At 42.9% G+C, this 144,179-nt stretch overlaps 1 protein-coding gene across 4 annotated transcripts; it reads right to left on the bottom strand.

Moving 5' to 3' along the window:
* Positions 1-41,700: 41,700 nt before the first annotated feature.
* GATA6 (GATA binding protein 6) lies at positions 41,701-87,485 on the bottom strand. 4 transcript variants are annotated; one of them, XM_061596849.1, is made up of 7 exons: positions 87,352-87,485; positions 84,589-85,571; positions 71,277-71,443; positions 62,718-62,843; positions 61,326-61,413; positions 61,129-61,238; positions 41,701-43,226 (listed from the first exon to the last, which is right to left on the bottom strand). In XM_061596849.1, the coding sequence occupies exons 2-7, from the start codon at positions 85,511-85,513 to the stop codon at positions 43,056-43,058; spliced, it is 1,587 nt and encodes a 528-aa protein (XP_061452833.1). In that variant the 5' UTR covers positions 85,514-85,571; positions 87,352-87,485; the 3' UTR covers positions 41,701-43,055. The 4 variants fall into 4 exon arrangements, with proteins under 4 accessions (XP_061452833.1, XP_061452850.1, XP_061452823.1 ...); XM_061596866.1 differs by lacking the exon at positions 87,352-87,485 and adding an exon at positions 86,572-86,654; XM_061596839.1 differs by lacking the exon at positions 87,352-87,485 and adding an exon at positions 86,093-86,356.
* Positions 87,486-144,179: the final 56,694 nt, after the last annotated feature.

Below are 144,179 nucleotides of genomic sequence, written 5' to 3'. Positions count from 1 at the left end.
GCTCAATTAAGATTAGTGCGCCAGCTGCGCCCGTTCCTTGACCTGTCAGACTTGACTACGGTAACACATGCCTTAGTTACATCCCGATTAGACTACTGTAACGCGCTCTATGTAGGGCTGCCCTTGAAGACTGCTCGGAAACTTAAATTGGTACAAAGAGCGGCAGCCAGAATGTTAACTGGAGCTGGGTTCAAAGAACATACTACTCCTTTGCTGTACCAGCTCCACTGGCTGCCAATCTGTTTCCGGGCACAATTCAAAGTGCTGGTTTTGACCTATAAAGCCTTATACGGCTTAGGTCCAGGCTATCTGTTAGACCGTGTCTCCCTCTATGAACCTGTCCGGATTTTAAGATCATCTGGTGAGGCCCTCCTTACTATTCCATCTTTCTCGCAAGTTCTTCTTGCTGAGACACAGAATAGGGCCTTTTCGATGGCTGCCCCTAGATTGTGGAATTCCCTCCCTAGCGAGGTTCGGTTGGCTTCCTCGCTATCATCCTTTCGCGCCCAGGTGAAGACTGTTTTATTTAGGCAGGCTTTTAACTGAAAATGTTATAGTTTTAATCTATTTTGATTTAATCTATTTTTAATTGTTTTTAACATGTATATTGGTTGTTCTGATTGTTTATTGTTTTAATTGTGAGCCGCCCTGAGTTCCTCGGAAGAAGGGCAGGGTATAAGTATTTTAAATAAAATAAATACTGTTTTATTGTTTTATGTTGTTTTTTAAAAAGATGAAGCAGTTTAGAAATGCTTTTAAAAAATAAAATCAATCAGCCCATCAGCCAATCAATGGCAGTTGTGTTTGTCATACAGGCTCCTACTGCATATCATTCACACTTGCGTAGTTTCTGTTGCATACACCTGTTTTCTCACACACATTCTAATCTTTCCAAAATGCTGTAGCATCTTATGAATGCTTTTTCTTTGTTTTAAAAAAGTTTTTGAGAGGTTGTGCCTTCCTTGATAGTCAAATCATACTGGGAAGAACACATTTAGAAGGATTAAAAAGCAAGAAGTGCTGAAGTATAGTGACCGTTCCATACCATAATCCTGCCAAAAGTATAATCCACCTGATGTACTTTCACCTATTAGAGTCTAATAATTAGACTGCGCGTCTGCAGACATAGGTTCTCTCTCTCTCTCTCTCTCTCTCTCTCGTTCAGTGCCTAGTAGATTTTATTCACTATAGAAAATAACATGGAGATATGTGGATGGGTACTGACATCTTACTTGTAAGAGTATTGTGGAGGAACGGCTGAGATCCATTTGGACCATGCTGTAAATCATTCTGGGGAAATGCCTTTATAAATCACTGTATATTTACATACAATACAGGTATATGAAGAATTACAGTTATTTAGCACACAAGGTTGTGTGGGAACAGTAATTCTCTACAATCTGGGTATAGCTGCACAGTCATGTTGGTTGTATTTTTCCTCCTGATTATCTTGGGTGGATCCAATATTGCACATGCAGATGCAGGGGGGAGGTATCTGCAAAAGGAGGAGAGAAAGTTGGAAGTCCTGTTATGCAAACAGAAGTCCATGCCACTCAAGCATGGACACCATTGGATACATGTTTCATTTTCTTTCCCAGTGCATTCCATTGTTCCTGTGAGTCAGAGAATCTTCCCTTTTTCATGGACTCCCACAAGACAGATAGATCTGATTGTACTTGAAATTGATGGATGTGCTTTTTGCTTCTTCTGACTACTGGCAAATAAAATATTTGCCTTGCTGCTTCTTTCACCCAAGCAGTATTTACTGTAACTTCCTTTAAAAAAACTTGCCAGACTTGCACACAGCCATCTATCCATAGATGCATCAGTCCCTATAATATATAGGCCAAACACCTGCAATTACATAATAAATACAAATCTATAGAATTCTTTTATTTGATTTAAAAAAAGCTTGGCTGTGCTCTCTATCACTCAGGAGTAATTGTCAATGAATTCTTCACGATATCAATGGGCTTAAGTGCATCTGATTCTTTTGGAATGTTTCCACTAGGATTGTGGCATACCACATTTCAATTGGCACAGTGGGCAAAGAGGTTCAGTAGGTTTAAAGTCCATCTCTTGAATAAATTCAAGATTAAACTGTGAAAAAGCATGGGAAGAGAGGTTACTTTGCAAATAATAATAATAATAAAGATCTTTCTAATAATTAAGCAGTGTTATCAACTCAGGGCAAGCAATCACTCTTTGACTTTGAACAAACAGACTTGGACTTTTGGCATGTATGCCTCAAATTTAAATCCATTTAATTGATCATTTAATAATCAGTGGGTGTTTAGAATCAGTAAGTTGGCAAGAAGTCAAGGTGTTCCTCAGTAATAATAGCATGTGGTCTAAAAACCAGGGAACTTTTCCCTAAATGGTGCTCCTAGTTCAGGATCCTAGCCTTACAAACAAAATGTTTGACTTCATACTTCTATTGGAAAGGCAGGATCCAGCAATAATAGTAGGCTTCTCTGTCATACTAGGCAATTTGGTGAAAATGTAGAAGGGCTGAGTTAGCCATTTTCATAGGTGGTGGACTTGCTTAGTAGCAAAGACATTTTGGGATAAGATTAATGAGGCCATTGTGAGAAAAAAGCTGCAGTCTTAAAAGCCACCTACTAAATACCATTGAGCAATATCTGGGTAAACATGCTTTAAGATTGCACTGCAACAGAGCAATTCAGCTGATGGGAAACCAACGGAAGGGGTGCAGAGGAGCCAGCAGGAAGGTCTGCGTTATCCATTTGCTGTTTGGGAGTCTTCAGACTGGCTGAACGCAGGCTCAGCCGGGAGCTGTGCATGGGGACAGGAAAGTAAAAGCCAGCTCTCACAAATACCCCTACTAAGGAGTAAGAGCTCTCCACAGACTTCCATTGTAATTATTTTCTTAGATCAACCTTTTCTTCTGTGTAACTTTGGCCCAGATCAGGAGTGTTCTGTATAAGAGTGGGATGTTGCGTAAATCCCCTCCTCGACCCCTCCTCCGACATGCCCCGGAACACCCCTTTTTTGGGCTTACACCAGCTACTGCTGGCACCCCTTTTGCCGTAATGGGCTTCCCCAGGTGACCCCCAGCTGAGCTGGCAGAGTCTCAGCTCTGCTGCAGCTGAGCTGGCATGAGCGGCTTCTGCCAGCAGAACCTGGTGAAGCCCAGCTGAGCTGGGATGCTGCCGGCTCAGCCAGGAGTCCACCATATCCAGCTCTCCTCAGCCCGGCATAAGTACAAATTTGATTGTGCCCTAAATGGTTTAAAGTTTTGCTTGGTAGATCCACTTTTTCTGTTATTGTACACACATGATATTCTAACAAATTATTGTGAAGGAATCTCTTCAATGATAACTTTCAGAATAAGTATGCAGAAGATTGGAGAGTTCTGTCTTTTCCAACAATAGTAGAATGAATTGCTATAAACTATATTAAGGTGAAATAAGTTGTTGGAAATGAACACCTCCTATTAACTACTGGCATAATGAGGCACATATGTTAAAAAGTCGGATTTAATTTATTGCAGTGCCACTCATTTATATGTACAAAGATCATCATGCACATTATATAGGCATTCAAGATTCACATATTTTATAACATATACTAAAAATAAAAGGAGAAATAAATTTATTTTAAAATAAATTTGTTTAGGATTTGGGGCTAGAGTTAGTGTCTGAATTTGTTCCCACCTCTTTCTGAGGGCACAGATAATCTTGCCACTGACATTTGTAAGCCACTCTCTGTGTGCCTTTTTTGGTTTATGAGCTGGATGAAAATGTTAAATAAGTAAAGAAAAAATGAACAGAAGATGAAGTTGCATGGGATCAAAGGCAATGATCCGTTTAATAATGGACTGAACAAAGAGGACCCTTGTGACTAGGGAGGTGGGGCAGGGAAGGATGGGGATTGATGGGTTTGAAATAATGGCATGAGGGCCCTTGTCCTAGTGCCACTTAGCCAGTCTAGATCCTGGCTCTAGTTCCTGGTCACTGCTTTCAAATGTGAGTTCTAGCAATCCTTGTAGCACATTTCATTTATTTTTGTAAACATTACACACATTCATAATAAATAGTCACATTATTCCTTAGTGGTAGTGCCCTCTCAGAAGTCAGTTTGTCCAAACAGGCCTCCTTTTCATCCTGAACTTCAAACACTAATAATAATAATAATAATAATAATAATAATTTTGAAATATTTTTATTTTTTGTCTTGGTGTTTTTTCCTTTTATTAATTTATATACAGTATGTTTACATGCTTCAATTGTATAAACTATATATTAGTACATTGTAGGAGGCATCTATATTTCTATGAAGATTTTGATTTGTACACTTACAAAACTGAATTTTTAAAAAGACAGAAATAATTCAAGAAGCACAGTGGACAAATTTTGAGGATCTTGGTTGAGCTTTATTGCATGTATAGCAATATATATATAAAAATTGGCAACTGCCCTCCATATAGTAAATGTGCCCTGTGTGAAAGTTACTAAGTGGGTCTGACTGTTCCAAAATCTTTCAGAGGCCTGTTGGGATAATTGCTTCAGGTAAGTTTTGTTGGTGGGCTCTTGTTGTGTCCATATCAGGTGTTTCTTATTACGGAGGAACATGGGTGATGCGACCCCAATTTCAGTGATCATGGGTAGAGGGAGTTATGGTCATGGGGAGGTGGTGAACTATCATAGAAGATGAGGACAAGGCTATCTATGCCTTGTTCCTCGCTCCCACTCCTCTCATGGACAGGTTCTTCATTGCTCATCTGCTATGCCCATTGGCCTGTGTGTGATGTATAACACCACACTGGTACACAATAAGACCACACTCATCTATAATCTGATCATGGATGAAGGTGCCAATTTGGTGTACATTAACAAGACCTGGGTGGGTGAGCTGGGAGGAGTTGATCTGATCCAGTTTTGCCCACCTGGATACTCAGTGCAACACCAGCACAGGCTGCGAGGACAGGGGGGAGGCATTGTTGTGGCCTACAGAACTTCCATCTCTGTCACCAGGAAACCACTCTGTTTTGGAGCTGGCTGTGAGGGCCTGCACCTAGTGTCAGGCCAAGGAAACAGTAAACTAAGGTTGTTGCTGATGTACTGTCCACCCAGCTGCCCAGCAACTTCTTTGACTGAGCTGGTGTAGGATGTCTTGGCCAGAGCTTGGAAAAGTTACTTTTTTGAACTACAGTTCCCATCAGCCCAATCCACTGGCCATGCTGGCTGGGCCTGATGTGAGTTGTAGTGCAAAAAAGTAACTTTTCCGAGCTCTGGTCTTGGCTCTGGTATTGGAGGAGTCCAGAACATTAGTTCTCAGTGATTTCGATGTCCATGCTGAGGCTACCTCTAGTGTTCCTGCTTGGGACTTCATGGTCTCCATGACTATGGGGTTGTCTCAAGTTGTCACCGGCCCGACACATAGGGCAGGGCACACCCTCGACTTGGTTTTTGCTCCAGATGGAGGAAAGGTGGTCTGGAGATGGGTGGTGGTGGATGTCACCCCACTGTCATGGTCAGACCCCTTCCTGGTGAAGTTTAGACTTAAAGCTCTGATCCACCCCTGCAGAGGTGGTGGACAGGTTAAGACGGTGACTAATGGAAGACTAATGGAGACTAATGGAATCCACAGGATTTCTGAATGCCCTGGGGGAGTTCTCAGTAGATAGAGCAGGTGACCCTGTTGAAGCCATTGTCATGTTGTGGAACAGAGAGGTGCATCCGACTCTTGACACGGTTGCCCCTGAGCAGCCCAGTTTGCACCTTGGTACACCGGTCAGATAAGGGCAATGAAACAGGCTGGATGATGGCTAGAGCGCAAGTGGCGAAAGACGTGCTGTGAGGCTGACTGAACACAAGTAAAACATCATAACCGTGCCTACTGTGTGGCAGTGAGGACAGCGAAGAAGGCCTACTTTTCTGCCACCATCACATCCCCAAGTAGCCGTCCAGTGGAGCTTTTCCATATTGTCAGGGGTCTGTTGACATCAACTCCAGGAAATGAAGTTTTAGACCCTATGGAGGCCCACTGTGAATTGTTTGCAAGGCACTTTGAGGGTAAAGTTGCTAGCATCCATAGCAATCTTGATGCCCCATCCACATCTACTGTAGTCCCAAGTGGGGTGTCCAGTGCAACTTCTGCTGCAACTTCTTGGGAATGGTTTCAGTTGATGCGGCCTGATGACGTGGACAAGGTGTTTGTGACGATGCGGCCAACAACATGTCCTCTCGACCCTTGCCCTTCTTGGCTTATTAAAGCTTGCCAAGGTGGTTTGACCGAGTAAATCCAGGGTGTGGCCAATGCATTGTGGCAGGAGAGGGTGGTTCCAGCCACCCTGAAAGAGTTCCTGTAAAAGCACACCCTGGACCCATTGGTTGGTGACAACTACTGCCCAGTCGCAAATACCCCCTTTTTAGGGAAGGTGATTGAGAGGGTTGTGGTGCAGCAATTGCAAGTACTCTTGGATGAAACAGATTATCTTGGTCCATTCCAGTCTGGGTTCAGGACTAGTTATGGGACTGAATTGACCTTGGTCGCCCTGAGGGATTACTTCTATCAGGAGAAGGACAGGGGGAGTGTGACCCTGTTGTTCTTAATAGATCTCTTGGTGGCCTTTTATACCATTGACCATGGTAACCTTCTGGGCTGACTTGGTGATATGGGTATTGGATGCACTGTTTTACAGTGGTTCCAATCCTTCCTCCAGGGTTATTTTAAGGTAATAGCATTGGGTGATTGTCTTTCAGCCCTCTGGTAGTTGTGCTGTAAGGTGCTGTAGAGTACCATCTTGTCCTCCATGCTGTTTAATATCTACATGAAACCCTTGGGAGTGGTTATCAGGAGATTTGAGGTGAGGTGTCAGCAGTGCACTGATGATATACACCTCAATTTCTCTGTAACATCTGAATTGGGAGAGGCCATGCAAGCCCTTGACTGCTGCCTGGACTCGGTGGTGGGCTGGATGAGGGCCAATAAACTGAGTCTGAATCCTAGCAAGACGGAGGCACTGTGGGTTGGTGTTTCCCGAGTTCAGATAATTGATCAATTGCCTGCTTTGGATGGGGTCGTACTCCCTCTGAAAGAGCAGGTCCATTGTCTGGGGGTGCTCCTGGATCCATCATTGTTGCTAGAGGCCCAGGTGACTTCAGTAGCTAGGAATACCTTTTACCAGCTTCAGCTGGTAATACAGCTGCAGCTGTTTCTGAACTGGGATAGCCTGACCACTGTTGTCCACGCACTGGTAACCTCCAGGCTGAATTACTGTAATGTGCTCTATGTGAGGCTGCCCTTGAGGTTGGTCCAGAAGCTGCAGCTGGTGCAAAATGCAGCGGCAAGACTGCTCACTGGGGCAGGGTATCGCCAACACGTCACCCTGCTGCTGAAAGAATTGCACTGGCTGCCCATTAGCTAATGGGCCAAGTTCAACTTTTTAGTTTTGGTGTACAAAGCTATACAGCTTGGGACCAGGATACCTGAAAGACTGTCTTATCCTTTATATACCCAGTCGGTCACTGCGCTCTGCAGGTGAGGGGCTCCTGCAGATACCATCTTATCAGGAGGTCCATTCTGCATAACATAGGAAATAGACCTTTAGTGTGGCAGCACCTACCCTGTGGCCTCCCTTTAAATATTAGACAGGCGCCATCTCTGCTATCTTTTCAGTGCCTATTGAAGACCTTCCTCTTTCAACAAGCATTTTAAGTAGAGGCCATATCCCAGTCTGCATCTGTGTTTGAATTGCTTTTTAATATGTTTTTAAAGCTTTTTTAAAGAAAAAATGTTTTGTTTTAATATTTTTTTAAGGATGTTTTGTTTTTGATGATGGACTGTCTTCAAGCCGATACCAACTTATGGCAACCCTATGAATAGGGTGTTCATGGTAAACAGTATTCAGAGGGGGTTTACGATTGCCTTCCTCTGAGGCTGAGAGGCAGTGACTGGCCCAAGGTCACCCAGTGAGCTTCAGGGCTGTGTGGGGATTTGAACCCTGGTCTCCCAGGTCGTAGTCCAACACCTTAACCACTACACCACACTGGCTCTCATTTTGTTTTTATATATTTCAAAGTTTGTTTTTATGATGTTTTAGAGTGTTTTTAGTGCTTCTGTTTGCCACCCTGGGCTCTTACTAAGAGGAAGGGCTGGATATTATTATTATTATTATTATTATCATTATCATCATTATCATCATTATCATCATCATCATCATTATCATCATCATCATCAACAACAACAATAAATACATGGATTTCTCTGACAAGACTATAAGAAAACTCAAAATGAAAAAGAGAACAATTACTAAACAAGGGCAATCAACAAAAAATCACTTATTTAGATGCTACAGTGCAATAAATGCTCTCTCTCTCTCTCTTTTTGCTTTGTTGCAGGTTATGTATTGTTTTATATAATACTGATATCTGTATACCAAAAATGAAATGAAATATTCTTGGGGAGGAAAAAATACACTAGTGGTTAAGCATTGCTTCTTCAGATATTTATGATTTGATCATGAAACATCTGCACCAAAAAATGGCTTGATGTGATATATTGACTGTGCCAGCAGTTTCACAAACCTTGAGGACGAACGAATGTAGAACTAATGCTCAAGGTATGTGTTAGTGCAAAATGAGTAAGCAGCTAGCCACCAGATGGAGCTCTAGTTAGCTAATACAGTGAGTACAATCAAGCTGGTCACAGACCATTGATTTTAATGGGAGAGTTAAGCAAGCACTTTACATTGACCTGCTGAAATTAACGAGGCCTAAAAGTGCTTAATTTGGCTAGATCATACCTTGTATGTTTTACCATGAACTTGGCGGTTCTCAGTTAATTTTGGTTGTTCCTAAAAAAGGTATTGCCCAATTGTAGATTTTTGACATTTTTTTCCGTGTGGACCAACACAGCTGCTTCTGTAAATTTTTGTCCCTTGGAGAAGCCGATATCAAGCCTTTCAGAGTGGAAACTATAACGGGAAGAAGATGATTTACTACCACCTAAAGATGGGCTTTGCATTTTGAGGGTTACATTCCCTCCACCCACTAGGCAATATTACACTATTTGGCTTCAACTGACTCTTTTACCTAATACACTACTCAAAGTTAATATCTGCCTTTTCTAATATAAAGATTGCCTTGTCTCTCTTTAGATCTCTTTTCTGCTTAACAAGGAACCTGTGTGTTTCACTTAAGAAATGGGACAGATCTGGTATTCATGTTTTCAAAAACTGGGACCAGCCATTGCTTCTTCATCCCAGAATCCTAGATGTGACCTGATACCTGCAAGCATCTAGTGAAGACTAATTTTGTCTACAGCCTCCATCTTCAGATGGGGTCTAAGGGCAGATCCACACCATACATTTAAAGCACATAACTTCCCCCAAAGAATTACTGGAACTGTGGTTTTCCCCTTACAGGGCTACAAATTCCCAGCACCCTTAAACTATAGTTCCCATGATTTGGGGGGGGGGGATCATATGCTTTAAATGTGTGCTGGGTGTGCTTTAAATGTATGGTATAAACCTGTCTTAAATGCAGACCTCCAGTTTTGAACTTGTTTGCTTGTTTGTTTCCCCCCATCCCTCAATCCCTGTTATTGTGCAATATGCAGCCTGACAGAGTTCTGGAGAATTTGAAAGCTGGCAACTCATTATTTTGTGACATTTGGGTTGTGTTTTGCCATAGGTAGTTTTGCCAGAGGCAAGAAAGTTCGGGATCTCAAATATCATGAAACACACTTGTGAAGAAGGAAAATTTAGGGCTTTATTGAAGCAAAGCCGTTGTTTTTGGCAGGCAGGCATTAAAACACTTAAAGCAGCTAATGATGAGCACAGGTCTTATCTTACGTTCTCCTTTTTCCTGTTGGAAGCCTCAGCAACAGCAGAGAGATCCCCTATATGGCCCTGTTTGGAGTTACGCCACGCTCCACTTCCCTTCAGGCCGGTGTTGAGGCTTATCTTCCCAGATCTAGGGCCTTTTATTTATACCAAAATGACCCTCTGGGAGGGGGCACAGGTGGCACCTATACCTGTGAGATTTTCATCTTTCCCAGTGGCCAGTTTACTTGAATCTCACATCTCTGACCTTTGCTTTTTCCTCAGTGGCTTTGGATTTGTGCTAGCCAGGGCTGAGAATACAGCTGGGCAGCTCATTCCCAGCCCGTCAGTGTATGTGATGAGCTCATCCACTGGCTGTTTTGAATAATTAAACAGCCTTTCCCAGCTTTTGTTTTCAGCATAGACAGAGTAAAGGCTTCTTCCCAGCTTTTTGTCAACATATGCAGAGTGAAAAAGCCTGCAATTTGAGCTTACTGTCCTAAACAGAGCTTTCCAGACTAGTATACCATGCAAGCAGCCTGCGAAAGCAACCCTAAAAGTCAGGAAAAACAGGGATGTGAGACAAGAATATGGGACAGGGGGGATGGGGCAGTGGTGTACCAAGGGTGGAGCGGTGGGGGCGTTCCACCCCAGGTGTAGGCAATAAGGGGGTGCATTGCCCAATGGGGTGGGTGGGTGTCAGAGTGTGTGAAAGTAGGAGAGGCAGGCGGGTGGGCGCGAGGCACTCCTGGGCTGTGCAGGAGGGCTGGCTGGCTGGCTGGCGCTGGGCACGAGTAGCTCGGTGCGGGCCTGCTGAGGCAGGTTAGCTGTGCTGGCAGCTTTTTGAGAGGGTGCGTGTGCACGCACATGGATTCGACGGGAGCACATGTGAGGGAAGGGAGCGGAGGGGCTCCGGGAGCCGCTGGTGTATGCATGTACATGGAGAAAGAGAGAAAGAGAGGCAGTGGTGAAGCCCGGTGCTAGCAGCTGGGTGGTGGGTTGTAGAGAGGCAGCATGTAGGTGGCGGCGCCCCGGCTGTGTGTGGTGAGTAGTTTCTTGCCATCTCCCAATGTTGCTGGCCACCCGCCGCTAGTTGAGTGGCATGGCAAAGGCTTGCCTGCCCCCTCTACTAAAATTAAAATACCTCCCCTGGTTGCCCACTGAACGCTAGGCTTCCTTTGAGGTGAGTTACTTTGAAAGTCTTTGAGGTCTTGTCATGAGTGCAGGCTGAAAATGTGTACTACATTTTCTGAGAGTCAGCATTCAAATGCTGGAGTGTTGAGGAGCTGCAATGTGGGCTTCTCCCATCTGCTCTGGAGCAAAAGTAAAAATAAGAGTCAACAATAGGAAAAGCTATGAATAAAACACAGAGGGAGTGCTATTCTACGAACTGTTGCAGAGATCTCCATCTGCAAAAACAACCTTGCTAAATTTTATCCATGCTCTTGGCAGAGAGCAATTCATCTATCTGTGAGAGGTCAAGCAGATATAGCTTTATTTATCACAATGACTTTGTTGCAGGAACTGAACAAGTGGCTTTTGTGCCTCATGATTTGTCCTAAGATTGCTTTAAAACAGTTGAAAGTTTGTGTGTAGTCCACAAGCAAGTCCACATGCTTAAAACCTGCTATCTTAAGACTGTTGCAAATTCTACAATAACCACAGTGACAATTAAGTGCAATCATTGGATGCTACATTTCCTCAAATTAAGTAATTGCTCAAGAACTTCAACAGGATACATGATGAAGATGCAAAATGCTGTTTCCAGGTAATATTGCGAACACAGGCATTGCTATTGGCAGAAGTTGGAAATGGCTTTGAAAGACAATTATTTGATCAGTTGACTGACCGCAAACTTTAAGAATGTTCACAAATGCTGAAACATTAGAATGGGCAGATGACATAGCAGAAATGCTGCCAGCCATTACTGGCTGATACTGAACTTTAATACTGGTTTTTGCAGGTTTTCTTAAGAATGTATAAAACCACACTGCATTCCATTTTAATTTCTGATTGTATAGCACAAATAACATATAGCAAATGTGATAATGAAGGGAAACAATTTGGGTATTTCTGTATGGAATTTAGGTTTTCTAAGTATGTGGGAATTCTGGCAGGAAAGCTATATCATAATATGATTTCCCCACTGTTTAATCAGATAGGTATTGTGGATTGTTTCCCAAGGCCTCTGTTTGTGCATAATGTAGCTATTGACATTTTTGTTGTATGTTACTTTCATAAATATTAAATGTTGCTTAAGAATGAAAGACAAGCAACACATGTAGAATTCACCCCATTTTGAACTATGGGCAGTAGCATGTTTTAAGCACCAATGGTTAGAGAATAATTCCATTGGCATAGGTATGGCAGTCTATTGTGCAAAAGCAACAAGGGAGGAAGTTTTTCCTGATGATCAGCTCAAATCTGGGTTCCTGTAACTTGAGCACATTATTCCATGTCCTGCATTCTGGGATGCTCAAGAAGAGATCCTGGCCCTCCTCTGTGTGACAACCTTTCAAGGACTTGAAGAGTGCTATCATATCTCCCCTCAGTCTTCTCTTCTCAAAGCTAAACATGCCCAGTTCTTTCAGTCTCTCCACATAGGGCTTTGTTTCCATTCCCCTCATCATCTTTGTTGCTCTCTTCTGAACCTGTTCCAGTTTGTCTGCATCCTTCTTAAAGTAGGTGTCCAGAACTGGACGCAGTACTCCAGATGAGGCCTAACCAATGCTGAATTGAAGGGAACTAGTACTTCACGCTGTTTGGAAGCTATACTTCTGTTAATGCAACCTAAAATACCATTTGTCTTTTTTGCAGCCACATTGCACAGTTGGCTCATGTTCAGCTTGTGATCAACAACAATTCCAAGATTCTTCTTGCACATAGTATTGCTGAGCCAAGTATCCTCCATCTTATAACTATGCATTTGGTTTCTTTTTCCTAGGTGTAAAACTTTGCACATATTCATTCTGTTTTCAGCCCAATAATTCCAACCTATCAAGATCCCTTTGAATTTTGTTTCTGTCTTCCAGGGTACTAGCTATCCTTTCCAACTTTGTATCATCTACAGATTTGATAAGCACTGCCTGCACCTCCTCATCCAAGTCATTAATAAAAATGTTGAAGAGCACTGGGCTCTTTTGTCATATAGAGGAGGGGGTGTTAAAAAATGATCCGCTCCGGGTGTCAAATATGCTAGGTATGCCACTGGAATAGGACATGCCACTCTAAATCACCTTGGTACATCTAGATGTCTTGCAGATTTGTCCCTACAGGTTGGTTTTAATAAGGTATTGCCCAACTGTGGATTCTGAAGTCTTCCCCATCACCACCACCACCACTAATAAATAGTGTTATAGATGTAAAATAATCTAAATTTGAAGCGTAGATTGTAATACATGAGGAAATGTAATATTAAGTGTAAGTTTCTGGGGGAATGTGGAACACTCACAGACACATGCACACACAAACATACCAGTCAGGAAGATGAAATGTTGGTTCAGACCAAGAGAGAAATTATTTAATTTTTATTTTCCATTTCTCTCACTGTACACTCTTACTACTTTTGCTGCTGGGGCAACAGTGACATCGTTCATTCATTCATTTGTCATGTTTCCTCCAAGGAGTTCAAGGTGGCCTACATGGTCCTTCCCCCTCTCATTTTATCCTCACAACATCCCTATCAGGTAAATTAGTGAGAGAGATGTTGAGTAACTTTATGGCTCACTGAGAGCCAAAATCCATATTACGGCTATACTCCAAAACTTGCACACTGTTTTGTGACAGTTGGTTGGCCTAATAAAGGTATTGCCCTAATGTGGATAGACACACTTTTGTCATGGGTCACTATGGCTACCTATACTTACCGAGGTCTGCAGTCTTTTCTGTGGATCTAAAATGAGAGGCATTGATTATGTTTTCTGGAATTGACACCTGGTACCTACAGATGCCAAACAAATATTAATCAGTATCATCAGTAAAGGATGGAGCAGCTGGGCTCACCTGACCTCTGGTTATCTGTGTGTCTCCGGCATACTGGGATGGAGAGGGGGAGGGGCAATACGGCAGTGAGGTCAGTGTCATGCAAAGAAACTGGTGGAGCAAATCCAGCACTCCCACTGGTGCATTTGCACTGTGCCTTGCCCCTCCTCCTTTCCATCCTAGTATGCAGCAGTGATGTGGTCAACCAGATGTCAGGTGAGTGGTGCATCCCCACCCATCCTTTCACAAGTGAACAGTAATAATAATAATGGCCCTGAAGTGAGATTCAGCAATGCCTGTATGGCTTCCATAATATCTTTGATACTGTTGCCTGAGAAAAAAATAATACAGACTTCCCAGGAATTGATATCTGCTCAAAACTTGGAGGACCAACCATCTTAATTTCAGAATGTTGAGTTCCTGTCGGTCAACACAACCTCTGTCAAAATAAAAGTTGCCATTATATGGAAATCTTTTGAGGTTTGGATTTTTAAACCTAGACTTCAGGAATTGTCCATTTCAGTCTGCAGAAGTCATGGCTTTAGTATAATGACTGCTTTTTTTCTTCTCCATCCCCTGTTTTGCTTAACAGATAGCTTCACAAAATGCTCTGGAGAACTGAAATTGTTATCCGTGATTTGTGCTATATTGGTTAGTTCTAATAAAGGTATTGACCTACTGTGGATTGTGGATTTTTTGATCTATGTTACATGAGAAGCTGCCTTTTTCTGGCTCAGCTCATTGCTCCATCTAACTCAATACTGTCTATACTGACTGACAGCTGCTCTCCATGATTTTATACAGGGGACATGCCCAGCCCAACCTGCAGATTTCAGGAAGCCTGGGACCTTTTGCTAGTGAAAGAGATGCTTGGCCCTTCCCTCAAATGTGCTTTTTGAGCAATTTATTCTGTGGCTGCAGTCATGATGCCCATTAGTTCCAGAAAGTCTTCTCCTAAAAGAGCAATAGAAACTGGAATAAATTAGGCCAGGGTAAGTTACCCCTATTCCAAACTCTGTCCGGGAGCCTCTGGGAGGGGCCAGCAAGTAAGTGTGGGCCTGAATTTTGAGGATTGGGCCCTAGGTCACATGGCTGAGCTGAACATGGTTTGGAATAGGTATGTCTTTCCTTGCCCTGTCCCGCCCCTGCCGTGTCTCCGGAATGCCCCTTTTTGAGATTTACCAATCCCAGCAGAACTTGAGTTTATATTTCGCTGTAACCCACTTTAACTGTCCCATGCATTAAACCAGCTGTGCCAAATATTCAGCCTATCAGGCAAGGTGGTGGTGCTTGCTTGATTGTGAAGGGATCGTCAGTCCTCCTGACTCCAGTAAAACCTTTACCCTGACTGTACAACTAAGCAGATCAAGAGTCAAATGTACAGAGCTTGGAAAAGTTACTTTTTTGAACTACAACTCCCATCAGCCCAGTCCAGTGGCCATGCTGGCTGGGGCTGATAGGAGTTGTAGTTCAAAAAAGTAACTTTTCCAAGCTCTGCGAAATGTATTATCCATGCTGCCCCAGTTTATATCCCTAAACAATGGACAAGGCAATAGAGACAGGACCACAGCCATTCATTACTAGAAATTGTGAGGAGAATGACGGTAGTAAATACCCAGAGCTTTGAAAAGTTACTTTTTAAAACTACAACTCCCATCAGCCCCAACCAGCATGGCCACTGGATTGGGCTGATGGGAGTTGTAGTTCAAAAAAGTAACTTTTCCAAGCTCTGTAAACACCAGACTTGATTTGAAAAATGTCTTTATGCTACAGGGCATCTGCCATAGGCATATTAGACAATAACTTCTACAGTGCTTTTCCCCCCAAAAGCACTACAGTAACCTAGCAACATGCATTATTTCCTGTTTCCATTGAAGATGCTGTAAAGCCACAAGTGCCTCTAAGATGAATCATGTGTGAAAACATCTCTTAGTTTGCTCTGAAATGGCTTACAAAACGCTGTGAATAAGTGAAGGATTTCCCCCCTTTAATTCAAATCCAGTACATTTATCATTCTTGTTTTGGTGTGCACTACTACAGGTAAAGTGACCCCTTACGATTCGGCTGTTCAAATCTGAGAGCTCAGAAACACAGTTTCAAAACTCACCATTTTTCTGCTGTGTTGGTGAAGTCAAGTTGCAATCAGAGATATATATTCAGTTTTTTAAAAAATATGAGTGGACCAAAAACAAAAGTTTTGTAAATGATGGTTGAAATAATTTTAAAACAAACTCCAGTAGGTAGTAGCATTCCCTGTGCCCATACAGTTAACTGCTTTTTGAGAGGTGAGTTTCAAAAGAAATATGTAGTAAATCAAACTATGTCTTTTAATTCAATTTGTACTGAAAGAAGAAATTGTGTTATGCAGCAGATCCACAGCCTCATCCAATGGAAGTAGTTTCACGAGGGGTGATTAGGAGGTAGACCTGAGTTCACAGGTAGATGACTGGATGCTAGAGATGCCAATAAGGCTCACAAACAATGGGCTCGCCGTATAAGTTTTTCCTGTCTGCAATATTTTATTGTAGGTTGAGCCCCTTCCCCAACTCTTAACCCAGGGTGGGGCGGATTTAAAATTCCCCACCCCTTCCACAGGCCAATTTGACAGGTGGACAGGACTGCCCACCTGTCAATCACCTGACATCATATGACATCCGATGATTTTCTTTTGAATCTGTGTCTTGCAAAGGAAAAATCAGGAGTGCATCCTAAATGTGTTCCTAATTCTTCATTTTTTCCTTCACAGACCTGGCTTGAATTCAAGCTGCGGCTGCAAAGGAAGATACTTCCTTTCTTTGCAGACCTGTCTTGCATTCAAACTGCAACTGCAACTGCAGCTGCAAAGGAAGAATCATAACTTTATTTATCTTTCCAGTTGTAATTCGGCACTTTTGAATTTAGTGCCTTTGACTGTTGACAAATTCTACCAGTGGTGAAAAAATAAAAACTGGAGGTGCACTTACAAGTATGCTTGTAGGATTCTACTTTTCAATTTGGCCCTGCATATTTATCTCTCCTGCTCCTGATGTCATCATATGATCTCAAGTGATGGATAGGTGGTTTAAACCATGGACCAAACAGGGAAACCTGATGGGCCTAATTAGACCTGGAGGCCAGAGGCTGCCCACCCCTGCTCTTAACCTGTTCACATTGACTTATAAAGTTTTGAACAGATGAGCCACTTCTGTATATGCGCAATTGCCATGCATTAGACAAGGCCAACTGTTGTTGGCACATTCTCAGAATGTGGTTACCTTAACCCCTTACTCAGTAGTGCAGCTAAGGCTGTACCTTCAGATGGCCATATTGTGATTGGCACCCACAGCACTTTCTCACATTTCCAGATGTGCCCACTGGCCCCAAAAGTTTGGCAATCCCTGCTTGAGCTGCTAAGGTAAATTGTGTAGGTGCTGTTGCTTTGTAACTTTAAAACACTTTTGTGGGCCATGGGCATTCCAGGGACAAATAGTAGATTGTGAAAGAATGAAGACAGCCATCCCTAAACTTGATTAAGCTGACATAATCTCATTGACTGCAAGTATTTCCTTTAGATGAAGTAGTTAATTATAACTGACTGACAAATCTTGGTCTGAATACCAGCTAGTGCTTTGTTTTCCTAAGAGGCAGCAGCACTGACTCAGCATCTCCTATGATTGGGCAAACCCAGAGCACAGGCTGCAGTAGTTGTCTGTTTTGTCCTATCTCTGCTAGATACTTTAGCTGCACCTGTGGTACACATGGAGTTACACAGGGGTAGGACTTCTATTGAACTGTTGCCTGTGCACCGCAAGGACTCTCAAAGCTCCATATCATGGACTCTCAGTGCCTGCATGCCCCTTCTATGATGAGCTTCCGCCGGGCCTTGAAGACCTGGCTCTTCAGGCAGGCTTTTGGGGTGGGTTAGGTTTTTATTGTTATGGTTTTAAATGTTAACGTTTTAATGTATTGTTTTTATCTTGTACGTCGCCCAGAGTGGCTGGACATCCAGCCAGATGGGCGACTAATAAATTTAATATTATTATTATTATTATTATTATTATTATTATTATTATTATTATTATTATTATTATTATTATTATTATTATTATTATTATTATTATAATGCTATGCCTGGAATTTATATAAGGAACAGGGGGAGCTTGCTGCAGCGTGGAGTGCTCCTGTTCCATGTGCCGCTTAGCCTCTCATACTCTCACCCAGGATACTCCACATTTCCCCCATCCATACAGTTTTCCAGTCCCCCTCAATCACTTAGTATTTCATGGCGACAGAACATGCTTATTCCCCATTGGGCTATTTGGGGGATCCTGCCTTATGATTTTTTTCAACAGATTGCTTTGTAGTTCTTTGAACCTCAGGACCCTGCCAAACCCAGTGATACTGCCAGGGGTGCAGTCATCCAGGGACCCAAGGAGGTCTTAGACCCCTTACTTTTGGGGGGCAGAGTCCCAGCAGGATCCCTATGACTCCAGCGTCCTATGAGCCAATCAGCATGAGAGTGTGTTAGCCACTGAGAAGAGTCTTTTAACATGCTACCTTGTCCTTTCCTGCTGATCTGGAGCCAATAAAAGTGTAAGGAGGTGAGTCAGCCACTGGGAAGACCATTCTCATCAGCTAACATTCTCTGCTTTCATGCTTATTGGCTCCTAGGGATGTCTGCATTAACAAGGATCTCATTCTCAACCCAGCCAAACAAAAAGCAGGATAGGAAGCATGGCTGTGTCTATCATGAAGGGACCCTTCACTTTTGAATGTGCCACTACACTAGTGGATACTGCCCTTGTGAGTGGTGCCCTTTTGGCTACATAAGCATCAGCACTCAAACCTGATTATCAGAAATACAGGGAATGATGATAAGTTGTAGGGAGGGTTAATGGCAGGTAAGATGGATTTCCATGGCCTGTTCTGACTGCCAAGCCTGAGATATTCTTTAACTTTAGTAGCATAATTGGTGCTGCTATGATTAAAATGACGTCTTAGAACTGGGTTGCCAAGGCTCAAAGTTGGGTTTGTAGAAAATGAATATTCAGTTGCAGACAAAAACACCGCCACTGATCTTCAGAAAGGTAGACAGTACAGCTCTGCCTGCAACCCTGCACAAATAGGGTTACCCATTTGGGAAGACATTCACATTTCAGTACTCAGGTTTGTTGTTTTTGCATGCATGCTGAAGATATGAGGTAGCACTAGCTATGGCAATGCAATGTCCAAAGCATGGTATTGGCATGTCATTCCTGCAGTAATATTCCACTCCTGAATCATAAACAAACACACTGACTTACCTAGCTGTTCACATTGTGAACAGACAGACTTTGTGATGGTGAAAATGCTACACTGAAGGAAATGTTTAGGATAAGGGTACCGGTCAAGTCAAGGACCTTTAAACCTCATTTGGAAAATTAATGAGAGACATGTAACTTTAAAATATTACTTAAACAATACTGTCAATGTTGCAATAACGTGATTAAAGGCATAGGTGGGAGGGTTAAGGGGGAAAAGGAAGGGTATGCCAGAAAATGAAAACACAGTAATATTTTAAAAGATGTTAACCTCCTAGTAAAACATATTTTATTTCTGTTTCCTTTCCCTATGACAGCTATATTAAAGAACCTCACCCCCTTTAAGGACTAACTTAGCCTCTTTAAAGATGCATTCTATTTATAGATGAATTCTTCTGACATTGTATTTCATGGTGCCACTTTGATTCCATTGAACATTGCGTGCCAATGATCGGACTAATTGGTAGGAAACAAAGATACTTGGAATGTTGACAATTTGCAACCGAGGATAAATATGGTGCCTGGCATCTAAATGAGGTGATAGTAGAAACATGGTATTTTTCCAAAACTGTCTGTTTACAATAGTGACTACTTAGCAATTTTCATTAACTTTGACAGAACTCTGGGTTCAGGACTGGGTGTGTTTCCACAAATAAAGCTAAGAATGCCTTTAAGGGCTCATCCCCATTAATGTGAAAAATTATGACCCAAATCTAGTTGTTTCAGGGAGCTGAGGACAGGATCTCAATACAATGCATTGAACTGCTTAGTTTCTACACCAGTCTGCACCAGTCAATATTTTCAAGTTTGTATTCTTGTTCTGAATTTTCCGCACATTATCACTGCAAGGGTTTTCTTTAGGGGCTTGGGTTGTTAATGCTTACTTCTTTGTTTTTAAAGATTGTTTTATTATGTTCATAATGTTGAAAAGTTGTTTTTGCTTATTATATTTGTTATGTCACTGTTTTATTATTTTTTGTTACTAGGAAATTGTTTTTGCAATTGTTTTTGAGATGTATTTTTGTTCACCTTGTAAGCCACCTTGAGCACAATTTTATGAGGAAAGGCGGCATACAAATAAAATGATGATGATGATGATGATGATGGTGAATACATTGTTGCTGGGACAGTTTAAGTGCTCACCCCCTCCTGACTCAAGCTCTTTCACAAGATTGTCACCAATAAGATTGTCACACTTATTGGATAGTACTTTAACATTACTAGGGACAAATGACATAACCCCTTCTTTTACATGCCTCTGCTTTTCTGTAATTTTCCCTTTATTTTATATATTTAGTATAAATTATAGACTATGCATACCCCACTCAGTTGTGGCAACACTCAGTAAGCCCCTTTAAACAAACAAACAAACAAACATATAAAGCTGGTGCTCCTCCATTTCCTGGATTTTCCTCCTTGTAAAAATATTTTTTTAGACAATTGTATGTTTTTCCGCTCCAGAATTGTACCACATGTCTCCCCTTAATTCATGTCATTAGACATATTCCAAGGTTCTTAATGTGGATATAATTAATATGTGGGGAGAGAGAGTGGGACTGCAGTGGTAGCCCCCACCGCTTTCTTCACACAATGTCTGTTCCTTTTTGTACAGACCCTACATGCAAGTTGTAGATGTATAGATTTTATGCGGAAAGAAGCAATCAGTGTATGGAAGGCAGGGGGAGGGTATACTACTGCAAACTTGCTCCCATAAAACAGAACCATAAGATGAGCACTGCTGGATCAGATCAAAGGTCCATCATAACCCAGTGTCTTGTTCTCATAGTGGGCAACAAGATGCCTGTGGGGAACCTGCAAGAAGAACCTGAGCGCAACAGCATTCTCCCACTTGTGATTTCCAGCAACTAGTATTCAGAGGCCTACTGCCAGGTTTGGCTGGTGGACTGGATCCCAAAGTGGCCAAGCTTCTGCAGGCCACTTTGGTAGGTGGGTGGAGCTGCCCACCCGTCAGTTATCTGACATCTAAACTGCGCTCGCAATTCTTGCTTTGTAGCTGCGATTTAAATATAGTGCTTTTTGAAATCAAGTCAGGGCTGCAAAGGATAAATCTTCCTTTGCAACCATGACTTGAATTCATAAAGCACCAAATTCAAACTGCAGCTGCAAATGAAAAATCAGGAACACACTCTAAGAATGCACTGCCAATTCTTCTTTTGCAGCCATGGCTTGAACTTTCTCACACCTGGTGTAATGTCACATCAGGTGCAGGAAAGCTGGGTTTGGCTTGCCCAAAATGGCCTCCTTGCAGGACAAATCCAGAGGTCAGGTGGGCCTCATTAGGCCTGCAGACTGAAGGCTCCCCGCCATTGCCATAAGAACATGAGAAGAGTCCTGCTGGATCAGAGCTAAAGCCCTTGTGGTCCAGCATCCTCTTTCCCACAGTGGCCAACCAGATGCCTATGGGAAGCCTGGAAGCAGGACATGAGCACAATAGCCCCTCTCCTGCTGTGGTTTCCCAGCAGCTGGTATTCAGAGGCATGCATTATTCAACTAAAGCTTTTCCATGTTTCACATGATATCAAAAGTGAGACACAGAAATTGACCAGGCTTATTATTTGCACTCCCCATTTTTGATTGTGAGTGAAATCTAGAAAATCCTGCAGAGAAGCATATTTATAGACACAACCCAATAGCACTGGCTGGGCTTGTTAGAGGTTGTGCAAAGGGAAAACTCACTATAGCCAGCATGGATTTTTCACATTCCGCAATGTTAAATTGAAAATATCCCCATGCCATTCTGATGCTTCCCATACGTTCATTTCAAAACAAAACCTTACAAAACTTATAGTCCCAAACTCAGAAACGCTTGCTTAACAACCCTCTCAATTTTCATGAAAAAATGGAAATGGACTGCCTTCAAGTCGATCCCGACTTATGGCTACCCTACAAATAGGGTTTTCATGGTAAGCGATATTCAGAGGAGGTTTACCATTGCCTCCCTCTGAGGCTAGTCCTCCCCAGCTGGCTAGGGCCTGATCAGCTTGCCACAGCTGCACAAGCCAGCCCCTTCCTTGTCTGCAACTGCCAGCTGGGGGGCAACTGGGCTCCTTGGGACTATGCGGCTTGCCAATGGCTGCACAGATGGCAGGGCACGTAACTCCTGAGCCACTCACGGTGGGGTGGTCTTTAGCTGGCCCTTTACACCCAGGAGACACAAGCGGGGATTTGAACTCACAGACTCTGGACTCCCAGCCAGGCTCTCCTCCCCACTGTGCTATACAACATGAAACAGTCAGAGAGAATAGAGAGTTCAAAGTTTAAAAAGAGAGAGAAATAACCCAGATCCCTTGTGGACTTTTTTGTCTCTGAGTTCTCATAATTTGTTGAAATTCATTAAAACTCAGCCATGTTCACAGCATACCTGTAATCCTATTACTGACCTTGCCCCATACTCTGACCTTCATATTCTGCTGTTTAAAAGTTTAAAAAATGCCTGGGTGATTTTTAATTAATTTAATAAATTTTGCATTGAACTGAATGATAGTGTCGGGCATGCTCAGTAAGAACCAACTGTCAGTGTTCTAAAAGCCAGACTCACAGCTGCTTCGCTTGGCTAATCAGGGGGCCACACCCACACCAGACTTTGATTTCATGTGAGACAGGCATGGCTTCCCCCAAAGAATCCTGGGAAGCGTAGTTTGTGAAGGTTCTGAGAGGAGACTCCTATTCCACTGACACAGCTCCAGTGGCCAGACTGGTTTAACAGTCAGCCGCTCTGACTGATGCTCTGTGAGAAGAACAGGGCCTCTCCTAGCAACTCTCAGCACCCTACACTAACTACACTTCCCAGGATTCTTTCAGAGAAGCCATGACTGTCCAAAGTGAAATAAAGGTCTGGTGTGGACGTGGCCAGGGACAGCTTTGGTTTAAATTTGGGTGGGAGGCTACATGTGCCTGCTGTAGAATAAAAAGGTGGGTGAAACGCTGAAAAGCAATCATACTGTTCACAAAGTTTTCCTTTTGGAAAGAAAAGGGGCTTCCGCTCTGACCAGTATCCACCCACTTGATCCCCTCCCCTCCTCCTCCTCCTCCCCTCCTTGCCCCTCCCCCAGGTCAGTGTTGGACTAGGACCTGGGAGACCAGGGTTCGAATCCACAGCCATGAAGCTGACTGGGTGACCTTAGGCCAGTCACTGCCTCTCAGCCTCAGAAGAAGGCAATGGTAAGACCACCTCTGAATACTGTTTACCATGAAAACCTTATTCATAGGGTCGCCATAAGTCAGGATCAACTTGAAGGCAGTCCATTTCCCTTTTCTAACATGATTGCACAGAAATAAATCCCAATGAACTCAATAAGTATACAAATGATCAAACCCACCATCCTTTCTCCTCCCTCCTATCCCCTCCCTCTTGCCCCTTCCGTCACTCTTCCTTTGCTCCTCCCTCCCCATCCCCATCTTCATATCCCCTCCTTCCCCTTCCCCTCCCCCCTCCCCCCCCCTCCCCGTCCTCCTCCCCATGGTCAGTTTTACCTATCTTAAGCATGATTGCACGAGAGTAAATACCATTGAACTCTATAAGCATACCAAATTCTTGCAAGCTACACAGCAAGTGGATTGGACTGTGAAAGACCCACCCAAATTGTCTTTGCATTTTGACAAATTTGTAGGGCAGTACAATATCTCAGAGAGGAGGTCAGGTCTCCTGCTCCCCTGGTGCATTCACTATAGCTGCCCAATTTCCCTGCTTTTTAAAGTTAGATAAAAATATATGTGGGCTATAGTTACGTTCTTAAACCGCAAGTTTTTTTGCCTATTAGTGAATACAGCTATGTGCAGATAAATTCTGACCATGGGTCAGGATGGCTGTCTGCTACTTCCACAGGCTTACTATGACTTCAAGATCAGTTTTCTTCCTGACTTTTGGTGATCCTGCCAATTTTAAATCAAGTTATATTAAAATGTTTGCCCACAATTTGGCTCATTAGGAAAAGATGTTTTCAAGTGTTAACAACAACAACAACAAAATTCTCTCTTTTGGTAGTTGCAAAATGTGTATTATATAAAATGTACATATTTGCATACAATGCCATGCTTGCATATACATGATGTATTATGGAGCCTGACCACCTGTGTTCGTAGGAGGAGAGGGACTAAATGTGTATGGCAAAACAGATTTCTCTCCCCAACATGCCCAGTATTGCCAGGAGGACAGAGAGACCTTGATTATACAGAAGGAGGCCATTCCTGGTCAGGGATGTGTCACTTGTGAATGTTGCTAATGCAGGACAGAGAGTGGAAGAGAAGACCTATCCTTAAAAACAAAGTGTATTTTAGGAAACGTAGGTTTTGCATTAGACTACAGACATGCAGGAAGGTGCAAAAAAAGTTTTGCTTTATACTCAGAAATATGATCCTGTATATGTTTCCAAATATTTTGTTAGAACTGGATAGTTTACTCAGCAGTGAGAAAACATGCTTCAACTAGTACATAATGTTGCCAAGTCTCCTGATAAATATCAGGAGACAGGAAGATATTCAATCAATTCTTCAGTGTTTGCTTTGGTCACCAGTTAGCTTCAAGCCCCAATCTGAGTCCTGATGCTTACCTTTAAAGTTCTCCATGGCCTGGGAACCACATACCTTGGAATCTGCCTTTTGCCACATGAGCCCTGCCCCCTTTCCCCTTGTTTACATTCTCCAGGTTGAGTCTTGTTCCATGTACCTTCACTGCATGGACATCTGCAGGCCCTTTAATTTCCCCTGAGGGCCTTTCCTTGAGGCTGTGGGAAAATCTCCCTGATGGGTTTTGGAGTGTTCTTCTTTTTTGACCTTTCAAAGATGGTCTGAATCTCAAGTAACATAAGGGATCCAACAGCTATGGAAAAAATACAGTGAAAAACAACAACAGTACCCTCTGAGATAGACATTAAATTATGTTTAAAATCCCAACACTTTTCAAGTCCTCGTATTTCTCTGTCTTAATCAGTGACTAGTTCTATGATTTTGTTAATCAGTGACTAGTTCTGCAATTTTGTTGAATCTGGCAAGAATCTGAGAAAAAAACCTGCCAAATTTAAATTAAATGATGGGGAAAGTAATTATTCATGAATAGATTTTTTTTTAATGCTTCTGATGGTCTCCAGCAAGAAAAGGGAGGGGGGATGCCTGGTTTTTGCATGGAGTTGCACTAAAGAAAGGTTGAGGGCCAAACTCTAGAGTAGTAACTTCCTTCCTCTTGTCATGGGACCTTCTGTGTATGGAGGTTTGTTGAAAGAATCTATCAGGTGATCTCACAGTGGTGAAGGACAAAGGAAGGAAAAAACTGCAACGAGTCATTTCATACACAGCCAAAGGGAGAGAGGAAGCGCTAATAGCTTTGAACTATTAACATGCTTGTGGAAGAGCAAGGAGCACAAGAGAACTGACTCGGCGTGGTTCGCGTCTCACTGCTGGTTTCCTTTGCACCACTGCAAAATTCCTTTGCAGCCTCTGTGGCTTAGAGGCTGCTGAAAGGGTTGCAGATAATTGCAACCTGGAGATTGGTGTGATACCTTGAAAGACCCCTGTGAAGGGGGAGAGTAACACAGCAGGTGTGTTTTTTTCTGCCCCTTTCCCCACCTGTCTTGTTATCCAATTCGACCTGCCCCACTGTTGTCATAAGGAGAGGGTACAGGCAAAAGGGCCAGGGGAATGGGCAGGATAAATTATGTCTGCTGGAGCGCCTGTCACATCAGTAAACATAAATGTCAATCTCTGGATGCCGCATGGCAACCCAAAATGTGTTAATGAAGCCCTACAGATTGCCTCCCTGTGTAGAGGTGCTACTAACTAGCCTCACCCTAGCACTCCCAGAGGTATAACATGAAGCCTGACATGCATCCTATTTGCTGTTCTCAGAGAATTAGGAAAGTGGCATGGTGACTATGTTGCTCAATTTTTGGAGAGATTCAGAAAAGTGGCCTCAGAGCTACAGAGCACAATTTCCAGGGGAGGAGGATGAACAAGCTCACGGCCACCCTGTTCTATTCACTGGAAGCTGCAGTGCAGTCATATTCCAGCACTGAGAGAACCAGTGTGGTGCTGTAATGGTTAGAGCATTGGACCAGGGTGGGGAAATCCAGGTTCAAATCTCTACTCAGCCCAAGAGGTTTCCTGGGTTGTTGTGAAGAGGGTTGTTGTGAAGGGTAAATGGGATGGAGAGAATCATGTCTGCTGCCTTGAGCTCCTCGGAGGGATCAATGGGATATACATGTAATAAATGAAATCCGTCCCTCCACATCCTATCACTCCATAAGAACATAAGAACATAAGAAGAGCCTGCTGGATCAGGCCAGTGGCCCATCTAGTCCAGCGACCCATCTAGTCCAGCATCCTGTTCTCACAGTGGCCAACCAGGTGCCTGGGGGAAGCCCGCAAGCAGGACCCGAGTGCAAGAACACTCTCCCCTCCTGAGGCTTCCGGCAACTGGTTTTCAGAAGCATGCTGCCTCTGACTAGGGTGGCAGAGCACAGCCATCATGGCTAGTAGCCATTGATAGCCCTGTCCTCCATGAATTTGTCTAATCTTCTTTTAAAGCCATACAAGCTGGTGGCCATTACTGCATCTTGTGGGAGCAAATTCCATAGTTTAACTATGCGCTGAGTAAAGAAGTACTTCCTTTTGTCTGTCCTGAATCTTCCAACATTCAGCTTCTTTGAATGTCCACGAGTTCTAGTATTATGAGAGAGGGAAAAGAACTTTTCTCTATCCACTTTCTCAATGCCATGCATAATTTTATATACTTCTACCATGTCTCCTCTGACCCGCCTTTTCTCTAAACTGTGTCCCAGGGTTCTATTTGTGTACATAACCCTGGTAAAATATTTTGAGAACAACTGGATTAAACTACAGGTTTCATCACAAGTATATCATAACTTTAATTTTATGAAGTCTGCAGAAAGGAACAGAACTACAATACATAGACCAGTTCTCTTGTAACTCTTTTAAACTCATAGAACATAAATGTGTCTGTTTGTCCATGATTTCTTCATTTAATTTTTCCAAGGACTGTCCCATAAGCTCTAGATCCAGGATGGGAACCTGTGACCCTCTAGATGTTGTTGGACTCCAGCTCCCATCAACTCCAGCCAGCATGGCCAACAGTCAGAGATGATGGGAGTTGTAGCCCAACAAAATCTGGAAGGCCACAGGTTTCCCATCCCTGCTCTAGATCCTTATGTTTTGAATCCATCCTGATATAACTATTCTATGTGCATGCATTCACAGGGCCACTTTTAAAAGCCTACCCATCAGCACCAATGAATCAAAATGGATCCTGGACAGCTGGTCATTTCAGAGTACTTCTAGATTTCACTCTCAGCAGCAGAAATGCCAAACTAGAAATGAGGTAGAAGTTGGGGAAGTTGGCACCATGCTGGGAGTGACATTTGAAAGTATCTCTAAGAAAGACCTATTAGCTAGTATAGGAAAGAGGTGTTAACTACCATTCTTCTTTTGAAATGCTAGTTGCTGTGCCATCCACACTAATGTGCCAGTCAGCAGCACTAAGCAGTTGGTGCTAGGCAGTTGGTGCAGTCTCAGGTAGAATGCAAATTTCAGCACATCCGCATACTGATCTTTTGGAAAATACCTTCAGGGCCTAACAAACCTCTATTGGTGAAGCTCCCTTACTTTTATCTTCTCATCCCCGGATTATCAAGATGTGGATCTATGAGAAGAGACGTAACAGGAATACCTGATGACTGTGAGAGTCTGGCAGTGTGAGACTTTATGTCTGGCATTGCTTGAGAAGAAGGAAGTCTGGCTTCCTTTCTTAATTACAAGAAAATGTACATGTACAGCTACAGCATTTGCCAGTCACAAGCACCTCTTACATTTTTTAAAAGCTTATAAACAGTAAATAGTTTTAAAACATGAATAATGGAATCATAACTTTGGAAAGTTTACAAAAAGAAAAACACACAATTTCAACAATGAACCAACCCAATCTGTTTTGTTAAATTTACCCCATGTGACTTTTGAAAATGCAGAATAATGTATGATGTCAGTTTTAAGCCTCATTAACAGGATTCACCAAGGGCATGTTCATATCATTCCCACCCCCCACTCTCAGAATATATCCCATAAACAAATTATCCATTTTGCACCACATCCTGAGTTGAAGTCACTGATTAAAGACCCCAGTTCTAGACTTGGTTATGGGAAAGTATGTTTCTGATTGAAAAGGAACTCATTTTCCTGCAAATGAATTCCTGAATAGATACTTCCTTAGCTGTAGATCCAATTAAGGGTTGTTCCTGTGGAGTCCCCACTGGTGAGGAAGGTCTGCAAGGTACATTTTAAGTGGCAGACTCCTACTCTTCTCTTTCAGCAGATCTACTCTAGGCTCTGGTAGAATCTGCCATTTCTACTCTATAATCAATTCTGTTTCCAAATTCATTAGGAAAAAAATCCCGAATATTTCTTAAGCACACTTGTTGTGCTGGTGTATCCCCAAAGAACAGACAAGGTAGCTGCCTGAATGTTGAACAATCACTATGGACACAATAAGGACTTCAAAGGTTACTTTAACATGCCTCAACAGGAAATTAGCAAAATAAAGACTGATATGAATTGTAGATTTAATTACAATGAACTATAACAAATTACCAAAGTGATTTTGGACTGCGTGGGCAGCATGAAATAAACAGACACATATTGTCAAGGCCACAAAATATTAATATGAAGGTTACAAAATCACAACAATATTTTATAATGGGAGGGCTCTTACACCACAATCCTATATATATTTACTCAGAAGAAAGTCCCACAGTAAGTAGGGTTTCCATATTGCCCTGTTACCTGGGTTTTTCCCGGATTCTAGCCATACTACCCGGTGCCCATTTAGCCCATTAGGTGGTCCAGATTCCCTTTAAAAAACCAAAAGGAAGTCTCTAGCCCTTGTGGATCCAGAAATACAAGGCAAAATGTGGAACCATTCTTACCCCATTTTATTGCATGTTATTCTTCTGTATATTAGGATAATCTCCTCTTATGAGAGTTGTATGTCTCTATTTTCTGCTGGTCATTGCCATAACAATAAAGATTTGAATGTGGAAGCAGTTTTCTGCCCATTTAGTGAGAAATCAGCCTATTCCTGCCTTCCATTGTTCTTAGCCAAAGAGGGATACCACAGCTATCCTGGAAAGTCAAGAATTTTAGTCTGCCTATATACTGCATGTGCAGAATCTTGCAGTTTAGAAAACTGCACATGGTCACTTGATCAACATGTGCAGCTCTGCCCCTTATCCACAGACTTTCTAGCTGAGTCAGCAAGGAGAAGCAGCCTTCATCTCAATTGCCTTTGCCTCTGTGTCTTTGAGTATGTGTCTTAAGTGGTGAGTGCAATGGCAGTGTCTGCCTGCCATCATGGAGGATGGAATAAAGGGGTTTGAATCCACCAAACACTCCCTCCCCTGAACAAATTCAAGATATAAAAGCAAACCTCTCTGTAGAAAAGGCTAAGGTATTAGTACTTGCATTGTTCAGCCCTGTCCCCACCCTGTTAATTGGTGCTTACCTCCAAGTAAGGTTGCATTGGAATGCAGCCTCACTCTCTCAGTTGCCCAGCAGAGCCTCTGTCCAGCAATTCAGAAGAGGCTAAAAAGTATTTTTAATGCATATCCTTCTTCAAAATGACTAGCAGGTATCTCCCCACCAAAGACCACCCTATTTCATTTCCTCCCTAGGGATGGATACACACACTCACACACACACACACTCACTCACACACACACACACACACACACACACATACACTGACTATATATCTATATATTCAGTGCAGGGGGGTATAACCTTCCCCCCTTAAGAACAACAGGAATGGCTTTTTCTCCCTTATGACCAATAGAAATGGAACAGCTGCCCTGTCTAATGCTAGCACAGTCTGAATGCTAGCACAGGTCTCTTGACTTCACTGCATTTACTTTTTTTTAAAAGAGTTGCAGCACTCAAGTCTCCATCAAATTCCATCCTTTATCATAGAAGGCTGTGTTTCCCCTCTCTCTGATCTGGTATGCGAGAATCAGTGTACTAAAGCCACTTCTTACATGCTCAGACACTACTCTCTTTAGATAAGATGATTGATTGAACTGATAATATTGAAATATTTACTTTTATCTGCATTACAAGTTGTAGTGGTGTGTGCATTTCACATTTCCTAATTGTTGGTACAGGCAACCTCTCAGTCACAATATTGCCTTTAATTGATGCTTTGCTGCTTTTTGTTTTATGCTGGATTTTTATACTTCTGCATTCACTTGTTTTATGTTTGTTTCTATGTTGTGTTTTTATTATGGTTTTACACTGATTGTGTATTTTTATTGTTTTTATTATATTTGTAAGCTGCCCTGAGCTGTAACAGTGGAAGAGCAGGATATAAATCCTCTTAAATAAAATTTCCATAGTGTTGGAAAGTAGAGTCTAGGCCACCTTTCCCAACCAGTGTGCCTCCAGATGTTGTTGGACCACAATTCCCATCTTTCCTGACCATTGGCAATGCTGGCTGAGGCTGATGGGAGTTGTGGTCCAAGAATATCTGGAGGCACACTGGTTGGGAAAGGCTGGTCTAGGCATCTAAGGTTGAAAATGTAAGATTTTTTTTTAAAAAATCCTCATATCCACCCCGTTTTTGTGGTAATTACTAGGTACAAAATCAAAACAACTAGACAATGCAACCTTTAAAATGCTTAATTTGCATAATTAGCAAATAACTTGCATAATATACATATTAGCGTGTCCGGATTTGTGGAACTGGAATATGGCAACTCTACACAGTAAGTGGGTTTATGATTGCAGCCTTTAGATTCTGATTAATTTTTATTTTATTTTATAGTCACCATTAAAATATAAAAAGTATGCAAACATTAAATTTCAATACCTCAGAACATTCAAAATGATCTATGCCAGGCCGTAGTCCAAAATAAAATCATACATACTAAAATACATTTTTGTAAAAAATGGGAAATGCGGCTTTAATTGTTTAAACTAGCTCATAATTTCATATATTAGCAAACAGGAGGTAGAGAAGAATACACAGGTTACTGTGGGAGCCTTCATTTACAATTTCCATCCCTTTGTTTTGCGGTGAGTGAATTTATAAGACTGTTGACTCTTTTCTCTCAAATTAAAGGTTTATTGAGCCTAATGTACCCAAATATCCAGAAAGCCAACTTTCTTTCCCTCTCCCTCCCTCTTTTGCCTTTCCCCATGCATGCTAAAATATAAGCAAAGCCAGCCAGCACAATGGGGAAGTGGTGGCAGCAGGGAGCATGATAGAGGCAGGCAACTCCTGGCTTCCTTTATTTCCTGAAATGTTTTTAAAATTAAATCATGCTGTGCAGGAGGACTGAGGAGAGGCTGCAAGATTTGAGAAAAGCTAAAGAAGCTACATCAAGTGGCCACCAGTGGTATCTGTCATTATGCACATAGGATATATACCTTCTGCTTCCAGATTTTAACATGCTATAAGTCAAGGGTCTTTCACTTAATAATTTGGGCAGCTTGTACTCCATGAGATCCCTCACACCAAATTTCATAGCAATGGGACAAATTATTTCAGTTTTATGAGAAATGAATTTTCATGGTTTTCACAGAGAATGCAATATTCTTTAATTAAAAAGCTTGTCCTGCCGCTCTATGGTTTTGTGGTCTCCCATCTCCTCCCTTTCATATCCTTAGTTTCTGGGTTGTAGTGCAGTGTCACACCATAAAGCCCAAACTCCACACCAAATCAGGCCTATAAATCACTCATCCTAATAAAAGGAAGGTCTTTAAGTGTAGCGCGTGGGTCTTTCTTGCCATTTGGTCAATTCTGGGCAAAGTACACTTTTATTGGGCCAACATTGTGCAATAAACACAGCTCCAGAGACCTTTGCCCTGCTGCTTCCCAACAGAATTTATGCTTTGTTTGCATTTGGGGGTGGAGGGCAAGTGGAAAAGGTAAGGGTTGTTGTTTTAGAGTCCTTATATTACACCACTTATACTATGAAGGTAATCTCAGAGCAAAGTTAAGAAAGGACTGCTTTGCATTACACTCAGAAGAACCGATACGAGCTGAACAGAATGAGAATATTATTAACTTGAATTATAAAATGTTGGCTACAACCTAATGAGCAAGTGAAATTACTGATGGTGCCCTTTTATGATGCCATTTTCCTGTTTCTGAGACTATGGCCCTGTTCACACACTATTTTATTTCAGATTTGCCTCAGGTTTCCTGGAGCCTAGCAGCAACCCCATGACAGGACTCATCAACGTATCTCATATGTTTCACTTTTTTTCAAAAAACTACATAGGAATGAGTGACATGCCATTTTTCCCTGGCTGCCTGTGACTGAAGGGATTCTAAGTAATGAAGTGTGGATTCATCATCCTGTGATCTTATAGGATAAAAGGACAAGCTATAAATGTAAATAACGTTAAACTGTGTCCAGGTTTCTTTCCAGATCCATAACTTCACCCTTGATACTCTTGAATGTTACTTCACTTCTATTTCTCCGCTTTCTGAGATCATCTAATTCATTGGGTGAATCCAACGAAGTCACTGCATGAATGAAACAAATTCCGCTCACACAGTGGAACTTCTTTCTCTCCTCCTACAATGTGCTTCCCCTATCAACTCCAGAGGGCTGGGTGAACCCCTAGAGCAGATTTGGAGGGGGCAGGGGGAAAGCAGGTGGAAGAGAGGGAGGGGAAGTTTGTTGAATAAGCTGAAGTGATTTCACTCATGCAATTACTGTGAAGTATGCATAACTTTCTGATTCGCTTGGAACGTTCTCCATGTTGTCAGTTAAAGAAAAGAAACTAGGCCTGATCCTCCACTCAACTCTTTTACAGGAAAAGAAAATTGACCAAACTATTGAAAATAAGCCTGCTCTGTAAAATATGGAAGAATCCCACTTCTTCTGCCATAAATTGTATATATTAGATCTAACATCACTTGAAATCCTGTCATTTGTTACAGGTTAATACGTGCCCAGTCTTGACAAGGCAGGGAGTAGTCTGTAAAAAGAAGCCACTTTCTGCATTTGGATCAGAGTCGTCCCATGTTCAAGAGACTGTTGTGGGGCAGAAGGGAAGAAAGTAAATAATATGCTTTCAACTGTTGTGATTGGTTGCACTACCTTATCCAGTCCTGCAAATCATCTGGTTTGGAGGGGAAAGGGGAGGTCTGCAAGCACTACGGCTCTTGTGGACTTTGGGATTGGGCCACTATCCTCCCTGCTACTTTCATTGCTCCTTATTTATTGTAATGTCTTATTTATTATCTTTGCCTCAAATGATACCATTACCTAGAATCTCAGAGGGACTGCTGTTTTCCTTGTACTGATATGTTGACAGATTGAAGAAAGGTGCCATGTCAGGAAAATGCATCAATCCGTGTTCATAGTGTTTCAGGAGGTACAGATTTTCATGCCTTCAGAGTTAAGAGAACTTTGCAGAAAGAAAGTGTTCAACTCTCATGGATGAACAATGTAAAAAATAACTCCAGCTTTCAAAAGCTGGAATTCCAGAGAGGAGGAAAGAGAATCATGACAGATGTTTCCCACCTGTTTTAGCAAAAGCACTTTAAGGTGTTGGACTACAACCTGGGAGACCAGGGTTCAAATCCCCACATAGCCATGAAGTTCACTGGGTGACCTTGGCAGTCACTGCCTCTCAGCCTCATGAAAACCCTATTCATAGGGTCGCCATAAGTCGGAATCGACTTGAAGGCAGTACATTTACATTTAATACCTCTGCCATGTATAACAATACAAGTTATTACAGAGACGTTATCAACCTTTACACGAAACTGGCTCTGTAGAGCATATTACCAGATATGCTAGTGTGCCGGTACACATATGCACATTAACCTGTTTCTTACACGGGTGTTCACGGTCAGTGTTATTTTGGGGGATTTGCAATACTACCCCCTGGATCTTTGGAAAATAGAAATGGACTGCCTTCAAGTTGATTCCGACTTATGGCTATCCTACAAATAGGGTTTTCATGGTAAGAGGTATTCAGAAAGGGTTTACCATTGCCTCCCTCTGAGGCTAGTCCTCCCCAGCTGGCTAGGGCCTGATCAGCTTGCTACAGCTGCACAAGCCAGCCCCTTCCTTGTCCACAGCTGCCAGCTAGGGGGCAACTGGGCTCCTTGGGACTATGCGGCTTGCCAATGGCCACTCACTGTGGGGGTGATCTTTAACTGGCCCTTTACACCCAGGAGACATGAGCGAGGATTTGAACTCACAGACTCTGAACTCCCAGCCAGGCTCTCCTCCCCACTGTGCTATACCAGCTGTACCCCTGGATCTTTACTGGAGATAATTACATGCTGCAGACAGGATTCAACTGGCTGCGATTATGTTGATTGATGATTGTGCTTCTTCCAGAGAGCCAGCAATAGCCACACCAGGGTTGGCCATTGCAGTAATATATTATAATGCCACAAGAACAAGGATTTTTCACATTCCGCCATGTTAAATTGAAAATATCCCATCATGCCATTCTGATGCTTCCCATAAGCTTATTTCAAAGTAAAATTTTACTCAGAAATGCTTGCTTAACAACCCTCTAAGTTTTCATGGAGATACACAAAACACTCAGAGAGAATCTAGAGTTCAAAGTGTAAAACAAGAGGGGGGAAAAACAGACCCCCCCATTGGACTTTTTTCTGTCAGTGTTCTCATAATTTGGTGAAATTAATTAAAAATCAGCCATGTTCAGAGTACCTGTAATCCATTACTGATCTTGCCTCATACTCTGACCTTCATCTTCTGCCATTTAAAAGTTTTAAAAATTGCATGACTGATTTTTTATTAATTTAAGAAATTTAACACCATGATAGTGCAGGCGTGCTCAGTAAGAACCTACTGTCAGTGTGTTCTAAAAGCCAGACTAACGGCTGTTTGGCTTGGTTAATTAGACGGCTACACACACGCCCAACATTTATTCCATTTTAAACAGTCATGGCTTCCCTCAAAGAATCCTGGGAAGTGTAGTTTGTGAAGGAGAATTGTGAAGGAGAATTGTTAGGAGACTCCTATTCCCCTGACAGAGCTCTAATGGCCAGAGTGGTGTAACAGTCAGCCGCTCTGACTGTAGCTATGTGAGGGGAATAGAGAATCTCTTGGCAGCTCTCAGCACCCTTCACAAACTACACTTCCCAGGATTCTTTGGGAGAAGCTATGACTGTTTAAAGTGGAATAAATGTCTGCTGTGGATGTGGCCAGGGACAACTTTGGTTTAAATTTGGGCGGAAGACTACATGTGTCTACTGTAGAATAAAAAGATGGGGGAAACCGCAAAAATAATGATGTTTGTTGTTGTTATGTGCCTTCAAGTCAATTACGACTTATGGCGACCCTATGAATCAGTGACCCTTTTGGAAAGGAAAGGGGCTTTTCCTCTGCCTAGTGTCCACCCACCTAATCTCCTCCCCTCCCTCCCCCTTCCCCTCTCCCTCTCCCTCTCTCTTTCCCAGGTCAGTTTCACCTATCCTAAGCATGATGCACAGAAATAAATCCCAGTGAACTCAATAAGTATGTGAATTATCAAACCTGCCCTCCTCGTCCCCTCCCTCTCCTGCTGCTCCCATCCCCACTCCTCTACTCTGTCCTTCCTCTTCTTCTCCCTGCCCTCCCTCCTCCTCCCTCATGGTTAGTTTCACATATTCCAAGAATGATTGCAGGGGAGTAAATCCAATTGAACTCAATAAGCATGCAAATGATCAATCCATTCTTAGCAAACATGCACAGGATACAATTTCTTTCCTACTAGATTAAAAAGCAGAGAAATTCACTAATAGGCAACAACAACAAAAACACCTTGTGGTTTGAAAACATACCTGTAACCAACAGACATTTCTATCAATAAAAGCACAGTCAATACCCATTTGAGGAACATGAATCCCGCCACAGAATCATGGGAACTGTAGTTTGTTAAGGGTGGTGAGAACTATAACTGTGAGGGAGAAACTACAGTTCCCAGGATTCTTTAGGGGAAGTAATGTGCTTTAAATGTGAGTTGGATGTGCTTTAAATGTATTGTGTTGATCTACTTAGTTTTTCAAAATGGAAATGAGCTATAAAGTGTAGTGGGTGACCATGGGCTACTCACCATCTCTCAGCCTATCTGCCCCTCAGGAGGAAAACAACAGAGAACCATGACCACCACAAGGAAGAAGGGCACACTTAAATGTAGAGGGAAAAATAATCTACAACCATAGTGTGAAATCAAATACTTATTGGGACACAGTATGAAGAAATGTTTATATAAGCATGATTATAAAATGTTTATTATTTACACAACCTATAAAGATATTTATAGTGCAATCCTATGTTTGGTTTACTCAGAAGCAAGTCCCAATGTATTAAATGGGGCTTACTCAAAGAGGGAAGTGTACAGAGAACTGCAACCTCAATGATAAGGAACTTGTTTTTTCAACAAGCCTTTTAAATTGAGACCTTATCCCAGTCTGCGTCTGTGTTGGAATTGCTTTGCAATGTTTTTAAACCTTTCCTTTTTTTAAAATAAAAAATGGTGATACCTTAGTAAGATCTGCCTAATTGCTGTAACAATAGGACTGGAGGGGAAGAGAAAGATTTACAAACACAATTCTTTGCTTTGTTCACTCAAAAGTCCCATTAGTTTACAGCACAATCCTAACCATGTCTACTCAAAAGTAAATCCTATTGAATTCAATAGGTATGTGGGATTAGCATTGCAGCTTTACTCCAAGAAAAGTGAGTGTTGGATTAAAGCTTCATGTTGGGAAGATTTTCAAAACACTGCCTTCTTCAACAGCCCAGGATTTGACTCCTCCACACAAGAGAAAAAAAATCCCTGAAAGCTATATACTTACTCAATTTATGAGATTTTCAGATAAACAGGAAAAAACCATTATCTGGTGTTGCAATGAGGTCTAGTCACTGCCTGGAGGTCAACAAATCACAACCCTGACTTCATTTATTGGCTACAATCCTGAAAGGGCGGGCTTGGTGCTACAAACTGATTTAACAGATCTGTTAAACAGATTTAACAGTGTGGGAGGGCTGCTGACGTTTTGATGTATGTCTCGTGAACCAGACCACCTAGAAACTTAATATTTTTAAAATTAAAGCTGAGAATCCGGAGATTAAGGTGACTCACCTGGAGAGGACCCCCAAAAGCCAGACCTGGCAACCCTACTGCAGATGTTGTTAAGTCTCCAACTCCCACAGACTAATGGTCAGGGATAATGGAGTCCAACAACATCTAGAGGGCTACAGGTTCCTTACCCTTGCTGTAAAGGCTATCCTGAACCTACCACTGCAATGTTTTCTTCAGTTTAGTGAGATGTGCTTATTCTGTCATGCATTTTAGAAGGCCCATATAAAATAAACAAACTTGCAATAAAACACAACTAAAAACAATCCGTTGGGGAAGGGGCTTGGTACAGCACACTTTGATTACACACATAGGCCCCACCTTCAGTACCTGCTACCTCCAGTCAAAAGGATCTAATGTGGCAGGGCCTGGAAAGATGCCTGTCAAAGGCCCTAAAGCAGCTGCCAGTGAGGATCGCTAGCACTGGACTTGATGGACCAACAGCCTGACTCAGTATAAGGCATGTCCTCATGTTAATACATTGTTGACAGTTCATATGACCAACAATAAATTGCCAGACACAGGCACCATTGGCTAGATGACTACAAATCAGAGTCTCTGATACATTGGCTGAACTCCATTTCAGAAGCATTGTGTTTGAGGTGATAGGACCATTCTATCGGTGTTTAAATTGTTTTGTTTTCCACATAGCAGAAAAGAGTAGCAAGGAGGAAATAACCCATGGCATTAGCCTTTTTTAAAAATCACATGTCCCTTAGTACTCCCGGTTAATATACATATTTGCCAGAGCTTGGAAAAGTTACTTTTTTGAACTACAACTCCCATCAGCCCCAGCCAGCATGGCCACTGGATTGGGCTGATGGGAGTTGTAGTTCAAAAAAGTAACTTTTCCAAGCTCTGAATTATTTGCCCTTTGGTACAGGCAAAAAAAATTGCATCTGTTAAGGAAAATAGTGAATCAATCATCCACCTTACTGAAGCTCAAACCCCAGAATTCCGTTGGAGACACTGAAGAAACAGAAACAAACACACACACACAAACCCCCACTTTAGTTGTAGGGGAAATGGTGGGAGGAGAGTTGGTGGGAGGTAGAGAGCCAGTGTGGTGTAGCGGTTAAGTTGTTGGACTACGACCTGGGAGACCAGGGTTTGAATCTCTGCACAGCCATGAAGCTCACTGGGTGACCTTGGGCCAGTCACTGCCTCTCAGCCTCAGAGGGAGGCAATGGTAACCCCCCCCCGAATACAGTTTACCATGAAAACACTCTATTCATAGGGTTGCTATAAGTCAGGATCAACTTGAAGGCTGTCCATTTCCATTTTCCATTTTGGTGGGAGGAAGCAATGTTTCCCTACCCCTGAAAGATTTTCCTCTTCCTCAACATATATTAGAGGTCGATATAGATGACTTGGGAGGTGGGGAGTGCATTTTGTCAGACAAATAATTGGGTGTTAGAACAAATTAAACCTGGTCTATCATTAGAAGCTAAAATTATGAAACTGAGGTTATCATACTTTGGACACATAATGAGAAGACATGATTTACTAGAAAATACAATGATGATGGGAAAAACAGAAGGGAATAAAAAAAGATAGACCAAATAAGAGATAGCTTGATTCCATCAAGGAAGCCACAGACCTGAACTTACAAGATCTGAACAGGGTGGTTTATAACAGATGCTATTGGGGACTACTAATTTATAGGGTTGCCATAAGTCGTAATTGACTTGAAGGCATATAACAACAAGCCATGATTGCACAGGAGTAAATCCCACTGAACTCACTAAGCATGCATAACAACAACAATGCAGCCTTTCCCTGCACTTTCATTTATTATCTAAGTGGTAAACAGGCCATCTATATAACCTGCCATTCAGTTGTGTGTTGATTTTTCTCATCATGGTCGTTCAGGTAATTTGTGTTCATGGTAACCCAGTACACATGATGATCCCTTTACCATGCACACATTTAATTGTCCAAATCCCCTTCTCCCCCAAGAGTACGTGGGCATTAAGACTAAAAAGCAAGCAAGGGAGACATTTCAGCTAGATGTAGTTGCTGTCACATAGAGAAGGGTCATTAATATACAACATCAGAATCCCTTTTATTGATCTGCTTGTTGGCTGGGATCGTTACACCCAAGAGCATCACATCGGGTAGGTAACCTCACCTGCATCTTGCATCCAGCACGTGGAGTTGCACACATGGTGCTTCTGCCTTCACTACTCAATAGATGATTGGTGCTGTCAGTTCTCATTGTTCTGATCCCTTGTTTGAAAGACAGGAGCACTAATTCTAGCTTAGCTTAGGAGTTTAGTGGTATAAGAAGTGGCAACTAGCTTGGCACCTAATCAGGAACATCAGGAGCCAGCTAGATGGAATGCATCCCAGCAAGGCTGCTTTCCTTAAAAGGAAACAACATTTGGAAGAGGGTGGTGGCCCTGGAAGGGCAGCTTTCACGTGTACAAAAGAACAGAAATGGTCTTTTCCTGTTTTCAAGTATTCTTTTTAGGGATTCCAAATCTCAGGGTTGTCTCTAGCCAATCAATAGGTAATGGCCTTGACTGAATAATAAACGGAGGAGATGGGGCCGCACAAAGCCACTCCAACCATGAGGATAAAGTAGGCAAGAATCCAGGGTACCAGGATTTCAGGGAGTCTGGGGGGCAGAATATTTTTAAGGAGGTTCGCAGAAGTTAATCAGCTGCTAGACAATATCCCTTGCATTCTAAGGGACATGATCAAGACATTTCACACCTTCATTGGCTGCCCAGGGCATAGACACAGTTGTAAAAGACGAGAAAACAAAAAAAGACACACGACAGACATGAAAAATGAAAATTTCCCATTACTGCTTGATCATTTAATGTGTTATTGTTTATATTGCTCTGCCCATAGTGAGACCCAGGGTGGGGTAGAAGGAATGAAAATTAAAAAGGCACAATTTAGTCGTAGAATGCCTGGTAGAATGTGCTAACTTCAATCCCTGGCATGTCCAGGTACAGCTAGAAAAGACTATGAAGGAACTGAAAGTCTGGAGAACTGCTGGCAGTCAGTTTACAGTCTACAGTAGAGTGTAAAGTAGATAGTACTGAGACAGATGGACCAATGGTCTGACTCTGTATGAGACAGACTCCTGTATTCTTGAAAATGTGATCTAATGGGTTAAAAAACCTTGGGGTAGCCTTGAACCCACAATATGTTAAGAGGTTGGAGAGGTAAATAGGTTCAGATCTCTCAGTATATGTGTCACAAAACTCTCATGGTAGTCCTTAATTGTGCCACTTACAATTCAGTTTTCCATATGTCCATTGGTGTTACAATGACTGAAACTGCTAAAGTACCTTAGCTGAGATCAATAGTGTATTCATAGATAAGCAACCTGTTTTTCAATAAGTGATTTCTTTAACAATATACCCTTTACTGGATATCCACAGCTAATTTACAAAGCTCATTCAAAACAACATACATGCATGAAACTAATATATATAGCAATCAGTGCATAATTTTTCTTATGCTTGCTTTGCTTTATTTTGAAAGCCAGTGTCCCTGATAAGCTGGGTAGTTTGAGTATTCCTCTCCTATTGTCTGAGTCTTTTAGAAAAATTGAGTACAGCTAATCCCACAATTTCAAAGATCAGACCAGTTGTGAAGTTTTTATTACAATTTTGAATTTTCAGTTTGTATTTCATGACCCAGAGTACCACCCATTCCATTTTACTTCTAACATTATGATCATTAAAATTTTACTATAAAAGGGGGAAATGCTGTGAACCTCATTATAAGAAGCTTTATAAAAGGTCTCTAAGACCTTAATCTCACCAACAGGTTGGATATTACTTTCCCTGAACATGTGAATGAAAAACAATGGCATGCAATCCTAGCCATGGCTATTTGGAAGCAACTTCCATTATGTCCAGTGGTGCTTAGTATTGCAGCCTAGAATGGGTAGATTTGTTTAGGACAGCAATGGAAAAGCAGTAGCTCCTCCAGATGCTGCCAGACCAGAACTCCCATCATCCCTGGCCACTGGTCACACGGGCTGGGAACTGAAGTCTAACAACCTGTTAAGGGCACCAGCTTCATCATCCCTGTTGCAGGAGTCCAGCCAGCTCCCATCCAATTGTTTTTCCATCATCAGTGCAGCACAGTAGGAAGTTGATAAAACAAGTGTTATGGCAATAGGTGAAGCATGTCCTGCACACTACAAAGCCAAGGTATAGGAACCTGTGGTCCTCCATATATTGTTGGCCCTCCAATTCCCGTTGTTCCCAGCTAGCACAATAATCACCAATTACAGGAGTTGTAGTCTAGCAACATCTGGAGGGCCACAGGTCTCTCCCCCCTCCACTGGTATAGCCTATACTGTTCTAGTAACCATCCTAACTGTGGTATTCGTAGCTGAGTACAAATGGTTTAACATTATTCTTGTGCATGAATGGCAGGAGGAATTTTCTTGGGATGTTCGCCTGATTCTTTCCACTTTTATGTAGATGCTCCTTGAGTCTACTTATATATTTTATAATATATTTAAGAGAAATCACATCATACAGAGAGAGAAAAAACACAACCCTTTTATTTTCAAACCACTGTTGCAAACAACTTTCCACATGACATCCCTTTTTAAAAAAAAAAAAAATGTAAACCAACCTAGCTATGGGTCAGGTATATTATACAGATTGTATCCAGTATTTTAAAGATGCCTAAATATTTTGATGGAGTATTTACATATTTTATCCATTAGGTAGTAACGTTTCACTGCAATTGATATTCTTCTAGCAGATACTTTATTCAGTGGCAAGATAGTGGGGATGACTGTGCAGTTATATATAAAAAGCTCATGACCGGATAGGCAGGTAGGTTCAATTTTTTTCCTGAGAAAACATTTGTTCTTGAAACATGTGTTTTAAAAATCAGAAACACAAAAGTAGAATGTTGTTTTGTTACAATAAAAAATTGCAACAAAATGATGCCTACGTAACTTTTTCTTTTAAATTATTTACGTACCATTAAGTTAAAATGTTTACATTCATTCCATTCATTCATATAAAAACTGTTGTTAAATCTTATGCTTATGATTTAACACTGATTGCTGCAAGACAAATTGCACTTTTTATAAAAACAAAATTATTGTATATATGGAAAGGGGGAAAAATCTGAATTCTACCCTGTTTACAAATTCTGACTGACTACATACAGTTCAGTCACAACATAGACACTCCATTCTCCTCCATCACAGTATATGTTAAAAACAGTAACACAAATATTTTAACCCAAGTTCTCATTAGCCAGTTCTAACTTGAAAAGGGTGTACCAAACTGTGTTTTCCTTCATTGGGCTGTATTGGAAGTCTGCTTCAGAAAACTTACTTAGAAATGTGGGCATGTTGTAAGCAGAAGGCACTAGCTGAAACACTGACCTGTGAGAGAAGATTGCATCAAACGGTCAAGTTCAAGATGTGCACATTAGGACAAACCGCACACTTGTTGTTTAGCTCTTCTATGTTGCACTATTCTTTATCATGCAAACTTTGTCTACTTTGTCTTATAATAATATCAACACCAATCAGATCTTGGATGTTGGTCGAGTGGGAGTGGAAGAAATACACAATCCACAAACACACAAGGCAGCACTGGTAGTTGTGGTGAAGATCTATCAATAGTGCAGATGGGCATTCCTTGTTGAGCTAACAGAAGTGGTTTGGGCTCCCTCGACTGTCTTGCATTGCTGAGGACCTGGGCAATCAAAACAGAGACCATGGGGAGAAAAAACCCCTCTAGAATCAAGGCACAGATATCACTGGCAAGGAATCATAGTCACTGTTTCTTGGGACAAGGAAAATGCACAACACAAGTGTAGCTGGTGGCCCCCCTAGTGCAAGTATCCAGCACCTTCGATTCATCAGAAATTCATGCTAGAGCCAAGGCACACCAGGAGGAATCCTGTCTCACAGAGGCTGTGACTTCTGCAGTGGAGGTCAAGCTGACGCCTGAATATAGCCCTTCCTGGCCAGAATATTTGAGTGTGCTTGTCTCAGGACTGGTGCTTTCTCCCCGGCCAGACATCACTGAAGACACCGCCTGCAGCAAAAGAGATAAAAAGCAAAAGGTTTAAAATAATGCTTGTTTATCAATTGAAGCAAATAACAAGAAACATTGACCAGCGGACATAATTTTGATTCTCAGAAGCACTAAACTAAAACATGACTAAAAAAGACACACTTTCAAAAACTAAAAATACTACAATTCCCCAGTTATGACAACTAAAGTACTGTACCCGCCATAATATCAGATGAAAAATGCTCCCTTCTAATTCACTTGAACACACACATATAAAAGCAAAACATTTCCCAGCTCCACAGTCTGGAGCTGCGCCAAGTAAGCAATTTTCAAGGATGAAAGCAGAAATGTTCTTGAGTTTTATCTCAGAATTATCAAGAAGGTTGGAAAGGCACTTCTGACAGTGTTCGATGCATCTTTATGGGGAAAGGTGGGATGAACAACACTTAGAAAAAAATCGGTTTCAAATAATATTTTTTCAAGTGAGAAGATAATTTTGCAATCTGACTGAGATACCCAGGAGCTCCGACTCCCCATCTGGTGATACTCTTGGAAATGTGTCGGGTCCAGGGAGTTCAGGAGTCATTTGTTGTTGTTATATGCTTTCAAGTCGATTATGACTTATGGCGACCCTATGAATCAGCGACCTCCAATAGCAGCAGGAGTCATACAATGAATTTAAAAATCCTTTTTTATGACATTTTATTTTATTCATGAAAATATATAGCATGCTTAATCTCCCAACACTGTGCCCATAGCAAGGGATATGCCCTCTTCCCCTGTCTACAACTGGTCCTCAGGTACATGCACACCACAGTGCATTTGCCATTACTCATGACTGAGGAACAACAATACACATACACACACACACACACAGACAGACAGTTTTGAAAGCAACAAACAAAACTTCACCCAAGCTTGCTCTGGATAAGAACACAAGAAGAGCCTGCTGGATCAAGCCAGTGGCCCATCTAGTCCAGCATCCTGTTCTCACAGTGCCCAACCAGGTGCCTATAAGGATTCCGTTAATCACCTAAAATATATATGCACATAATTGTGATTAACGAAACATAGGTTTTTATTGTTCTACCAAAATGTTTCTGCTCCTACCTTCATCAGCTGCTAATATACAAATGCTGTTACCAAGGTGGCAGTTATAGAACTTTTATATCTTGCCCTTCCTCCCAGTAGGAGCCCAGGGCAGCATGCTTACAGACACATTTCTACTAAATTCAATACTCTCCTCCTTCAACAAAACATGTATGATATTTACGTTTCAGCCAGTAATGACTCACAAGATGCTTCCTCTATAGGTTGGTCTACATAATTCTATTTATGTTAGGCCAGTAAAAACAACTGGTTCTTAATACAGTAGGGCCCCACTCATATGGCAGGTTACATTCCAGACCCCCGCCGAAAAGTGAAACCTGCAGAAAAGCAGAACTCCATCAATAAAATGGCACCCAAAGCCCAAAAAATGCCGTAAAAGCGGAAAAAGTGCCATGAGTGGGGCCTTACTCTATTTGAAAGCCATCTTATTAGCGGAATGCCAAAAAGTGGGCCACTGAAAAGTGGGGCCCTACTGTAATGCATTGCATGAGATCCTAATGACTTCTCTCAGTGTAACACTTTTACTTCATGTACATTGCATTTGCCAAGCAGCACTCAAACCATCTTCTTTTGTGGCTGGGAAAAGGCAACTCAACATTTTGGGCACTGCGTAACATGAATAACATGGGCAAAATGCAAAACAGGGAAGTACCCTCTCTGGCCCACATAACAGCAAAGAAGGATTGTGCTGCTACTTCAAGTTCTGTTTCAAGGCACAATGTAGGTTGGCAGTTCATTAGCTAGCCCTGCATAAACTAGTTTGGGAGAGAATTCACAGGCAGCTCCTCTTTAAGATGTTCTGTTCCAATAAACCCTGATTCTTGGAGAATGGACTCACTTCCTCTGTGTAGGATTCTGATTCCACACATTATATTTTGCATCTACTGAAACAGCATCCATCCATTTATTTATTTAAAATTATTTATAGATCACCTTTCATTGTGAAAAATAGCAAGGTAGTTTACAAAATAAAACCAGTACAATAAAAACAACACGAAACTCTGGTTCATGGATAATGCTAAACCAAACTATGGCTTAGCAAGCCTGTGGGCTCCTGGAGAGAAGCTCACAGCCACTTTACTCTTCCCTGGTCCTTTTTGCTGCCGGGCTACACTGAACTAAGCCAAACCTTGGTTTAGAGTGTTGTCTGAACCAGTGCTCACAGTTAAGCTCTCTCCTCACTAACCACAAGCTGTAACCAATGTTTGCTCTGCAAAGCAGAGCTTGGAAGTTACAAGTAACGAATTACTTGTAATTTATTACTTTTTTGAGTAACGAGTGGGTAACTTCATTACATTTTGCTGGTAATAGAACGAGTAGTAACTTCATTACTCTTCAGGAGTAATTGTAATGTTTCCAGCATTACTTTTGCGCATTACTTGGGGGAAAGCAGGGGAAGTCTTCTGCTCTGATTTGTGAATAAAATTCATGTGCTTCAAATTGGGCTTCTGTGCAGCATTGTTCTTCCTTCGTGCTCTATGGGTGCTTAGGAGGCGACGAGGGAGGAGGTGGAGAGCAAGACGGGGTGGAGAAAACAATTGTTTTAAAATTGACAGGAGTGGAAGGAGAAAAGAGCTGGAGGCAATATATATATACAAAAATATGTGTGGGGGGGTATCATCATTGCTGGGGGTGGGGTGGGGGGATGTGAGATTCTGTTATGCCATACTGTTAATCTTATGGATAAAAAAAATATTCTACTACCCTCTGTGTGTGTGTGCTTATTTTTAATGTTGTTTTAGGCTACTCAGATGTGCAGCAGCCAAGGCCAGCACCTTGTAGGCAATTTTTTTTATAAAAAAGTAACTAAAATGTAATTGTAGCAATTACTTTTGAGTAAAAGTAAAGTAATCAGCTACTTTCAGAGTAATTGTAATGGTAATTACTACTTTTGGGGGGCCATGTAACTGTAACTGTAATTTATTACTTTTTAAAAGTAATCTTCCAAGCTCTGCTGCAAAGCCATAGTTTAGTTTAGTGTGGCACATGAACCAAGCCAAAATCACAAAACAGAATATCCAGAGAGTAGTAAAGCCAGTACTAAGGTTGTCTGTGTGAACAGATTTTTACCAACCAATGGAACATCTGACTATAGGTACCTGGCATATCTCTAAGGGGAGGTCATTTCACAATGTGGGGCCACCATAGAGAAAGTCCTTCTTTGAGTTGTTGTAAGATATTTCTCCACTAGCTACAGGACTAGAAGGGCTGATGACGACAACCCCAGTGAACAGGCTGGTCCATAAAGGAGGTAGTACTCTCTGGTCCTAGGCTGTATAGGGTCTTATAAGCAGGGGTGTCAACAGGATTTCCTGGGCCTGATACACTGTATGTAGACCAGGGCCCCTACTTCCCACCTCCCCACTTGCAAGCAATCTTTTGGTAAGAATTGCTGCTTATATACATATATTACCAATATGAACACTTTTTTGGAATCCACAAAATTTAATTTTTAAGATTTGATCTTAAATTTAAGTCTTGATTTAAGATGTATTTATTTAGCAGATTTTAACCTATCTTTCAGAGTTCCTGCCCTCACAAGGCATTTTACAAAAGTTATATATAGTTCAAAAGCCATAATCATATAATTATTTAATAACATTTAAACATTAAAATAATATTAGCAACGTAGGAGCAGCTAAAAAAATTGTGCTGCTTGACTGAACCAACTCTCAGCCTAACCTGCCTCACAGGGTTGTTACAAAGATAAATGGGGGTCACAGAAAGAAAACCAAGGTGCAAATATATCATGTTGTATTTACAAACCATGCAGTGAAGGGGAAAATCTACACAAAGGCACTCCCCAATTTTTTTCACAGCAATGTTCCAGTCCCGATATTTTACAGCAAATTACCCCCCAAAAAAACAACTTGCCAACACACATACACAAATACTCTAAGCAGCTTGACCAAACCAACTCTCAGCCTAACCTACTTCACAGGGTTGTTGAAAAGACTCCATATAGACACACAGGAGATGTAAAAATACACACACTCCATATACTAGTCTATTGTAAAAGTCAGTTGGTCAACGCACAAAATTTTTCAAAAAAACATCAGTACTAGTATCCTGCCAAATAACAGCAGTGACACCTAAGTAAGCCCTGCCTAATTGCTTAAAATAACAGGACTGAAGGGGAGAGACAGATTTACAACACAATCCTTTTCTGTGTTTACTCAAACTTTCCATGGATTTACAGCACAATCCTAACCATCTCTACTCAAAAGTAAGTCCCATTAAATTCAGTGGGGTTTACTCCCAGGTATGTGGGAGTAGCATTGCAGCTTTTCTGGGAGTATAGGACTACAGCTTCATATTGGGAAGATTTTCAAAACTGGCTATGAATTAGACAAATAAACTGCCCTGCTCAGCAGTCCAGGAAAATTTAAACTTGTATGACTCCTTATGTTTAGAAATCCATAATATATTGTAATGGCATCATAAGCTACATGTACACTTTTTATTTGATAGAAAAAATGTACAATATGCTATTTTTTGCATGTAATTTAAAAAGAACTTGCACGTACAGTTTTATTACTATTTTCACTGAAATTGTTTACTGTGCATGCCTACCAAGATCCTGCTGTGCTGTGTGTGTGTGCTTCTTTAATCTTCTGTTCTGGACTTCATGTTGGATGTGCACACAGAGAAAAGTGGGTGAGCAGGTACATGCACTGCTGCTGAAAGCTATAAGCTTACTCAACTCATGTGTGTGCTGATGCACACCAGTAACCACTATGCAGAGACAATTGAGAAAAGGAATATGTTTTCAGGACTTGCAAGAGTTTCTAGCTATTGTCTGGAATTCAACAAATCTCTCATCAGTCACAGCTCTGACTTCACTTATTGGCTACAAACCTGAAAGTGTGGGGATTGGAGAAGCTGGCTAGCTCATTTCACAGAAATAGTGTGGAGAGGGTGTCACATATTGGTATATCTTTTGTTCTGTACCATTTAGAAACTTGCATTTAAAAAAAAGAAAAGAAAGAAAGCCAAGTGTCTGGGGCCCCTGTTGACCCCAGGACCAATACAAACGGACCCTTTCTACCTGTCTGTCGGTGGCCCTGCCTAAAAATAACCAACATACCTCAACTCAGCTAAGTAGTGAATAGGCAGTTAGTGAAATTCAGCACTGGTCTAATATAATCTCACTCCTTATATATCCAATTGATCACTGTGCTCTGCAGGAGGGGGCCTCCTGTGGACACCATCTCATCAAGAAGTCCATTCCATATGATGTAATAAGTGGCACCTTCTCTTTTGAATTCCCTCCATTTTAGATCATACAGGCACAATCTTTGTTGTCTTTTTGGCACTTTTCCTCTTCCAACAAGTATTTTAAGTGGGAAATTTTGTCCTAGTCTTTATCTGCATTGACCTAAAATTGTGTTTATATGTGTTTTATTGTTGATGTTTTCATTGTTAATTAATTAAATGAACAAATAAATAAATGCATAGAAAGATGCTCCACTAAGCATCCTAGATTTTGCATTCTGCCCTAGCTGCAGCTTCTAAACTGATCCTATGGGCACTCCCTAAAAAAAGATGTTAAAAGCTGCAGTCATCTTAACTCTCATTATTTTCTTTTCACAACAATTTATTATGTTTTATTTTTTTTAAAAAATCAACCCAACATCAAACCCTATTTTAGGCATAAGGAAACCATGTGAGTGTTTTTATCGCTGGCACAGTGCACAGCTCAGAGTGCAGTTGTGTGTGACAGACAACGTGTCTGGGCTACATGACAACTGCTGCTGGATATTCAAAACATAATATCAGTGCGAATTCCAGAAGCTGACCTTGGGACAAGAGATAAGAGCCTGGAGTACAAAAAGACAGCCAGACTGCTTTAGTAATTTGTGTACCCACTGCAGTGTCCCCAACCTGATCCCCTCCCCAATGTTTGGGACTACAAATCCCGTCAACCCAGCAAGCATGGACTCCCATTGGCCATGCTGGCTGCGGCTGATGGGAATTGTAGTCCAAAACCTTTGGAAGGCACCAGGTTGGGGAAACTGACATATTAGATCACAATGCATTATGAGTAATCACAGGACTTCCAGCTCCCACCCTAGCATATTACCAGATCGGGTCAAGACTCAGAAAACCCCACAAGGGCCTCTCCCCCTCCTTACAGTAGAAATACAAGAATAATACATTAAATAACTTAACAATTAGTTGCTCTTTCAAGGCACTTAAAATCAGCTGATTGAGAGAACTGCCTCACACTACCTAATTATAGGACTAGCCCTTCTGAAACGGTATAGATACACATACACACGTTAGATTTGCATAAAATGTGCATATGTTGCATCCTCTTACATTATATGTTCTGGTGATGTATTTCCTCTTTTGGGGAAAATGCATAAGAAGCCACCCTAGTTGCAACCCTAAGATTCTAGCCCATCCCCTGCACATTTAAGTTCCATCACCAAATCAGGAGATGAGCTAATGGGACTTCTTCAGCCTGGCTTTTCGCCACCTCTGAACATAAATAGAGCCCTATTCAGTCAGGCCAGTGGCCCATCTAGTCCAGCATTCTGTTCTCACAGTGGCCAACCAGATGCCTAAGGGTAGCCCACAAGAAGGTCCTGAGTGCAACAGCACTCCCCCCCTTCTGTAGTTTCCAGCAATTGGCATTCAAGGACATACCACCTCTGACAGTGGAGACAGAGAACAATACTTGATGGGTGCCTGTGGCAGAGAAAGAACAGGGGAAAGAGGTGGGAGAAGCGGCTATTGCCCATTTAAAGGCACTGGAGGAATCTTTTGAGTTATGACCAGGAAATACTCTCATTCACTCACTCTCTTTATCCTATCTTTTCACCATATAACCTAAAAGGAGGCTGCTAGCATAAACATTTAAAATACAATTCAAGACAAAATATAACCCACACTCAAATAAAACACAATAAAATATATTTTTAGCAATGAGTGTGGCTGACAAAGGGTGGGGTTATAGTCCCCACCCTGCATCTAGCATGGCTTTGCTAGATTGCGACCCCTGCAGAGAGCTCTAGCAGTGGCAAAAGTGTATTAATTCAATTTCTCTGAAAATCAACAAAGGAGAGAGAGATGAATGTAAAGCCAAATCTCTGGCAAATAAAAAAAGGCCCACTGAAACCTTAAGAGAAAAAACATTAAAAAGAAAGCACTTTTAGAACTTGGAAATACAATATATACTGCCTGTTGTTATAATGAGACAAGCAAAACTGCAGCTGACTCTGAAACCTTATACAGCTGGGATTCTGAATCTGCCCTAAAATATTAAACAACTGTGTATAACAAGATCTAAGCATTTTCAGAAAACAAGAAGTACCATTTAAAAAGTATTCAGCTGACAGACCTTTAACACATACGTGGAAGAAGACAGATACAAAAACAATAGGTATGGAGCGTGCTTAAAATGTGGCTTAGATAGGAAAGTTTGTGGTCCACAATTCAGACATGATCACATGTGGTAATGACTGGTGTCCAACAAATATGGGGCAAACTACAAATGACAAAGTATATTGTCAAGTGCTGTTGGTGAAGTAGCAAAGACAATCTAACCAGCCTTCTGGGCATATAGGGAAGGGAATGGGTTGTGGCTCTGAAAGTTTCACTTTTCAAGGGAATTAAAATGAGCTAAAAACAATTGCTGACAATAACCAAATTGCTGACAAAAACCAGTGGGATACGGTTATCCCTGGATATAAACTATATCCTGGATATAAACTATATCGGAAGGACAGGGAAGGACGTATTGGTGGCGGAGTCGCTCTATATGTGAAAGAAGGCATTGAATCCAGAAAGCTCGAAACCCCAAAAGAGGCAGACTCCTACACAGAATCATTGTGGGTGGTGATACCATGCCCCAGGAGGGACTTAATACTGGGAACGATCTATCGTCCCCCTGATCAAAATGCTCAGGGAGACCTTGAGATGAAATATGAAATTGAGGAAGCATCCAAACTAGGAAATATGGTAGTAATGGGTGACTTCAACTACCCAGACATAGACTGGCCGCATATGTGTTCCAGTCATGACAAAGAAGCAAAGTTTCTAGATATTCTAAATGACTATTCCCTAGACCAGTTGGTCATGAAACCGACCAGAGGGACGGCAACCCTGGACTTAATCCTCAGTGGGGACCAGGACCTGGTGCAAGATGTAAGTGTTGTTGAACCGATTGGGAGCAGTGACCACAGTGCTATTAAATTAAACATACATGTAACTGGCCAATTGCCAAGAAAATCCAACACGGTCACATTTGACTTCAAAAGAGGAAACTTCACAAAAATGAGGGGATTGGTAAAAAGAAAGCTGAAAAACAAAGTCCAGAGGGTCACATCACTCGAAAATGCTTGGAAGTTGTTTAAAAACACTATATTAGAAGCTCAACTGGAGTGCATACCGCAGATCAGAAAAGGTACCGCCAGGGCCAAGAAGATGCCAGCATGGTTAACAAGCAAAGTCAAAGAAGCTCTTAGAGGCAAAAAGTCTTCCTTCAAAAAATGGAAGTCTTGTCCAAATGAAGAAAATAAAAAAGAACACAAACTCTGGCAAAAGAAATGCAAGAAGACAATAAGGGATGCTAAAAAAGAATTTGAGGAGCACATTGCTAAGAACATAAAAACCAACAACAACAAATTCTATAAATACATTCAAAGCAGGAGACCATCTAGGGAGACAATTGGACCCTTGGATGAGAAGGGAGTCAAAGGTGTACTAAAGAACGATAAGGAGATTGCAGAGAAGCTAAATGAATTCTTTGCATCTGTCTTCACAGTGGAAGATATAGGACAGATCCCTGAACCTGAACTAACATTTGCAGGAAGGGATTCTGAGGAACTGAGACAAATAGTGGTAACGAGAGAGGAAGTTCAAGGCTTAATGGACAATATAAAAACTGACAAATCACCGGGCCCGGATGGCATCCACCCGAGAGTTCTCAAAGAACTCAAAGGTGAAATTGCTGATCTGCTAACTAAAATATGTAACTTGTCCCTTGGGTCCTCCTCCGTGCCTGAGGACTGGAAAGTGGCAAATGTAACGCCAATCTTCAAAAAGGGATCCAGAGGGGATCCCGGAAATTACAGGCCAGTTAGCTTAACTTCTGTCCCTGGAAAACTGGTAGAAAGTATGATTAAAGCTAGATTAACTAAGCACACAGAAGAACAAGCCTTGCTGAAGCAGAGCCAGCATGGCTTCTGCAAGGGAAAGTCCTGTCTCAGTAACCTATTAGAATTCTTTGAGAGTGTCAACAAGCATATAGATAGAGGTGATCCAGTGGACATAGTGTACTTAGACTTTCAAAAAGCGTTTGACAAGGTACCTCACCAAAGGCTTCTGAGGAAGCTCAGCAGTCATGGAATAAGAGGAGAGGTCCTCTTGTGGATAAGAAATTGGTTAAGAAGCAGAAAGCAGAGAGTAGGAATAAACGGACAGTTCTCCCAATGGAAGGCTGTAGAAAGTGGAGTCCCTCAAGGATCGGTATTGGGACCTGTACTTTTCAACTTGTTCATTAATGACCTAGAATTAGGAGTGAGCAGTGAAGTGGCCAAGTTTGCTGACGACACTAAATTGTTCAGGGTTGTTAAAACAAAAAGGGATTGCGAAGAGCTCCAAAAAGACCTCTCCAAACTGAGTGAATGGGCAGAAAAATGGCAAATGCAATTCAATAAAAACAAGTGTAAAATTATGCATATTGGAGCAAAAAATCTGAATTTCACATATACGCTCATGGGGTCTGAACTGGCGGTGACCGACCAGGAGAGAGACCTCGGGGTTGTAGTGGACAGCATGATGAAAATGTCGACCCAGTGTGCGGCAGCTGTGAAAAAGGCAAATTCCATGCTAGCAATAATTAGGAAAGGTATTGAAAATAAAACAGCCGATATCATCATGCCGTTGTATAAATCTATGGTGCGGCCGCATTTGGAATACTGTGTACAGTTCTGGTCGCCTCATCTCAAAAAGGATATTCTAGAGTTGGAAAAGGTTCAGAAGAGGGCAACCAGAATGATCAAGGGGATGGAGCGACTCCCTTACGAGGAAAGGTTGCAGCATTTGGGGCTTTTTAGTTTAGAGAAAAGGCGGGTCAGAGGAGACATGATAGAAGTGTATAAAATTATGCATGGCATTGAGAAAGTGGATAGAGAAAAGTTCTTCTCCCTCTCTCATAATACTAGAACTCGTGGACATTCAAAGAAGCTGAATGTTGGAAGATTCAGGACAGACAAAAGGAAGTACTTCTTTACTCAGCACATAGTTAAACTATGGAATTTGCTCCCACAAGATGCAGTAATGGCCACCAGCTTGGACGGCTTTAAAAGATTAGACAAATTCATGGAGGACAGGGCTATCAATGGCTACTAGCCATGATGGCTGTGCTGTGCCACCCTAGTCAGAGGCAGCATGCTTCTGAAAACCAGTTGCCGGAAGCCTCAGGAGGGGAGAGTGTTGTTGCACTCGGGTCCTGCTTGCGGGCTTCCCCCAGGCACCTGGTTGGCCACTGTGAGAACAGGATGCTGGACTAGATGGGCCACTGGCCTGATCCAGCAGTCTCTTCTTATGTTCTTATGTTCTTATGAGTTCTTCTGAATCTCCACATTGCTAGGAATCTTTTGGTATTATTGTCCAGAAAGGTGGAATAAATCATTTCTGTACCAGTAAAGGAATGTGTTTTCTCCAGTTGATTAATAATGTTGTTGATCTCAAACTGAATACGAGCCAACAATGCAATATGGCTGCAAACAAGGCAAATGCTCATTTAGGCTGCATTAACAGAAGTAAGGTTTACAAACGGCATGAAGTTCCCCTCTATTTAGTTAGGCCTCATCCTGAGTACTGCATCCAGTTCTGAACAGTGTACTTTAAGAAGAAACTGGAACAGGTTTAGAAGAGGGCAACAAGGATGATTAGGGAACTGGAAATAAGCCCTGAGAGGAGAGACTGAAAGAACTGGACATGTTTAGCCTCAAGAAGAGAAGACTGAGGGGAGATATGATAGCACTCTTCAAGTACTTGAAAGGTTGTCACACAGAGGCCAGGGTCTCTTCTCGATCATCCCAGAGTTCAGGACACGGCATAATGAGCTTCTTACAGGAAGTCAGATTACAGCTGAACATCAGGAAAAACTTAACTGTTAAACCAGTGGAACCAATTACCTAGGGAGGTGGTGGGATCTCCAACACTGGAGGCATTCAAGAGGCAACTGGACAACCATCTGTTGGGTCTGCTGTAACTAGGATTCCTGTATTGAGCAGGGGGTTGGAGTAGATGTCCTCATAGACCCCTTCCAACTCTATGATTCTATTAATAACCTTTTTGTGAACTGAAAGCAACAGTGTCTGAAAAGTCTTCATAATCTCTTGTGTCAATTTGGAATTTTCCTGGTTGCGAAACTTAAGAAGTATGATTTTTTAAGATGAAGTAGGATTGCAATCAGTTAAATAGCAAGTGAATCTGGCATAGCACAAGTTAAAAGCAACATTTCCAATTAGTGTTAGTACTGTGGCTTCATGATGGCTCATCATTTCCAAAGCATTTTTACTGTATCAGTTGGGACACCCTTCTCATCCCCAAAATCAACCTGGGAAGTGTTTTAGGATGAAAGAACCCTAGTTGCGCATTTTCCCCCATGAGCATGGCTGGTATGCTAAGAATGAAGTGGGCCCTTGCTTTGTGGACATACCCCCAACATCCATGTGCCAACCCATCTCTGACCTTCACACATTAGACAAAGATCTGAAGGAGAAGCCAGTGGTACTCACATAGACTTCTCCTCACAACAAGGAGTCCCTTCAGCAGCCCTCCCCCCTTCAGACCTTTGCTGGACACCCAGGAGTCAAAGGGGCAGATCTGACTAGGTGCACAGATATCAGAGATGGAGCTAGGCAGGCACACAGATGTCAGGAGCAAGGCCAGGATGTGTAATTCCACTCTATCCTCCACATTTTAATGCTGTGTATGGAGGGAACATCTACAAAGGGCTAGAATCTATTACTGGGCCAGCCTTACCATGAAGCAGTATGAACCTACCACTATAGCCAGCTGTTGTGAACTGTGAGCACTGGGCAAGCAATAATCTATTCATGCATGCATAACGCACCTTTCTACGGAACAAGCCCTTTTTACAGTACAGTCAGGGACATGATAGGTATGATTGTATCAGCTCATTTTCACATGATTTGTATTAGCAAATACTGAGCGTTAGGTCAATGCTACTGGTTAATGATTCCTGTGGGAAATCGATGTTCAATAGTGTTTCCTGAAGCAAATGTGTAAAAATGTGGAAGTAATAGGTGTCTGTACATGTGCCTATAAATGCTGTGTACATGCGTCTGGGAAATCTAGCCCAATCAGTTTTTCCAGACAGGGATGTACATGGCTGTTTAAAGCTGTACACACACCTCATACCACCATACTTGTGTGTTTCCTGCAGAAATCACTGCAGATAGCAATAACTGTAGTTCCTCAAAAAGAAAAAAATACTACTGTTTCTTACTGCTCCAACAAACATTTCAAATACTCTTCATCCTTGCCTTTCTCAACCAACATGATCCAGATGTTAACGCTGTTTTCTTTTAAGATCTCCCACTGTGCACATACAGCCAGGAAATATGAAGAGCAAAACCCAGCACTCAAGAACATTGAGTGACCACATATTGAGAAATTAAGATCATCCATTACTCCCGAGGGCACATTTGGAGATATGTGTCTTTCCTTACATTACATTTTTCCTCTAGGCAAATGCCAATTGGGCACTTGTATTCCCATGATGCTGAACCAAGGGGCCAAAAGGCTCTACGTCAGGGATGGGGATCCTGTGGCCTTCCAGATGTTGTTGGACTCCAGCTCCTATCAGCCCCAGCAAGCATGGCCAATGGTCAGGGATGAGGGGTGTTTGAGTCTAACAACACCTGGCTGGGCCATATTTTCCCCATTCCTTCTCTAAGTCATACTGGTTCCAGTGGAACTTCCCTGTTTACTTAAGACTGCATCGTTAGATTTGATCCTCAGCAACTCTGAAGGAAATCCCATCTATTTGATGGGATGCTACCAGAGAAAACACATAGGGAAAAGTCAATAGCCATTATCCAACATGGAGGAAAGAGTACTTAAGCCGATTTGGTTGTGTTGATACGTCTATAAAGTTCTATATGCAGACAAAATTTATCAGGTTTTCATCTGTTATTAGTAGATAGCAATGCATAATTTTATGCATGTTTACTCAGAAGTTAGTCCCGTTTTCATTGGGCCTTACTTCCAGGATAAGTGCACAGTAGTCAGAAGCACAGTTACTCAGATGGGGCTTACTCCCTTGTAAAGGTGCTTAGGAGAAAACTCCTTTGAAATCAGTGGGACTTGCTTCTAAGTAACCATACACAGAATTGTGCTTTCACAGATTTGGGGGGAGGATAATACACCTCTTCTGCAGCCCTGTTTGATGGAATCATAACCTAAAGACCAGCCAGTTCAAGGCCAAGCAGTGCAGTAAATATCCATATATAATAACATTTGCAGGAGGACATATTTTCTCTTTCACAATGTGACTGCATATTTGAGCAGTGAAGCAAATGAAAGGAATTGGGTCAGAGAACAAGAGACACTTAAACCAGCGATCATAAGACAAATAGTTCTGGAGATTATTTAACTAAAAAGAGAATGCCATTTTTCAAGTAAATTACATGACTGGAATACATAAGGTTTTTGACAAAGCAGCTGAATGTACAATGAATGTACATAGGTTGCACAGTGTCCACCATGTTCTCTAAGAATTATGCTTCTGTTGAGGGGATAGAGCCCAAATTCCAACATACAAACAGCAGTATTTTGTACTTCAGAAATGTGCACTTTTTCTCCTAGATCAAGGGTGATGAACCTCCAGGCCGGATACAGCCCACAGCTGGATTTTATCTGGCCCCCTGGGTCTCCTTCTGCCCATCAGCTCCAGCAGGAAAAGGCTGAGAGGGGAAAGGCTTTGATGTTCTGCAAAGTGGTCAACTGCAGCTCCTATCTTTGCAATAAGATCAAAGCAGAGGGGGAAATGCCTCAGCAGAGAGGTAGACTTCTTTGCAAATATGCCACAAGTGTCCATGCAATTAGGTGCATGCAATTTTGGAAATGCAATTGCATTTTGACGTTTGAACCTTTGAATAGCTGCAAAGCAGTGTTTGTAGTTCAGCTGCACATTCAACTATTGACATTATTCACATACTTCTGCTGGAATTGCTGAGTTCTTTTTGCCTTTTGCACAGTCAGGACAGATAAAGGGGGCTAGAGAGCTTTATAAACAATCTTCGTAAAAACAAAAAGAGTCTATGGAGAAAATGGGAGGTAAAACTTGACTGGCGGTACGTATGCCTCCTTTCCATAGAAATAGCTATTTGTGTCTCTGCCCACTCTTGGGTCTGACCCTGCCCGCAACCAGAACACAGCTTCCAACAGGTTTTCACAAGTGTAATGTGGCCTTCAGCCCAAAAGAGGTTCCCATCTCCTGCCCAAGAAAGAAATCTTAACAGTAGTGCTGGCACTAAACAGCTCCTTGTTGGAAATTGCATCAAACAGCTGTCAGCAATACAGTTCCCCAGGCAGTCTTCTCGTGTTGGAATTCTAAAATGCTTCCTTTTTACATATTTATTTTAATCTTTTGGATCTAAGCACCATCTCTGAATTTATACAACTGTTAAAAGTGCAAGCCTACTATAGCTCTTGTAGAAAAAGGGTGTATTGTGATAAGTTTCAAAGGAGATGTTATAATACATGTATGGTGTGGAAAAATTCCGATCGATAGTGGTGAAAAACATTATTGGAATGTTGATTTGCCAGTGAAGCCAACAATATTTATTTTCAGCTATGTAAAACAGTCTATATTCCAGTCTACATCTCACAATAAATATTGTAGCTAGCCAAGAGGTCTTCAGTGTCTTTAAAAGTTGTGCAGGGGAAAGGGAGAATTCCACCTTGTGGTTTTTCCCATTACAGGGTTGCAAGAACACCTGCACTTGCTTGACTTTCTCTTCTCCTAAAGATACAGGATCAGGATCAGGCCATGAACCTGGCAACCCTACTTGCCATAGACATAATTTGATTTATTGGGCTTGGAGACCAATTATCCAATATATGGTAAGAGAGCTGCACAGTTCCGACATAATGACAAACCATGGTTTGCCTTTACATGAATTAACCTGTATGAGCCTTGGGCTTGTACACTACTCCCCCACGGTTCATGAGTGAAAAGAGATCTAAATGTCCACTTTTAAACTAACTCCAGTTCCCTATTCAGTCAAAGCAGAGGGAACTGTGATTTGTTCAAATCATGGTTTGATATCTTAGTTTGTTAACTCACCACAGTTAGAACAAACCACATTTCCTCAGCTTTTCACATAATGGGAGGAACTGGGGTTAGTTGGTGGAAGCTTTCCATTTCCTTTCATGCACAAAATGAGAAGGAGATTGAATTTGAGGAGTGACTGATCCTGCAACTCATGCAGGCTCATTGTTGTAATGAAAACACATCTGAATCAAGCCAGTTTTACTCAAGAAGAGCAGAAGCTCTGTCAACCCTGACTTCCCAGTATTAATTCCAAGGCCTGTTTAATGGTGACTGAACTAGAATGCCGGTGGATTTATAATATGGAACTGTTAGATTTAAATACTGTTTGGTTAGATTGGGGGGGGCTATCTGTAGCTAAATGGTTTACCAAACAACAGCATTAGACAAAAATCAGGTGGGTGTGGATTCCACTGTGTGCCAAGTCATGTGGTTATTGAGGGACCTTAGATAAATTGTGCAGTCTCTGTCTGATTTCCCCTATCTGCAAGTTGAAAATTCTTCTTTGGGAAATGGGGATTGGATGCTAGCCATTGGATTCCTTCCAGCCTTAACTAATCTCGACTATTTAATTGATCAGAGAACTGAAAAATAAGGTGTTCTGCAAACATTGATATTCACCAAGCTCCAAGAAACTGTGATGAAGGACAACTCTTCAAAATGAGAAGCATCCCTTAATATAAAGGATTTCCAGAAACCTTTGTCCTGCTTTGCAGGTTTTTGTGCAGGCCACTGAGCACACAGACCTGCAACACATATGGAACACATTAAACAGAAATTATTAATGGCTTACCATGATTTTGGCAACTTTGCTCCTCCCCACTTGCACTGGGGGAAAAAACCCATAATCCATGGTTTAGCATGACATTCAAACCAGAGATCTGTAGTCAAGGTTTATTCTTTGCTTACTGATTGTGTTTTTCCAGAGCAAAATAAACCAAAATCCCTGTTTTGGGCATAACACTAAGCCAGGAAATGGTTTGTTTCCTCTGTTGCTGGCAGCGGTGGAGACAAACAACCTGGAAAGGTGGGTTCATGGTAAACCATTAACTATGGCTTACTGTGATATGCAAACTGGGCCAGTATTTCAAAAAGTTTTCCATATTATTATTATTATTATTATTATTATTATTATTATATACCAGCCCATAGCCGAAGCTCTCTGGGTAGTTTACAACAATTAAAAAGATTAAAAACAAATACACAAATTTAAAAAACACATTTTAAAAAAAACAATTTAAAAACTGCAATGTTGGCAATGAAAAATAAAATGGACTGCCTTCAAGTCAATTCTGACTTATGGCGACCCTATGCATATATGCATCTGTATTGAAAAAAGTGAAATTGATTCCTCAATGCATGTTTTACTCAGAAGTAAGCTCTATAGATTTCAATAGGACTTACTTCCAAGTAGTGTGTAAAGGATTACAGCCTAATTGGCTATTCAGTTAAAAGGAAGATGTTTAACCAACCACCACTTCTAATTTAACTGGTTGATAGCCCTGGCGTATGCTTGCATCGGGTGCGCTCAGCATGAATGGCTATCCATCATTATCTGACAAATGTGGGTTATATGGCATTGTTACAGGTGCCACATAATACTCATTCCAAAAGATTGGGTCTTTTAGTATGGCAGCACCTACACTTTGGAACTCCCTGCCTATTGATACCTGCTTAAACCATTTTTATTTAGGTAAACCTACCCAGGTACATATATGTTGATTTGTTTTAATCTCTTTTTAGTCTGTTAATTTTAATAATCTTTTTTAAATGTTTGGAGTTGCTTGTTTGGAACTGTTTTTATTGATCATTTTAATATTCCTTGTAAACTGCTTAGAGGTTTTATTACAATCAAGCAGTATGTAAATTTTGTAAAATAAATACGCATTATCAACAAGCTATTTGTGATACTACATGCTAAAATAAAATATACATTTGAAGGGGAAAAAATCTCTCTTCATCTAAATGCATTATACTCTCTACAAAATACATCATCATCAGAAAAATTAGGGTTTCCTAGAACAAACTTCCCCATACCAACAAAGGGAATAATGGGTGGGGGAGATGCTCCAAGAGCAGATCTGTAGGTTACTATCCAGGTATTCCCCCTCTCCCCAGTGTAGCTGTGGAACATGCACCATACAACTTGGTATGAGGAGGCAATGTTTTAACCTGTGGATCACCCCACCCTGGAGCAGAGCCAATGCCTATCGTATAACATAGTACAATATAATATATAATATATAATACAACACAACACAGTATAAATAAGAGATAAATCTTATATCTTAATAAAGACGTTTGTGAAGTACTTTGGTTTTACATTGTGTTTGCATTTATAGGCAATTTCCTCAGATATTCCTACTCCAGTATCAACTAACTAACTGAAAAGTTTGTTTAGATTACTGTTCTTCTAGATAAGATAAAAAAGGAGATAACATGCGCCATGGAAATCCACTTGCCTACAAGCATGGATACTATTTTGTCACTTACCCCTGAGGCTGTGGTTTGTGTGGTAGGGGAAGCATTTTTTCTACAGTCATCTGAGTTCGTAGAAGACGTTGAAGTTGGAGTCATAGGGACGGCATTATTGCTATTATTACCTGCAATTGTAGTATACCAGGTTAGAACTCTCCATTCTCCAGAGGGCCAAATTACTGTCCTGCCACAAATTATTTGATTATATTTACCAGAGCATGACTTTCCCTTAGTAATGTTCTTTGGTTTTCGTTTCCTAGTTTGAATTCCCTCTTTCTTCATAGCAAGGGGTCGGGGCACCTAAAATAAAACACAAAATAAAATAAAATAAATTGTTTTCTCTTAGGATACATTAGGGACATCCTGCTATAAGCAAAAATATGTTGTTTAATTCGTAATGTTAAGCACTATTCGTGTAAAATTTCATTTACTTCTTTTTCTCCAGTCCTACACCACTTTTGTACGCAGAGGAGAGCCCATAGGACATGGTTATTTTACTAACTGAGCTAGCAGACAATGATGATTCTACAACTCTGCGCACATATAGAGCTGCACCATCCACTGAAGTGAAGCCCACATATGCAGGATCTTGTAGGCACATAGAATATTATCCCCACGTTCAGCATTCTTAACAAAATGTTAGAATGCCAATCACTTTTTGGAGTAGCAGTAGGGCAAGCAGTGCTAGACTCAATCCAACCTCTTTCCATCCAACAGGCAAATAGTTCTGATAACTTATTTGAGGTTTGGGAGCTCCACAAGTGCAGGGGCAAAAACACAGTTTCTCTCGGCAAACCTGCAGCTATTTCTTTCAGTTGTCTGTACTACTGGAGAAACTTGTATATGGTTAAAATGTTCCAAATGTGGAGTACACTATTCCTCCAAGATGAAGACTGTTCTCTTTCTCCCAAGTGGAGCTTGTACTTTTGCAAATGCCACATAATATCCATTCTGCATTAGTAAGAAGTTGATCCTTTAGTGTGGCAACACCAGTGCTTTGGAACTCCTTGCCTGTTGACATTTGGCAGGCATCCTTGCTATGTTATTTAAGATGTCTTCTGAAAACTTTTTTTATTTTGTCAAGCCTACCATCATATATTGTAGTTTCCTATGTTTTTTTTAAACCTTTACTGATTTTATCTGTGCTTTAATGATGATGGTTTTATGTATATTTGTATTTTTAAAAATTGTTTTCTGGATTTTTAACTCTGTTTTTATCTACAGTTTTGATGCTACACCACTGAGAGGAGTGCTTTGTGACTGAGTGATTTATAAAATATTCCAAATTCTAACTAGCTAAATAATACCTACAGCAGCAGTAATCAGTTACTTCTGTTTTCTGTTTAAATTATTATTTACTGAAGCATTAAATGAGGGGTTATGACATTGTGTGGTGTTATGGATTTCTCTGCTGACATATCATTTTGTAGCCGAGTACAATTGAGGTTCCCTCCCCCTTCCCGCTTCAAGCAGAGCTGGACATGAGACTTCTGTGAAACTAAATGTGCATTCCATCTGAGGAATGGCTGCAGGATGGAGTGGCCATTCAATGTGCATCAGGCAAGGACTGAAATAGCTCCTGATAATACTGAAGAGCTGCTCACCCCGTGAAGCTTCATGTACAGGCCACAGGCATTGCATACAGGTTCTCCCTCTGCATTCCTGCGCCAGAGGGTTGTGGTTGTAGTGTGACAGTTGGCACAAGACAAACCCAGTCTTCTCGAAGAAGGCTAAGAGGCAAGCACAAAGAAATATCAAATAAACACAAAAACGTATGGAGAAATTTGTTTCACATACAAACGGCGGCAGAACTGAAAGGAGAAGAAAAAAGCACAAATAGCTGATGGAAAAGAAAAGAATCTCAACGGTGCACAGGGATAAAGGTTTAATGGGCCAACATGTTTTTAAAATATATTCTCTTGGGTCACTTAAATACATAATACCAGGCTGTCTACCATGCTAATTCATTTGGTTACACAGCATGGTTGAGAACAGTGTTGTGCATTTAAGTGTCCCTGAGGAAGATAAAAAAAAAAGGTGTTAGGCCATTATACCTTGATTTTTTTTCTGTGCACTTTTCAGACTCCATCCCTCCTGTCTCCCCCACCCCCAGTATACTAGCTAGCGGCTTAACTTTAAGTCCCTGTTCCCACTAAGAAGCAAAGCTAAAAAATCTGGCTCCTCCTTCTGAACCATTCTGGTTTCAGGGTACTCTGGCAGTCTCACACACTCATGCACACACACAAAGTGTTTTGGGAGAGTCTGAATATATTAATCCCCTTCCACTAATTCTGCAGAGAGTTATGTGGAAAAATAAACATTCCAAGATGCTTTGCAGAAGTGGGCTTTAGTTGGGGGAGAGGGGTTGGGGGTGTCAGTAAACTCACGTATAGCAGAAGAGCCTATATTATAAACAAGTCATTTATGACACTCTTCAGTGGAGTATGGAGCCAAGATGAGGCAACCTTACATCAGAAATAATAGTACAACAAAGAGCTTTACAACCGCAGACCATAGATCATAAGTAACGCAGTTTCCATAAACATGTGAAATGAAGGTGAAAGGGTTATAAAATTTCCTGTAACAAGTGATCTCTTTTACATGAATCACAGGCAAGAATTTGAACTACATCATAAATCTGCTGTTTTGCACAAGTAATTCAACATTAAAAAAAACAACAGACTGACTGACTATAGCAAACTAACACATTTGCAGAGGGGGGAAAACCCATTATAGACATCAGTACTCATTTCATCCAAGATTGTAAATGTTGACACCCTAGGAAGAATGAATTTGTTCAGGTCCCACCCTTCATTCTGAAAATTAGCCATAGGCTTGCTAGGAATTTTCTTTTTTTAAAAAACAATGGCTCTACTGAGACAACTGACATTAAAAATAGACATTGGCAGAATCTGTTTATTTAGAATATTACTATTGCTTTATCTTTGGCCTCTTAATTAGAAGCTCTATTTTTATAACAAAAATGCAACTGACATTTTTAGTTAAACATATTTTAACAGATAGAAGAAACTCTAGAAAAAATTACAGAATTGTACAATTATTAAATGCAGTGATTTTATTACCACATACAGAGTGATTTTATTGCTACTCTTGTGATTCCAAGGATAATGTTAGATTTTCAGCGCACAATATGAAAAATATATTTCATATGTAAATATATATAAATGATTCACATAACTGCCTAATGTTTCAGCAGGTCAGGAGGAAACTGTCCAGTGTTTCTAAAACTTATGAAATGGTTTTGTAGATATGCTCATTATCTGTGAATGTTTAGAGGTAAAAGTTGTAGGGCACATTATTAAAGTTCAGGTTACATATAAATAAAACAAAATTGGAAATTACGGCCAAAATGCAGTTAATTGAAAGTTCCACTGAAGAAAATAAGCAGACACATTAGAGTCAACATTTTTCACAACCCATTTTAACCAGTTTTTGCATGATACCCAAGCTCTGGATTGTGCACATTTTATATTATAGCTTTCAAAACCTGCATTTCTTTCTTTCTTTCTTTCTTTCTTTGGCTACTTACTTACTTACTTCCAAACTACTAAAATTCTGTATATATTTTACACTCTATATTTCTGAACTACACATCACCAAAAATCATTGCGTGCCATTTTAGATTTAACTTTTGAAAATGATCAAATTAAAAGAAATGTACAAATTATGTCCATGAAAGCAGACTATGTTTTCCTTTTCTTTTTTACATGGCCATAGACACTTAAGATGTGAGAAATAACATATCCATGGAATACATGAACATATTTTTATGGAGCAAATAAAATTACTTATTTCTACAGGAAATCAGGTTTTCTTGTAATGGGGGGAGAGACTTTCCTCTAATTGGATTATGCACTGCTTAATGAAATTAAGTAGATAACCAGTTACAACACTTCTACTGTGATTAACTTTGAAAAGCCCTTTGCAGCAAAGGCACCACTGAGTAGATGGTAATCTGATTAAGAAAGTGCGACTTTTGAAAGCTCATTGTCTACCTTGAGGGGGTTGGTTTGTTTGTCTTTGAACAGATTGGTTAAGATAGCATAACCTAAATACAAATAGTACTGATCAAAGTTATGATAAATAGTATTATAACAAATAAAATGTGGTTAAAAATCAGTTATCAGTATTTTTATATGGTGGAAGAATAAATATACTCCAGTTGCAAGGGAGGGGAACTTGAAAAGCACTTCTGTTATATATTCTAGGGCTATTTACATAACATCCAAGTAAAATAACGTGAAAGTACAAAAACTAGCGCAAAATAATAAAAGAGTTTATGACTGGCTAAATGAGATTAACATTTGTGTAAAAGCCTGGAAATATTTTTGTAAAGGTGTTTGCCTGGTGTCAAAAGGTAGTTAATGTACAGTATATGCCAGGTAAACCTCTGCTGGAGACAATTCCACTGGTAAGGTAACACTATCAGAAGGATTTTTCCCTGGTTACCAGTTGTGTTGTGAAGTGGAGTAGGATGTGGTGTGTACTGAAGTGGGGAATGCAGCCTTGGGACTTTTTTCAGAGCAGAGCCAATGACACTGTCTACAATACAGGGTAATGAGGGTGTTTCTTTGCTCTGGCAAGTGAATGAAGTGATATGGAGCCTTTCAAGTTTTTACTATTGTTTGTGACAGATTACAACAGAGGAAGTTGGAGAAACAGGAAAATCATCAAGCAGAGGCTGAGTACTTTTTCTTTGATGGGGTTCCTACTTCAAGCTAGCAGTTTAAATGGTGACACTTCTTTGCAAGACAGAGAGAAGGAAGCAAATGGAGATAGAAACACAGTCAGAACCCTAAATGCAACTATACAACGACTAGTACGTAGGGACAAAGAAAACTGTTACAATAGTTATTGTATAGAAATAGAAAAGGACAACAAAATGGGAAGAACAAGTGCACTATTCCAAAAGATTAGAGAAATGAAAGGGAAATTTAAACTAAGAGTAGGGATTTTGTATAATCAACAGGGGAACACACTGACTGACCGAGATGAAATAAAAGGAAGATGGAAGCAATACACTGAAGAACAATATAAAAGAGATGCAAGGATGACAGATTCATTCACGGAGGAACCATATGATGAAGAACCAGAAATTTTAGGATGTGAGGTGAAAGCTGCTCTTAAAATTCTTGCAAGAAACAAATCACCAGGAACAGATGGTATACCAACAGAGCTGCTACAAGCTACTGAGACTGAATCTGTCCACATTTTGACAAAAATTTGTCAACAAATATGGAATACTAAACAATGGCCCACAGACTGGAAGCGTTCAATATATATCCCAATTTCAAAGAAAGGGGATCCCAGAGAATGCAGTAATTACCGAACTATTGCCTTAATATCCCATGCAAGTAAAGTAATGCTCAAGATTCTACAACAAAGGCTCTTAGCATATGGAGCGAGAAATGCCAGATGTCCAAGCTGGATTTAGAAAGGGAAGAGGCACCAGAGATCATATTGCAAACATAAGTTGGATAATGGAACGGACCAAGGAATTTCAGAAGAAAATCACTCTGTGCTTTATAGACTACAGCAAAGCCTTTGACTGTGTAGATCATGAAAAACTATGGAATGCTTTAAAAGAAATGGGGGTGCCACAGCATCTGATTGTCCTGATGCACAACCTATACTCTGGACAAGAGGCTACTGTAAGGACAGAATATGGAGAAAAAAATTGGTTCCCAATAGAAAAGGATGTGAGACAGGGGTGTATTTTATCACCCTATTTGTTTAATCTATATGCAGAACATATCATACGGAAAGCGGGATTGGACCAAGTTGAAGGAGGTGTGAAAATTGGAAGGAGAACCATCAATAATTTAAGATATGCAGATGATACCATACTCTTAGCAGAAACCAGTAATGATTTGAAACGAATGCTGATGAAAGTTAAAGAGGAAAGCACAAAAGCAGAACGACAGCTGAACGTCAAAAAGGCTAAAGTAATGACAACAGAAGATTTATGTAACTTTACAGTTGACAATGAGGACATTGAACTTGTCAAGGATTATCAATACCTCAGCACACTCATTAACCAAAATGGAGACAATAGTCAAGAAATCAGAAGAAGACTAGGACTGGGGAGGGTAGCTGTGAGAGAACTAGAAAAGGTCCTCAAATGCAAAGATGTATCATTGAACACTAAAGTCAGGATCATTCAGACCATGGTATTCCCGATCTCTATGTGAAAGTTGGAAAGTGAAAAAGGCGGATAAGAAAAAAATCAACTCATTTGAAATGTGGTGCTGGAGGAGAGCTTTGCGCATACCATGGACTGCGAAAAAGACAAATTATTGGGTGTTCGAACAAATTAAACCAGAACTGTCACTAGAAGCTAAAATGATGAAACTGAGGTTATCATACTTTGGACACATCATGAGAAGACATGATTCACTAGAAAAGACAATAATGCTGGGAAAAACAGAAGGGAGTAGAAAAAGAGGAAGGCCAAACAAGAGATGGATTGATTCCATAAAGGAAGCCACAGACCTGAACTTACAAGATCTGAGCAGGGTGGTTCATGACAGATGCTCTTGGAGGTCACTGATTCATAGGGTCTCCATAAGTCGTAATCAACTTGAAGGCACATAACAACAACAACCACAATGTATTTGCAATTAAAAGATAAAGGTTGCATTTCAACTAGATGAAGATCTTTTGTTGACGCTCACTGTGTTTTGCTTCTAAGTAATGTTGCATGTGACTGCAAGCATGCTACATGGCTGATCAGGTTTGTGAACCCAGGTCCTCCCCAAGCCAAATTCCAGCATGCTAACCACTACACTATCCATTTACAGCTCACTATTCTCTGATCCTAATAAATTGGTTATTATACTATGTACTACTACTGTTTTGGAAGAGTGTGTGTTTTTATAATATATATACATAATGTAAAACAGATCGATACAGCTGCCTGCCTTTTTGGACTACACCACGGCTAGTTGCCCCTTGTCTCAAATTATGCTGAGGGGGGGGGACCTGAAGAAGAGCCTCTGGCAGATGACCTTAGCCTGCCTGTTTTTCACACCCTCTCTAAAAATATCAGCTTGACTACAAGCAGATCCAACCCATATTTATTACTGCCTGAGGCAAAGACAAAGATGGTGCTCCCTCAGCTCTGTATACAAGAACTGGCAACTTCAACACTGAAGTAAGGATAGCACACCTGAAGGCAACAGGCTTGCTTAGGAAACATGGGGCAGGCTGTATGGCACACACGCATCACTGCTATTATTCTCTCCAGCATCTGTTGCCTAAGGCAGGTGCTTCACTTTGCCTAATGGCAGGGCCGGTCCTAAAGGAATAGTATCTGATCCTAAAAATATTACTTAGGGCACAGGTGGGAATGCAGAATCAGTTAATTGACTGAATATAGTGGCTCTGTTTTGCATGTGTGCTTTCTCTCTGTGTGTCTCTGCATATATACAGAGAGAGAGAGAGAGAGAGAGAGAGAGAGAGAGAGAGCATTCAGACACCCTGGGTGCCTAAAGGAAAGAGAAGGCAGAGCAAGAAAAATCCTGGAGGATGTGTGCTTTGAAATGATTCCACACCTGCCTTCAGACCTGGCTGTGATCACAGATGACACATGTGCAGAGCTTGGAAAAGTTACTTTTTTGAACTACAACTCCCATCAGCCCAATCCAGTGGCCATGCTGGCTGGGGCTGATGGGAGTTGTAGTTCAAAAAAGTAACTTTTCCAAGCTCTGCCATGTGCACTTCCTTCTGACACTGGGAAACACCCACAGCAGCAGAGTGCAAACCTGGAGTCACTAGCCCTGAACTAGGAGAGGGAAAGAGTCCTTGCACTCAGCTGCCTGAAGGAGTGCCTGCCTGTGACAGTCAGGGTGAAAGAAGAGGGAAAGTGATGGAGGCCTCTCTCTAACCCCAAAGCCTTCCCCTGAAATGACCAAGCTGTCCTTTCCCCTCTGAAGTGAATTTTAGTACACTAGTCCCCGAGAGTCCCTCTGCCCAAAGGCCAATTCAGGGACAAGAGGAGGTCTCAAAGGAAACATCGGAGAGAGGAATTTTGTGGCCTGGTGCAGCAGGACAGGCTCTAGGGCAGAAAGAGGTTACAGGACACTTTGTTCCTTGGTCATTCCTCTCCTCTGCCTTCACAGGGGAAAGCAACAAAGGAAGAAAAAGAACCCTTTCCGCCCCCCTCTACCCAACACCTCATCTCATGGATTTCACAGTGACTATTGCTTACCTGTCATTCCCATTGAGCGAAAAATCACTCAGCTCCCAAATTGTCCTTTAATTGTGTTATTAATCCCTCAATGAAGAATGGCAATAATTAGGATTTATTTGCTTCCCGCGCCAACAGATTTAAATGGTGCCATAATAGAAACTATCAGAAATGTTTGGGATATATTTTATGCATTGCTTCATTCTGGGAAATTGATGGCTTCTAATCCTAGTGCACATTGTCATTCTTTGAATTCCTGAAAAGCCCTAAAAAACCCAAGGCTTGTTAGATGGGAGTGGCAATCACAAGTTTGTTTTAGAAAGATAGAGCATGTTGATAGCCCTAATGATTTGGAAAATAATACTTGTTAAAGTGACCACAGTTGGGTCCTATTTACCAGAACCAAGCAGATAATAACTGTCTATATACCAAACTACAATTAGGCCATTCCCCACCGTTATGCGTAAAAAAATTACCTGAAAAATAAAATTGGGGTTCAATGAGCCCCTCTAATTTCACAGCATTGGTAATCCTTGATTGCATCCCAAACTTAATCTGTCTACATAGATACAGAGGATTGCGCTTGGGCAGGTAAGGAATATATTATATCTATATCTACACACACACGCACACACACATACAATTGCAGTCCTTATGAGTACAATGTTTCAATCAGTTTATTTCTGCTGTACCTAATATTGCTAAGTTCATATTCAAGGTGGCCCCTATAAAATACCCTAATTTAGAATACAGTCATGATTTTATGAGTGCAAGGGCAGGTGGACTAAAATCAGGCTTGTGGTTTTGAAGAAGGTTTGCGTGTAGTACAAGAGTGACACTCCAAACATTTTGAATGAAGTGTATCTCAATGTGTATTTTAAGGGGAAAGCATTCTATTAATATCTGTTTTATTTAACTAGGATGCAATTTGTCACACAAATAAGGATATATGAGGATCTATACAGCAAGAGCTGTGACTAGACAGTTAGCAATTCGAACAATTGTGGATTCATGTTATCAAAGCATGTTAATTTCTTCTGGCCCTTCACTACATGCAGTGATTAATCCTTTGGTCATAAAGGTTATATGTTTCATCTTTTTTTCTAGATCCTAGAAAAAGGCATTAGCATGGAGTCATGGATAGCTGAGATGTTGAACATAACTCTTGGAAATGTCACAGCAATCAGTAAACTAAAAATTATTTGACCATCTCCTTTCATAAGTATACCATTCTTGCCTTCCTTCCAATCACATACAGAGCAAAGCTAAATATCTTGATGATCCATTGCTTTTAATGGATCATGAAATTGTGGCTCTAACATGTCTACTCAGATGTAAATCCCATTAAGCGCAATTAGACTTAATTCCAAGTAAGTCTGTGCACAGAAGTGAAGAAATACAGACTGGATTCTAAAGAGCTTTTTCCCCCTCCCACCCCCAAACCTGGTAAGACCATTAAACTCAGAGTCTAAAATAAGGATGGGGAACCTGTGTCCCTCCAAATGTCCATGTACTCCAACTCCCATCATCCCAGCCAGCATGGCCAGTGGTCAGGGATTATGGGAGCTGTAATTCAACATCATCTCAACTACATCTCCGTGAATGTGTCCCACTGTGTACAATCAAATGAAAATGAAGATGTTTGCAGGTGACATTTATCCATATTTACTCAAAGCTATTTCAATGCTATGGAAGGAGACAGGAAACTATTTTGGCAAATCATTTACTGTGAACCTTCTGATAGTGAGCTCTTAAAAACAAGCAAGGAGTTGTGGTTCTTATACTATGGATCTTCATGGGGCTATTAATTTTCCAGAGAGCTTGTTTTGTAATAGGGGAAAAAATTTAATACACTTTTTTAGCAGAAAGAGGAAAGGATGTATGAGTTTTTGGATCTGGATGGAGATAGGAAGAAGACCCTTCACCACCACCCCCCGCACACCCACATACTCACCACTCTCTTTGGAGGCTTGATGAGGGGCCTGCTAAGGCCATTCATCTTGGTGTACAGCCCGCAGGCATTGCAGAGATAGTTGCCAGTGCCATCCCTTCTCCACAGGGGGGTCTGGATGGAGCCACAATTGACACATTCCCGGCTTTCAGACAGATCATCCAGAAGATCTGTAGTGGAGGAGGACAAAAAGGGAGGGGTTAGCCTGGAAACAGAGAACCTCAGCTGACATTCTTTGGGATTATTTTGCCCCCCACCAAAAAAAGAAAAACAAAAAAGGAAAGAAAAGAGCAGCCCCTCATTAGTTTTCTCTTCCTCCGAAAAGAGAGGGGTTAGTCCCATCATGGCCCCACAATGGCATCCAGTCTGTCACACCTCGTCCCCAAACAGTGGCTAGGGAGGACATCCTACTGATTAGCATTGCAGCCAAAACATCTACCTGAAATAAGTCACATGATTGATGCCAGAGCCCTGCAGACCATATCGACCCACATTTACTCAGAAGTAAGTGCCAGGGATTTCAGTAGCATGTGTAGTTCCATTGCTTTTTTAGTTCCATTAGGCATTCATAAAGTCCATGTTGACTTGGGAGTAAGCACCAATGAACACAACAGAGCTTCCTTAAAAGTAAACATGCACAAGCTGTCGGGCTGCATGCTCACTGAACTCAGTGAGTGGAATTAACCTGAATAAAGGCAGTTAGGATCAGATTATTATTAGTTGCTGCCTAGATGGCTGCAACTATTGGAACTTGTTTTGACAAAGCCAAGCAAATTGCATGTCTTTAATATTTATTTATAACAGCTTGTCTCCAAGGCGCTCAGGATAGCATAGGCAGTTATTCCCCTGCTCATTTTCTTCTCAGCACAGCCCTGAGAGGCTGAGAGATTGTGAATGGCTCAAGATTATCAAATAAACTTTGCAGGGGGGATTTGAACACAGGTCTCCCTCATCCTAGCCTGAGACTAAAACCTCAAAACAACACAACACTTTCCCAAGTAGGAGCTGTAGTCCTTTGTTGCAGCAAAAACAACAAAGAGTTCTTGTGGCACCTTAAAAACTAACAAATAAGCTTAAGTGGACTAGTGTACACTTCATCAGATGCATCACCCTCCATTGCAGGTATTTTTATATATACGGGTTACATACACACTTATCCCACCTTTCTTCCATCACAAAACCGCAAGGTGATGTGTGTGATCCCCAGGCAGTTATCCATCCAGACCCAGACCTACAGTAATGTGGTGGCCCTAATATGCCTTTAGATCATACCCTGGACATGGGGGGGGGACATACCCTGTGAAGGGTGAGGGGCTGTGAGCAGTGGGCTCAGAGGAAAACTACATTAAAGTAGTACAGGGAACGACTGCTGGATTAGCACTAAGATGTATGCAAAATAAGCTCAGTGACCATTTATTGGAGCAGTAAGAAGTGATAAAACAATCAACTTGGCAAAAATGAGTTAATTAACATGTGGGAAAGCAAACTATTAGTTCTGTTCAGACCCAAATGAACAGAGCTGAACTTCTTGAGAAGCTGCAATTCATTTTCACTCTGGAGCTTTTGAAATTCCTTTGTTGAAGTGTGTCCCCCTTCAGCTCAGTGGCAGCGGGTCCTGGTGGAATGACACGTTCCCCGTCTGATTTATGAAGATCCCCATTTTGGATGTCAGATTCGTATCCATCGACTTGTATCCCATTTTCTTCCCATTCCCAGCAATCGTACATTTAATCTGCAAAGCATTATCCCATCATGATTCTGCGTTCACTGATTACTGTTTCTCCCCCTCCCCAAAAAATTCGATCCCCCTGCCCTCTTCTCTGGCTTTACCACGCAGCGATTTTAAAAAAACAACAACCGCGTTTTCAGAGGGCTTCGAATACAACGAAGCACACGCTCCAATGTAGAGGACCGCGAGGCTGGGGACAGCAGCCCGAGGGAAGGCGCCCATAGCTTTCGCAAGGCAGCAAGCCCCTTCCTCTCTCGCCAGCCAGGCGCTCTGGTCAAGAGATAGGCGGCAAGTTCACCATTTGCCGGAGCTGGCTCTTCCTCGGAAATCTTGAACCACAACCGCAGGCAGAAAGGCGATCAGTCCTCTCTCTCTCTCACACACACACACACACACCTGCTCGGTTCTTCCAGAGCTAATCTCTTGTCCCGGACGTGGCTTCTTTTTAATATACGGCATGCCAGTCAAGGGAGGAAAGGTGGCGTTGAGTCTCTGCGGAAACTCGGCTGGCGAAACCCTCTTTTCCTTACCACGGGTTGCCTCTGTATACGTTCTCCTGAGACAACAGCGGGCTCAGTACAGAGATCGCTCAAAACAGCGTTTCAAAAACATAGATCTAGCAACATAGCTTTTCCCCCTTTTTTAGAAGGGGGCTGGTGGGATACTTTCTTAGCGCCTCGATCCTTTACGCCGTTCTCACGGCAAACGCTGCGCAAATGGTAGTTGTTTTATTGATTGATTTCTTACATACCGATTTCTTTTATATCAATTTCACAAAGGTTGCCTTGTGAGTAAAGATGGCAGCCTACAGAGAAAAACGGTTATCGCAGCGCAATCCTTACTGAAGTTTTGCTCAGAAGGAGCAAAGGAGGACCCAATTTGTTCAATGGTGCTTACTCTAGAACGACTGTGCTTAGGATTGCAGCCTGAAACACTTCTTATATATTTTTAAAAAACTTTCATTTACTTTACTCTCTTAAAAAAAGTTTTAATTCTAGGCATGTCGCAAATGGCGCTCCCCTCGATTTTTAACCATCTTGATTTCAGCGGAGCTCGCGGCTAGTAGAAATCTCACGTTAAGGGACAAGGGCTGGACTCAGTTTCTGCGACAGAGGATGCCTCCGGATTTCCTTTCAATTCAAGCCAAAAGATTGTAGCTTGTAACTAGAACGACGTGGACGGACAACCAGTTCTATAATTTCAGGTCTGGAAATTCTCTGTCGCGATTAAAACTACCATCTCAACCGCATTCCCCCGCAATATATGGATTTTACAACGGGGACCTGCTTGTTTCCAGAAATCCAAATGCAGACCGATCCCGTGTAATTTTACTCAGAAAGCAGTCCCGCCGAGTTCAGCAGTTCTTACTCCCAAGCAAGTGACCATAGGGTTGCGGCCTCCGACGACATACCACTATTTGGAAGTAGGCCCTGTTGAACGTGCTGGAACTTCCTCCGCAGGTCACTTCCCTGGAATGGGGCTGTTCTGAGCACAACGTTTGGGTTCCCTTTAATTCACAGGGGAGCAAAGCTTTTCCCTCACGGTATTGAAAGAGTGCCTTTATTTATTTATTTATTTATTTATTTATGAAGTATCAAGGCGGTGTGCAACACAATATACAAGTGCAATCAAACCTAATATACCATAAAAACTAATACAAAATGCGGGTTATCTGTTCCACGCTCTGTTTAAATTCTGATTGAATTCAATTGAAAAAAATGGAAATGGACTGCCTTCAAGTCGATTCCGACTTATGGCAGCCCTATGAACAGGGTTTTCATGGTAACCGGTATTCAGAAGGGGTTTACCATTGCCTTCCTCTGAGGCTGAGAGGCAATGACTGGCCCAGGGTCACCCAGTGAGTTTCATGGCTGTGTTGGGATTCGACCTCTGCAGGCTTCCTTAGCCAAATATGCTTCCAGCTACATGCGTTTGGGGCTGAGTTGCAAGAGGTTTCTGTCCCCTACCTAAGCAATCTTCTTTAAAAGTGGAAGAAAGCTCTGTTTAAATCCATGGGACCCAGGTTTAAACTGCAAACGGCTCAAGTCCCTCCCCACACCCCCTACGTTCCATTTGTTTCCTTGGAGAATGGGGACATGCGGCGGAAAACTCCCCCCAGAACCATCTGGAAGTCAGGCCCATTGACTTGCAGAGGATCTTGAAGTCACCTTGCCAATCCCCTGAATTGAAATGAAGTTGGGCTGTACAAGAGGCAGCACGCAAAACTGGAAAGCCCGTTGAAATCTCGGAGGTTTGCCTTTGGGTTTGGGTGGGTAACCTTAGGAAGCCTTCGCTGAGAATAACCTTTCTGGGACAGCGCTGGATCTGTAGTGCCGAGTTTAAAGGCATAGAGAGGATTGGATTAGATGGGAACTGCGAACAGGGACAACCAGCGGCAGAGGGGTAGTGTTCCTCTGTTACAGCAAAAAATTTTTTTTAGAAAAATAAAAATTAAAGACAGAACAGACTAAAGCCTACTACATTCGTCTGCGGACCCAATCTCAAAATCGCAGAAGTTTAGGCTGCAACGGAATACCTACTTTCCTGGGAGTAAGCCCTATTGAATTGAGGGGAGTCTCCCTTCTGTATGGGATTGCACCGTAGGTTTTATGGTGCCATCAGACTTTTTGTGGGCGGGGGGTTCTAAAAACCAGATACCACCCCACTATTTTGGGAAGCAAGCAAAACCCTTGTTGAGTTTCCCTAGACATACTTCCAACTAAGTCTGCTTCTGACCACAGCCCGATTTTATCAGGGAGAGTTCATAAAGATACCTTGGGCAGAGAATACACGATCTACCTCCCCACCCCCCCAGCAATTCGCCAGCTTTTCAGTCTTCCTCGGAATCAATTGCCTGAAACTCAGCGGCCCAATTCAAAGGCTTTCCAGAAGACACGTCCCCCATGCAGGTCTCTCTCCCGCCGGAAGAAAGCAGAGAAATGCTCTTTGTTTGCCGAGCAGCCTACGTGGAAATGAATGCACGCCACTGAAACCCACAGGACTGTTGCCTTAAGGGAAAGCCTTTGGGAGGGAGGGGTGGCAGTTTGACTGAACTCCGTGACCCGGCCACGAACAGCAAAGGGCCCGCCCCAGTTTCAAAGCCCTCTTTTGCCTGCCTTTTCGTCCTCGTTTTCTGCTCTCCCTCCTCACTTGGTACGCGGGAAAGCGAAAGGGATCTCGTAAATGACAAGGCAGCCTTTGCTACACACCTTGTTTTTGTTAAATGGGGAGTGGAAGTCCTGATGCAGAGACTCCCAGCTTTCAACCTCTCATCCCCTTTTCCGAAGATCTCGCCTTTCGATGGTGATCAGAAATGGAAGAGACGAATCGCAGCAGCCCGGGACTGAGACCTGCTGCAATTGGTCAGGCTGCAGTTTTGAACACCGCCTGAACAATCCATTCATCTCTGCCCTACAAGCCTAATGCCAGTTTCAAGGACACTGGACAAATTTATCACCCCTCACTTAAAAAAAAATAACACACACGGGCTCATCCAGGAAAAAAACCAACTGTTTTACAATGAGACTATAAGACTTCCCTCTCCTCCTTTTCTATAAGATATGTTTTTAATAATAATTTAGAAACGCTTCAGATCTTGATCTGGTTGTCCTCACAAGTTTGTCAGGTAGACCACTATTGTTCTCACTTTCCACATGGGAGACCTCAGGACATTTCAATAATCTACTGCAGTTAAGTATGGATTCCAGGTCTCACCCATAATATTTAGCCCTCTGGATTAAGTTTACCCATTAAATTAATGTTCCCAAATAGTTTTTAATATTAGGAGAAACCTGTTTAAAATAAATGTATACTCCAGTCCTAACAAAGTTATTTGGAAACAAGCTTCATGGATCTTGGTGGAACTGGCTTCCATGTATTTTGCTTATAAGAATGAAAATAATTTATCCATCCATAGAATTTTAATTATTACATTTTATTTCATTTAGTTCCATTTTTTTAAAAAAAATTCTGCTTATTTGTTTTCTTAAAATGTACATTAAAATTCAGGATTTCACAAACTCGCTATGATTTAGTACAACAGTTTAAAGTAATTTACTGTTAATTATTTGGGCTAATTAGTGGTGAAAGCCTTATTCTTTCAATATCCACAAGCTGGCATCTATATTGACATAGATTATTTCGTTCTCATCATTGCAAGGTAGTGAAATATTTATCAATCAGTTGTTTGATCGATGGCTTAAAATTCAAGGCTGCTACCCAATCTAAACTGATTAACACAGAATTTAACATACAAGCAAGAATGCTTATGGGCACAACCTAGATTTCTAAAAGAACTGTAATTACGTAACAGTGACAGTCAATGATACATTGATATTAAGCTATTCCAATCCTTTTTTTCCCCAGAACTCTGCCTTGGTAGACATAGCTTAAATGTTTAATACTTATCTAATGATTTAGTTTTCAAAAGAACAATTTTACAGAATGCTGAACTGCACAAGAAAATATTTTATGAAAATTTGACACCATAACATGACCCCACCCACTCCTCTAAAAAATGCTGGAGCTTATCCTGCCTAACACTGACTTGGACAATTAGTCTGTCTAGATCAGGACTGGCTACATTGACTGGCAGAAGTTTTCCAGGGTTTCAGACAGGAGACTTTCGGCTTTAGTATATCTTTCTACACTATTAGGAGCTTTCATCAGAAAATTAGGACGCAAAAACAGAAATGTTACAGCAACCTTGCTGTCATCTGTATAATCGTCTTGATCCAGCAAGGTGTCTGGAAGCAGGACTCAGTGCACAGAGTTAATGCTAACGTAGATGTGCATTGATGTCTACATTGCAATATTCATTCATTCCACACCTGCTGAAGGCCTTTTTAAAATACAGATGGAAATACACTCCTCCAACTAGTTGCGTGTGAGAAGTGGATCAGGGCCAGACTTAAATTCTGTTTTATTCAGTTTTATTTTACACTTAGAATTTCCAATGTACATGTTTATTAGAGACAGTTTCCAAAACAAACTGTTAGCAGGAAAACCAAAGCACATCTTATTCCCATACCCTATGAGAATAATGACAATAATAAAAATGGTCATTTAGAATCCCCAACATGGAGCTCAGGGAATGTTATATAAAAGCATTTCAATGAATTTACAGAGCAGTCCTGTACTCCAAAGTAAATCCTGTTGAATTCATTTCCAGGTAAGTGTGTATAGGATTGCAGCATATGGTACAATCTTCTCTGTGTTCATTTAGAAGTAAGGCTACAATTTTCTATCCCAAGAGGGGGGGGACCTCAGGCTTGTGGGCTAAAAGCGCCCACCAAGCCTCTCAATCTGGCCCTCGGGACTCTCTCCATATCACACCCTCTTTCTGCAGGCCACAGCCCTCACTATCTGTGTTTCACACTCTGCTTCAAGGTTTTTGCCTCTCTAGAATGTGTCCTTGAACTCTGATAATGGCTCTTGCTTGCTTGCTTTGATGGATGGAAGACCGAGAATGTGCAGAAAGTAGCCTGCTGTACAAAGGTAAGATCCCCTGAAGGTTATCCAGAAGGGAAAGTGGCCCTCAGATTGAAAAAGGCCCCCCTCCTTACCCAGTTATCTTGCTGAACTCAATGGGTCTGAGTATCCATGTGTAGGATTGCACTACAAATCCCTTTGCGCTTAATGGGTCTTGGCAGAGGATAACAGCCTTAGTTGCACATAATGGATGTGGTCCAAAGGCCTACAATGTTTTATGCACACACAAGGGGACTCCTTAGTCTGCATCAGAGGGCAGTGATCATACAGTATCTTCGCCCACCCATAAAGAGCTATTGTTACATTTACTATCATCCACCAGGACTACTCAGTATTTATGCATTTCACTCATTATTCAAAGGATCTTCACAACAATTTACTTTAGATAGGTTACTACTGTATTGATACTACAAACTGGGGAGAGCTTATGTGAGAGATGGCAGCTAGCCTAAGGACATGCAGTGAGTCCATGGCTCAGTTAAGATTAGATCCACAGCTCATGCTGATGACATTTTAGGCACAACCATTGTTCTGTACAAAAGTAAATGCTTGGTCCTTGGGATTGGGGCCATTGTGGCAAGGATCAGAATGCCAGAGTGATTCATAGTGGGGACAGTTTTCATAGGCTATCATCAGATGCTCTGAGAAAGTAAGAAGTATTGCTAAACTCCTGAAATATTTGGGGATTTTCCATGTATTTATGTGTATCAGTGTAAATAAATTAAATACAAATAGTAATTATCATAGGGACAACAACAAGCCGCATGTTCCTGGATGTTTTCTACACCCTGAAACAGGCAGTGCAAGAAGGGCAACAGAGAACCCTAAGAAATGGTTTGAGATGCTTAGTGCCTGAGAAAATGTATCTGACACACAGGAACTCAACAGTAAGTTGCCACTTACTGTTCATTTCTCAGTAAATGTATTTAGAACTGGAATGATAGCATCTGGAACTTTTAAAACACATAGAGCTCACTGATTTTTAAAACAAGCAACATCCTTCTAGGCATCACATCATGGATACTGTAAAGTAAGCCTCAAGCAGTTAAGACTGGGTTGCAAGGACACCAGGATTGGGTTTAGATGGGTTGGAAGCATTTATATTGACTTGTGTGAGGCAATGGGCTAGTTTCAGTTTAGATGATTAAAGGCTTCTTAGAGTGGAACAAATATAAAAAGAATTTGAAAAGGTTTAGGGTATATCCTCATGCATTCAGTTTTTAATTTAGCAACCCAAATTTGGGATGATTCCTAGGTGATTTTCTGAAAGCAGTCAGCCTCAGTGGTGAATTTATTAATCTTTAAAAGTTATTTTTCAATAAGGCCTTTTCCCCTTCTGATCCTAGCATAGTATTGTATTCAATTAATTCAGAGAATGAGTTCTAAATTACTTTTTAAAAACAGTATGATTTTTCACATTATTTAGTGGAAACAAAATGTTAATTTCATTCAGACTTCTCAATATTGATTGTTTTGAAAAATCGTCCTGAACGCCTTTTTACAACAATGAGGTATTGAGAAACTAATGTTTGTTTTAAAAGGTTACTCAATCAATCAATGGGCTAAAAATCAGACAGTTAACTCACTGAACTTTAACCAGCTAACAGCCTTCATGTTTTTTCCCCTTTTCTTCAGAGACACGTCGCCTAATTGTGGATGAACTAATTTAAGACACACTGTCCTCACTCTTCTCCCGCCCCCCGCCACGCTTTTTTTTTTAAGATCGCCAAGTCAATAGAGCCAGGAGCCTTAGGAAAATCTGAAGGATATCAAGCTTTTAGGCGTCAAACCTTGAAACTGATTAAATCATTCCCAGCCGTTTGAAGGCACAATTATGTTACCAAACCGTCGATAACCTTAAGCTTCTCGGGGTGATTTTAGAAAGACATGCTCGTGGAGTCGATCACGAGTCTCTGGCCCCGGAAAGGAACTGTAGCAGACGCTCAGTCTATTGTGGAGAGAGGTACACGGAGCAAACGAATCAAGATTCCCCCCTCCCCGACCGAGAGAGTAGTTGAAGTACGTGGACGGATGTAGCCGTCTATTTTTCCATACCTCACCTGCTTCTAGTTTCGCGGCAAAAACTCGCGAAGAGCGCATTTTGCCATCTGACTATTCTTACAACCGACCCCTCGGGTTCGCAAATAGAACATTTAATTAGTATCCTTGCAAACGCAGATATTTAGGGTCGGGCGATCTGGAGGAGCTGCGTTTGGAGCGGGGCATTCGCCCCTCTGTTCCCAGCCTGGTAATCCAGGCCGGGAGGATCCGACACAGGACAATGTCGGATGCACATTTACTCGCAGGTAAGCTCCATCGTTTTCAGCCCGGCTTCTTCCCAGGGAAGAATACAGCTGAAATGGCCCCGATGTTCTAGGACTGCACGTCTAAAGCCCCGAAACGATTTGCTTTTTTAGTTAATTTTTGTTGATATGCTGACCAGCGTCGTTTGAGCGATTTGAAAGAGAATCATACTAGAACAAAGCGGTATGCCACGGGTTGCCGGGGATCGCTCTAGCCAGCGGGGAGAGTGCTGTTGCGCTGGCATCTGCCCCCCCCCAAGAGGATGCTGGCCTAGACGGGCCGCTGGCCTGATCCAGCATGGCTCTCCAGCAAGGCTCTGCTTTTTGCAAGTTAACAATAGCCAACCCTTTAAAAAAAGTTGCCCCCGCCCCCTGCATTTTCCCTTTGCTTGCTTAATGCGTGGCAGTAGGTGACAGCTATCCCCCCCCAATTTGACAAAAGCCATTGTGAGCAGCTTGGTGAGAGATGTTAGGAGACACTTGGCCGAGCGTTTGGCAGCTTCACAAGCATCTGAGCTGCTTGTTACTGTCTTTTCGCACGTATGTTAACGTGTATGTGGCATTTCAGATGCGAGGAGCCACATTTTACAGTATGAAGTTGTGCTTTAAAGGGGGGGAGGACAGTAGAGGGAAGAAATGTCTTATTTTAAAAGTCTGTGCTCGTTCTCTTCATTTTACAAGTGTTCAGGTTATATATTTTTTTCCTGAGCAAGAACAGGAAAAGTTTTTTTAAAAAAACTCTATGAAATACAAAAACTCAGGTGTTTAGAGAAAGGAAACGGCCAGTTAGGGTCAAAACATCGGCAACACATTACTTGACATGTTAGTTTAATTAGTTTACCGAATTTATGATTCGCTTCCCACAACAGGCGGTTCCAAAGCAATATTTATTTATTATTATTTGATTATTTGATTTATATCCCGCCCTTCCTCCAAGCAAGAGCCAAGGGCAGCAATATTAAAATGAATGGGTTTATGGGATGACTTTGCAGTGCCTAAATATATTTCAAAAACGCATATAGAATTGTATCTCTTGCTCCACCCTTCTCTTTCCTTTCACTTTGAAATTAACAATGATTTCCTTCCCAATAACCTTCTGTTAAACCCAGGGGCCTGCCATATTCTTACCGAACGTCCCCAACAGAAATCGCATTACTGGATGCCCTAAAGGCATTTCACCTATTAAAATCACCTGGGCTGACAGGGTAGGGGGCGTTAGACTGAATTACACTCACAAGGAAACACAAACTGGGAGGCTTTCGATTGGAGGGGGGAGGAACATGTTTACAAGCTGTGCCTTCTTGTCGTGGACTAAATATTGATAATAGGCTGCACTGTATACATGACGTTCGAAAAATTGTGTTAAAAGAAAAAAGTGAATTGCTAAAACCAAGTCCAAAACATCGAATCCAAAAGGTTGGCTGAAGATAGATATACACATATACATTCTCACAGAGAAACCTGTGATATTTCCCCCCCAGGGTCCTTTTCAAACATTTAATCAAAGAGCTAAGCCGAATTAATTTTAAAAGAATCTAATTGGCCTTATTTTACTGACTGCGTCAAAATGGGGAATCTTCATTTGAAGAAAAAATAGTCAAAAAAGGAATCCCAATTACTTTGGTCTTTTTAAAGAAAAGAAAGTGAGACATTTGACAGTAGGCCTCACCAATCTCTTCCGACGCCACCATTTTGTTTCGAGAGCTCAGCCACCAAGAGGTCTAGGTTGAATTTTGAGATTAACAACCACCACAGGGTATTTAAAAATAGTTTCCTAGTACTTAGAGATGTCTGATTTTCACCTGTAGAACTCAAAGGTGGGAAGAAGACCCCGACACCTTTCTCAGATGGGCCACTCTTTAATTCCCACTAGCGAAGTGTAGCCAGTACTTCTTAAAATCTACTAACTGAAGTTCTACACCTATCCCGCGAATTTGGGCTAAGGTAGCTTTCTCCTAAGGGTTACCCGATCGCTATTTAAGTTGGAATCCTAACCCCACTCGCCTGGGAATAAGCCCCATTGAATTCAATTGGATTTACTCCTGGGTAGACATAGTTATGGTTGCGCTGTTCGCCTGCTCAAGTTCTTAGTTATTAAAGGGCTGGTTTTGATTAATAGATTTTACAGGGCTGTTTAAAAACAAACAATCCATATTTTAATACGTTTCGAGGCCTTCAAACATCTCAGTCCAAAATCCAAAGGATTCTAAAAGTAGGGTTAATCGGGAAGGGGCGCCTGTTTTTCGAAGGAACCGTCTCCCATATTTAAATGCCACCCTTTATCAGGCGGACTCAATGGGGCGCCTTCCTTCACAGGTCTCTTTCCTGTGGGAGGTCCCATTTTCCAGCGCCACCCTGAGATTGCAGCTCCTGATCTGGCAGCCCTGATGGCGAGAGGCTCTTCCCCTCTCCAAGCGCCCACACCTTTCTCCCCCGCCCCCAACCAGGCCAAACAAGCGCTCGCGAGATGATGTCACGCGGCGAAAAGCCTCGATGTCCCTCCGTCTGCCGCCCTCCTTAGCCCCGGACGACAGGTTAGAGAGGCGCTAACACGTGTGGGGGCAGCCTGACGGGACCTTCAGGGCAGAAAAGCTGCTTCCCTCAGAGACCATGGGGCGCGGGTGCGGGGAAGAGGAGAGGCGCAACCCTTTCCCTGCCCGCCATTGTACATCTCCAAGGCTGCAGTCCAACACACGCTTACCTGGAAGTCAGTCCCATTGAACCCAATAGAGCTTACTTCTGAGTAGACCTGTATTGGATTGCAGCCCCGATCTCCAAGATGCTTTTCCCAGCAGCAGCAGCAGCAACAACAACAACATTAACCATTGGTTTGTCCTAGCCCTTTCACTTTCCATAGGCGTCATTTTAAAGCTTTGAAGGTGATGAGAAATGGGTCACCGGCCCATTTATTCTGAGTTGGTGAATCTGGACACACACATACGCACCCCATATCTATCAACAGTCGTTGAAAAGAGATTCGAATTCCCCGCTGGCCACCAGCCAGCCAGTCATGAACTCCTTTTGGGTTTCATTGGGGGTGAAGCAAGTATTTAATCTTATATAAGGGGATCTATGGGGTTTTATAGTTGGATACCCTCCTTTATTCAAAGAGTGGGCTAAAGTGGAGAGGGAGGAGAATCATGCACTCTCCCGTTAGGAGAAAAGGTGGTATATAAACGCAATTCAATTCGTACTTCCAATCCCAGGTTAGGAGAAGAGGAAAGGCTTGCACCAGCTGCCTTCCGATATAATCTCCCAAGTTGTGGCCAAGTCAGAATCCTAGCAGAGCTGAGCCGTGCCCTTCCCTTGAGAGGGCTACCAGGCGAAGAGAACGCGCTCAGCGACCAACCGGTTCGTGTTTATTTGGACTCCCGTTTCTCATCTACAACATCCAAAACATACCTCTCCCCCTCACATACAAATGACCGTTGATATCAACTGATAGAGCGATTTCAGTGGGCCAGACATAAGAGCAGAAAAAACAGAGTGATCTTTGGTGATTTCTGCGCAGAATGGGTCCCTTGTTGATCAAGCCAAGCCCAACAGAAACCTTTGCTCATATTTAAAGAACACCAGTAACAACAACAACAACAACAAGAAGAGAGCAGCGCTTTTCAGGGTTTAAAATCTCTTAGCTGGCTTGATTTTCATAGGATTCTTGCTGATCTAGGAGACCTTTGCCAAGTCCATTACAATGCAAGCCTGCAGGGACGGCGGGGATTCTCCCGACTGCCCAAGCTCCCTCGCCCTTTCCAGGTTTTTGCCCCGCCGCCCCAGCTCTTTCCTTTCTTACCTGCGCCGGAGGGCCTCACGGCAAGGGGGCCGGCTCGGCTGGGGAGGCAGTGCAGCATGGAGTTGTCGAAGGGGCTGGCCCAGCCCGGGGTGCCGAACTGGGGGCCCACGTAGGGCCCATAGTAGGATCCATTCAGGGGCCGGAACTGCTCGCGGGGGCTGTAGCTGGCGGGCTCCCGGGAGGCGCCGTTGCTGGCGGGGGAGCCGCTACTGGCCGGGTAGGCGAAGCGGCCCGAGGCCGGGTGGCCGCATCCCCCGCCGGTGGCGCCATAAGACGAGGTGGGGCTTTCGGGGGCCGCCTGCGAGGACCAGGCCGTCGGGCCTCCGGCCTGCCCGGCGCCGGGGGGGCTCTGTAGGTAGGGCAACATGGACCCCACGCGGGTGGTGGGCACGTAGACCGGCGATCCGGCCGAGGAGGACAGGAAGCCGCTGCCTCCGCCGCTGCTGCTGGGGGACGAGCCGTCGTAGGGGCCGCCCTGCAGGCCCTGTGGGTGGTGGTGCGGGTGGTGATGGGTGTGTGGGTGGTGGTACATATCCTCGACGGGCGGCGGCGGTGGCGGCTGGGAAGGATCCGGGCTCAGCTTGGCCGAGGCGCGGCTGGACCAGAGGAGCTTGTTGGCCTGATCCAGGTCCGCGAAGAGCAGCACGTCCTCCCAGCTGGACAGGCTCGACGGCGCCGCTGCCAGGGACACGAAGGGGCCCAGCAAGGCCCGGCCTTCGGTTAGGCCCAGCGGCTGAGAGGGTTGGAGCGCTCCTCCGGGCTCCTGCTTGAAGGTCCTGCCGCCGCCGCCGCCTCCGGGGGAGCAGCCAGAGGAGGAGGAGGGCGACGGCGAAGGACAGGGCAGCTCCCTGGGGCCCAGCGGGCAGGGCAAGTCGTCGGGGCCGTAGCGCTTCAGCAGGCACCAGCCGCCCTCAGCCACGGCCATTCAGCCCCGTGGCGTTCAACTCACTCTCGCGGCCTCGCTGCTGGGGCTGCTGCTCCTCCTTCAAGACGAGAGAGAGACAGAGAGAAAGAGAGAGGCAAGTTAGGAAAATCCAGCTGCCGCGGGGGCAGCCTGTCCGGATCCGACCACCCAAGCTCCGCGGTTAATTCTTACGAAGTATAAACACGTTACTAGCGAAGAGTGCCTCTGAGCATGTGGACTGCACTCACCACTAAGTAACCGCAGCAGCACCACCCGCACTGCTGAAACTACAGCTGCCTTGCGCCCCGCTCCCTCTCGTTTTAAAAACTAGCTACGGGCAACAAAGGACCTCTATTCTGAAAACGAGGCCTATTGAGTCTGGTTTTACTCTCCGCTCGCGCTGGAACAGCCAAGCCGACGTCAACGGCAGCAAGACGGCAGCTCCTGGCTCCTTCGAATCGCCTCCTTGCTCCTTGCAAGAAGCGCAAAAGGGAATTCCAGTTAGCCATTTCCTACGCCTCAGCTTCCCCCGGATCCCATCCCAGCCACAGAGTCGCTGGGGAATCCTGAAGCCTTTTCTCTCCAGCCTCTGTTCCCCACCTGTAAAATGGAGCCACAGCGAGTGCCCTCCGCGCTTCGTCCTTTGTGCTTTGCTGCGACAAGTCAGGAAAGCGCGGCGCCTGCGCCTCATTAAAAAAGGCAGGAAACAAAAGCGGGAGGGGAGGAAGATATCGGCTGGTCCTGGCTTCGTCCCACCTTTGCGTCTCCCAGGATCGGGAATGCTTCCAATACAAGGAGAGCCCTCCCCAGCGCAGCAGTCCAGTCCGTCCGTCCGTCCGTCCGTGGGTTTTGCTTACAGACAGGAGCGAGTGACAAAAGCTGAAGGGGGGCGTGGTCTGTGGGCGGTCTCGGCTTGGAGCAGCCGCTCCCGCCCCCCTCCCGCTTTATGTTGGTTTCAGCCAATGGTTTACTGGAGTCTTTCCAGAATGAAAACAATTAGCAATGCAATAAAACTGGGGTGGCGGGGGGAGAGGAAAGGTGTTGCAGAGCAACCAAAAAGCTCCATTAAATGAAATTACTTTCAACTTGTGGGTCAGTGCCACGGCATCCTAGCCGGTTTGGAGATTGACGGCTTTCCGTCCGGAGTGAGCTGTGCGGGCTGCCGCGGCTTAGATGGCCAAGATCGCAGCTGGCAAAGGGAAGCGGCGGCGGCGGCGGCTGGTGCCAGGCTGCACCACGTTTCCACTTTCCCTTTCGCGCTCCCTTCCCCCGCGGTCTGCCGAGGTTGACCCAGCCAGTTCCAAGCCCCGAAGCGCCGCGCGGCACACCTTGGGCAGGCAAAGGCAGCCGCAGCCCGAGGAAAGCCCTGAGTCCTCCCTGCCGTCCGGCCTCGATCTAGCCCGGGGAGCCGGCCGCCCTGCGCAAGAAACCCCCCTCGCCGCGATCCCGGCTGGGGAGAGGAGTGAAGGGCGATGCCGACGAGCGGGGCACCTTCCCACCCCCTCCCCGAGGGCAGCGCCCGCGATCCGCAGCCCCGGCGGAATGACATCAAGAGCATTGAAAGCCTCCCCGCCCAGCCCAGCGATCCGCGCCCAAAGTCCCCAGCGAGAGGCACCAAATGCGTCTCTCTCTCTCTCTCTCTCTCTCTCTCTCTCTCTCTCTCTCTCTCTCTCTGTGTGTGTGTGTGTGTGTGTGTGTGTGGAGATAAGTCGGCGATAAGAGCCCGGCGGGGGAGATAAGGCATCCGGACAGAAAGGAGCGGCGGCTGTCCCAGGCGAGCAGAAGGATGCAGCTCGTCGGGCCCTGGAGCAGCCGAGAGAAACCTCCCAAGTCCCCGTCGTCGCGCCCCCCCGTCGCACCTCTTTGGCGGCGGCTTCGCGTGGCTCGTCAAGGGTCCCTCTCGGCTCTGTCTGGGCGATCCGGCCAAAAGGGAGAGAGGCCAGGCCAGGCGAGCGGCCGATGTATAAAAGGAGAGAGAGCGAACGAGGCACCGCCTCTCGCTGCCTGGCCGGAAAAGTGCAGCCAGCAAGTCCTGATTGGATTTAGTGAGCCCTAAACAAACACCAAGGAGAGGGGGGAGAGGGGAGAGGGGGCTTGGCGGGGGGCCACCCCAGCGCCAGCCCCCCCGGAAGACAACCCGGCGCTTGGGGGGGAGGGGAGAGCAGGACCGCCGAGGGGAGGGGAAGGGCCCGAGCAGCTACCTCCACCCCCATAAGCCAGTTAGGTGCGCAGGGAACAGGATGAGGGGCGGACAAGGCATAAAAGGGGGGGAGTCCAGACCAAATCCCCCCAGGGCCCCGGGAATCTCCTCTTAGGTAGTCCCGTCCATCTTTCCCTTTAGGTGTTCATGTTTCATCTGTTTTCTTTAATCGCTTCAACGTGTCACATCCTTTTTCTTAAAAAATTGAAACCATTTACTCTACCATATTATCTTCAATTTTAAACATGGTTTATTTTTCTTCCTTCACCTCTCTCCGCGCTCCTTTCCAACGCCTCTGAAGGAATCAGACTTGAGGAAGGTTTTTCCTTCCATTTTTTTCCCAGAGGGGGGAGTTGGTTGTTCTTGCTTTCTCGCTTCTGCAGCCTCACAGGCCACTGGGCCTCCCTAACGGTGTTGCCAGGGCCCAATGGCGGAGATCCTGCCACGCTTCGGGGCAGCGAAGGGAGTCCAGCCCCCCCCCCCGCCAGGCCCAATCTCCAGCCGCAACGTCCCGGTGCCTCCCTTGCCCTCCCCTGAGTGCGTGCCTCTCCCTTTCTCTTCGTCTCGTACTGTCTCTCGTGGGCCCTTTCCTCTCTTATCTTAACTGATATGGTACTTAGGAGGAAAATGACTGGAAATTAAAATAACTTCTTCCCTCGAAGGTTATCAACTAGAGATCTGTCATCATCAGTTTGTCCAGAAAGCGAAGCATCTGTGTCAAGGGGCGGCCCCTTCAGCGGAGACCACAAAAAGTATGCCTTCCGACAGACACAATTCATAACTCTGCGGAGAACGAGACAGCCCAGAGCCGGGAGTGGGGGACGGAGTGGAGAGTCAGCAGATGACTCGACTCTGGACGGGGCTGCCTGTGTGTTGTGTGAGGTGTTGTTGCGGTTGTCTGTTCCAGGCAAGGTGAACACACACACACACACACAAGACCTGGGTTCATCGCTAGGAATAAATGTTCGGGAAGAAATCTTTTAAGTGTCCGGGTCAGAGTATTTACATATAACGTGTACATATGTAGGTTCATTTCTTTTGTGTGTCTGCGTGCTTATTTTTTGTATTTATGTATTTTGTATTGTCATATTATGTATGTATTGCATGATGCATAAATTCTCAGTCTTACTTTAGCAGTGTGCGTATGTGTGTGTGAGAGAGAGTAAATGTGTAATTCTTGACATATTTTCTGGAAAATGAACCCAGCCGATTTCAATTAAATTTACTTACTATTGCAGCCAAAAAATAAAAGAAAATAAAGCAGTTTCCTGTTGGAGATGATAGAAGAAAATGATACCCAGTAAATAAGACTTAGAAATAAACAAACGAAAGGTGATTCGAATTCGCAGCCTCCCTGGAAGGGAACTGAAAAATGGATCAAACAACGTTTTTGCCATCGTCGTGTACTAATACTTTATTTATTTATTTGTTTGTTTGTTTGTTTAACTTGTATCCCGCCCTTCCTCCCAGCAGGAGCCCAGGACGGCAACAAAGCACTAAAACACTTTAAAACATCATAAAAACAGATCTTAAAATACATTAAAACAAAACAGCATTAAAAACATTTTAAAAAACAACCTTAAAAAGGATTAGTTTTTTTTAAAAAAATAAAATGTTCGTGCTTGTTAACCGAGTTTCAGGTATGCATACAAGCCCTCTCCAAGAACACATCTCCGCGGGGGCGGGGGTTGCAGAGACGCACCCTGGGCTCTGAAAGCTGCCGCTTCGTGACATGTCGTTCGTTGAGCCACAATCAAGCCCTTGTGGCAGTCGACTGTCAGACACACACGCACGTCGAGGCCGACAAGGAGGGGTTCTCTCGCAGCCTCGGTCATCCAACTGCCCTGGCAGAGCGGCACTCAACAGCAAGCGCGCATCTCTCGCCCTCCCCCCCCCCCACTACTAGGTGGCTGCTGCAGGTCGCAAAGCGTTGAGAGTTCTGCTACTGTTGCTTGCTACAGTACAGGGAAGCTCTAGCTGTCCCGTCGTCCACGACGTTTTCTTCTTCATCATTATCATCATTGCGTACCCTTTTGTTCGTGTTGGGAAGCTAGCCTAGGACGACTCTCAGAAAAAAGCGTGAGCTTTAGGGCCTGGGGCGCGGGGTGGGGGAGGTAGTTGAATGGACGGTCCACTCAGGCGCTACTGGCATTTCCCAAGAGCGCGCCAGCGATTCGACCCCCAGCCGGGCGGCCGCGCCACGGAGAGGAGCTATGGCCCAGGAGAGGTCTGGGCTCTCTAACGGCTCAGAGGCGACCTGCCTTTTTAACCTCCGGGCTCCCACACTTTCTTCATCACCGCTTCGCCGTCCGTTTACTTTAGAGCCAAGCCACTCGGTTGTTTTTCAAAATCTCCCCTCGCCTCTGTTAATAAACCTTTGCCTGTGGAATGAGGAGTATTACAGGGATCTCTCTCTCTCTCTCTCTCTTTCTCTCTCTCTCTCTCTCTCTCCCCCATCCTGGCGGTGGGGTGAGGGTGGGGGACTCCTGCCGTCAACATCGCTCGCCTGAAATAAAACGGGAGAGATTTCCACTGCTCTTCTCCCCCCTTTTCCTCTCTCTTCCGCTTTCCGCGTAGTCAGGCAGTCCAGAGGCTAAACGCAGAGGACCTTGCCTCTCGGACTGAAGGTAATAAATAAGCAAAGGAGAGAGAGAGTTGGGACAGATCCTTTTGGTTCATGCGCAGATCTTTTCAGTGGCAGGAATCTAAGAGACTGAAATGCCTTGGCAAGCCTTAAACACGAGGACTTGGGCATTTGCCCGGTTATTATTATTATTATTATTATTATTATTATTATTATTATTATTATTATTATTATTATTATTATAATTATTATTATTATTATTATTATTATTATTATTATTGACCGCCTAATGCCAGAATAGTTTTATAAGCCATTTACAGACTACAAAAACCAGTTGCGCAATGGAACACATTACTTTCTTCTACCGAATGTGTTCAGGATCGGACTGTTAAGAGTGTTTAGGATTGTGAATTAGAGCTGCCTGTACACACACACACACACACACACACACACACACACAGAGGCACATAGATATTATTTATTTATTTATTAGATTTCTATCCCGCCCTTCCTCCCAGTAGCAGCCCATGGCGGCAGATATATTCTTATACAGTATATATATACACGAGTGCACACAGGTCTACAATATATATTCTTTGTCCCCCTGGCGCAATGACGCGAGGAAAGCTCCTGCCACAGTCAACGCCTGTCCTCGGGACACCCCTTAGAGAAGAAAAAAGGTCGACAGCTCTCGCCAAACTAATCTTGTGCGGGAAGGAGCACGCTAGCTTTCCAGTTTCACAGCACTCTTCTTCTGCCTGATCAAGAGCGTTGAGAAATCTGAAGTCTTGCGTACTGTTACACCACCCAGTACAATGAAAGGGTCTGTTTTGCATCGCCACTCCTTTGAGACCCAAAGGGCAAGCAAGACCCGTCTACAGATCCCCAGGATGGTACTGAGGAGAGTCAATGAACAATCCTGGTTTCAAATGGCCCGGAGGTGGGAGTGAGTGGGTGGGATAGCTGATGCAGGCACACAGGAGGAGAGACGGAAAGGCTGGCATCCACCTCTCGACGGTCGTGAGCAGCAAATTGCTTGGCTAGCGGAGCCTGGGCAGGGGACGGCGAGAAGGGGCCAAGTCCTTGGCCTCCTTGGTTGGACTGCCGCTCATAGCTGAAAGCCCCAGACACGCAGGGAACGCGTCCCAGCGGCTGCCTGGTTCCGGAGGGCTTATTTTCCCTCTTCCCAAACATGTGGCTAGGATTTAAAAAGGCGCGCGCGCGCGCGCGCGCACCCCCCCATCTCATCTGCTGGCCATGGGTCAACTGACGGTCCTCCTTGGGCTGGCTCTGGCTCAGGGGCTGCCAGTTGCCCATCAGTGTATTCCAGAGACCATCTTCTCAGAGCGATTTCGTCCCATCCCGTGGGCAGAGACAAGGGGAGGCACAATCCCGCCGGAGGAAACGGGGCACTTCTGTGGTCAGCCGCGCTTTCTGTTTTGCACAGACAAAACAGGCGCACGGCACACTCATACCCCTCTCTATTTGAAAGCATTAATCCTGGGTAAAGACTTGGAGGGGAGGACGGGGAGAGGGGTCAGAGAAGGAGAGCGGCAGAGTCCTTGCATCGCAGGTTTGTTTGCTTCTTTTTTTTTTTAGAATTCACTTCGCAAGTAGATAATAAGCAGAATTAAATAAAGCCGAACGATCCGCCGTGTATTTTCGAACGGGGAGGCAGTGTCACACAGCATAGTCTTGGGCGCTTTAAAGGCTATCTGGTTTATTTTACCATAAGATACCGTGGACTAGAGTCCACTTCCTCAAATGCCATAAGAAATCTGTCTTTAAGGTGCCTCAAGAGTCCTTTATATGTGTGTGTGTGTGTGTGTGTGTAGGTGTAGGTTCCCAATATTTTTAATTCCTTTCTCTCTACCAACGATATATGACACCTCTGTCCAATGCGTACTATCTGCCTCCTTGAAACGAGACAAGCCACAATACGCGCGTAGATATAATACATCAATTGATCAGTTCGTTAGAGACAGGTATTATTTTATTTTTTAAAAAATGGCTTTACCGAAAGTGGAAGCGGGTTCAGTTCAGACGTCTGTATTAATAGTCTTCTCAGGGTGTTTAGGGTATCTTTGACAGGGCGTTTAGGATGATTTTCAAAGTATTTACTGGTTTTTAAAAAGATTATTTTAGGACAACAGTGGGCAGGAGGAGTAGAGATCTGGAAAACGTTTAATTCCCCAAAAGCAAACAGCAATGAGAAGCTCAAATGAACTTTTTAGTGTCACGTGTGAAAACATCCTGGAGGAATTCGGCCAATCATACAACACATATTGGTCTTTATTACTTATTTAATTAGCACGCTACACACAGACCTGAACTTACAAGATCTGAACAGGGTGGTTCACGACAGATGCTCTTGGAGGTCGCTGATTCATAGGGTCGCCATAAGTCATAGTTGACTTGGAGGCACATAACAACAATTAGCACACTGGGATTTGTTAGAGTTAGCTGCACTTCTTTTCTAAAACGTGAGGAATCTGCAAATCTGACCTTGAAAGAAAGACGGCAGTCTACTGTCAAGTGTGTGTGTGTGGGAAGAATCTATTATGGTGAGGTACTTTGTACGTGCCCAGAAGTAGACTTATTACTTGACGCCAGAAATCTGTCCAAGGCTCCTTGGGAATCGATACATTTAAGTACTGGTACGCGAAAAGCACTTCTGCTACTTTCAACGACGCTCTTTCTTGCGATTAACTCTTAAATTCGGGGATGGTGTCCAGGCACAAATGAAGCTCTGATGCTATCTGGTAGATAATCACACTGGGACGGATCCAGTCCAAGGATGAAATCTTAAACACACTTGCCGCGCAATCCTATGTATGTTTCCTCTAGATTATTGGCATTTTCAGATTCCACTGAAATTAGTGTGAAAACTTAGGTACCTTCGACTTCTAGTGGAACTAAATGCTGCACTCCTGTGCACGCTTACCTGGGAGTAAACCCCACTGAATTTAGTTCTGATTAGGCATGCATAGGATTGTGCTATTAATCTGGATCCAACCCATTCACACAACACCAGTTGGCGCATTCGAAAGCCCAGCATTCCGCCACCCTGGCAACAGAATAGTTTTCAACCAGGAAAACCCCACGTGGCTTCAGAGCGGTAAGGACAACTAAACTTTACTCATCAAGTACCGGGAGAGGAACATAAAGCGTCTCTGGAGATTATAATCAGGATTGCCTCTACCACGAATTTAAATGCCTCAGGCTAGGTTAGGCATGAATTTATCATTTCTCCCTATCAGGCGGCAGCCTGATCCCAGGTATGTTGACTCGGGAGTAAATTCCACTCCTAAGTACAAGAGCAAAGAGCCTTAGGCTAGTCAAGAACAGAGCTCTGGCGGAAGAAACTTTTTGCTTTTAGAATAAAGTAGTTGTAGAAAAAAGTAGCTCGACGGAGAGAGGCAAACTCCAGCATATTAAGTCGATCTTGAGTCGAGTACTAACAATACATTTCAATTTGGTTTTAATAAGCATTCAGCTTACTTTAGGTTACCACCCCCGCGAGTCTACACATTTACTTGGGAGTAAGATCCGCTGAACGTGTTGGGATTTACAGGGACCCAAATCTGCCTAGGATTCAGGGGCATATAAATTTAACGGAAGGCAGAACGGGGAAATCCGCGTTTCTCACGTATTATTGCGCACCTGATTCCTAATTCTCATATGACACCCGTTCATTAAGGAGAGTTTACGTGCCTGGTTGTTCACACTCTTGATTTTTTTCCTGGGCGGCAGCCTGTTCACACAACATTAACTTTGTTAAAAAGAAAAATCAGTTAAATTCCGCCTGTCCATTGACGGGCGCGCATTCTTCCTATAAACAGGCTTTACAGCTGGAGGCTCAGCTTGTTTACTCGGACGTAGGATCCACAGAGTTTAATGGAGCCCTCTAGAAAATGCGCTTGAAGGTTACACACTTTTTTGTTGTTGAAAGCTAGGCCCATTGAAACCAACAGGATCCATAGAAAAAATAATGTTTAGTAGTTCTGGCTAGAATCTCGGTTTAACGTTATTTCACCTAATCCGGTTTGGGGGATCCGGATGCACATTTACACTGAACACGCCAGACCGCTTTATTCTACACTGATGAGTTCCCATATATGTCGAAGAGATGACTCCTACGTCGTGTTTTGCGGTTTGCAGGATGTTAGCAGACCTCCAGATTTGAATGGGTCCGGTCCCCCCTCCCGCCCTTAAAATTCCATCTATTCCAACAGCATTTACTTTCAAAAAAGTGCTCTCGCTTACCTCAGCCAGAGAAAAAACAACAATATTAATAACAACAATAATAAACTTCAGCATTATGATTATGATTACATAGTTGTCCTCAATTCAGAAATTCTATAAAAAAAAAACCTGGAAGGGCACAACCCAGCTAAAATTTAGTCTTTTAAGTCCATTAAGTCATTTTAACTGGTAAGATTTGCCAGCCCTTTGCACCCTTGAGGGGCGTTGTGCACACAGGATTGAACGCAGTGTTGCGCTGCTCGCCTCTCCCCCCTGAAGTCAATGTTAGTTAAATGTGCTTCAGGAAGCTGGGACGGGATTTCGCGGTGTTTAGAATCAGGGCGTGGCGCCAGGGCTTGGGGATCCGTGGGCAACGTGTCTCCAGGCATTGCCTATGCATTCAGTAGAGAACGAAAGGTCACTTTGGTAGCTATCAAAGGGGAGAAGCGCATTCTTTTCAATCTGTGTTTATGTAACACACTGTGCTTTATAAATTGCTGCTCAACTCGGGGCAGCCCGATAAGGACCTTACTGACAGCGCCAGGCTCTGGCCAGGGCTTCCCCTCCCCCTCCCCTTATCCACACACTTTTCAAATACAGGGTTATCAAGGCCACCCAATGATACAAGCATTTCCACTCTCAAACTCCCCTTAACAGCAAACCAAGAAATGCATTCACAGCTAAGAGATGCTTCTTTATTTTTATTTTTGGTCTAGGTTGCCTTCACTTTAAAAAGAAAATCTGCCCTTTTAACTCTGGGAGCAAATCCAACCTAGAATCTGAGCATGCCACCAGAAAGAATGTTTCTCTCTCTCTCTTTGGTTCTTTTACTGCTGAGTGTATTCCAAGGCAACAACTGCAATGAATAAACCATGTTGAAACAAAGATTTGTTGTTATATCTTCTGAACGTGGAGCTTGGAAAAGTTACTTTTTTGAACTACAACTCCCATCAGCCCCAGCCAGCATGGCCACTGGGAGTTGTAGTTCAAAAAAGTAACTTTTCCAAGCTAGCCTACACAAGAGCAGCCTTCCTGTATGAGGGTAGTGGCCCATCTGGCCCAGCATCCTGTTCTCACGGTAGCCACCCAGATGCCTAGGGGAAACCCGCAAGCAGATCCTGAGCTCAACAGCACTCTCCCCTCTTGCAGTTTCCAACAACTGGTATTCAGAAGCACACTGCACAGGCTAAAAATCGTTACACCTAATTAGGTAGTAATCCTAATAATTTACCTTGTCTGGGCATCTTCTGACATGACTGTTTCCCACACAGAGACTGAGATCTCATCGGGAATATTGTCTGACTACCTGACTACGACCTGGGAGACCACGGTTCAAATCCCCACATAGCCATGAAACTCACTGGGTGACCTTGGGCCAGTCACTGCCTCTCAGCCTCATGAAAACCCTATTCACAGGGTCGCCATAAGTCAGGATCAACTGGAAAGCAGTACATTTACATTTTACCTGACTTGCAGCTGAAAGTCCCCACTCTTGCTAGTCTTACAAATTACAACATGTCTGTACAGTTTGTGACCTGCTAAGCCAAATGCAACCCGACAGTCACATTCTTGAGCCTGCAAGAAAGGTGTCATGTTGCAGAGCCCGTGACAGGTCTGACTGTAGATGGCTGGTGTGTTTGGCTTGGTGGGTCACAAATTGTGCTCTCTTGCAGGACAATTTTCTTGCATTTTTGCAATTTTGAAGTAACCTAGAGCTGGTGTGATATAATGGTTAGGGTGCCAGATTGGAACTGAGGAGATCTGAATTCAAATCCCTATGTGAATGGGAATGGAGCTCAGTGGGTGCCCTTGGGCTAGTTGCTATCTTGTAGTCTAACCTACCTCACAGGACTGTTGTGATGATAAAATGAGTGAGCGAGGAAGAAAAGGACCATGTATACCACCCTGAACTCCTTGGGGGGGGTATCAGTGCAATAAATAAATAACATGCATAATGCTGGCATTCTGGATCAGTGCACTGTAGTAAGCTTATGGACAGAGGGAAAGTTCCTATCCTATCCTGTGGGCAGCAGTTCTAGAAAATGAACAACCTCTGTAATGTGCATATTCCTTTTGATTGTGCATGTTCCAATTGATTTCAGTGGCATGCATTTCCAAGTAAGCAAATCTAACCCCTTGTTAGGGTTGTGTGAGACAGAAGAGTGCAGATTGGCCCATGCTCTTTGTTCCACAATGTGCCACAAGCTCAGAGCAGTTGATGATTTTAATCATTGAACTTTATAGGTCTGAAATGGCTGTAATGTTAGCTTTCCTTATCTTATCCATACTGCAGGGCATTATTCCAGCCTTGTTTTCATTTTTAGTTCAAATTTCAACCAGCAATTAATAAACTTTTTCCCACACGCTTCATCATAGGGTGAAAATGGATCTGACTGCATGATGGCGCAATCAGCTGACTGTTCAAATCATAGCACCGGTATTGCTGAGCCCAGGTGTTGGTGAATGAAATGCCCATGTGGATGAGTGTCTGTCCCTGTCTTTCTCCTGCCCCATACAAATATAGAAGAGACCAGAAAACCAATTAAGCCTACCCTATTGGACAATGTAGCACCACAATCAAAACAGTGCTATCTAACCTAAAGTCATGTCCACTATCCAGAAAAGGTATACATATACATTGAGATACATGTATTGCATGTCAATTGCTCTCAACACCATGCTTTAAAAATATATATTTCTCTTGACAGCTTCAAATGGTAGCATCTGTGATTTGTTAAAAACAGATGTGTCAGAGAAACATTGGCAGCACAATCCTCAGCATGTTTACCCAGAAGTTCCATTGTAGCCCTATTCAGCAGCCATAGATATTAAGAAAGTGCCCTGCTAGGCCTGTTGTCTAGATGACAGCACATGTACTGGCTGTGCCTCAGTTTATGTGCAGTTCAGCATCAGTCTGGTAGGGACCTACACACATTCAAATGATGATGAAAATCCTGATCTACCAGAGTTCTCATTCCTGAAGAGGCAGCCCAGTAGGAGAAGAGGCATGGGACCCTTCAGAAAGGTACCAGTTGTGCATCATTCAGGAGCATGGCCAGCACCAGTATTAGTATCTGTGGGTGAGGCTAGGCAGGCAGGTTCTAGAGAGGCCTTTCATGCATTTGGTACCCACAAATGCCTAATGACTATCAGGGCTTACGCCCAGGTATAGCTGGTGTGGAGAACCTTCGGCCCTCCAGATGTTGCTGAACTACAACTCTCATCAGCCCCAATGGCCAGGGATGATGAGAGTTGTAGTTCAGCAACATTTGGAGGGCCGAAGGTTTCCTACACCTGATGTATAGGATTGCCCCTTAGATTGCCCCTGTAAAAGTGATCATGCTTAGCATGATGAAATAGGACTGAAGAAAGCCATGAAGTTCATGGGGACATCTCTTGCACTAACCTATTTCATGGGATCAGACTAAAATTGGGGTGAGGAACCATGTACACCACCCCCATCTCCTTGGAGGAAAGGTGGGATATAATTGCAATATCTCCAAAGACACACAGTGATGCCAGTGTGACACCACATATTGTGACATTATGTGAGCATCGCAGCCATTTGCAGCCTTTCCTTACTGCTTATTTGCTGCTGCAGCAGAGGAGTGACTCTTAAATCAATTTGCCTCTGCCCCTTCTGATTTCTATTGTCCTCCTCCCACCCCAAACAAATACATCACATGACAAGATGGAGACACAGTTTGCATGTGACTGACTGGGCAAGTTTTGTATCATCTCCAATCATGAATCAGTCCCTTGAGGTCAATGGGCTACTGGTTTTGATAAGCAGATGTTTAGTTATGAGTCTCATTTCCCACAGGTTAACCTCGCTGGCTCTTTATACAAGTTACTATTCTGTTTATATACTCAGAAGGGAGATTTTATTCCTTGCGGGCGGGGGGAGGTTCTTGTTAAAATGCTCAGAGAAGCTGGTGGTGGTGTTTGAAATCTGAGCTACATTTTAGGAATGATGGTGCTGATGTCATCTTTATCTTTATTGCTGAATTTGGCAATCTTGTGGCTATGACTATCCTCATGGTGTAATCATGCACCACTGAGACTTCCATGAGATGTATCTCTTATCTAGCTCTTCTACACTGGACCATATTTTGACAACAGCTGTACTGTTATAGGAATTGCACAATATTAGCATTCCCATCAAGAATGTTTTGGTCACTCACTGCAGCAGCTACCAATAACGAAAAGAGCTACTGCAAAGTGTGGCATATCATTCCAACACGAGTTTTATGCCCTCATAAATAATCTTGCAGGAGTATTTGCTTTGCATGCAGAAGGTTCTGGTTCCAGTCCATGGCATCTCCAGGTCGAGCTGGGAAAGAATCCTGCCTGAAGCTCTGGAGAGCCCCTGCCAGTCCATGTGGGCAATACTGAGCTAGACTGTTGACAGGCTGGAAGTGAACAGATCCATATAACACCAATTCTGTGCTGACTACAGTGGCTGCCTGTATGCTTCCGTTCCCAGCTCAGTGCTGTTTTTGACCTATAAAGCTCTTTACAGCTCAGGACCCCAATACCGTCTGGGCTACCCAGACCCTTAGATTTTCTTCTGAGGCCCTTCTCCAGGTCCCCACTCTGAGGGAGGCATGCAGAGTAATGACCAGGGAGAGGGATTTACATTGTGGCTTCCTATCTGTGGAATGTTTTCATTGGTGAATTGTACCTGGTGCCTTTGCTGACTTCTTTTTGGCTTCAGGTAAAGACTTACCTCCCCCCCCCAGCTTCTGATGGACTGAACTGATTTTGTTCTGCTGTTATTGTGCTGCCAAAGCTTCCTGTGGCTGTCATGGGGGAGTGTACATTTATATGCAAGGCACTTTGAGACCTTGGTGGTAATAATAATAATAATAATAATATAGATGGAGCAATGATCTGACTCAATATGAGGCAGCTTCCTATCTTCCTGTCAACTCTTGTGTCTTTTAAATAGGTGTTGCATCCTGTGAATGAATACTGCTAGTTTTCTTCTAAGACTTTCTGCCTTCTGTGTATCCTTCCATATCAACCTGTGTTCTAACAGATCGCTGCAGGATGGCATGGAGGTATATCCATCTGCAGTGATTCTGCATCATGTTCTAAGGTGCAAATGCAACTTTTGTGAGGGACTGGCCAGTCCTGTTATAATTTAAAAGGGCTTCAAAGATCATTTAATCCAACCTCCCAGCAATGAGGGAATCTGTTGTTACAACATCTACCTTCCAAGGCGGACTGTTCTCCTGTCAGACAACTGAGCCTTACTATTTGTTAGTTTGTGACAAGGGCTCCCAAGACAGCAAGTACTTTAGAAAATTATCAAGAAAAATGAAACAAAAAGAAATCATAAAAGCAGCAAGCCATAACCAGAGGATAAAAGCTGTCAGAAGGCCTGAAAACACTAAAAATGCTGGAATGCCTGGGCAATCTAAAAAAATAAACAAATCTTTGCCTGGCTCTGAAATGGCATTTGTATTAGCTCCAAGTGAGCTTATGGGAGCATTTCAAATGTGAGGGTTTACAACTGAGAAAGCATTTTCTCCAAATGTCAACTGTTTGGCTACTGATAGAGCAAGGGGAACTTCAATGATGACCATTAGGTTCATGCTGGTAGGAGGCTGCCATGTGGTAGCAGACCATTTAGGAAAGGGCCAGCACTTTGACTCAAGATTCAAGGTGTAGAGGCATGTGGAAAAGCCTTCTTGGTAGTGGCCTGGTGCCTGTGTTGCGCTTTTGGGGAATGTCTCAGTGTGAGTTTGCCTTATGTATCTGATGCTGGTTTTTTTACTTTGGATTTATGCTTTTTATTTTAGATATGATTGTATTCTTATTCGTATTGTGCCCTGCCCTGAGACTTTTTGTGAGGGCAGGTAAATTATTACTATTACTATTACTATTACTATTACTATTACTATTACTATTACTATTACTATTACTAATAATAATAATAATAATAATAATAATAATAATAATAATAATAATTGTACGTGGAAATGGACCAGCAAACTGTTTTTGTTCTGGTCATATATGTTCCTTCAGCTGGCCTGACTGACTAAAAAATGTCCAGCTTGAACTGAAGGTACAACCTAGAACACATTCAACACCCTCCTGCAGCAGCAGGGAAAGATCAGTAAAGGTGGGCAAGCTATCATTCAGGGGATTGTGTCCCCTTTTGTTTAAAATTCTCTCCTTGAAGATCCCCTGATAAGCTTGTGAGGATACACAAGATTCCATGGAGCACAGCTTGATCACTGCTCTAAAGAGAATCTCCACTGCTTTTTTGTACCACCTGTAGTATTAACATGTTCTTGTGTGTATAAATATGTGTGTGTGTGTATGTGTGTGCTTGTATGACACACACGGCTTCCCAGGGGGTGCTTCAGACAGAAATTTCCAGAGAACATCATTTTTCTTTTTCTAGTCTCTAGTTTTGTATACACTTTCAACTTCATGCAAATGTAATAACTTAAGTAATAGATCAATCCTCTCACACAATTAAACAAGGTTTATTTAACTGAGTGACAATGATGATAGTAAATGCTAGTGGGTAGCTGTCTTGCTCCTTGAAAGCAGCTAAAGAGAGGGATAATTGGAATATTATCTTGTGTCAGGAGCTCAGTCCTTGCAGTTTTATTTGATGAATGGGTTAACCTCAGAAACCACATGACATGACATCTCATCCTTCTAAAGGAAGCTCCAACCCTTCGTGCTTTCTGGTGATTTCCACACATATTTTGGGGGCTGGAGTGAGAGATCTATAAAATATCAAATAAAGTGTAAAAGAATACAAATAACATTTGTTATATTATAGACCTTCGCTGTCTTAACATAAATACCCTTATTTCAAGGTCAGAAGATCTGCCCTTGGGGCAAAAACTGGGCATTAGTTTTGTGAAAAAGATTAGCAACATTTTGGGAGATGGAGGCTTGAAAGCACCTTATAGATACCACCAGAAAACGGGAGTATTGATTTAAGCTCACATCTCATGGTTCCTAGCCATACAACATTCATGTAAAAGCTACTGGCATTTTAATCTCTGCACACTGTCCAGAAAAACAGTGGGGGAAAGAAAAGGAATACAGAAGCTATACTCTCTGAGGGAACTTAACACAAGTTGCTGCCGCTTCTCCTGAGAAATTTCCTTTTGTTTCCTCTCAGACATAGATTTTTCTTTGTCTTGAAAAACAAGACAAGTATTTAAACAGCTTTCTCCTTCCAAACTTCTTCCCAAAATAATGATATTAAATAGATATTATAATGTCATATTCACTGTGATACATTAAATAACAACTGTATTTTTGCTTTGGTGAATAAAACATTTAGGCCAGCATTTTGTACAGTTATTTTTGCACTTCAGCTGCAGGGAAAGGGGATCAGTGGAATAAGGGTAACAATCTAAGGTGTGGATACATCAAAGCATGTATAAACACTGGCTTAAATCACCTTTTTCCTGCCAAAGTGCTCAGGTATTATACAAGTCTGATTATATTTTTTTCTTAAAAAGCATCTGAATTATAATATTTCTGGCTGTGAAGGTTTTTCAGTGATCTTATATTATTAGGCTGAACACTTACCTAAGGGCATTTAGGTGGGAGTAAGTTCCATTGAAAATAGAACTTATTTCTGAGTAAATATGTGTGCAATTGCTGTGTTGTAAATGTGTTTAAGGAAGGGGAAAATGAATTCCTTCTCTTTCCCTGGTTTCATTCACTCTTATCACCTCATCATTATTCCCCTCATGGAGACAACTGATTTACAAAAGACTAAAAAGCCTGGTTATGCAATCACAAATAATACCAAAAGGTAATGGAGAACATTTGTCTTTGACATCTCTGAGTTATTGTGACTTAGGGCAGTTTCTTGTCTGACGTTTTGTATTTAGAATAGAGATATCCAAGTCTAAAATATGTACATATCCTATAAGTTGTGAAGAGTGACCACATGAGAACATAATAAGAGCCCTGCTGGATCAGACCAAAAGTTCATCTTGTCCACGTCTTGTATTCACAGTGACCAACCCAGAAGCAGGACATGAATGCAACAGAACTCTTTCCAATTGTGATACCCAGCAACTGGTATTCAGAGGTACACTGGCTTTGACAGTGGAGGTAAAATGCAGCCATTGTGGCTAGCAGCCTAGCCTTACTGTCCATGAATTTGTCTAATCTTCCTTTAAAGCCTTCTAACTAGTGGGAGCAAATTCCATATTTTAACCATGTGCTGTGTGAAGAAGTTTGTCCTGAATCATCCAGTATTCAGCTTCATTGAATGACCTGGGTCCTAGTATTTTGAGAGCAGGAGAAAAAGATCTGTCTATCCATTTCTCCACACCAGGCGTAATTTTATACACCTCTGTTAAATTCCTCCTTACTCTCCTTTTTTCCAAAGGAAAAAGCCTTAAATGGTGTACCCTCAGTGTTAATCAATGTCCATGTATTCTGTCTGTATCCTTTTCAATGAATTAAAACTGTTGATTTTAACTATATTTTGATAATTTTATTATGTCAACTTGTTTTTAATGTCTGTTGATTTTATTAGTATTTTCTTATGAATATTTTATGTTTTATGTAAACCACCAAGAGCTTTTTCTTATTGATTAAGCAGTACACAAATCTTTTTAAATTAAAAAATATATAAAGGTGTTTCTACATGGTAGCTTCTTGTGGCCTCAGTGCTGCTCATGTATGCAAGTTTTTCACCATGTTCATATGACATTACCCTCATCAAAATGCCATTGCATATCCTTCCCCCTTTAATCTAGCTTTACCATTTCTGCATTTTTTTAAGTACTGTAAAAACGATAAATCTCACTTAAATGGGAAAACAACTCCTGGTATGTGGAAGCACCCTTTGTGTATGACTTGAGCAATACCCAGTATTTCCCCCTCTGGCAACCCTACATAGAGAAGGGCCATAACTTAGTGGTAGAGCACACTCTTTGCATGCAGAAGGTCCTAGGTAGGCTAGGAATTTCTCCTGCCTGAAATCCTGGAAAAGCTGCTACTTGAACTAGATGGACCAACAGTCTGACTCACTATAAGACAGCTTCCTATGTGCCTGTGTTGTATGCTTGCACAATTCATGACACCCTTGTGACTTGGCACTGAAATGGCACTCCATAGGTATATCTATGTATCATGTTTAATAAAACATTCCTTTAAAATACATTTATGATTTTTTTTTTAAAGTACACTCTTACTATCTGTGAAGCTTTCTGAAAGTGAGGGGCCGTTTCTCTCTAGGATGTACAAGGTCTTCTCAAGAGATTTAAAGGATCTCTCTCTCTCTCTCTCTCTCTCTCTCTCTCTCTCTCTCTCAAATCCTGGCTCATGAGCTGAGCTTTTACCCCTGCCTTTGCTTTTGACAAAGTGCTGCCCCTGACAGCACTGATCTCCTGTTGGCTTGATTTACTGAGTGCTGCCACTTCTCTGCTCTTTACTTTCACAATCGCACATTCAAACCCGATAAAGTTCAAGGCCCCCGAATGCTTCAAGCTTTCTGAGATTTACAGGGTCTCATTGTGGATGCCTCCTGAGTAGCATCAGGGTTGATTGAATCCTCCCGGGAGGAGCTAACACAGATAAACTCAAAGCCCTGAGAAGGGGAAACCAAGAAGGTAGGTAGGTAGTTTCCATCCAGTCAGTTATCATCTGCACTGATCAAGGAAGCTATTCAAAGGCAAAAAAAAAAAAAACCATTTCATCTTTCTGAAAGCTTCTAAAAATTCATTTAGTGCTGAAGATATATTTATTCCAGTTTATGAAAACAGACATACACACATACACAGACAAAGCCACATGTGAATATAGCCAGTTGTTAACTCTGGGGGGAAATCTCGACAGTTACAAGGAGGTTTGGTGAGAATAAGCCTATTTCTTGAATTTGATGTCAAGCAGTTATTCCCAGCTGTTCTGAACTGTGAGTGGAGCACAACAACTTCATGGGTGTTCGATTGTTTCCATCTGTAAACAATAGATAGCAGATTAATTGTAGCATAAAAAGAAAGGATAATCTGCTCCAAATGCCAATTACCTGGGACTGCTGTGCAGAAGGGAGGTATACTCTGTTGCCAACCGGGTGATCTAGGGATACTGGGAAGCTACACCCCCGCCTCCCAGGAAGAAATTAATGGCAAGGGGGAGACTAGCCTCACCCAGTCCACTGACCAGTGAATCTAATATTTTCTTTCTTCTTCCCTCCCCATTCCTTTTTTCTTTTTTATAGTGTCTATTAGGCTGTGAACCTGCAGTCTTTTAATATGTGTACACCAGTTAGAAAATGTTAGGTTCTGTATAAATACTAGTACTACTCATAACAACAACAACAACAACAACAACAACAATAATAATACCAAATGCCCCATTCCTAAGCACATTCATACCCACTTTAGAACTCTGCTTTCCAGCATGGATATGCTGAAAAGCTTTATGTTCTACAAACTTCCTTATATGCTTCAGTGGCGGCAGCAACTTTACATGCAAAAGGGTATTTTGCAGATTGCAGATCTTGGGGGGTTTAAATGTTTAAGCTTTTAATTTTTAATTTCTAATTTTTAGGATTCTGATTATGTTTATATGGAATGTACTTGTGTTTGGTTGTAAATCACCCAGAGTGGCAGATTAACCTCTGCCAGGTGGGTATCTAACAAATCTCATAAATAAATAAATAAATAAATAAATAAATAAATATATCATATGTACAACTTTCCCACCTTTTTTTGAAATAAATAGGGAAAGGCTTGCAGACCAGGGAGTTCCATGTGTGCATCAGAGCCCCTAAGGCAGCCTTTCCCAACTAGTGGGCCACCAGATGTTGTTGGACCACAATTCCCATCTTTCCTGACCATTGGCAATGCTGGCTGAGGCTGATGGGAGTTGTGGTCCAACAACATCTGGTGGCCCACTACTTGGGAAAGGCTGCCTAAGGCCACAGTCAATTGCTGTATCAGGACAAGTGTGTAGAAGTAGATTCCAGTGAAAGCAAGCAGCCTGTCTAGAGTGGATAGGATAGAAGCAGAATTAGTTAGCCCAATTTATACCTTACCCAGGGTGGCACTATTATTATTATTATTATTCATACCCTTCCTTTCGGCCAAAGGCCCTCAAGGCGGCTTACAAAGAAAAATAAACACAGGTATAAAAATACAATAAAAATACAATAGAAGCAATACAATTTACAAAAATTAAATTAAATAACAAATAACATTATCGGCACTGCCAAGAAAGAGGAGGTGGTGTTAACACTACTTTTGATGTGTTGGGGAAAATATGCAAACTGCTCCTGATAACACATGAACTAAGGCTATGCTTTAAAAGTGTGTGACCACTTCAGTAGAAGGCTGCAAGCGAACAGGTAGATTCCAAATTATTTGCTAGTTACATTTGTATCCTTTCTCTAGAACAGTATTTTAGCCTCACAAAGACCCTGTGAGGTAGGCTAGACCAAGAGATAGATTATTATTCAATTATTTAGTACATTTGGATCCCACCTTTCTTCCATCATGAAACTCTGCCGAAAGCAAAGAATAAGGATTCAGTAATAGGCAAAAAAAACCCTTGCGGTTTAAGAATAGATATTTCTATCAACAGATATTTCTATCAAACTTTAAAAAGCAGGGAAGTTGGGAATCTATAGTGAATGCACCAGGGGAGCAGGAGACCTGACCTCCTCTCTGAGATATTGTACTGCCCTACACAAATGTAACAAATGCAAACAATTTGGACTGGTCTTTCACAGTCCAATTCACTTCCCGTGTGGCTTAGAAGAATTTGGTAACATGTGCCTCTGAGAATAATCAAGCTTGCTGAGAATGGATCGATCACTTGCATGCTTATTGGGATTTACTCCCCTACAAACATGCTTAGGATAGGTGAAACTGACCTTGGGGGGGAGGAGGGAGGGCACAGGGAGGGAAGGGAGAGGAGGGAGGGCAAAGGGGAAGAGGGGGGATGAAAGCAGGCAGGAAGGGGAGGGGAGGAGGAGGGCAGGTTTGATCATTTGCATGCTTATTGAGTTCAATGGGATTTACTCCCCTGCAATCCTTCTTAGGATAGGTGAAACTGACTGCAGGGGAAGAGGAGGGAGGGCTGGAGTGGGGAGGGTAAGAGGAGTGGGGAAGAGAGGAGAGGAGAGGGAGGGAAAAGGCAGGCTTGATCATTTGCGTGCTTATTGAGTTAAATGATATTTAGTCCCCTGTAATCATGTTTAGGATAGCTGAAAGTGACCATGGGGAAGCAGGCAAAGGGGGTGAGAGGGAGGGTTAGAGTGGGGAGGGGAGGGGAGGAGAGGAGAGGAGAGGAGAGGAGAGGGGGGAGGAAGTGGAAGAGGAGGATAGAGGGAGAGGAGGGCAGGTTTGATTATTTGCATGTTTACTGAGGAGAGGGGGAGGGGAGAGGGAGAGGGGGAGGGGAGAGGGAGAGGGAGAGGGGAGGGGAGAGGGAAAAAGAGAAGGGAGGGGACAGGGTGGAGGAGGGAGGGGAAGGAGGGGAGAGGGAAAGGGAGGGCAGGTTTGATTATTTGCATGTTTATTGAATTCAGTGGTATTTACTTCCCTGCAATCATTTTTAGGGGGAGAGGGGGAGGAGATGAGACGAGAAAAAAAGGACAGAAGGGCATGTTTGATTATTTCCATACTTATTGAGTGCAGTGGGTTTAATCCTGTGCAATCAAGCAAAGGTTGGCACCACTTCCATTTAATAAGGTTCCTACATTGGGTATGCTTTAATTTGGATTCCTGCCTGAGCAAGGGGTTGGATTCAATGGCCTTATAGGCCCCTTCCAACTCTAGGATTCTATGATCACACTAGTAGCTTAAATTGTTAAACACAGCTGCCTACATTTTTGGTTTCTCCTTGGGGGTGTGGCTATGAGCTCCTGCACTTCAAAATGTACCACTACATCACTGGAAGCAATGATAATTTAGACAACTTTGTTGTTTTGGCAATTTTATTATCTCGGTACTTGTGAAGAAATGCTATATGTGTGTGTGTGTGTAGGGTTACCAGATGCCCAGTTTTCACCCAGAGATTCTGGTTTTTGGGGGTCCTCTCTGGGTCTCTGGGTGAGTCATCTTAATCTCCAGACTCTTAGCTTTCATTTAAAAAAAAGGTTTCTAAGTAGTCTGGTTCAAAAGATATCCTGTCAATTGTCCTTCAATCTTTTTCACTTTTTCTCAGTACTTTTAAACCTTTCAAAATTGCTTTAATACAGGGATAGGGGAACCTGCAGTCCTCTAGATGTTGTTGGACTACAGTTTACACATCCCTGACCATTGGCCGTGCTGGCTGGGCCTCAGGCAGAGCTTGGAAAAGTTACTTTTTTGAACTACAACGCCCATCAGCCCAATCCAGTGGCCATGCTGGCTGGGGCTGATGGGAGTTGTAGTTCAAAAAAGTAACTTTTCCAAGCTCTGGCCTCAGGCATGAAAATGTCTTGGGGTAGCCCTATCAAGTCCAGTATTCTGTTTTCCAGCCAGATGTCTCTGGGAAGCAGGACATGAGGTCAAGAGCCATCTCCCACTGTTGTTCTCCATCAGCTGGCATTCAGGGGCATACTGTCTTGGTACAATGACTTCTAGCCATTGATAGTCTTCTCTTCCTCTAAACCAGGAGGCACATGAATGCTGCACTGGGACAACAAGAAACACTACATTATGTATTGTACTGGTTTAATTTTTAATGGTTTTGAGAGGTTTTCAGCCGCCCTTGGAGCAGCTTTTCCTGACATTAGACAACTTTAAATTTTAAGGAGCAGCCAAAAGTGCATTTCTTTGCAATGTCAGAAGGTTCAGACTCAAACCTTGCAAAGGTCTCAGGAACTTCTTTGGATTTTTAGTTTCCACCTAGTCTGTATGGCCTTTCTAACATGACAAAAATTACAGAATAATTATGTGGCATTTAAAAGGCTAAAGCACATTACTGGACCTCTCCACACTCAGAGAACTGGATCACTGCTCTGGTGTGTGTGTGTGTGTGTGTGTGTGTAAAGCAGTCCTCTTGCACCATTTTCCTGATTAACTCCCTCCCCTAAGATGTTATTAAGACCACTAGAGGAAAAACACATACCTGTTGTCCTTTCACCACAACAGGATTAACAGCAGAATAAGAAGGGAAGGAGATTTCAACTGGGAAAACAACACACTAGGGACCAAATAATTAAATGTCTCTCTTATAAGATGCAAATAGCACTGTGAGGACAAAATGGGGGATAGACAGCCCATGGAGCCATCCTGAGTTCTTCGAAGGAAGGGTGGGGGAAATATCAAAATATATTAAAATAAATATTACGTATACAGTGCCACCAATGTACATTGTACAATGTGCTCCATAGAACTAGATAACCAACAAGACAGGTCCCTGCCCCAAGAATCTTGCACATCCAAAGTTAGGGCCAAAGCAGATGAGATGTGCAAAATCCATTATGGGCTCTCCTTACATTTCTAAGCAGACATAGAGATCATGGCAACATAGGAACCTGCTTACACTGATTTAGCTTATATGGCCCCTCCTCCCTATTTTATCCTCCCAATAACCTGGTGAGATAGATTAGGCTGAGCAGTTATGATTGGTCCAACATCACCTGTGTGATACATGGCCAAGTGGTGATGTGAACCCATGTTTCCTTGGTCCCAACACTTTAACCAAATTACCATGTGTCCTAAGTATTTGCATAGATGAAGATATGCCTATAAGACACAGGAAAGGTATTGCTTGTATCTGTCCCTCTCTGACCAGTTTGGTTATTTATTTATTTATTAGATTTATATCCCGCCCTTCCTCCCTGGAGGAGCTGTTACCATTGCTGCTCATTTCATTGTCGTTGTTGTTGTTATGCACAACCAATACAGTTGTGTTCTTGGGCAGAAAATAATATTACAGTAGGAATGAAACATTATTACATTTTATTTATATATACATATACACATACACACACACACATGCACAAAAAGTATACAGCAGAAGGTTTTTGAGAGAAAGGGATACTACAATTTCAGGCAAAACACAACAACAGTAAACTAATGGCTGAATTCCAAATGACACATTATAAATGTAAGTTCACAAAGATAGGCAAAATATTTTTTAAATACTGGTAGAAAATGGTTAATCATTGAAACAAACTCCACATGTGAGTGCAAAGTGCCTACTGTGTTTAAAAAGGAACATCACTTAATTACTTCTGTTGATGTCAGTTATTCATTTGGGGCCATCAAGCAATAAGAGAGTATAATATTGACTGCAATATAAATTGGATCTGTGCCCACATCCAACAAATACATTATGCTGCAAAAACAATACAGAGATGAGGTCAATTGCACAGAGTTCATGAGACACTTATATCATCTAATTATGGCATGAAACTCACTAGGTGTGTCAAATGCAACCGTTAGACAATGTGGAACCCAACAGCCAGCTATGAAGCAATTAATCTTGGTCCAGCATCTTGGTTTACATGAGTGTGAGAAATCCAAAATGCATGTGGAATTTCTCAACTTCCCCACTTGATGTAAAAGTATCATCATTCATATTACCTGGTGGGGAGCCTCTATTCATATACAAAGGGATTTGAGTTGTGCTACCAGACCCCTTACATTTTTGGAATCAGGGTTCCAGCAGGGTCCCTATGTCTCCAGCATCCTATGAGTCTATCAGCATCAAAGGGGAATGTGTTAGCCACTGAGAAGAGTCTTCTAACATGCTTCCTTGTCCTTTCTTGATGATTGGAGCCAATCAGAGTGAAAGGAGGTGAGTAAGCCACTGCGAAGACTCTCTTCAGTAGCTAACATTCTCCCCTTTCATGCTGATTCGCTCCTAGGGACGTCTGTTGTGGAAGAAGGCATTAACAAGGATCTTATTCTCAACCCAGAAGCAAAATAAAGGAGGTATGTGGCTATGACTATCATGAAGGGTCCCTGTACTTCTGAATTTGCCACTACATTACTGTGTGCTGCCCCATCTACTGAAGTGAATGGGAAACATGCTTTTATTGGAGCGTATCACTGGTGCTTATGCTGTTCTCAACACAGTACAACTAGAGCTCTGGTTTGAGATCAGAGATTGCATATTTTAAAGCAGCCTTCTCCAGCCTGGTTTCTTTGAGATGTTTTGGACTACAGTTTCTATCATTGCTGCCCATTTACCATAAATAAATAAATAAATAAATAAAATCATGTTAGCTAACAGTGGTAGGAGTTACTTTGCAACAGAGAATGTGGCAAAAGGGAGTCTATAACCTGTCAATTTCTAGTCAAGTCCCCTCTAAAACTACTTCCAACACTGCTTTTACTCTGCCAGTATTCCAGACCTGCGCTCTTCTTGCAAACCCAGGTCTTTTACCCAGTCCCAAGGACCCTTTTGCAATAGAGAGGCCACTAGCTAATATTAATTCTTATATACATTACTTAACACCTGCCCACCACAACTACTGTACCTACCACCTTCTTAAAAAGAATAATCTTACACATTTGAGAATTCACCAACAAGCTTAAGTACGTTTTTATATGCTGATCCATAAAAGATTGGCATGCATTTCTCAAATCTATGATTACACTCGGAAAGTATGGAAGTTGGTACTAGGTGCATAATTGAGTACTGAAAAATATCAACCTTCATTTTAGTTTTTTAATCCTTTATCAGACTTAAGTCAACCTGATGCAATCTTTGGAAGTTTGAAAAGCACCAAATTTTCAAAGGAGCTCTGCTAATCATTTCAGGCTGAGTTCCTCTCAGGGCAAGTGTGCCATGTATGAAGAGCTTAAACAAAGAACATGAATTTCAGCTGCAAGGTGTATTGCTCAAGACAGTTTTGGAGACATCTTCCAAGCTCATTCTATCTTTCATAGAGTGGTTCATGGCATTGAAGACTTGGCAAGGACAAAAACCCAAGAATAAGAATTTGAATTATTTTTATAACTGTACCATAGGCACTTTTTAAATTTCTCTCAAGTGCTCCTTGAACATTAGTTCTTTGTCCAAGAAATGCAATAAATAAACAGATAAATAAATAAATATTTTGTCATATTTGAAACTTGGTCTAATATGATCTCACACAGAGGCAGTTTGTGTTTTCTGCTTTGAAAATGGCCATCATTTGATATATTTTATATTTAACGGCATTTCGCTGGGGATATGTAATTTAGCAAGTTGCAAACCTTTAACTGTTAGATCAATGATATATGTCCAATGAGAGCAAATTATACCTAATGTCCATCTGATACAAAGAAATACTACTTTCTCCTTATGCAGAGAATAATAATAATGGTTGTTATTCATATTATAGGACAAAGATCTCTAACATTTTGGGGGCCATGGGCACAACTGGAAATCTGAGAAACAGGTGTATAATTTTATTACATTTATGAGTCACTTTTTTAAAATTGAAAACTCAAAGTGATGTACAATATTGTTTTGTTGTTATGTGCCTTCAAGCCGATTACAACTTATGGCGACCCTATGAATCAGCGACCTCCAAGAGCATCTGTCGTGAACCACCCTTTTCAGATATTGTAAGTTCAGGTCTGTGGCTTCCTTTATAGAATCAAGCCATCTCTTGTTTGGTCTTCCTGTTTTTCTACTCCCTTCTGTTTTTCCCAGCGTTATTGTCTTTTCTAGTGAATCATGTGTCCAAAGTATGATAGCCTCAGTTTCATCATTTTAGCTTCTAGTGATCGTTCTGGTTTAATTTGTTCTAACACCCAATTATTTGTCTTTTTTGCAGTCCATGGTATGCACAAAGCTCTCCTCCAACACCATATTTCAAATGAGTTGATTTTTCTCATACCCACTTTTTTTACTGTCTAACTTTCACATCCATACATAGGGAATATTATGGTCTGAATGATCCTGACTTTAGTGTTCAGTGATACATCTTTGCATTTGAGGACCTTTTCTAGTTCTCTCATAGCTGCCCTCCTCAGTCTTAGTCTTCTTTTTGACGATTGTCTCCATTTTGGTTAATGACTGTGCCAAGGTATTGATAATCCTTGACAAGTTCAATGTCCTCGTTGTCAACTTTAAAGTTACATAAATGTTCTGTTGTCATTACTTTAGTCTTCTTGACGTTCAGCTGTAGTCCTGCCTTTGTGCTTTCTTCTTTAACTTTCATCAGCATTCATTTCAAATCATTACTGGTTTCTGCTAAGAGTATGGTATTGTCTGCATATCTTAAATGATTGATATTTCTCCCTCCAATTTTCACACCGTCTTGGTCCAATCCCACTTTCCGCATGATATGTTCTGCATATAGATTAAACAAGTAGGGTGATAAAATACACCCCTGTCTCACACCCTTTCCGATGGGGAACCAATTGGTTTCTCCATATTCTGTCCTGACAGTAGCCTCTTGTGCAAAGTACAGGTTGCGCATCAGGACAATTAGATGCTGTGGCATCTCCATTTCTTTTAAAGCATTCCATAGGTTTTCATGATCTACACAATCAAAGGCTTTGCTGTACTCTATAAAGCACAGGGTGATTTCCTTCTGAAATTCCTTGCTCCGTTCCATTATCCAACATATGTTTGCGATATGATCTCTGGTGCCTCTTCCCTTTCTAAATCCCGCTTGGACATCTGGCATTTCTCGCTCCCTGTATGGTGAGAGCCTTTGTTGTAGAATCTTGAGGATTACTTTACTTGCATGGGATATTAAGGCAATAGTTCGATAATGACTGCATTCCCTGGGATCCCCTTTCTTTGGAATTGGGATGTATATTGAACACTTCCAGTCTATGGACCATTGTTTTGTTTTCCATATTTCTTGACAAATTTTTGTCAACATTTGGACAGATTTGGTCTCAGTAACTTATAGCAACTCTTATGGTATACCATCTGTTCCCAGTGATATGTTTCTCCCAAGTATTTTAAGAGCAGCTTTCACCTCACATTCTAAAATTTCTGGTTCTTCATCATACGGTTCCTCCGTGAATGAATCTATCATCCTGGCATCTCTTTTATAGAGTTCTTCAGTGTATTGCTTCCGCCTTCATTTCATCTCTGTCAATCAGTGTGTTCCCCTGTTGATTATTCAACATCCCTACTCTTGGTTTAAATTTCCCTTTCATTTCTCTAATCTTTTGAAATAGGGCTCTTGTTCTACCCTTTTTGTTGTCCTATTTCTATACAATAACTGTTGTAATAGTTTTCTTTGTCCCTACATACTAATCGCTGTATTGTTGCATTTAGGGTTCTGACCGTGTTTCTATCTCCTTTTGCTTTTGCTTTCCTTCTCTCTTTAACCATTTTAAGAGTTTCTTCAGTCATCCACTGAGGTCTTTCTATCTTTTTAACGAGAGGTATTGTCTTTTTACATTCTTCCCTGATAATGTCTCTGACTTCACTCCATAGTTCTTCTGGTTCTCTGTCAACTAAGTTTAAAGCGTGAAATCTGTTCCTTGTTTGATCTTTATATTCTTCTGGGATGTTATTTAAATTGTATTTTGGCATTATGATTGCTTTGTTGTTCTTCTTTAGCTTTACTTTGATTTTCGATACCAGTTCATGATCTGTACCAGTCTACTCCTGGTTTTGTTTTCACAGAAAGAATGGAACTTCTCCATCTTCTGCTACCAATTATATAATTAATTTGATGCCTATATTGACCATTTGGTGATGTCCACGTGTACAGTCGTCTTTTTGGTTGCTCAAAAATGTGTTTGCAAGAAACAAATTATTGGCTTCACATAATTTGATAAGTCTTTCTCCTGCTTCATATCTGTCTCCTAAGCCCCATTTCCCCACAATTCCTAGTTCTTCTCTGGTCCCTACTTTTGCATTCTAGTCCTCCATGAATATCAGCACATCTTGTTTTGGTGTGTGATCAATTTCTTCCTGTACTTCTGTGTAAAATCTCTCCAATTCCTCTTCTTCTGCATTTGCCGGTAGAGCGTAGACTTGGATGATGGTTATGTTAATAGGTTTCCTGTTTAATCTAATTGATATCACTCGTTCAGACTTTGCATAATAGCTCTTAATTGTTTTTGCTACATTACTTCTCATTATTAAAGCAACCCTGTTTCTTCTTAATTTCTCATTTCCTGCATAAAATATTTTGTAATTGCCTGATTGAAAATGTCCTATTCCTGCCCATTTTAATTCACTCACACCAAGTATTGTAATGTTGATGTGTTCCATTTCTTGCTTGACAATTTCTAACTTTCCCTGGTTCATGCTTCTCACATTCCATGTTCCTATTGTACAACTCCGGACTCTCCTTTTGCATCTGTGCACATCAGCCTCTGGGCTTCCTTTCGGCTTTGACCCAACTGTGTCAGTAGTCACAGTGCTACTCGTACTTGTCCGTTGTTCTTCCCCAGTAACTCGGTGAGTGCCTTCTGACCTGAGGATCTCATCTTCCAGCACTATCTCGTGTTGCATTTTGGATACTCTGTTCATAGAGTTTTTATGATAAGAGATATTCAGAGGTGGTTTACCATTGCCTTCCTCTGAGTTTGGATGCATCTTAGTCTGGTGTCTCAGCTTTGACCATTCCACCTTGGCTGCCCCTGTTAGGAGTCTAACCTCTTGGTCTACACTCCTGACAGCATTGCTCTCAGCTTCTTTGACACTCTCAACCCCCCTCACCACATTAAGGTTTGCATCCTAGAGGGCGACTTACAATATTAAAAACAAAAAAATACATCCTAAAATACTTAAACTGTACAAAAACAAAACCTAACTTCTCCTCACCTGACTAAAAACAAACAGAAAATTAAACTCCGAAGGCCTGGGTGAATAAACATGTTTTTATCGCATGCCTAAAGACAGACAGCGATGGAGCCAGGCATGCCTTCCTGGGGCAAGCACTCCACAAATGGGGAGCCACTGCTGAGAAGACCCATTCTCGTGTTCCCACCCTCCGTACCTCTCTTGGAGGAGGCCCATGGAGAAGAGCCTCAGATGACAAATGCAGGGTCCAGGTTACTGGGGTCTTGAGCACATGAGGCTTTATAGGTCAAAGCCAGCACTTTGAATGTGACCTGGACACTATTAGAAGCCAGTGCAGCCATGCCAGAATTGGTGTTATGTGTGCCAACTGCCTTGCCCCAGTCAGTAGTCTGACTACTGAGTTCTGCACCATCTGCAGTTTCCAAACTGTCTTCAAAAACAGTACCATGTATAACACATTGCAGTAATCTAACCTGAAGTTACCAGACTGTAGACAACAAGCTTTCCCTGTCCAGATAGTGACATAGCTGGACCATCAGCCAAAGCTGATGGAAGGCATTTAGTGCCACTGAAGCCACCTGGGCATCAAGCGACAGTAATGGATCCAAAAGGATCCCCAAGCTACTCACCTTTTCTTTCAGAGGGAGTGTAACCCCATCCAGAGCAGGTCATGCCCAACCCATTCAGTCTAGGGAACCACCCACTAACAATGCCTCAGTTTTGTCTGGATTAATCTCCATCACATTCTCAAGTAGCCGTCTGGTGGAGCTTTTCCGTATTGTCAGGGGTCTGTTGACATCAACTCCAGGAAATGGAGTCTTAGACCCTTCAGAGGCCCACTGTGAATTGTTTGCAAGGCACTTTGAGGGTAAAGTTGCTCGCCTCCGTAGCAGTCTTGATGCCCCATCCACATCTACTGTAGTCCCCAATGAGGTGTCCAGTGCAACGTCTGCTGCAACTTCTTGGGAACGGTTTCAATTGATGCGGCCTTTCAGAGTCCAATCCATTTCCTGTGTAGCTTGGAAGAATTTGGTAACATGTACTGCTGACACCTCGCCCCAAATCTCCTGATGACTGCTCCCAAGGGCTTCATATAGATGTTAAACAGCATGGGGGACAAGATGGTACCCTGCGGCACCCCACAGCACAACTGCCAGAGGGCCAAAAGACAGTCAAAAGAGGCGTTATCCCCTTAGGGAAACCGCGGCCGTCATCTTTGTTAAGGGCAATGGTAAAAGACAGCAGACAGGTAGGTGGGGGGCATGGGGTGTGTGCATGTGGGCGCATAGGCGCACATGCGTGCACACACATGCTGGGGCCCAGAGCAAGCTGATGCCCAAGGGCCCCGGCATTCCTGGAGCCGGCCCTGTTTACTATAGCTGTCCAATTTCCCTGCTTTTTAAAGTTTGATAGAAATAGCTGTGAGTTATAGGTACGTTCTTAAACTGCAAGGTTTTTTGCCTATTAGTGAATTATATTGTACAAAATTTTCTAATAATGACCACTGAAGAAGTCCTGATAGAGGTCAAAACACGTATAGTCTTTTTGGTCTTCTGCAAAGCTGTCCTCCATTTTTTTTGTTATAAAAAAAATCTTGGTGAAGTTGGCATATATCCACAAATAATTGTGGATGCTATATAAACCTTTCATCTTCACATACTATGATATGTTATGTTATGAAGACATGTGTTTTTATTATGTTTTAAGCATGTTTTATGGTGATAACTCTTAAACAATAGATACAGTGCATTTTTTTAAATACCTGAGTTAGCACATTACTTTGCCCAATTTTTTTTCAACTTTCAATTATTCCCCCACCCCACCTTTTCTTTCTAGGATCTCATGAAATTAAGGTTGAAGAAGATCATTCTCAATTTCATCAGTGTCTCCTCAGTTTTGTTTCTCCCAATTTCTCAATATAATGGAAATCCAAACGCAAGTGGCATTGAAAGGCTTTGCCCCAAAGTTCTTATAAGGGCATATGGTTTAGCAACCCCCCTCCCTCAATCTTGTCATTTTCACTAATAATCATAGAAGGAAGACAGTGAAAGTGGTAGAGATGATGGGGTAAAATTATCAAGAAAAAAATATCAGATTTTCACCAGTCATGCCATGATGGTTTGCTTCTGAGTTTAGTTTCAAGGCAGAAAGGGCCACAATCCAAGTAGGCAACTATCTTCTCCTGCACTCTTTGGAGGGGTAAGTTATGTCATTTAAAGTAGAAATTATTACTTGGGAACAATGGTGACGCCATTGGTAACTGTTTGGTGAATTGGTAACAGTTCATTGGTAACTGAAGAAGGATGATGATTAACTTCCTTGAAAATGCATGTGTGATATTGACTGTACACAGTTTTGGAAGTCAGCATCCATTGACTTCACTGTATTTTGATTCACACTCTTAATTGCTTCTTTATGAATGAGCCTGGTTTGGACCATGGTCAGCCAGACATTTAACAAAAGTGTGAGAAGGAGATGGGTAATTTCTTCTTTTAAGTGTGTCAAAATCTGTCCTGAGGTATGTTTGTAGAGGAAGCAATGATAATCTCTATGCATTAAGCCTAAGCAGGGAAATCAGCATAGCCATAAACAACTGCATTCCCCATTCTAACCCACGTCCATCAGTATCATTTATTTGCCTGTGACTATTGGTCACTGTGTAAACCAAGAAAACAAACTTCGGGCTTCTAGTATAGCAAACAATCCAAAATATACAAATTAAAGCATAATATAATCTATAAATTGTTGTACACTGCCTGAAAATCCTAACAAACAAACTGCTCTCCCCAACACCTACCCACATTTTGTGCAACAAAATTATTTATAAGCTTTCTGGATTTTTGCATTTGGACTGCCAGGCTAAACACAGCTATAGCCATTGATGACAAAGCCAAGAAGGCATATGCTTGTACAAGGCTGGCTCGTGCTATTTTGTCACACAATCCAAAATGTGAACCCCTGGATCCCTTGCAGTGTTGCAAAGTAAGTTGGGATGTATCTCTTTTTTTGTGGGGTGGCTCTGCATGACCACATAGAAGGGAGCCATGGCCAACTGCTTCTTCCTACTGCATGTACCTATAAGACACAGTTAGAGGGGAGCACGTTACTGCATGTGCATATTACAGTTTTTGGGGTGTATCCATAAACGTGCAATGTGTGAATTAGCCCTTAGAAGCAGGCAGCCCAGTCTCTGAATCTGCAATGCTAATGTAACATCACTGGTTACAACTGCAAAAGTAATTTGATCTCTACCCACATAACTTTAAAAACCCAGACACATTTTATTGGAAGCTAATGAAAGCTAATGATTTATTGCCATCTATATATTTTTTTCTAAATACACCCATGGAACCTTTATCAGCAATCACAAGAAATGGGTATTCCACTCCTGCCTTGACTCTGAATCTTGTAAAATAAGATAATATACTCAGGCATTGTAAAGACGACACAGCTACTGGTTTTTTTAATAAGGTGTGTAGCAATATCAGTCCTTGCATCTGGCAGGAGGCGCAAACTCTTAAATGAGTGGGTAGTTGTAGTCTCTTGTGGTGATATCACAGGGTGAAGCCACAATACACTATTGCTCACTGAAGCAAGAGTGGTGGGTGGGGAGAACAGAGGCAATAACTCTCTCTAGGCTTCGCCAATAACCTTCACTGAAATAAATCATTTTAAAGCTGAAAGCTCCATTTAAGCTTGACTGCTTAACTGAAATAAATGTTCTATAAAACATGCTTACAATGAATTACTGAGTTAAAGTGGGAGAGCACATTCCACAGTGTTGGTGCACAGGTGAGTAATTGAGGGGCACTCTATTCAATATAGGTTGAACCAAAGAGAGAATCAACCTATTCAGCCAATGGATACAGAATTAAGGTGGTGGGGGGAAAGGCTTAGGATTTCCCTGAATCAATGTCTTTTAAATGTGTTCAGCACTTGTAGAATTGGAACCTTGGCTCTTAGCAATGCAAGTGATTAAAATAACCATTGTTTGATGTTAAATTTTAAAATGATTCTGGTAATACAGCACTTTGGGTTGTTTTACAGATTTTCACAATCCTAAATACTCAAATAACTTTTTAAATAATATGTTATGCAATGTGATCCTATGCTTGTTTACTCATGGAACATGTATTCCCTAGCGAGTGTGCTCAGGATTAAAGCCATAGACCTATAGATCATTTATGTGATTGTTTTAAAAGAGATTGAACTTTCATCTATTGATTTCAGCTATGATATTATTTCAATCAGATGCCCACTTATACTCATATTTATTTAAAGATTTATAGCTTGCGTTCCTCGGGCTGAGACTCACTAACAGTAGAATGAAACAGAAGTCATAATAGTTATAGAAATATTTATAAATCACAAGAACCCACAATTACTGAAATACAGTAATTAAAAACAGACATGCATATCCAAAACACCACTTAAAAGCAGAATAGGACATAAGATAAGAAGAACCTGCTGGATCAGGCCAAAGGCCCCTCTAGTCCAGCATCCTGTTTTCACAGTGGCCAACTAGATGACCATGGGAAACTCACAAGCACAACTTGAGTGCAACAGTGCTCTCCTCACTTGTGCTTCCCTCAAATGGTATTCAGAGGCACACTGCCTCGACAGTGGAGAACTTAAAAAGAGCCTAAAGGCAGGATGAACGAAACAGTTTTTACAGCCTGGCAAAATGGAGTCTACCAGATCTCCATAGGAAGGGAGTCCCATCAGAATGGTACTACAGAAAAGGCTCTGTCCCAGGTACCCGCCAACCAATCTCTCCTTAAAGGCACTAAAATGGCATACCAGAGAGAACCATTTGAGGCCTGCTGTGACAAATTTGCAATACATTTTGAGGATAAATCACTCAGATTTGCATAGAATTGTACATCACCATTAAAGCTAGTCCTGTGGAAGTCTCAAGAACACTATAGTCAGATTAGTTTGGATCAGATTCAGTTATTGCTGCCTGAGGATGTAGGCAACCTGCTTGACGGAGTGTGAGCAGTCATGTGACCTCTTGATCCACGCCCATCATCGCTTATTAAATCTAACCATAGCATACATGTATTCTAAGGGCATCATTATTAAGGGTACCAAAACACACACTCTGTCCCATCAGCTGAGACCACCAAAAGAGGCTGGGGTTGCCAGCTTTTGATCTAAAAAATGCTGGTACCTGAATAGTGCTGGGGGTGGTTAGGTGGAGGAGCCTGCAGAATGAATAGTCAAAGTTTTATTTTCACTCTTATGGGCTGAAAGTGTTTGCATTCTAATGTATGGTGTGGAAGAGCTGTGTAGAGCAGCAGATGTGAGACCAATTACCACTGCCAAGTTGTTATGTTGCTCTGCTGCCACTCACCCTGCCCACCTTGGCTCAACAGAACCTGGGAAAGAGGTGCAGCTACCAACAAAGCACAGCCCACCCAACCACCCACACCGGAGTCACTCATGCAGCAGCATGTAAAATAGTGAGCAGGGTCTGGCTCTTTAGACTACTTGTATGGTTTCATGGTTTGAGAAGTTGACTATTTCTCAAAACACTCTTGTGTATGTCTTAATCAGGTAAATGTTACACAAGATCTCAATTAAAAAAAAAAAGCAGAAATGGAAATCAGATCTGAAGTACCATTAGTGCTATCAGACCCCTGTCAGGAATCAACCTTAAAGTATTAGCAGGTTCCAATGAGAAGAGGTTGCCCTTTAAGTATGCTGCATCTCTTTGACACTGAAATTGATTTGTTGCCTGCTTTTAATCTAATTTTGTTCTGATGGCTTTTGCATTGTTGTTAGGCATTTAAAAAATAGATAAATTTGATTTAAAAGAGCCTTCTCACTGTTTTTGAAATATTCTGTGTGAGCCACTTTGATTATTGTTATTCTCTGTGAGCCACTTTGAACACCCAGCAGTCGAGAGGCCAAGAAGCTGAATAACTGTTGACAACAATGACATGAGCAGCAACAATAGTAACTTGGATTCATTTCTTTGAGCTGCCCATGCTTGAACGGCATGGAATCCATGCATTTCTAAGAGTCTCAGAAATGAACAGTCTATGAAAGTGAACCTCCACTATACATAGCCCAGCAAATGAACTGCCAAAATAGGAAATGTCTGGACCAGGAGCTACTTACTGTGGAATCTATGAATAGGCTGACCTTTTTGCCATTGTTTTTCCACTTTCCATGTGGAAAACAAGACAGGTTGTAACAATATTATTTAAAGGCTCAAGCTGGTACCTAATTACTGCCCCTGCATGTTATACGTTTAGGGCTCTAGCCCTCTGGCAACACAAGTCCCACTTATGGAGAAATAAAGGGAATGGAAAATGGAAATGGACTGCCTTCAAGTTGATTCTGACTTATGGCGACCCTGTGAATAGGGTTTTCATGGTATGGACTGCAAAAAAGACAAATAATTGGGTGTCAGAACAAATTAAACCAGAACTATCACTAGAAGCTAAAATGATGAAACTGAGGTTATCATACTTTGGACACATCATGAGAAGACATGATTCACTAGAAAAGACAATAATGCTGGGAAAAACAGAAGGGAGCAGAAAAAGAGGAAGACCAAACAAGAGATGGATTGATTCCATGAAGAAGCCACAGACCTGAACTTACAAGATGAACAGGGTGGTTCATGACAGATAATACTGGAGGTCGCTGATTCATAGCGTCAGCAGAAGTCATAATCGACTTGAAGACACATAACAACAACAAATGAATAGGGTTTTCATGGTAAGCGGTATTCAGAGGGGGTTTAGCATTGCCTGAGGCTGAAAGGCAGTGACTGGCCCAAGGTCACCCAGTGAGCTTCATGGCTGTGTGGGGATTCGAACTCTGGTCTCCCAAGTCGTAGTCCAACACCGTAACCATTACACCACACTGGCTCTCATAAAGGGAATACATGACTGGATTTAAAGGTGAGCATAAGAAGAGCTTGCTGGATCATGCCAATGGTCCATCTACTCCATTATCCTGTTCTCACAGTGCCAAGCCAAATGCCTATGGGAAGCCTACAAGCAGGACCTGAGCACAAGAGCACTCTCTCCTCCTGAGCTTTCCTGCTACTGGTATTCAGAAGCATACTAACCGTGGAGGCAGGGCATAGCCATCATGGCTAGTATCCATTTATAGCCTTCTCCTCCATGTATTTGTCCAATCCTCTTTTAAAGCCATCCAAGTTGGTGGCCATCACTGCTTCTTAGGAGAGCAAATTCCATATTATAAATATGCACTGCATGAAGAAGTACTTTTTTTTGTCTGTCCTGAATCTTCCAACACTTAGCTTCATTGGATGTCCATGAGTTCTAGTGTTATGAGAGAGAAAAAAACTTTTCTCTATTCACATTCTCCATACCATGCAGAATTTTATATACTCCTATCATGTAACCTCTTACTCACCTTTTGTCTAAGCTAAAAAAAACCCAAATGCTGCAACCTTTCTTCATGGGGAGTTGCTCCATCCCCTTGATCACTTTTGTTGCCCTTTAAAAAAATTTTTTTTTCGCTCCACATTAACTTTTTTAAGGCGAGGTGACCAGAATTGTACACAGTATTCCAAATCCAGTTGCACCATAGATTTGTATAATAGCATTATGATATTGGCAGTTTTATTTTCAGTTCCTTTCCTGCTGATCCCTAGTATGGAATTTGCCTTTTTCACAGCTGCTGCACATTGGGACAACATCTTCATTGAGCTATCCACTATGTCCCCAAGGTCTCATTCCTGGTCAATCACCACCAGTTCAGGTGAACAGAGAGCAAGCCAAAAAGCCGTGGGGTAAAAGGTAGCTGTAAAAAGAGCACTTTTGGGATGCTTGATTCTATGTAGGCCTGCACAGCCACTCTAACAGGGGTTCTTTGTCTTGAAGAGTTGCATTATAGGGAATTTTCTACAAAGTGCAGTTTTTCACTGTGATATAAAAAGCTACACAGTGATCTTTTTCTTTTTCTGTATCGTGGTACAGGAGCCTTCAAAGGATACAGATCACACCCATAGCTATGACTGCTGTGCAAACCAAGTATAACGTAAACCATCATTGAGATAAGCTTAGGAGGAAGTGTCACTTGTTCCTAGATGGAGGAAAGCAACAAGGGATTTCCTCCTTGAGAGAGTCATTGACTGATTTCAGCAATTTTAGCTGATGTGAGTCTCTGTGGGAGGGATGGGCTATGCTTGGTTTGGGTAGCATCAGAGGGAAGAGCACAATCATGTCTGCTCAGGAGATCCACACATCACACTTGAAGAAGCAAGACTAATTCTGAGGGAACTTACATGAGTAAACTATCCCACCTCTCTCTGTCACACACACACACACACACACAGATCACCTCTTATTTAATTAGTTATGTGTTAAATTTATATCCACTCTTTCTCCCAAAGGAGCACAGGGTGGGAAACAACAACAACAAAATATAAACATCTTAAAAACCTCTTCGAAGTTAAGTATATTACTCACTTCTAATTGAGCAATACCATCAGCAATCTTATGCTGCTATTCAGTAGTCTCACTATAGTAGTAGTATTCCATGTAGAACTAAAAGTAAAAGAAGTTGTTTCAGATAAATTAACACATGTGAGTTTATTATGAACAATTTTTGACCTAGCCAGAGGTGTCATTTCAGAAAGGGCAAACATGTCAGTTTCTGATGAAACAGCCAACACTAATTCAAATACATTCCAACTGCATTAAATATGTGGTTGGTGATGGTTTTTAGGATATTAAGCAATAGGCATTTGATCTAAATATGAGCCTGGTAATTGCTAGTGAAGCTAATTTTTAAAACAGAAAGGGCTTTTGCAGGTCTCTTTCCTTTATTTAATTAAGAAAGAACATATCTTAGGGGAGACATCATGGAAATAAGGGGTAGTGGAATGCCTATTAAACCACATTATCATTCTTTTCTCTGAAGAATGCTTTAATAATGTTAATCTCATCTCCATGCTTTGACAGAAGTTGTAGTTTCCTTCCTTTCCTGTTTCCTAAAGCTGAATTCTTTTATGGGGTTTGTTTTATAGGGGGCATTATTATTTTACTAATTACTTCATCTTCTGAGAACAAACATGCCCTCGAACTACGGGAATGAATGACTTTTGTTAATGTTTGTATGAGAGAGAGAGAGAGAGAGAGAGAGAGAGAAATTTGGCTCGTTTTGGAAATAGTTGTTGCTCCAGGTTCATATTGATTGACAAGAATACTTGCTTTACAAGGTAATTTTTTTGAGCTAATGTGGGTGGGTGGGTAGGCAGGAAATGTAGGATTTTATCCTAATCTAGTCATAGGGCACTATGGTCCACTATCTGGGATAGAAACATGGAGGAGCATCTTCTCCTGCATTAGCTGGACTTAAAGTGATATAAAGTGATATCGCACATGTGAAGTGCAGTAATACATATTATTACTGAAACTGGAGAAGGTTCCCAAGCGATAACTGAAAATGCTTTGAAATGCATGTGTGATTTTAGCCCAAATCACATTAATAAGAAAATAAGTGCCATTGAATTAATGAAACTTACTTCTGAGTAAATATGGATAGGGTTGAGTTTTTAATTATTTTTAATTAAACTTGATTAAACACATTCCTTCATTTTGATTCTAATTTAATATAAGTTTCACTGAAATCAAATTTTTCTCTTACCTTTTCTCTCACTGAAAATTATTGTGTCCTGCGATGGAGTGATCAGAGAACAACTTTGCCATACTGACAGCTATAGGAAGATTTTGAATATGCTGCACAGCAACATTTGGGAATTGTGTGAACTGGCCCTTTATCCTGGGTAAATGTGGTAGCAATGAGTGTTTTTAGTAACTGATTGGGGAAAGTATGCCAGCATCTGCCTAGCTGAAAGATGTCTTGTGCTACCATTATAGTAGTCATCAGTAACATTTCCCTTAATAGTACTAAGAAAAACCATTAAGTCCAGGATTTCCTTAGGAATGGAAAATATGATCCAATTAACATTATTATATGTACTGATCTATAGCATAGGGTCATAATATCTTATCACTGATTAGGCAAAACAGCATGGGTTGGGCTTCTAGCAGAAAGTTGAAGCAAAGCTTGTTATGTTCTTTCATGCTACTCCCTTCCTGAGTGTGGGAAGTTCAGGTTAGCCTTTTACACAGCCAGATTCCTTTAGAAGGGAACAGCACTGGAGCATGCTCCCATTCCACAGATAGGTGTGAACTGACCATCCAAATAGCCAAGAGATAAACCTAACCAATAAGCTAAGCAGAATAATAGAATCATAGAATAGTAGAGTTGGAAGGGGCCTATAAGGCCATTGAGTCCAGAGGAGGAGAGAGGTTATTTTATCCTGAAAAATTCTAAAAGTCCCTTGACCAATCAAAATGTCACAAAACAGTGAGCAAGCATTTGAATCCAACAGAATTCTTCATCAAGCTGGATGTTAAACCAAGCAGAAGGGGGGTGATGTTAAAGCAGAAGGAGAGTGAGAAAAGAAGTTGGCTTGGTATTGAAGCCGTAATGTCTGAATTGGTCAAAAATTCATTTTTGTTGCATAATTGTGGAAGGGTACAGTTATGGAGGCTGCCATGAGGAGTGCCTGCACTTCAGAATTCACCACTATACCACTGATTAGCATCTATTGGTAAGGAGTAAGGACTAAACCATGGCAAAAGGGTTACCTTTACATGTTCACTGCTCTAAAAGTTGGAACTTCAGCTCATTTAATAAAGCAGCAAATTTTTGGCCTTAGTAGCCAGTCATAAAGTGGGAGGGGGAACCTGCTAATGGGGTGTGGAACAGGAAAAGATGGCATCTTTTCTGTGTCTCATAGTTACCTTTCCCCAATTTCCACTGCAGAGAGGGCTAATCGGAGCTATTAAAGGCTTATTATTTATTTATTTATTTTGTATCCCGCCCTTCCTCCCAGCAGGAGCCCAAAGCGGCAAACAAAGCACTAAAAAACTGTAAAACATCATAAAAACAGATCTTAAAATACATTAAAACAAAACAGCATTAAAAACATTTTAAAAAACAACCTTAAAAAAGGGTTAAAACATTATTAAAAAAACATATTAAACAATTCTGACACAGATGCAGACCGGATAGGTCTCAACTTAAAAGGCTTGTTGAAAGAGGAAAGTCTTCAAAAGGCACCGAAAAGATAGCAGAGATGGCGCCTGCCTAATATTCAAAGGGAGGGAATTCCACAGGGTAGGTGCTGCCACACTAAAGGTCCGTTTCCTATATTGTGCAGAACGAACCTCCTGATAAGATAGTATCTGCAGGAGACTCTCACATGCAGAGCGCAGTGATCGACTGGGTATATAAGGGGTAAGACGGTCTTTCAGGTATCCTAGTCCCGAGTGGTATAGGGCTTTGTATGCCAAAACTAGAACCTTGAACTTGGCCCAGTAGCAAATGGGCAGACAGTGCAATTCTTTCAGCAGCGGGGTGGGTGGCATGTTGGTGATACCCTGCTCCAGTGAGCAGTCTTGCCGCTGCATTTTGCACTAGCTGCAGCTTCTGGACCAACCTCAAGGGCAGCCCTACATAGAGCACATTACAGTAATCCAGCCTAGAGATTACCAGTGCGTGGACAACAGTGATCGGGCTATCCCAGTCCAGAAACGGCCGCAGCTGCCTCACCTGCCGAAGCTGGTAAAAGGCACTCCTAGCCACTGAGGTCACCTGGGCCTCTAGCGACAAAGATGGATCCAGGAGCACCCCCCAACTACAGACCTGTTCTTTCAGAGGGAGTACAACCCCATCCAAAACAGGCAACTGAGCAATTATCCGAACTCGGGAACCACCAACCCACAGTGCCTTTTGTCTTGCTAGGATTCAGACTCAGTTTATTGGCCCTCATCCAGCCCACCACCAAGTCCAGGCAGCAGTCCAGGGCTTGCACGGCCTCTCCCGATTCAGATGTTATGGAGAAATAGAGCTGGGTATCATCAGCATACTGCTGACACCTCGCCTCAAAGCTCCTGATGCCACTCCCAAGAGCTTCATATAGATGTTAAACAGCATGGGGGACGAGATAGTACCCTGCGGCACTCCACAGCACAGCTGCCAGGGGGCCAAAAGACAGTCACCCAATGCTATTCTGTGAGAATGACCTTGGAGATAGGATCAGAACCACTGTAAAACAGTGCCTCCAATACCCATCTCACCAAGTCGGCCCAGAAGGATACCATGGTCAATGGTATCAAAAGCCTCTGAGAGATCAAGTAAGAACAACAGGGGCGCACTCCCCCTGTCCTTCTCCTGATAAAGGTCATCCATCAGGGTGACCAAGGCCGATTAAGCCCCATAACCAGGCCTGAAGCCAGACTGGTATGGGTCAAGATAATCTGTTTCATCCAAGAGTACTTGCAGTTGCTGCGCCACAACCCTCTCAATCACCTTCCCTAAAAAGGGGGTATTTGCAACCGGTCGGTAGTTGTCACAAACCAATGGGTCCAGGGTGGGCTTTTACAGGAGTGGTCGGATCACCGCCTCTTTCAAGGCGGCTGGAACCACTCCCTCTCGCAATGATGCGTTGACCACACCCTGGATCCACTCGGCCAGACCCCTTCGGCAAGCTTTAATAAGCCAAGAAGGGCAAGGGTCGAGAGGACATGTTGCTGGCTGCATCATCGCAAGCACCTTGTCCACGTTATCAGGCCGCATCAACTGAAACCATTCCCAAGAAGTTGCAGCAAACTTTGCACTGGACAGTCCGTGATAAAATCCAGGGAGACCGAGCGCCAGGACCCGGGGGGGGTAGGCAGTGGGAGCAGGAGCCCCGGGGGCTTGCCGGGGTGGCTCTTGGCTCACTGGCAGGTATCACAGGCCGCTACATAGTCCTTGACGTCCGCTTGGACCCGGGGCCACCAGAAATCCCGTAGGACCAGGTGGAGGGTTTTATATGTTCCAAAATGCCCTGCCGGCTGGCTGTCATGGCAGAGGTGGAGCACCTCTCCCTGCAGAGCTCCCGGGGGAACGTACAACCGGTTCCGGTGATACAAGAGGCCCTGCTGCAAGGAAAAGGGGCTGTCCTGGGCGGGCATCCCGGACTGGAGCTCTCGCTGCTGGGCCAGGGCGTAGGGGTCCTTTTGCTGCTGTTCCTGCACCCGGTCCAGGAGGGGTTGTGGCTGGTGGGTAGTGGCGAAGTTCTCTGGGCGAAGAATTGGGCAAAGGGGGCGATCGACCTGCTCAGCTCGGTATTCTGGCTTGCGAGAGAGCGCGTCTGCTAGGGTGTTTCGGCGGCCAGGGAGGTAGGTGACCGTGAACTGGAACCGGGAGAAAAACAGGGACCACCGGATCTGGCGTTGGTTCAGCCATCGGGCGCTTTGCAGGTGCTCCAGGTTTCGGTGGTCTGTTCGTACCTGGACCGGATGGCGTGCCCCTTCCAGGAGATGACGCCAGGTCTCGAAGGCTACTTTGATGGCCAGTAACTCCTTCTCCCAAATGGTGTAGTTCTGTTCCGAAGCGTTGAGTTTCCGGGAGTGGAATGCACAGGGGAGCAGGGACTGCTTGCTCCCCACCGGCTGTAGTAGGACCGCTGCCACTGCCTTATCCGATGCATCGGCCTCCACTATGTAAGGTCGGGTAGGGTCGGGTTGCTGGAGGATGGGTTCAGATGTAAAGGCGTGTTGGAGGTGCCGGAAGGCCTGTTGAGCAGCCTCGGTACAAACAAACTTCTCTTTGCCTCGAAGCAGGTCTGATATGGGCGTGGTGAGTTCGGAGAAGTGGGAGATGAACCGGCGGTAATAGTTGGCGAAGCCCAAGAAGCGCTGCACATCTTTGGGGCTTCGCGGAGCAGCCCAGTGGAGGATGGTCTCAATTTTGGCGGGGTCCATCTGGATACCCGAGGGCGAGATCTGATGGCCTAGGAAATCCACGGTCGTGAGGTCAAAGGCGCATTTTTCAAGCTTGGCAAAGAGGCAGTGCTCCCGCAGGCGCTGCAGCACCGCTCGAACGTGCTCCTTATGTTCCGAGGGGTTCTGCGAGTAGATCAGGATGTCATCCAAGTAGATCACCAGGAAGCGGTCTAGGAGGTCCCGGAAAATGTCGTTCATGAAGTGCTGGAAGACGGCAGGGGCGTTGCACAAGCCAAACGGCATCACGGTGTACTCAAAGTGCCCATAACGGGTGCGGAAGGCCGTCTTTCACTCATCGCCCTCCCGCATACGCACCAGGTTGTAGGCCCCTCTCAGGTCTAGTTTGGTGAAAATGCGAGCACCCCGCAGCCGCTCTAACAGTTCTGGGATCAGGGGCAAAGGGTAGCGATTCCGAACTGTAATCTGGTTGAGGGCGCGGTAGTCATTGCACAGCCGGAGTTCCCCACATTTCTTTTTGACAAAGAGGACAGGGGCGGCTGCAGGGGACGTGGAAGGGCGAATGAACCCTCGGCGCAGGTTCTTGTCGAGGAACTCTCTGAGGGCTGCCAGTTCGGGTTCTGACAGGGAATAAAGCCGGCCCACGGGAATCTTGGCTCCGGGGAGCAGATCAATGGGACAGTCGTAAGGATGATGGGGCGGCAACTGGTCTGCCTCTTGCTTCCCAAACACATCCGCGAACTCCCGGTACTGCTCCGGTAAGGCCTCGGGCACGGAGCTTGCCTCCTGGGTCATCAGGATGCGCTCCTTCGGCCTCCAGCAGTTGGCTTGGCAATGGGGGGATCCGAGGGTCAGTCGGCCCGTGGACCACTGGATAATGGGGTCATGCCGCTGGAGCCATGCCAGGCCCAGCACGACCGGGAAGTGGGGTGCGGCAGCCAGGTAGAACTGGAGGCTTTCCTCGTGCTCCCCCAGGGCCATGTCGAGCGGCACTGTCTCCTGTACTACAGGGCCCGAGGCGAGAAGCCGGCCATCAATAGTCTCCACCAGGAGGGGGCGGCGAATGGGTTGACTAGGAACCCGGTGGAGCTTGGCAAAGGACACGTCCATATAATTGCTGGTGGATCCTGAGTCCAGCATGGCGGGTACTTGTAGGGTCCCCCTTCCGGGGACTGTCAGTGCGATCAACACGGTCAGATGCTTGGGCGGTGAGGAACTGAGGAGGTGGGCCCCTTGAACCATGAGGTTGCCCCGGCTCAGGGGCCTGTGAAGGCCCGGGCATGGGCACTTCCCGAGGCACGGGCTGTGGGTCGTTTCGCGGAACACTGGGCTGCAAAATGTCCCGGGGCCCCGCAATACATGCAGAGGCCCTGTTGCCGGCGTCGCAGCTTTTCGGCCGCAGAGAGACATGGCCGAGCCCCTCCCAGCTGCATCGGTTCTGCCGAGGGTGTAGGGTCCTTGCCAACAGGCTCCAAGGGCCCAGCCACTGGGGCTGATGCTCTGTAGACTGGCCGGGGTCGGTTGGCAGCACGCCTGCTTTCCAGCCTCCCGTCAATCTGGAGACACAGGCATATGAGGGCTTGCAGGGTTCCAGGGCGCTCCACCCTAGCTAGCTCATCCAGGAGCTCATCCGACAGCCCCTCCTGAAACTGGTCCATGAGAGCGGCTTCGTTCCAGCCCAGGGTTTGTTGCAATAGATGAAAGTCTGTTACACATTCCCCCAAGGGGCGTCGGCCTTGCCACAGCCTGCGTATCCGGCGGTTGGCTGTGGCAGATTGGACTGGGTCCTCGAACATAGCCTTCAGTTCTCTGGTGAAGGCGGCTAGGTCGTTGAGCATGGGGCTCCGCTCGAGGAGCAGGGGCATGGCCCATCTAGCTGCCGCCCCGGTGCAGAGGTTAATCAAGAATCCCACCCGGGTCTTATCATCTGGGAAGGCCTCTGGTCGTAACTCCATGAAGAGCTGGGCCTGGCCAAGAAGGCTGAGAGCTGTTCGGAAGCCCCAGTAAATTTCTCTGGGAGAGTCACAGGGCACTTGGCTCTCCCTGTAGGGAGAGGGGGTGGAGCTGCTGCTAGCTGGGTTTGCAAGCCTTGGACGGCCAACAGCAGCTGGTCTACTTGTGAGCGCAGGAGCAAGTTTTCCTGCTGGAGTTGCTCCATGGTCACCACTTCCCCCACTCCTTTGTTGCCTGCTTTGTTTGGGCTGACTGCAAACTGTCAGCTCTACACTGCCTCAGCAGTGTCAGAGGGGGCTGGAAATTCCTGGGTCTTTGGCAGGGAAGGAAAGTCCTTAGCCAGCAGTCGGGTTGTAAATCTGCCAGGCCTATCCGAAGCGTACTTGCCGAGTCAGAAGTCCAGAAGCGAGGTCAGTGGAGGTCCGAGATCAATTGCCCAGGAGGTCAGTCAAAGAGATGCTGCAGGGAAACTAGGTCTACACAAAGCCACGCCTGAGGTTGCAGTCAGCAACAAGCTGCAGCCAAGGTGTGCCTTATAAAGAGCAGGATGGACAGCAGGTGTGAGCCCTCAGCATTTGGGCCTTAAGGAGACAGGCCTGCCTCTCTTCTGCCTGACCTTCTGCTGTCTACGTTCTGCAGGTGAGGTGGGAGTATCCTGTTCACTGTCTGTGTCTGGCTGCAGGGCCTCTGCTGTCCCTGGGGTGCTCTGCAGCTGAGGGGCAGAAGGAGCTGGATTCTCAGGAGGCTCCTCCGTGTCTCCTGCTGCTCCTGGGTCTGCTGCTGTTACTCCCGAGTCGTCCTCATCTGAGGAGTCCTCTGACGGGGCCATGACAGGCATCTGGTTGGCCACTCTGAGAACAGAAAGCTGGACTAGTTGGGCCTTTATCCTGATCCAGCAGGGCTCTTTTAATATTCTGCTTGTACCTCTATCTAACCTCTGTTTAGCATTGAAAGTGTGTGCTATGCTCTGTGAGTAGTACAGCTATGAAGAAGGACGTGAATCTATAATAGGTAGACAAGGCATAAACATGAGCAAGAGGCTGTGAATTAATAAATGAGCGGTAGTGATGCAGTAGGCATCTCTCTCAAATTCTAATCTGTTTCTTAGACCTCTCTGTGTGTAGTTTTTAAAGAACAAACCCTGAAGGGATTGCCTAATCAAACTATGCTGAGTTGACTGGATTTGCTGGCTAACCAAACATTACAGCTACTGACTAGTCAGGCTCCTAAACAAAGGTTGCCAGAAATCTTGTCTTTTAGAAGCAGCCTCTTTAAGCACACACAAAGGATACTACAGACTGATGACAGATATGCACAAATGTAAATAATCTAATAAAGCAAGGCGGCTGCCTTCCATGTTTTCTGTGATCAGCAATATACAGAGGATATTTGCATGCTCTCAAGAATCGGTTCTCACAATGATAGAGCCTGGTTGTACCAGCAGTCTTCCTCTTATTATACAGCCACAAGAGTGGCTGTATACTATAACCAGCATGAATTTTTCACATTCCACATTTAAATTGAAAAAAAAAAACCATGCCATTCCGATGCTTCCCATAAGCTCATTTCAAAACAAAACCTTACAAAACTTATAGTCCTGAACTCAGAAACGCTTGCTTAACAACCCTCTAAACTTTCATGGTGATATACAAAACAGTCAGAGAAAATTGAGAGTTCAAAGTGTAAAAAGAGAGAAAAAAACCCAGATCCCTTCTGGACTTTTTTTCTGTCAGAGTTCTCATATTTTGTGGTAATTCATTAAAAATGAGTTGTGTTCACTGAGTACCTGTAATCCTATTACTGACCTTGCCCCATACTCTGACCTTCATTTTCTGCAGTTTAAAAGTTAAAAAAAAATGCCTGGCTGATTTTTAATTAATTTAAGAAATTTTACCTTGAACTCAATGATAACGTTGGGCATGCTCAGTAAGAACCAACTGTCAGTCTTCTCAAAGCCAGACTCACAGCTGCTTGGCTTGGCTTGGGTAATCAGGGGGCCACAACTAGGCCAGACCTGTATTTCACTTGAGATAGTCATGGCTTCTCCCAAAGAATCCTGGGAAGTGTAGTTTGTGAAGGGTACTGAGATGAAACTCCTATTCCCCTAACAAAGCTCCAGTGGCCAGAGTGGTTTAACAGTCAGCCGCTCTGACTAAAGTTCTGTGAGGGGAATAGGGCATCTCCTAGCAACTCTCAGCACCCTTCACTGACTACACTTCCCAGGATTCTTTGGGAGAAGCCATGACTGTCTAGTCACTAAAGGTCTGATGTGCATGTGGCCAAGGACAGCTTTGGTTTAAATTTGGGTGGGAGGCTACATGTGCCTGCTGTAGAATAAAAAGATGGGGGAAAGGCTGAAAAGCAATGATACTATTCACAATGTTTTCCTTTTGGAAAGAAAAGGGGCTTCCTCTCTGCCCAGTGCCCACCCATCCAATCTCCTCCCCTCTCCTCCTCCTTCTCCTCCTCCTCCCCTCCCTGCCCCTCTCCCAGGTCATTTTCACCTATCCTAAACATGATTGCACAGAAATAAATCCCATTGAACTCAAAAAGTATGCAAAACCTGTCCTCCCCTCCTGCTCCCTCCCTTCACCTCCCTTTTGCCCCTTCCCTCCCCCTTCCTTTGCCTCCCCCTCCCCCTCCCCATCTCCTTATAATCCCCTTCTTCCCCCTCCTCCTCCTCCCTCCCATGGTCAGTTTTACCTATCTTAAGTATGAATAAATTGAATTGAACACAATAAGCATGCAACTTATCAAACCTGCCCTCCCCTCCTACTTCCTCCCATCACCTCCCTTTTGCCCCTTTCCTCCCCCTTCCTTGGCCCCTCCCCTTCCAATCCCCTCCTCTTCCAATCCCCTCCTTCCCCCTCCCCCTCCTTCTGCTCCCCTCTCCCCTTCTTTCTCCTTCCCTCTCCTTCCCCTCCCCCATGGTCAGTTTTACCTATCTTAACCATGATTGCATGGGAGTAAATCCCATTGAACTCAATAAGCATGGAAACGATCAGACCTGCCTTTTCCCTCCTTCCCCTGTCTTCTCCCTTCCTCCTCCCCTCCTCTCTTTCTTCATCCTCCTCCCCTGCCCACTACAGCCCTCCCTCCCTCCCCCTGGTCAGTTTTACCTATCCTAAGCATGATTGCGTGGGAGTAAATGATCAAACCTGTCCTCCTCCCCTCCCCTTCCTGCCTGCTCCCCTCCCCCTCTCCCCTCTGCCCTTTCTTTCCTCCTCCCTTCCCCATCCCCTGTGGTCAGTTTCACCTATCCTAAGCATGATTGCAGGGGAGTAAATCCCACTGAACTCAATAAGCATGCAAAAGATCAATCCATTCTCAGCAAACTTGCACAAGATCCCATTTCTTACCTCCCGGATTAAAAAGCAGAGAAATTCGCTAATAGGCAAAAAACCTTGCAGTTTAATAATGTACCTATAGCCAACAGATATTTCTATCAAACTTTAAAAAGCAGGGAAATTGGGCAGCTATAGTGAATGCACCAGGGGAGCAGGAGACCTGACCTCCTCTCTGAGATATTGGACTGCCTTGCAAATTTGTCAAAATACAAACACAATTTGGGTTGGTCTTTCACAATCCAATCCACTTCCTGTGTACCTTGGAAAAAATTGGTAACATGTGCCTCTGAGCATATGGTGAGTGGTGGCAACATCTGCAGTCAGCCCAAAGACTAGAAACAAGAAATGTGCTGTGCTGATCTTGTTTTAGCAGGGAGAAAGCAACAATATTAACACAGTTGATATAGTTCAGATAATCACTTTAAATATGTTTGATTTACTTTGCAATTTTAGTGAAGTTTCCTATAATAAATCATTTTCTTTTCCTTCTGTTTCTCTGAATATGTGAAGTACAGCAACACTTTGCAACACTAAAAAAAGGCTCCAAAAACAATTGTGGAATAATGGCACTGACTGTTTTGTAGAATATCTTTCAATGGACATGAGGAGTGTCTCAATTTGCACAAGATAAAACAGCGGGAAGTGAAATATATTCTAGCAAAATGCTAGGTGTGCTCTATGTTCTTAATTGGCCATGCCCACCTTGCCTTAAATGAAGTGGTTTAAACATAGCAGGCTGAAAACATGCATCCTCTTTTTTCCAACAGCTAGAGTCATTGCAGAAGTAGCAACATATTGTAATTAGCCTGATTTTACATCAAACTGCAGTTTCAGATTCAAAATAGAAATAGAACATAACCTCCAATTTGAAACACAAAAGGTTGTCTTCACCATCATATGACATCAACCAATAAAAAGGCTTTGAAATTAATAAAAATAAATTTGATACAGGTTTCTAGGATGAATAATGAGGGAAATATAATTTTCTAGATTAGATTCTCTGTAGAAACAATAGCAACACAGAAAAGAAGCAAAGTAAGAAGAACACCAACAAACATACAAAAATGTAATTCTCCATCTTTGGAGATGGCAAAGGAGGATAATTATTACTGCAACTTTAAACTTCTGCTTAGATGTTTGAAATACTAGATCTTTGGGGTACAATAATAATTCTTAGTATTTATATAGCACTTTGAAAGCAAACATGTATAATCAATTCCAAAATTCATATTAGGGCAATACATTTATTAGGCAAACTTTTGCAACATGCAGACGTATGGCTTCACCAGTAGTCAACCTCCACCCCACCCCAGCCCTGATTGCTTTGTTTACTATCTAGAGTGATTAAGAGCTCTGGGGAACTAAAAACCTTGCATGTTATTTGTGATATTTTGATTTTGGATTTTTCTTATGAGCAAACATGGCTACCTTTCCCGTTGCATTGCAGATGGTGAAGTGAGGCTGAGCAAAAATGGCTTACATTAGGCATAGTGAAAACATGCTTCATGGCACAGGTGAATCTTGAACTGGGAAATTCTGAGTGCTACTCTGCCACTACACTTCACCAGCTAAATCCACTGCATAAGTATGACAACGCCTCATTTAAGTCAATGGGATTTAAATGCACTTAACTGTGTGCAGGATTGTACTTATTAGTGTTTTGTGTGACTATCTGAAGTAACTTAAATATCTGCATTAGTAAATGAACCTTGCTGTCTGCCTAACTGGGAAGCAGTTATCTCTCCATTCATTCTGTTTGATAAAGAATTATATACAACCAGAAAATGCATGTGGCCCAGGGCTAGCTCAGTGCCCCCACCCCCGTGATCAGCTTTGCAGGGCCACGCAGAGGATTCATGGGGCCTCATGCAGGCATGAGGCTGGGGACCCCGCTGCTGCCCCCTACAAGAGTCCATGCATGGGTGTACCAAGCTGGAGGCCACATGTGAGAATTATTGCATGCAGTTCCTCCTTGCCCTAGGATCAAACAGAATGATAGACATGCTTCATTTTTTCTTACATGGGAGATAAGTGAATATGAGCACCTCCTCTAAATTCCAAACTCCTTGTGGTGCTGGCAGTTATCCAGTGACCTCTTATAGCTTATTTTATTACTATCTATATAGTGCTTATAGTTTTTCTAGTGCTTGAAGTGCTGAGTGCTTGGAAACATTGCCTCAAAATAAAGCTGTGTTCCACCGATTTTTACCTAGTGCAAAGGACATCAAAGTGGAAATTGAAAAAGAAACATACTTTAAAGCTAACTGAAGAAAGATAATTTTTGTAGTTAGTATCCAAACAACCTGTAGAACCTTTAAAAAAAGGTTACAGAACAAAAGGTTGCTGTTCGCCACCTTAGCTCGCTGCAGACAGTGCATTAAAAAACACACTCAGTGAGATCATCCCAGAGGATCTCCCAGCTCGCCCACCCCTAAGGCCATTATCTTCTGACCATTACCTAAGAGACAATATAACTTATGCAGAAACCATCAGGGAAACATTTCAGTTTCCTCTTTGGAAAGTCTTTGACAGCAGAGACAGTCTTTCTCCAAAATAATAATTTCAAAGGGATTCCAGAGTGAGACAGGTGAACTGAAACTAATCCTGAAGTTTGATTCTATTTGTCTGGGCCCAAATGGAGACAATGGTTTCCTGTTCCTATTCAAGTGTTAATTTACTAAGCCATTCTAAGATGTTATCACTAGTGACTATTTGACGTGCTAATTAAATGTAATTTGTAGAAGCTATACTTTTTTGCATTTCATTCCTTTTTATGTTAATGTTTTAAATTAACAGTCACCCTGGGTGCCTTGGCAGGAAGCCATAATTCCATAAAGGCAAGCCCCACATTTTATCATTTTCCCCTTATGCCCACGTGTATGTATGTCTCCCAATTTAGGATAACACTTAATGAATCCAATTTTTACCTAGCGCAAATTGTATCAATGATATAAAAGTGGAAATTCTTTTAAATTTCAAGTAGAAATCCATTTCAAAATTTTAAAATGTTTTCAAAACATACTTTAAAGCTAAATGAAGGAAGATCATTTTTGTACTCGTAGACTACCTGTAGAACCTTTGAAAGAAGGTTAGAGAAACTTGCTTTTTGTAGCCTAGCTCACTGCAGACAGTACATTCAAAAAATGCACCCAGTGAGCTCAACTAGGCGCCCCCAGCTCATCCACCTCTAAGGCCATTACCTAAGAGACAATATAATTTATGCAGAAACCATTAGGGAAACATTTCAGTCTCCCTGGACAGTCTATTGCAGCAGAGATAGTCTTTCTCCAAAACAATAATTTCAAAGGGATTTCAGAATGAGACAGCTGAATTGAAACAAATCCTGAAGTTTGATTCTATTTGTTTGGGCCCAAATGGAGACAATGCTGTCCTCTTCCTATTCAGGTGTTAATTTACTCAGCCATTCTAAGACGTTATCACCAGTGACTATTTGAATTGTCACTCTGGTTTATTTTGCATACATTTAAACTCTAATTAAATGTAATTGTGAAATCTATACTTTTTTATTTCATTCATATGTTAATGTGTTAAATTATCAGTCACCTTGGGTGCCTTGGCTTGTTGTTGTTATGTGCCTTCAAGTCGATTAAGACTTATGGTGACCCTATGAATCAGCGACCTCCAAGAGCATCTGTCATGAACCACCCTGTTCAGATCTTGTAAGTTCAGGTCTGTGGCTTCCTTTATGGAATCAATCCATCTCTTGTTTGGCCTTCCTCTTTTTCTACTTCCTTCTGTTTTTCCCAGCATTATTGTCTTTTCTAGTGAATCATGTCTTCTCATGATGTGTCCAAAGTATGATAACCTCAGTTTCATCATTTTAGCTTCTAGTGACAGTTCTGGTTTAATTTGTTCTAACTCCCAATTATTTGTCTAATTCACAGTTCATGGTATGTGCAAAGCTCTCCTCCAGCACCACTTTTCAAATGAGTTGATTTTCCAGAAAGGCAAGCCCACATTTTATCATTTTCCCCTTATGCACATGTGTATGTATATTTGCCAATTTAGGATAACACTTAATGAATCCAGTGAAATTGGTTCTAGTTCATGACAGTTTATGCCATAATAAATCTTGTTAGTCTTTAAGATGCTACAAGACCCTTTGCTGCTTTTCCTACAATGGACTACCAGGGTTACTCCTCCAGAAATAATTACATATTGCATATATGCAATATAATTCTATATCACATCACACAGTCAGAAGCAGAGTCAGATTAGGTCCAGCCTTTTAAAATGCTACTTTTGTCCCCACACCCACAAAGAAGACTCATGAGACATTGCATAGAATTAAATGTAATATATAGTAAAACATAACAACTTAGAGGAGCTGCAACAAAACCAAAATAGAAAGTATGGGTAGGTGAGGATTTCAACTAATTCTGGTAGGGAAGCCCTCTAGACCCCTGGGCATGTACTACAGCCAGTAGCTGGAGGACTCCAACCAGTAACTTGCTCCCTCCTTGCTAGGTGAGCCTTGGGTGTGGCTTCCTCAGACTCTCCCTGGCCTCACTGTACTTGCATTTACCCCGATGTTCATGACAGGCCACAAGGGGCGCTCCCCAGCTCCCCCTAGAACTAAAGGCCTGGCAGATCCCTGAAGGGACCTAGACTCCGATGTTATGACAGACAAATCCATTGAAGTGTCCAGAACACGATCTTGTCTTTCATTATTCGATGAGTTTCAGTTGGTGCAGCTTGAGGAAGTGGACAAGGTACTTGGATTGGTGCGGGCGACCACGTCTGCTCTAGATCCTTGTCCATCTTGGCTAGTGAAGGCTAGCAGGACTACTACCACCGGCTGGGCCAAGGAAGTGATAAATGCCTCCTTGAGTGAGGGAGTAGTCCCTAGTAGCCTCAAGGAGGCAGTAGTAAGACCTCTCTTAAAGAAACCTTCCTTAGACCCAGATGACCTGAACAACTATAGACCGGTAGTGAATGTCCCCTTTTTGGGCAAGGTTCTGGAGCGGGTGGTTGCCGGTCAGCTCCAGGTGCTCTTGGATGAGACCGATTATCTGGATCCGTTTCAATCCGGTTTTAGGCCTGGTTTTGGCACTGAAACAGCCTTGGTCGCCCTGTATGATGACCTTTGTCGGGAGAGGGACAGAGGGAGTGTGACTCTGTTGATTCTCCTTGATCTCTCAGCGGCGTTTGATACCATCGACCATGGTATTCTTCTGGGGAGACTCGCGGAGTTGAGAGTTGGAGGCACTGCTTGGCAGTGGTTCCGCTTCTACTTGGCGGATCGTCACCAGAAGGTAGTACTTGGGGAACATTGCTCGACTCCTTGGACTCTCCATTGTGGAGTCCCTCAGGGGTCGGTTTTGTCCCCCATGCTTTTTAACATCTACATGCAGCCTCTGGGTGCCGTCATCAGGAGTTTTGGAGTGCGTTGCCACCAGTACGCTGATGACACGCAGCTCTATTTCTCCTTTTCATCTTCTACAGGTGAGTCTGTGGATGTGCTGAATCACTGCCTGACCGCGATAATGGACTGGATGAGAGCTAATAAACTGAGACTCAATCCAGACAAGACTGAGACACTGTTGGTGAATGCCTTCCCTGCCCAGATGGTGGATGCTTACCCTGTTCTAGATGGGGTTACACTCCCCTTGAAGGAACAGGTTCGTAGTCTTGGGGTTCTTTTCGATCCTTCCTTGTCTCTTGAGGCGCAAGTGGCCACGGTGGCAAGGAATGCATTCTCCCACCTTCGGTTGGTAGCCCAGCTACGCCCCTATCTGGACAGGGATGACCTCGCCTCAGTTGTTCATGCTCTGGTAACTTCTAGGTTGGATTACTGTAATGCGCTCTACGTAGGGCTGCCCTTGAAGACAGTTCGGAAGCTTCAGCTAGTGCAAAACGCAGCAGCCAGACTGCTGACGAGGACCAGCCGGTCAGCGCATATAACACCTGTTCTGGCCTGTTTGCACTGGCTACCTATTTGCTTCTGAGCCAGATTCAAGGTGCTGGTTTTGACCTATAAAGCCTTACACGCCGTGGGACCGCAGTATCTTGTGGAACGCCTCTCCCGCTATGAACCGACCCGGTCACTTCGCTCAGCGTCTAAGGCCCTCCTCTGGGTACCAACCCATCGGGAAGCCCGGAGGACAGTTACTCGATCTAGGGCCTTTTCTGTAGTGGCCCCCGAATTGTGGAATAGCCTCCCCGAAGAAATACGCCTGGCGCCGACGCTTCTATCTTTTCGGCGCCAGGTTAAGACCTGGCTATGCTCCCAGGCATTTTAAAGTGTTTAATGTTACAATTTTAAATCTCTTTGTTTCAGTTTATTTATTGTGATATTTTGTATTTCTGTACTTTTAATCTTTTGTACACCGCCCAGAGAGCTATTCGCTATGGGCGGTTTAAAAATGAAATAAAATAAATAAATAAAATAAGGGTGTCTTTAACTCAATAATGCCTCAGTATACCTAAATATTTTTCCCCAAGTTCCTTACTGCCTGGTCTGAATGTCACAAGAGTCAGTCAGCTTGAGCTTGTTCACCTCACCCCACAAAACTGAAGACAGACCTCTCTGCAGGTCCACTAAAAACATATCACAACCCTGAATAGAGAAATGAACCCCATCATTCCTGAATAGATGTGGGGCATCAAAACAAATCCTCCGATGGGGTATATAAGGCCACCCCATTGCCAGCACGTTTCCTTACCCTCCTGTTCACCCCACACCGTGCCTCATCTATTCTGTTGAGATGAACTGCCCCCCCCAAACCCGCCACCCAAAGAGGGCAGACCAGACCACCAGCACATTGGGAAAGTTATGTTTGATCCAGCCTATATTGTGTACAACCCTGTGAAGGAGGTCCAGCTCTGGGCCCTGGACCAAGTCATTCTCACCCAAGAGAATGGCCAGGATATTAACTGGGGGGCCTGAAGAGAAGACACGACACAGGGTGGGCAAGAGTTCACCCCATAGCATACCAAGCTTGGCATCCCAGCAAAATGTAGCCTTAGCAGAAAGGTGCAGTTGCATTCCCATGTCTGAAGAAGTTGGGCGTCTAGGCATCTCCTTCAGCTCAGCCAGCACCCCCCTAGGTGCACCCGTCAGCTCAGCACTCCAGCTTGCCTACCCCTGGGCAAGGGATGGTCTCCTACATACAGCCATCACTGCTCCCTTTAGAAAACATGAGGTGGAGTACGGAGACAATTGTCGTTTGTATAGCCAAAGGTCCTCTGCCCAGCTCTGCACTGCCATTTCAACTGGAACTTCCCCCAAAAAGCATAGTCATTCAAAATTTAGTGCAGCATCACATTTTGCAAACAGTGCAAATAATTTTTTTCTTCCAAAAGCATACCTTTGATCATTTCTAAATGTTGTGTTTATTGAGAACTCCTCCTGATTTGTTTGCAGAAAGTTTGCCAGGAGAATATATTGACTGTTTAATGAGCATTCATTCTGATTTGTTTGCTGGGAGGCTATATGCAGGGCCGGCCCTTGGGCACCAGTCTGCCCTGGGTCCTGGTACCCACATGCATGCACACACACATGCATTCCCACCTACCTATCTACTAACCAGGCAGGCAGGGGGCGGGAGGTTGGGCAAGCGAGTGAGCAGGGGGCAGGGGGAGGGCAAGGAAACGGGGGATAGGGTGAGGGTGAGTGAGTGAGGGGAGAGAGTGAGCAAGCGAGCAGGCAGGGGGAGGGTGTGCGGGTGAGGGAAGGGAGCGAGGGAGCTGGCAGAGGGCAAGTGAGCGAGCGAGCAGGTGGGGGCAGAGGGTGAGCGAGCAGGTGTGGGTGGGCCGGCGAGCGGCCGGGCAGCTTCCTCCCTGCAATCCATGGCAAAAAGGAGTACTACTCCCCCACCATGAGGGGCCCTTCAGGGGGCCCTGCAGGCCACAGGGCCCTCAGCCAGGGCCCCACCTGGCCACCCTTTGGAGCTGGACCTGGCTATATGAAATCACATCAAGCAATTGTTAGATGCTATTGGAGGTCACTGATCTATAGGGTTACCATGGGTCGTAGTCGACTTGAAGGCACATAACAACAACAACAAGCAATTGTTATCCCACACTTTGTAGTCTATTTATTTGTCACTTTCCTTACTGCAAAAAACCGATTTTTTGGGGGGAGGGAGCAGGTGTGTTGCATAAGAGTACCGAATCCGCTTTAATTGTGCAACCTGAATTTGCAGGTATATGATTGAATTCCACCCACAAAACAGCAAAAGTCTGGAAGTGTTTTTTGAAATACTGTATATGAAGGAGTTGTTTTATTTTGTTTATATAAAACTTCTCTCCTGCCTTCTAGCACAAAGGATCTCAAAGTGGCTACATTGAAAATTATCCTGTAAAACTAATCAGCATAAAAAAACCGCTAAAACAAATTCAACAACAACAAATGCTGTAACAACACAACATGGACACAAGTGCCTGTCTAAAAAAACATTTTTTTCATCAACGTTCTAAAAACCAACAAAGCCCTATGAGCAGAGACTCAAAGAACTGGACGTATTTGCCTTAAGAAGAGAAGATTGAGGGAAGATATGATAGCACTCTTCAAGTACTTGAGAGGTTGCCACACAGAGGAGGGCCGGGATCTCTTCTCGATCATCCCAGAGTGCAGGACATGGAAAAATGGGCTCAAGTTACAGGAAGCCAGATTTTGACTGAACATCAGGAAAAACTTCCTAACAGAGTGGTATGACAATGGAACCAATTACCTAGGGAGTTGGTGGTCTCTCCAACACTGGAGGCATTCAAGAAGTAGCTGGACAGCCATCTGTCAGGTATGCTTTAATTTGGATGCCTGCATTGAGCAGGGGATTGGACTCGATGGCCTTATAGGCCCTTTCCAACTCTATGATTCTACAGGGAGACGGCAATAGCTGAGAAGGCTTAATTACTTATAGCCACCAACCTTACTTCAGAAGGTTGGTGCACTTTGAGCAGGGATTCCTTAGAAGATCTTAAATGTGTTGTATTTAGGCACACTGAATTAACTGTTAAATAGGCCCTTATATATAGCCCAGTTACCGAGTCCCCACACTTCCTTCTTATGTCAATAGAAAACCTGTTGCAGGCCTGTGTTTAGAGCCCTGCCAATGAGCTGCATATAAACCTGTTTAATAAACTTGTTATGTTACCAACACCTATAGAGGCCGAATGAGTAACCAAGCTTTAACAGACAACACGCGCTGCACTTAATGATATATCTAGATTGTGTAAAAGTTTTGTAAAAGAGCATTTCAAGTTTCTTTGCATTGGTTAATGTATACATGTCAGGCACACAACATGAAGTCATTTGTCCAAGAACTTTGTAGCCATTCTCAGTCCATATTAGGAATGTAGAAAGCTGCTGAGTCAGACAATTGGTCCATCTATCTCAGTATTGTCTACAATGACTGACAGCAGCTCTTCAGTTTCAGATAGGGCTCTGTCGCAATGCTACTTGGAGATGCCAAGGTCTCAGCCTGGGGCATTTTGCATGCAAAGCATGTGCTCTGCCAGTGAGCTATTCTTCCATGCTGGGTTGGAAATTATGTCCAAGCACAGAATAACCCGTGAGAAACCTGTTTAAGGGGGGAAAGGGAGACTGAGTCATGCAAACAAACTCCCACATGACAGAAAGACTGGCTGGGTAGGTGCACATTAATATTGTAAGGAGGAAACCAAGTACCTTTGCACATTGGGACTGCTTACAATGACTTTTGTTGCTGATGGTGCATGTTTGTTCTCCTTGTTAAATGTTGTTAAGCAGGAAACAGGTTTTGAGGCAACAGGGTCCTTGGGAGTTCAAGCTCCTGCCTCCAAATGTTCTTACAAGATGCACAGTTGGCATCGACTTACAGGAAATATGTAATTAGAATCGGAAGGCACTGGCTCCACTGACCTTGTATTTATATTCCCTGTGTACTCTGTACTACAATGACTTTTGCTGATA

The sequence above is a fragment of the Rhineura floridana genome, chromosome 1 (genome assembly GCF_030035675.1).
Source record: "Rhineura floridana isolate rRhiFlo1 chromosome 1, rRhiFlo1.hap2, whole genome shotgun sequence".
In the NCBI taxonomy this organism is placed as follows: Eukaryota; Metazoa; Chordata; class Lepidosauria; order Squamata; family Rhineuridae; genus Rhineura; species Rhineura floridana.
Note: the sequence above shows the minus strand (reverse complement) of the source record. Positions and strands in the feature narration are given on the sequence as shown.

Bases quoted from the DNA above. Each gene is read 5' to 3' on its own strand.
- GATA6 (XM_061596849.1), bottom strand. From the start codon at position 85,513: ATGGCCGTGGCTGAGGGCGGCTGGTGCCTGCTGAAGCGCTACGGCCCC. The intron at 61,414-62,717 runs GTGAGCAGCTCT...GTTTTATTTTAG, and splicing joins TGTACATGAAGCTTCACGGG to GTGCCCCGACCCCTTGCTAT. The intron at 43,227-61,128 runs GTAAGTGACAAA...CTTTTGCTGCAG, and splicing joins CACAAACCACAGCCTCAGGG to GCGGTGTCTTCAGTGATGTC.